Below are 133,215 nucleotides of genomic sequence, written 5' to 3' on the forward strand. Positions count from 1 at the left end.
GACCGATTTCCAGATGGGTATTTATTTGTAGTCTTTGTTAAAACACCATGGTATGCTGATGTTTCTAGCTATTTAGTAGTAGGGAAGTTACCTTCACATTTGTCTCCTCGAGAGAAGAAACAAATTATTTAGTGTAGTTCTCAGTTTGCTTGGATAGATGGTTATATTTTTCATAGAGGAGCAGATGTTTAGATTCGTAAATGCATAAGGGAAGATGAAATTTATGATAATCTTAAGGTGTGTCGTGATGAACCTTGTGGAGGTCATTTTGCTGACCGAAGAATAGGGAATAAAGTGTCGCATATGGGTTACTCCTCATCAAAAATATTTAAGGACACTAAGAAGTATGTCCAATATTGTGACAACTGCCAAAGGATGGGGCGTCCTATTCAATCTAATGAATTGCATCTTCAAATTAAGCTAGCATTGGAACTACTTGAAAAATGTGATATGGATTTTGTGGGCCCCATTAACTGCCCCTCAAATTAGAAATCTTATATTTTGGTTTGTACCGACTATGTTATGAAGTGAGTGGAGACGATAGCTATTCCAAGAGTTACAAAGGAGGAAATTATAAACTTATTGTTCGAACTCTTTGTTTGATACAGCCTACCCAGAGAAATTTTCACTAATGGAGGATCATAATTCACAACTCATAAAATCTCAACAACATTGTAGAGATATGACATTAATCATAGAATTACCTCTCCATACCATCCACAAGAAAATGGTTAAGTTGAAAGTACAAACAAATTCCTAGAGAACATTTTAACAAATACAATGACTACTAATTTCCAAGATTGGTCCTTCAAGCTTCCTGAAGCCTTATGGGCTTATCACATTACTTGGTGTAATACCATAGGGTTTTCACCTTACCAGATTGTGTATGTTATAAATCCATTTTTTCCAATTGAATTTGAGATTAAGATTCTTAAGACTGCCTTAGAAGTCATATTTGGTCTCATAGAGACACAAAAATAGCCCCTGGAGCAACTTAACAAATTAGACAAAATGCGCCTTGCTATCCTCCAACAAGAATCTGTAGTCCAACAACAGAGGGATAAATGGCATGATTGTCTCATCAAAAGAAAAATGTTCCAAAGAGGCGACTGGGCATTACTGTATGATTCCAAATTCCATGACTTCCTGGGTAAATGTCAAACTAGATGGTTAAGCCCTTATGAGTTCAATGAAGTATATGATAATGGAAGAGTGTGCCTTACTACCATAGGTGATTTTGGTGTTTCTTTCCTTGTGAATGGTCATCTAATGTGCTTATACCATTAAACAGTCACAAAGGAGTATTTTCTTCACAATGTCACAAATGATGCGGATTTAGAGATCATAGGTGGTTAGGGGGATGCTTGCATACTTGCGACCAACAAAATCTCTTTTTCTTTCAATCAAATTTTCAATATATATATATATATATATATATATATATATATATTTCTTTTGAATGATTTTACTTTTTTTCTTTTTCTTTCATTGCTTTTGTGTACATATTTTCTGCTACATATTTTTTTTTTGTCTTAAGTCACAACTGCTGCAACTTCAAGTAATAATTGTTGCAACTTCAAGTCACAACTGGTGCAACCTCAAGACATAACTATTGTTTGTTTCCTCAATTTTGAAAGAGTGTTGCCTTTATATTTTAAATAATTTTAAGGTATAATAACCTTTTGATTCCCTATTACTTTACAAATGAGTATGGTTGATTGAAAAGCTTCCCCTTTCTCCTCTCACCATACATTCACCATATTGGGAATCAGTTTAGAGGAGAGGGTTGTGTTATCATTAAACTTCCAATATTTGAATGGTAATGACTCATTTCATGTTAGTTATCCTTTAAGTACCTTTTTCAAGCAATTTGTACAAATCCTTATTCAAAGAGTATTAGTGGCATAAATTTCTATGGAGGACCATTCCTATAAGTGTTTCCACTAAAAATAACACCATGGGAATTAATCACTATATATAGAAGTTTTGTATTATTCTTTGAAACACTCCATCTCACTTCACATTAAAGTGACAAATGGTCTATGGTGAAAGATGTGATAAAAAAATATAACTTAAGAAGTGAAGTACTGTGCTTAGTAAATAAACTCTTATACCATCCATCTTCCACAAATTTAAAATATCATATACATATCAAATCTTTAATAGGAATATGGGAGTACAAGAAAACCTGTGGGGTTATTGAACATGCCTGATAGTAGCGGGGCCATGCTTGTATGGTACTAAGGAAAACCTATTGGGGTATTGAACAGGCCTGCTAGCAGCAGGGCTATGCCGGGTAAAAGGGAGATATAAAACATATAAGAAAATCTTGATCACATTCAATCACCATTAGTCCTATAGGAAGAGCTAAGGGAAATAAACTCCATACTTTGGCTTTCAGAAAATGGCTTGAAATTTCTTATAACTATAATGCTTTGATGTTTGTATTTCAAATATATGGGAACACTATGGGATGCAGGACCCTTAGAAACTCTTTCACTTTAATTAGGAAATAGGATTTATTATAGACTTGCTATGATAAAATGGAAATTTTTATTAAATTAACAATGATTGCACCTATCATCCGAATATCCATCTTTTGTTTTCACATTCATTCACACAACCTTGTTGTTCAATAATCATAATGCCAATATTTTTATAAAAGGGGTTATTAAACGGGTCAATCATTAAATTAAGTCGTGAATATTTAAAAATAGATAATCTCTTATTTCAATGCTTAGTTCTGGCGGTGACCACATCACTTTCCTGTGCAGTAAGTTATATGGCGGTACATACTTCATCCTCGAATTATTATTTGAAATGATTGATTAAGCCCCATTTTCATACCTTCTATGCTTGATTTGATTATCGGTCAAGGACAACCATTAAACTAGTTGGGGGGGGTGAGGATATGATGTCATAAAATATTTCCTGCACTGATTCAAATGCTTTTCCTTTATTCGAGTGTTGTTACCGCAATTGTGTTATGGAAGCTGAAAAAAAAATTGTGCCAACTTCAACGCCTCATAAAATTTGTTAGCCATCTTTGAACAACAAGAGTGAGTTGCAATCATAGGAATGGGGGGGCAGTCAATCATATACAAGCCAAACAAGATGCGAGCTATAAAAGAGGCATGCATAATTTTGAATTGCCTACGATGGGTGTGATCTTTCAAAAGATTGCAGGGATTTGAATGACGGGATGATAGTGGTAAGAAACTTATAGGTTCAAGTAAATGAGGAGGTTGTAGTTGAAGTTACATGGTTAATGGCATAAGGATAAAAGTTGTATGAACCACACATTTCACTGCAGTATGCAACTCATTTGTTTATGGAGGAAGGAGAAGAACTAGTTGAGAAGGGCAAATGTTACATTAATACCAACTCGCTTTTAGAACCATGGAAAGAACTTGTTAGGTCCCTATAATACTAGTGTATTCCCTTATTAGTATTGTCATTGTAGCCCCTTATTGTTATTGTTGTGCCCATGTTTTCCCCATATTGTTATTATTGTGCCCCATAGAATCCCACTATGGTTATTGTTGTGCCCTTACACTATTATTGTTATGCCAGATCTGATTATATTGTGACCCCTTAGACTTTTATGTATATAAAGGAGGTCTTGTGATTTGTATCATCCAAGAATTGTTCATTTGTGTTATGTAAAGGATGTTTCCCCCTCAAAGAGGCTGATTTTGAAGTCTTTGATCTATCTTTTCTTCTATTTTGTGAGTTGGTTGCATAACATTGGTATCAGAGCTTGGGATTCTAGGGTTTTGCTGCTCCAAACAAGTCATTGTGGGATTTTCGCTATAACGATTTTTCTTCAACGTTTCAGAAGTTGAAATTAAAATTCATTTGAGCCGAAATCTTGATGAACCTCGGGTCTGAATCGCAGATCTTGTCTCACTATAGTTTTAGAGATATGATCCAAGGAAGTTAGAGTTTGTCTAGGCTCCCACATTACATATTAAAGAGGTGACCTTGGGAAAATCGTCATAACTTTCTCTTTGAGCATCAAATTGAAATTTGGTAAGAAATTACAGAAAGAGGATGTACTATAGTTTAATGTGTATCGTTTTTAGGTCCAAAGGTCGAAACAGGCACACGTGGCAAGTCATACAAGACTACTCTACTGAACCAGTCTATAATCAGGTCATCGTGAGATATTTTTCATAACTCTTTTTTGAAGAATCCAATATTGATCATAATGGTGGGGTTAGAAATAGGACTTAAAGGGATACCCTGGGATGCAATTTCAGACCTTAGAGATCCGAAATTCAAGAGATACAATAGATTCAATATCAAGCTCCTACAAAGAGAAAAAAGGTGTGTAGTGTTTTTAAAAAAATTGCATAAGTTTGGTTTGAAAACTTAGTTTGAAGTGATTCAAAGGGCATAGTGAAGCATAATTATCATTAATTGATGCCCCAAAGAAATAAAATGGAAACACCTACTAAGCAACCTGACATATTTACCATGGTTCATGAAGAAGAGGAATAAATGCAACATGATATATCAAAATTACGAGATCAAGTGCAACAATTTTCACTCTCACAAAAAGTAACATAAGCTAAGATGGATGGTTTAAATAAATGCATGGAAGCTAAGATGGATGGTGTGGAAGCTAATATGGATGGCATGGAAGCTAATATGGATGGTATAGAAGCCAAACTTAAAGGCAACATGGAAAATTTGAAGATAGATTTGACAAAGTTGCTACACGAAATGCTTATTAATGGTGAAAGGATAGTAAAGGAAACTCATGAAGAACAAAAGAAATGTTAATCATGATGTCATAGACTAGACTAATGTTGGATTGAAGACTCACCATGTTCCAATATTGATATGAGGAAGTTTGATGGGAAGGATCTTGTAACATGGATACTATAAATGAAGCAATATTTCAATCTCCATAATGTGAAAAACAAACAAAAGGTACGCATTGAAACTTTATATTTGGAATCTATTCAGTTTGTGCGTTATCGATGGCTTTTCTCTCGTAAAAAAATTGTCACTTGGGTAATTTTTACGGAAGAAACGATAGCACATTATGAGGATACAAAAAGCAACACCTTTTTTAGCCAATTGATAAATCTCAAACAAAAGGGTTCAATGATGGAGCACATTGAGGACTTACAAAAATTGAATATAAGGGTAAAAGATATTCTAGAGGAGCATAGGATTGATGTGTTCATAGGGAATTTAAAGGATAAAATCCAACATGAGGTTCGCCTTTGGGAACCTGATTCATTGGAGAAGACATTTAGGTTGGAAAGAAAAATTGAAAGAAAAATTATGGCAACAAGGAAGCCTACCACTCACAACTATAAAGATGGAAGTGTTGTTTCCCCTAACCTTCCACAACCTACAAGGTTGACACCACAAAAATTGGAAGAAATAAGAGAAAAAGGGCTTTGTTACAGTTGTGATATCAAATACACTAAAGGTCATAAGTATGCTCAGAAGAAATTTTTTTACATAGATTTTGAAGAGGAGGAAGAAAAGGAACAAGAAACGCCAAAAGAAGAGGATATACACCAGGAAAAAACCCTAGAGAAAGAAGAAATGAATCCGACCATATCTTACAATGCATTGGCCGGAATTACCACTCCTCAAAATTTGAAGATAGAAGGACATATTAAGAAGAAAAAAGTAATAGTGTTGATTGATTAAGGCAGTACCCATAATTTTATTTATTGTAAGATAGCCAAGGAATTGAATTGCTTCCTATATCCAGCACCAGAGTGTCAAGTGATGGTTGCAAATGGAGGAACCGTAAATTGCTCTGGAAAGTGCCATAATATCAAGCTATCCATGGGAGAATATGTATTGAATAGTCCAATGCTTTCCATTCCAATGTGTGGTGCTGATGTTGTACTAGGAGTCCAATGGATACAACCTTTGGGTACAATAGATTTTAATTTTCAAAAAAATTTCTTGAATTTTTTTTGGAAGGAAAGGAAGTTGAATTAAGGGGTATCACAGGGAAACAAGGAAAGATAATCAATTATAATGGCATGACAAAGCTTCTAAAGAAAGAACAATGAGGTGTAATTGTGCAATTATGTTCGCTAGAGGTTCCCACATCGAAATCATCTATTTCTCCAAATCTCCAAAAAGTCTTGGACGATCATTCCAAGGTATTTGAGACTCCCAAATGACTCCGACCTATTCGTGATCAAGATCATTCTATTCATTTGATTCCAGGAAGTGTTCCTCCAAACATGAGGCCTTACAGATATCTCTATGCCCAAAAGAGTGAAATTGAATGTATGGTTGCAGAAATGCTAGATCAGGTTGGTATAATTCAACCTAGTCAAAGTTATATCTTTGCTCCAGTAGTATTGGTGCACAAGAAGGATGGATCATGGCGCATGTGTTCATATTATAGGGAGCTCGACAAGCTCACTATTAAAGATAAATTTCCCATTCCTGTCATTGATGAATTTCATGGATCAATTTACTTCACCAAGTTGGATCTTCATTCAGGATATCATCAAATCAGAATGAACACTGAAGACATTTCGAAAACAACATTTAGAAGTCATGAGGGTCATTATGAATTTTTTGTCATGTCTTTTGGCCTTACTAATGCACCTTCTACATTTCAAGGTTTGATGAATTCCATTTTTGAACCCTTAAAAAATTTGTGTTAGTATTTTTTGATGATATACTAATCTACAACAAGTCTTGGAAGGATCATGTTCAACATGTTGACATGGTTCTCAAACTATTGGAGGAGAAACAATTTTATGAAAAAACCTCCAAAAGTTTCTTTGGAGTATAAGAGGTGGAATATCTAGGTCATATTGTATCTCATGAAGGTGTTAAGGTAGACACTAGCAAAATTAAATCCATTAAGGAATGGAAAATCCCCACATCCATAAAGCATCTGCAAGGATTTCTTGGGTTAACAGGGTATTATCCCAACTTTCTTAAGAATTATGGGAGAATAGTAGAACCTTTAACAACATTATTGAAGAAAGATGCATTTTCATGGACTCTAAAAGCAACCAAGGCCATTGAAAATATTAAAGAGGTAATGTTCCAACTGTTATAACCTGGATTGAACCTCAGGCTGAAGGAAAGAAATGTCAGGGTAACCACAAACCACGCTTAGCCAAGTAGCTAGCCCTACTAGGCTGGGAGAGGGCTCTCTCCGTAAGGATCTCAGCCAAGATGACTGGATCAGGAAAATGATTTTAGGCTAGGTATAGTAGCACAAAGTTTTTATTGGATTTTGAAGGGGTTTTGCTGGATCAGGAGGAGCTAGACAATTTAGGTCTAGGGAATTAGGTCAAAATTGTAGGGTGTTCAATGGGGCAAGGTAGACATAAGGTTTAGAACTCTAGGGCTTTATGGGTGAGATGTTTTAGGACTAGTGAGAGGCTAGGAAGAGCATGTGATTATCATGGATCCTTCCCAAACTGTAGAAAACATGAAATGGTGAATGTTTTCCCAAAGCAAAGCACTAATGTAATGAATTCTGCCTATCAAATTGAAAGCATTCACTTAGAAAACAATGAAATGATTAACGAAGTATACAAAACACATTAACATATGATCACAAAAGAAGAAACTATACTAAAACTCCATACCACATGGATCCCATAAAAATAGCTGCAATTCTTATTAATCTTCTGCTAAACTACTACAAAATGATGTATAATTAAGGTCCGAGCATCCAGCTGAGTCCAACACTTTACAATGAGATAGAAGAAGAAGATATAAGCATCTTTCAATCTCCTACCATCCTCAGCAGTCAAATCCCTAATATGAGGATCTAATCTAACTAACACTGAACAAGAAACAGGAATATAGACATATCAACAACTTGCTTCTAAAAGTGAAAAATTGATTCATTTGAGCTCAATTTGACTTCTAATGTAACGAATCTACCCTATACTACTAGTTATCCATCATATTTATATGCCAAGTCATCATTTAAAATGGTAAAACATCCTCCATGAGAGATAATCCATGAACATAGTCAAAAAATGGAAAACTAAAAATCCTGTGCAAAAACTGCCCTACGCGCAGCGCCACTAGCCCAACATGCAACGCCACTTTCATGTCCCTTTTGGATGCCTTCCCGTCATCCAAATTGAGCTCACGATAGCTCATTGGAAAGGTATTTAAGTATTATTTCCACAAGACCTATAAATTATGCATTTGAAGCTCATTTGACCCCTCAAAACGTGATTCTCCCAAGACTGCTTCTGTGTGTCCAAAAAGTGGCAGAAAGGTCATTTTTAGGGTGTTTTTTGACCTTTTGGTGGACCTGTTCTGCCCCAAAAACTTAGAAAATCCATAGGGTTCATGTCCTCATCACTCTGAATCCAAAAATCCAAACCTTTTCTCTATTGGGTGCCCCTATAAAAAACACAGTGCCAGTGGCACTGCGGGTTGAGGTAGATTTCCTGTGTGTAAAATTTCAAAATTTGCAAGTGACAAAAATTCTTCCAAACTTGGCCAAAATTGGCGAGAGGCACCATCATCAAGTGTCCTAATGAGCCAAGGAAGCTTCAGCAAGAAACCTAAGCCTGTCCTCCTCCTTTTTTCCTTTCAAAACCCGCCTTAGCCTAGCTTTCATCTTTTTGACCCTCATGTTGTAAATTTTGTTTTGGGTCCTGTAATGGTAGGCCATGTGCCTGATCATCTGATTGTCTCTATTGGCCTTATGCAACAGCTTCTCAAGGTACAAATTGACTCTCTCAAGCTAAGTCTCTCTATCATCTTCAATCTCCTTCTCAATGGGAGTCAAAGTGAACTGTGCCTCTTTGTCACTTTGTTGTTTTACCTTGAGCAGTTCCAGCTCCTTGAGGACTTGTTTGTCACTCAACTGCTTGTTTTCTTGTTCCAAATATGTGATGACATACTTGGGCCTCTCCAAATTGTCCATCAAATCTTGTACTTGAGCCTCCTTTTCTTGTATGATGATGTCTCTTATTGTGTCTTCATCCTGAGCCTCTAAGTCAATTATTTCCATGCCATGATGAGTATAATGCTGCTCTGGCTCATCATGCTCTGTCAAGTCAAAGTCTCTTTCCTCCTCATCATCAAAACTCTCCTTCGGCATCTTTTCCTTCCCTTTGTGCAGCTGCTGCACCTGTACCTACTGTGTTGATGAAGAAGGCAAAGCCCCTTCCACATCCTGTGGAGCAAGCATTTGCCTATGGGTTGATGAAGAAGGCAAGGTCCCTTCCACATCCCGTGGAGCAAACACTTGCCTATCAGCTACAAATAATCTCCTTGTGCCCCTCTGATATGTCATGTAAGTCCCAGGAACCTCAGTAGCTCTAGTCTCTTTGGCCTCCTCATCTTTTTTCACTCGAGCACTACCAGAAGGTCCCCCTGCTTCTTAAGACACTGGTGGAGGAATTTGAGGACTCCTAAAGATGTCATGAGAAATAAATGTCTCCCAAGAGATGTTGAGGAGACTGAGATGACAAAGCACAATCATCTTGATCAAGAAGTAATGATAGAGACTGCTCATCTGCTGAGGGTATGGCTTCTTCTGGAAAAAATGAGCCATCTTCACAATATTCCTGAACAAGAAATAAGGGAGGTTTAACATCCTCACCCTGGTAAAATGCATGAGAATTCTGATGTGATAGGTGTACATCCTGGAAAATATGCCCTCACAAGTGAAATATTTCATGATGATTTTCATCATGGGGACATACTTGTCTTCAAGAAATCTGAAAGGAAAAAGTCTTTTCACCTCATTTTTGTACCGAGGTTTGATATAAGGCTGGTAATAGTGTTCATCCATGTCCTGGGCCTTGTACCACTTCTCCCCTACATTTGGAATCCTGGTTGCATCTGAAATGATGGAGGGTGAGACTGTGAATGTTACCCCAGCAAGAGTCACCTTGTTGTCCTGAAGATGAACTACAAAATGTCTGGTGAGCTCAGGGTGATGTTGAACTCTCTCTACCTGCTCATAGAACTCATAGCAGCCAATATATCTGAAACATGTGACAGCCAACTGAGAGACCTGCAATTCTCTAAGGATTGATGGCTCTTCTCTGATAATTTTGCCTCCCTTGTGAGGTTTTCTCTGATGTTTAGCTCTATTTTCTGAGGTGTCATTGCCTGTGTTTTCCTCCTCCTCATAGTCTCGATCCTCTCTATCCATGTTTTCAAGGCTTGAGGTTGTATGAAGGGAATGAGTGAAAGTGTTTTAGGAGTGAGGGGATGGGAGATGATCTTATGGGCTAGAAAATGAATGAGGGAGTAGGAACCATAAAAATGAGAGGGAGGGTTTGGTTTGTTTGAGATATTACCTTTTGTGAAGAGGGATAAAGGGATGTGGATGTTATGAAATGGGGATAAAGGGATAAAGGGATATAGGGATAGGGAAAGAGTTTAGAGTTGCAGTGATAGGTGATAGGAGGAACAATGGTCTAGGGTTTAGGTATAACTAGGGATATTTTTAGGGTTTCACATTTGCCATAGGGAATGATCTTTAAAAAATTGAAATGCAAACCAAAACTACAATATGGGAGGTCAACTTACTTGCATTGAAGGGAAGAGAGGGAAATTTTGAAGTTTGTTGAAGTTTTGAGGCGTTTCTGGCCCTTCTGCTAAACGTGCAGCGCCACTGCACAGACGTGTAGTGCCACCTCTAGAAGTGTAGTGTAGTGTAAAATTACACTGTGGAAATTCCCAGATGCGTAGCTCCAGGCCAAGACGCGTAGCGTCAAGCTCTCAACGTGCAACACCACTCCTCCTGCCTGAAACACACAGCCTTTCCTCTTCTTCTCACTTTTTGACTCCTTGCTTGCCAAATGAGAATGATGAACTTGAAAATGAAATGTGAGGCCTCATATAGGAGTAAATTTTGATTTTTCACTAGAAAACCCACTTTCTAATGTTTCTTGACCTTCTTCAAAACTCTGTTTTTAATGCCTTTTCTTCTTTGTTTCTTTTCAGGTGGATAATGCTCAACTTGAACTGATTTTTGTAGTGTTTCTTTGTCTTGCAACAAGGAGAGACGCTTTGGTGTAGATGGGATCATTTATTACATAAAGTGACTTTAAATTACATAAGAAATACAAATTAACTCAAAATACTCCGTTTTCACCTCAAAAACATGTTTTTGAGGTGAAAATTACATTAGGTTAATAGATAATGATATAGTGACTATGACCTACAATCCATCATGCTTGACTTATTTATCATCCTCATACCCTTGCTGATCTTTATTTACACTTTTAAATCAGGCTCTTGACCTTGGTAATGAAACCCTAAGACCTAATGAAGACATGTCCTATGACCTAATGAAGACATGTTTGCAAATTGATCATGAAACCATAACTGAAGACAACCTGAAGAAGGGTCAGCATGTATACTCTATGAGGAAGAAATTAGATTTTCTGAAGAGAAGACAACCATCAGTGGATCAGTTTGACATGACCTAATGAAATGATGTAAAAATTTTAGTATGGTACCCCTAAACTGAAAATGCAAAGAGAAAATTTGATCCCTGATGGAAGTATGCAGATACTGACACTAACGTTGGCTCCATTGGGGATGGTAGCTCCTTAGAGGTGCCAAGAACACTGTAGACCAAGTAGCCTTATCCATTGGGCATGGAGTAAAAAAGAAAACTCAATCTGAAATACATGACTGAATACTGATGACTTAAAGACACAAACTGATTTTTACTCAACTAAAAACTGACTCGATACTAAAACACAACTGATAAACTAGAAAAGATGCTCAAAATGGATCTTATTCAATAAAACCTACTGTAATTGTTCCATTCATCACCTGATCAAGTGAAATGAGACAACCAATGCAACCAAGTAAGCATTCTGGATGTTGTTTGAATTCTTCACAAGTGCTTGTTTATGAGCAAGAAGAGAGAACTACTGAAATGCAACTCCCATGAAAACTTGTAAACAAATCCAAATTTTCCCAGATTGAATAATATGGATTCTCTATCTGACTCCAAAAATACTGCATGAGGATCTTGAAATTCATGTGCACTGGGACTTAGCTCATCCAATGGATTACTTTGCTTCTCCTCATACCATGAATGAAAACTTTCATTTGAGCTTTGTGACGAGACTCCTACTGAAAATGAAAAATAAATTGGCTACCGGATCAAGTTTGTATCAATACCTTTTTCAAGCTCACAGTTAGCTAATGGAGAAGGACTTTGAATGCATATATCATCCAACACATCAACTATTAGATCATGAAAAACTTGAAAAGACTGTTGCAACCCAACTTCTATTGGTTCCAATGAGATTTCATGATTTTCTAAAGGCCGCTCATCCTTTACTGAAGATATACTATGCAAATTTTCCTTCAAAAACTGAAATGATTGAAAACATAACGGTACATAATCATCTTGCATCATTTGATCATATGTTCCAACTTCCAAGTCTTCATCTGCAACCTGACATTCAATGGCATTCGGGGGCTGCAAATATAGATATGAGAAGTCTTGAACAAGGATTTCATTGCCCTCTAGATGGTCCAAATCAAAACTTATCGATGATTGATTTTTGATTGCACGAAATTTGTCTCTGATGAACTAAAACGAAGTAAAACAAAGAGGCAAAGATCCTTCACTTACTTCAAAATTTTCTGCACTTTCCTCCTCACTTCCATAGCTGATATGCAACGGCTGATCACTGTATTCGAGCTGCTGAAAGTGAACTTCCTCCTTCCACAAACCAGCTGTTGATTTGTCTGCAAGACTAGCTTCTATTTGGAGAACATAATCATCATCATACTGATCAAACTTAGGCAAATCATTAGTTTAAAACACATAATCAAGCATACATGTTAGATCAACAGATCTCTCTTCTCCAAGATGATCTATAAAACAATCATTATCATATCTATGACAACTGGGATAAGAAAAAAAATGTTTTGGATCAGCCACTTGTTCTTCTTCAATCAGCGAGCCATGGTATTGAACATCATACTCATTCCTTGTGGTGATCTTTTGCATCATCTCTTCCACTACACTTACCAAAATGTTGAGATTTACCTCTAAAGACGTCGATTCCTCTGGATCTATGTTCTTCCTCTCTTCTTCCTTTAATTTTTCCCTTTTGATCAGTAGATTAGCCTCTACATCTACTGCATTGTTCTGCATTCCTTCAAGTGTTGTAAGGTTCCTTTCTCTCAACTAAAACTCCATTTCCAGATCAAAGGCTTTTAGATAATGCAAGAGAGCTGAATCAGGAGGAGGTCTTATATTAATAGGAATCGAACAATAAACTTAGTTAAATCTGGTAGAAAATTGTTGTATTGTCTCCCCTGGATGTCTTTTCAGCTGGTTATACTCTTCTAGAATCAAGAAAGGGTTTTGTCTAACCACCCACTTTTCAAGGAAAATTTTGACGAACTGCTGGAAATCTGAGATGCTTGCATCAGGCAGGGTTTTGTACCAATTCTTGACTTTGCCTTGCAAAGAAAGAGCAAAAATCCTAATACTGACATCCTCTTCATCAGCTTCAAAAAGGTCAAGAAAAGACTCAAAATTCAGTACATGTCTCTCAACAGTGATGTTGTCACATTCACCATCAAATCTTGGTAGATATGGGTAATGATTTTTAGGGAAAGCATGGACTATAGGAGGTAAAATCAGAGGCTTGTATCTATCTGGAATTTTACAAGGTATAGGAATATATATAGAAGCTATAGAATTATTCTTAATCTCTTGAGGCTCATCATTTTGAAGACGGTCATCACAAGATTCGGAAGAAGGGTCTTGATAAAGATCAAAGGCATGCGAATATTTTGTATTCACGATCTTCAAAGGGAAGGAATCACATGTAGGTCTAGGATATTGTCTCAAATACAATATACTTTGTAAAGCCTTCTTGACATTCTCAGGAAAAGAGAAGAAATAATTTATAACAAAGAACATAATGTCTTGGATGAAATTCCAACTTGAATACCTGATCTTTCCATATTGTCCTTTCATGTTTCTTCTGGTCGGGTTCATCCTCCAGTGGAGTCATTGGATCTGATCTCGAAACTGATTTAGAGTCGCCAAGTGAATGATTTCAACCTTTCGGTGTCTAATCGTTGTCCACCATCAACAATCAAATCTAAACTTGATACATTTCACTGAGGAACATAAAACTACATTCCCCAGTATGGTCACCACTATGTTATCACCTGGATTGAACCTCAGGCTGAAGAAAGGCAATGCCAGGGTAACCACAAACCATGCTTAGCAAAGTAGCTAGCCCTACTACGCCGGGAGAGGGCTCCCTCCATAAGGATCTCAGCCAAGATGACTAGATCAGGAAAAGGATTTTAGGCTAGGTATAGTAGCACAAAGTTTTGATTGGATTTTGAAGGGTTTTGCTGGATCAAGAGGAGCTAGATAGTTTAGGTCTAGGGAATTAGGTCAAAAATTGCAGGGTGTTTAATGGGGAAAGGTAGGCATAAGGTTTAGCACTCTAGGGCTTGATGGATGAGATGTTTTAGGACTGGTAAGAGGCTAGGAAGAGCATGTGATTATCATGGATCCTTCCCAAACTGTAGAAAACATGAAATGGTGAATGTTTTCCCAAAGCAGAGCACTGATGTAATGAATTCTACCTATCAACTTGAAAGCATTCACTTAGAAAGAAATGAAATGATTAATGAAGTATACAAAGCACATTAAAATATGATCACAAAATAATAAACTATACTAAAACTCCATACCACATGGATCCCATAAAAATAGCTGCAATTCTTATTAATCTCTTGCTAAACTGCTACAAAATGATGTACAATCAAGGTCTGAGCATTCAGGTGAGTCCAACCCTTTACAATGAGATAGAAGAAGAATATATAGGCATTGTTTCAACCTCCTCCAATCCTCAAGGGTCGAATCCCTAAGACGAGGAGCTAATCTAAATAACACTAAAAAATAAACAAGAATATAGGCATCTCGACAACTTGCCTCTAAAAGTGAAAAACTGATTCATTTGAGCTCAAATTGACTTCTAATGTAATGAATCTACCCTCTACTACTATTTATCCATAATATTTACATTCCAAGTCATCATTTACAATGGTAAAACATCCTCCATGAGATAGAATCCATGAACATAGTCAAAAAATGGAAAACTAGCAATCCTCTGCAAAAACTACCCTACGCGTAGCACCACTAGCCCAACACGCAACGCCACTTTCAGGTCCCTTTTGGAGGCCTTCCCGATATCCAAATTGAGCTCATGATAGCTCATTGGAAAGGTATTCAAGTATAATTTCCAAAAAAACTAGAAATTCTGCATTTGAAGCTCATTTGACCCCTCAAAACTTGATTCTCCCAAGATTTATTCTATGTGTCCAAAAGGTGGAAAAAAGGTCATTTTTAGGGTGTTTTTTTAACCTTTTGGTGGACCAGTTTTGCCAAAAAAACTTAGAAAATCCATAGGGTTCATGTCCTCATCGTTTTGAATCCAAAAATGTAAACCATTTCTCCATTGGGTGCCCCTAGGAAAAGCACAACGCCAGTGGCGTTGCACGTTGAGGCAGATTTCCTGTGTGTAAAATTTCAAAATTTGCAAGTGACAAAAATTCTTCCAAACTTGCCCAAAATTGGTGAGAAGCACCATCATCAAGTGTCCTGATGAGCCAAGGAAGCTTCAGCAAGAAACCTAAGCCTATCCTCCTCCTTTTTTCCTTTCAAATCCCGCCTTAGCCTAGCTTTCATCTTTTTGACCCTCATGTTGCAAATTTTGTTTCGGGTCCTGTAATGGTAGGCCATGTGCCTGATCATCTGATTGTCTCTATTGGCCTTCTGCAATAGCTTCTCAAGGTGCAAATTGACTCTCTCAAGCCAAGTCTCTCTATCATCTTCAATCTCCTTCTCAATGGGAGTCAAAGTGACTTGTGCCTCTTTGTCACTTTGTCGTTTTACCTTGAGCAGTTCCAGCTCCATGAGGACTTGTTTGTCACTCAACTGCTTGTTTTCTTGTTCCAAATATGTGATGACATACTTGGCCCTCTCCAAATTGTCCATCAAAGCTTGTACTTGAGCCTCCTTTTCTTGTATGATGATGTCCTTTATTGTGTCTTCATCTTGAGCCTCTAAGTCAATTATTTCCACGCCATGATAAGTATAATGCTGCTTCGGCTCATCATGCTCTGTCAAGTCAAAGTCTCTTTCCTCCACATCATCAAAACTCTCCTCCGGCATATTTTCCTTCCCTTTGTGCAGTTGCTGCACCTGTACCTGTTGTGTTGATGAAGAAGGAAAAGCCCCTTCTACGTCCTGTGGAGCAAGCATTTGCCTTTGGGTTGATGAAGAAGGCAAGGTCCCTTCCACATCCCGTGTAGTAAACACTTTCCTATCAGTTGCAAATAATCTCCTTGTGCCCCTATGATATGTCATGTAAGTGCCAGGCACCTCAGTAGCTCTAGTCTCTTTGGCCTCCTCATCTGTTTTCACCTGAGCATTGCCAGAAGGTCCCCCTACTTCTTGAGACACTGGTGGAGGAATTTGAGGACCCCTGAAGATGCCATGAGCAATAAATCTCTCCCAAGAGATGTTGAGGAGACTGAGATGATGAAGCACAATCATCTTGATCAGGGAGTAATGATAGAGACTGCTCATCTGCTGAGGGTATGGCTTCTTCTGGACAAAATGAGCCATCTTCACAATATTCCTGAACAAGAAATAATGGAGGTTTAACATCGTCACCCTGGTAAAATGCATGAGAAGCCTGATGTGATAGGTGTACAACCTGGAAAATCTTCCCTCACAAGTGAAATATTTCATGATGATTTTCATCATGGGGACATACTTGTCTTCAAGAAATCTAAAAGGAAAAAGTATTTTCACCTCATTTCTGTATCAAGGTTTGATATAAGGCTCGTAATAGTGTTCATCTAGGTCCTGGGCCTTGTACCACTTCTCCCCTACATTTGGAATCCTGGTTGCATCTGAAATGATGGAGGGTGAGGCTGTGAATGTTACGCCAACAAGAGTCACCTTATTGTCCTGAGGATGAGCTACAAAAAATCCGGTGAGCTCAGGGTGATGTTGAACTCTCTCTACCTGCTCATAGAAATCATAGCAGCCAAGATATCTGAAACATGTGACAACCAACTGAGAGGCCTGCAATTCTCTAAGGTTTTATGGCTCTTCTCTGATAATTCTGCCTCCCTTTTGAGGTTTTCTTTGATGCCTATCTCTATTTGCTGAGGTGTCACTGCTTGTGTTTTCCTCCTCCTCATAGTCTCGGTCCTCTCTGTCCATGTTTGCAAGGCTTGAGGTTGTATGAAGGGAATGAGTGAAAGTGTTTTAGGAGTGAGGGGATGGGAGATGATCTTATGGGCTAGAAAATGAATGAGGGAGTAGGAATCATAAAAATGAGAGGGAGGGTTTGGTTTGTTTGAGATATTGCCTTTTGTGAAGAGGGATAAAGGGATGTGGATGTTATGAAATGGGGATAAAGCGATAAAGGGATATAGGGATAGGGAAAGAGTTTATATTTGCAGTGATACGTGATAGGAGGAACAATGGGGTCTAGGGTTTAGGCATAACTAGGGAGATTTTTAGGGTTTCACATTTGCCATAGGGAATGATGTTTAAAAATTTGAAATGCAAACCAAAACTATAGTATGGGAGGTAAACTTACTTGCATTGAAGGGAAGAGAGGGCAATTTTGAAGTTTGTTGAAGTTTTGAGGTCTTTCTAGCCCTTCTGCTAAACGCGCAATGCCACTGCATAGATGCGTAGCACCACCTCTAGAAGCGTATCACAGTGTATAATTACATGGTGGAAATTCCCAGACACGCATCGCCACTCCTCCTGCCTGAAATGCGCAACCTTTCCTCTTCTTCTCACTTTTTGACTCCTTTCTTGCCAAATAAGAATGATGAACTTGAAAATGAAATGTGAGGCCTTATATAGGAGTAAATTTTGATTTCTCACTTGAAAAACCCACTTTCTAATGTTTCTTGACCTTCTTCAAAACTTTGTTTTTAATGCCTTTTCTTCTTTTTTCTTTTCAAGTGGATAATGCTCAACTTAAACTGATTTTTGCAGTGTTTCTTTGTCTTGTAGCAAGGATAGATGCTTTGGTGCAACTGTGATCATTTATTACATAAAGTGACTTAAAATTACATCAGAAATACAAATTAAATCATAATACTCTGTTTTCACCTCAAAAACATTTTTTTGAGGTGAAAATTACATTAGGTTAAAAGATAATGATATAGTGAATATGACCTACAAGCCATCATGCTTGACTTATTTATCATCCTCATACCCTTGCTGACCTTTATTTACACTTTTAAATTAGGCTCTCGACCTTTGTAATAAAACCCTAGTCATGTTGAACATGTGTGTCTGGTTGGTTTGAGTCGTCTCGTGGTTAAGTCATGTGGGTGTGTGTTTGTAAGATCACATTTGCATCTTTCACTCGTTCACACACTTAGTCATTTTTCTAAAGTTTTGATGACCAGACTCCCGTATACAGTCGCACCATCACCCGCCATCGACTCGATCGACTGTCACTCAGAACAGCGTAGAAGCACCAAGCAAGTCATTTCAAGTTGCGTTGCCCGCAAGCAATTCAATCAACCTTCATGCTGGCCACCCACACAGTTGGACCCGACAAACACCACGGGGCTAACTCCCCTCAAAAATTACGCAGAGGTTGCTGACCTTGCCCACTCTGCTAACTAAATAAATTTTGGAGATAGGCCGGACAGACACCCAGTGCCCGTCCCTGTCTCCCTCAAAAAATTGTGCAGTTTTTCCAGCTAGTCCTCCCGACAGTTGACCGACTACTCATCTAGAAAATTGCGCAGTTTTCATGAGCAGGTCCTCTGCTGCCCAGTAGTCCACTCATCTCAAGAAACTGCGCAGAGATGATCAGCAGGTTGGCCTCCCAGCATCAGTGCAATTTCTCTCGCGAACATCTCCCAACAGTAGACTAACAGTTCCCTCCAGGAATTGCGCAATTTCTGTTGCCAAGCTCCCGGAAGCTGACTGCCTATTCCCCTTAGGAATTGTGCATTTTCTGTTGCCAGTGACCCTATAGCCCGCTACCAATTCCCTCTAGGAATTCTAAAGTTTTGGCTGCCATGCTCTTGGCCAGTTCCTCCAAAAAACTGCGCAAATCCTGTCTGCCAATCCTCTCGGCAGCCTGACATATTCCTCCAAGAAATTGCGCAAATTTTGTTGTCAAGCCCCTGCTGCTTGCCCATTCCAAAAAATGCATAGATTTTGTTTTCCTTTCCTTCCCTCAGCCCAGACTGTCCCTCCCAAAATTTGTGCAGTTTTTCCTTCCAACTGAGCCAGACCTCGCAGACATTCATTGTCAATCCGAATTTCCCATCTTCATCACCCAGTGACTCTTGCGCAGTTTTTATCGGCAGTGCCTAGGGCCTCCATCCTGCCTCGCAACCTTGTTGCCTCTCCCAGTCACCTGCATCCGAAATGATCATGCGTCATGGTAGGCTAGGAGGTTTTTGGATTTGATAGTGTCTCGTCGTGAGTGGCTGCAGATACAGGTACACCAACAAACATGGCACGACGACGAATGGGATGAACGAAGGGAGCACATGCAGAAGGACAGGTTCACCAACAGACAAACGAATGATGCATGTGAAGGGATGTGCTTGTGAAAGAATGATCATGCAAGGATGTGTTCATGGACGAACAGATGATCAAACATGCAAGGTGTGCTTACCAATGGACGAACGAACGAAAATGCACCTTTCACGAACAGACGAACCTGTCAAGCCTTCCAACATGCAAGCAAGGAGAAACGTGCCAAAGAAACATAAAGAAAACCAAAGACCATCGAAGACTCTACGCACCTTTCCATGCGGAGGTGAAGCTGTGACACACCATGAAGACATCTACCACCCAGCAACACTACAGCTCGACATGCACTCCAGCAATAGCATGAGTGTACCAGCACTGTCATTTCGAGTCGTGTCATGAGTCATGTCGTCCACATCTCTACTATGGGCCATGTTATCAATCAATGTAATGTAACGTGGAAGTTCAAGAGACCCACTTATTGTAAAAAGAGTCATGTAAAGTCAAAAAGTCATGGAATTCAAATAATCATGAGGATATTCGAACAACCATAAGGATCAGTTTCGCCCTTGGCTATAAATAACCCCTCATTTGTACATGCAAAAGACGTTTCACGTTAGCTCCTCCTACATAGCTAAGAGAGTTTGTAATCTTTTCTTTGAGGAGTAAGTAGTGGCTCCAACAACCCGCGCACAAGGTTAGTGATGTATGGTGTAACGATGTGTCTTGGAACTTTCGCTTAATTCAGAAGCCTGCTAACAGGCCAGCACTTTTTCACACATGTATTGTAATTGTTGTAAGACTAATCTTGAACACTTGTAATGCATGTTTCTTTTACCTATGTTGAACACTTGACTTTATTTCACTTGTTGTAATACATAATTTGTTAATGCAAATATGCTGTATATGATGTTAACGATGTCTCGCCCATGGTGGCTACCTCACCAGACACTAGACAAACCTTTCACATAAAACTTGTTGTAACAATCGTTGCACTCATGCGGACTCATTCACTGAGTGTTGTACATGTTATCTTCCCTTGTGTGTTGTGACTACCGCATCCGTGTTGACTTCTCCTCCGAAAGTTGTGCACGAACTTTTGTGTTGTGTGTTCCTAACAGAGATGGAGCTTCCTCCCAGCCAAATTGGGACTCACTCTCACCCTCTCCTTCTACAGTGAAAGAACCATTGACAAAAGTAACACTAGTAATCACCAGGCATGCGAACCTCACTTCTCGAAGACAAAGCATACTACTCTCATGTGCTGACAAGCAAGAGTTGAGGCAAATCCTTAAGACAATGGTAACCGGGCCATCATACCAGATGTGACTCCCACACCAAACAGTGTGAGGTCTAGTTGGGACTTCATACCGGGGTGATCCCCTGAATGTTGGCGAGTCAAGCACCGTCAACAGATGGGTATGTTTATTTTTAGCAATACACTTATAAAATGTTTTAACCATAAGGACTTTTTTATTTTCACTTGTTTTATATTGATTTTGTAATATTTAATTTATGATTCACATTCTCCATATTAAAACCTTATATCCATAGGATATAATCTCCTTCTTATATATATATATATATATATATATATATATATATATATATATAATTTTTAAAATCTTAACTCCTTTCTATCTATTGTTCAACATGTATATTGAAATATTTGATTTATAATAGTTTATTATTAATATTTTTTAATCTTAATCAAATAAATTACACATCTTAATCCCAATGCAAAGTGACTTAAATTACTTTATTTTTCTGTATATAAAATTATGTTATTTTTTTTATAGAAGGAATTACACATTCTGTAATACCAATAATTTTATTTTTACATGTCATCTATCAACTCCATATTAAGTAATGAAGAAATTACATATCTCCCGCATACTAAAAAGTAAATTCATTTTTTTTTTACTTTCAATTACTTTATCTTGTAAAATTAAGGTGAAAATTGAAGTATTTTATTTATGGACAACATTAATTATTTTGGTTACTATTATTTTTTAATTTTCTTTTTTTTTTCCTAAGAAATGAAAATCATACTTCCATTCATATTGAAAGAAAATATATTTTTGCATATACACACCTATAAGTGCGCATTCACTAGGATCTACCTAGATCCCTGAGTGGAAAAAATAAAATTACATAGCATATGCTTATAAGCATTCAAAATGTTCGGTAACATGATGATGAAGTGGAGAAAAATAGTGAAAAGGAGAAAATAAAACAAATTATATAATACAAGGGGAAGACCAAGTAATATAGAAATCACTTATCTTCCCCTTCTTCCCTTTCTTTTTCTGGACCTGGTGCCATTCCCCATCTTTTGGGTCCACTGGGACCAAAGCCATATCACTCACAGATGTCTCTAGAGGATGTTATTTTTCTCAAGAAAAGCTTAGTGCCCACCATGCCATCCTCTTTACAAACCACATTTATCTGATGATTTGACTCTTGACGTTTTGCTCAAACTATCCCACTCTGAAAAAGAGTATCATTAACATTCTTGTCCTGAGTTCCCCCTTCTTCTTTTGTTGGATTCTCCATGATGTCGTCTTCTTCTTATTCCAAGAGACATGGATTTGAAAATTGCCATCCTTTTGGCTTGTGAGCCTTTTTCTTTTTTGGGATTTTTGTTGCCTATGATCATGTGTTTTGAATATGTACTGTTTGAAAACAAAAAAATACATTTGAATGTCGTATTATCATATTTTAAGGCTTATGACCACTAAATTTTTTTATGTTTCAAAATTATATGATCTGGTAAACTGTTGTTGAGGTCAATCTCCATGCATATTCCAGAAAAGTTAAAAATACCTTTGTTTGTTCTTTCCATGTCCCTCTTTTTGAACTTTCTTATAGTCTTTCTAGTACCCTCAAGAACCTAATGGTTCCAAAAAGGAAGGGGGACATTTGGGAGTCTCATTCCAATCAACATTATTGTGATGCCCATATTTGTTGCATTAAAATATGGAAACCCTGGAGTTATAAAGAGCCCTGCTCTACCCCAAAACCATGGCCCTTCATTTGGAGTCAAATCCATATCCTTTTTTGTATCCAATTGTACAATGAAAATCCCTTTGGAGCATAGATAAAAATCACAATTGTGTGTCCAATATGAGAAAATCCACCAGTGTAAGGCTTCTTCTTTGGGACAGAAGCCATTAAATCTACAGATAAATGCCTTAGTATGAAGTGTCGTGAATAGAGAATTTACCTCTAGAAGGCTTACTTCCATGGAAAGAGGATGATCTATTTGATTGACAATGTAGGGCCCTGGAATGATTTGTATCTGGCCTGCAGAGGACGAAGACTTCCCTTTCACAACATCTTTGAAAGTGCTATATTTTTCATTTTGATTCCTGTCTTGAAGTACCTAATCCTGAAGCTTCTCCTCTCTTCCTTGAGTTCAATATTAATGTTGAGTTCCTTTTGATTTTATGGTTTTGGATCTTGGAAGAATCATTAAGAACCTTCGCTTCATATTGAAGACTTTGGTACTTAGTAGGAAATCCCCATTTTTTCTCAATGGTATACTTTAAAGGAGAGATAGAGGCAAGGATTTTTGTCCATATAGAGAAGGAATTCTCACTGAGGCTCTATAAAGATCTAAAATTTTCTAGGTTCCTTTGTAGCCCAATGTTCAAGTTGTGTATAACTCAAAGGGTGTATCAGGTCACTCTGTAGGTAAAAAGACCATTTGAACAGAACATGGAGCCACTATCGAATCCACCACCTAGGAGAAAAAGCATAGTTTATTAAACAAAAAAAGGGGCAAAGAGGGATCAAGAAAATACCTTTGTGAAAGTGCCCATCACACTAATTTCAAGATTAATAGATCCAGACCCAAACATACAATGTATGCATTCTTAGATAAAAAATTGTCCCTATCACAACAATAGACATGCCAAACCTTCTTAGCCTTGTCTCCAAGTCCCCCCTGACGACACCATCATGATAGAAAATTTCCAATTCTCCATTGTGCGACCTGTAAACAGAAGTATGTATCATCCCCAATCAAGCGGTGATGACCAAGTAACATAGACAAAATGAAGAACCCCTAGGATCATTCGCACCATCCATAATTTTCAGTCTCTTTTGGGCACCCCGGAAGTGTATTTTTGAAAACTCTATTGCAAAATAAATCAACTATTTTTTAATTTTTTAATATAAGTATTATTTTATTATTTTTAAATATAACGTCAGGCGACAAGATCTCCCCCATACTGAATTTTAGGGTACCTTTCTGCCCAATAATATTAATTTTTTAAATAGTGATATTTTAAAAGAGATATTTTTAAAAATGCACAGTAAATGTGAATGTTGTGTTACTTAGTTATTCATAAATTTAATATATTTTATTTAAAGAGCATTAAATTAAATAATTAATAATCTAATTCATTTTTAGATTTATTTTTTTCCAAAAGGAAAAATCGTAATCTTTCATTATGTGGAAAATTACATGTAGTAGATGCCTGAGGCATATGTGTAGCTGTTGGCCGATGGCCATTTCAAAATAATATAAGTAAATAAGTTGGCAAAAGCCATTCACTGTGGGTATTGTTCAAAAAAGATACAAAATTGTACATAAAAACCTCGCAGAGGTATACATTCTGTTGAGCCATATGTGCATATATCTTCAAAAAATAGATACACTGTTTTTATGAAATATCCAAAAAAACAATAAATTAGGGCCTTTCCGCCCTGTGATATTCATGATCTATATAGGGGCGGTGATGGTATTGGTATTGTTCAACACCCCTCTGTTCCATGATCATCCACAAGCCTCGGGGTAGTAGCGTGGCCTCCTTGGAAAGCCTGTCATCACTTTCATTATATTCCCTATATATATGATGACATGAAATTGAATTAAAAATTGCTTTGAAGATGATGACTTCGTCCAATATATTTCTAAGTGAATGAGCATGACAATGATTTTTATTATTGAACCAATTAATTATGATTTTAGAGTCCCCGAAAATCTGTATGGTTGAGCAATCATGTGCTAATGCAAAGTGCAAAAGATGTCTGAGGGTGATTAGCTCGGCAAAATTGTTTGTCCCCTCCCCCAATCCCAATTGAACTTTGAAAGAGTGTTGTTCATAAATATGCAGAATGAAACCCCCACCACAACCATGGGCTTGGGCTGCGCCATCGAAGAAGGACCATGGCCGGGATTTGTCGATCGGTCCAGGGGAGATAGTTCGTCGGTTGTGGGAGCTGTCAACTTCTGGGATGTCATGATAGGCTACCACAACCTTTGCAATGATGAGTGGCCAGCGTGCAATTGCTTCATTAAAAATGATTTGATTCCGGGTGAGCCATATAGTCCAGCAGAGGATGAGGGGTAGACATTGTTTTTTAGAGCCATGGTGCGTAGCGAACCATGTGTTCCAGGCTTGTGGGATTGAGGGTCCCTGCCATTTTTCCTGTATGGATAGGAGTTGAGTAATAGATTGCCACAGCTAGACGACGGTGGGGTAGAGCAGAAACATATGCTCATTTGTTTCAGAGTCTCATTTGCACAAGACACGCCAATTCGGGCCATAAATAGATCTGTGAATGAGGGAGTCTCCTGTGGGAGTTTTATTGCTGAGGACACTCCACATGAATAGTCGGGCCCATGGAGGTGTTTTCAGCTTCCATAGTTGGCGTTTATATATATATATATATATATATATATATATATATATATATATATATAAACACTTCCTTGATCAGGGTGTTACTGCAATGAAGTGAAGTGATGGCTGGGTGGTGATCATAGGCTATGCACCAAGGTTGTCGCCAACACACCCCTCATGTCACTCATCAAAGGATTGTATTGGAGATCTAACCCACCACCATACATGGCTTATCATATTGAATGTGTTTGTGTAAGAGGTGTTTATAGAATCGTAGCTAAGGTTTTCCCAACCAAGCTCTTCGGCAAGCTTGCCATTTCCATTTTGGAAACTACTCCTTGGTTGTTTCCTTGGACTACCATGGTTTTACCTTGCATATTTCCGGTGTATAACTTGATGGTGTAGCGTTTTCCCTAGGACTTTATGGGAGAAGCTCTCTGTTTCTTTTTATTTCTTACACAATGCTTCATTGGAAGGTATTCTTAGGCTTCTTGGCTTGCATTTTCTATAGCCTTCAGCCTTGGTTTGCTTCTATCCAACTCAAGTGTTTCTTCCTCCTGTTGTAATGACTCACTAGAGAACCCACTATAGGCAAGGTGGAAGAGGAAGAGGGAAATTGGGGGGATCCCAAGCATGTTTTAAAGAAAAGCTTCAACATGAAGTTATCAATCACACAGACAAATAAACGCTCAAGGCGAAATTTGTATAGCAAAAAGAATGTTATGCAAGAGAGGAAAACCAACCCAGACCTAGCAGTAATAGATGATTTGGCTAAGTGGATCCCAAACACGAGCAACACTAGAGGGCACCATAATCATTATCTTTACATGGTTGATTTATACTGGCCCTATACATCTCTTGACAGGAAAAGTCTTGGTGGATAGGCATAAGTCTAGGGACAATGTTATTCAACATTTGGATGAGTTGAAGGAGCTTCTTTTTTATGTCAAAAAAAAGGATGCAACACTTGGAGTTTGACTCAACTCTTGGCTCAATAATGCCTGCATTCAGCACACAAGCCAATCGTCCTATTGATTTGAATACCTCTCTGTCTATTTGACTTTCAAGTTCTCTTATGTTGCTTGGTTTTTTCGTTTTCCTAGCATCATATATATTTGTAGTTTTGGTCAGTTTCCCCTCATTATGGGCTTGCAAGACCTTTTTTATCATATTAATGTTAAACTCAAATCAAGGCTCTACATTCTCAACTAGTTTTCCCACTAAGACAACTCTCATAAGTTTTTCACTTAGACTTTGACAAATAGTCAATTATTCTATTGTTAGTATGGTTTTATAAATGGAAAACTAACAAACAAATCATCTCTTAGCATTTTGTAATTTAACTTAAATAAAAAAGAAAAAAAATAAGATAAAATAATATCCATATAGTTCTAAATTTTATTAATAGTAGAAATTTTAAATTTATAAAAAACATAAATTTAATTATTATTATTTATTAAAACATATAAAAGAAATAATATAATTGTATGACGAAATAATGAATGTGTCCAATGTATTTAATTAATTGGAGCTATGGTTAATAAAAATATTAAAGTTTTTAAATTTTATTAATTTCAATTATTATTAACAAAATATTGTTAATAAATTTAAAATAAATATTATTGGATACGAGATAGTGAAAATGTCTATGATACATTTAATAAATCAGAATAATGGTGAATAAAAATATTTGCAGCTTTTCCATATCATTGGCTTCAGTTTAAATTATATTAAAAAGACATATACATATCCATAATTTTCGTAAATAAATATTTCATTATTTTAAATTAAATATTAATACACTGAAAAACTTGATATAATACATTTATGTTTTTAAATTTAAACTTTAATTAAAAATTAAAAATTTTAATTCTATTTTATATCATTAATTTTAATGAAACTACGTCTTAGAGAATATATATAGAAATGTTCCGCATCAAACTATTTATGTTTTCAGGTCTAAAAAATTAAAATACACGAGTTGTAATATATCTTTCATAATACTTATAATTAACATATTATAAAATTAAATATTTTTTAATAATTTAATTATTTTTCTATTATAATATAATTAATATGTTTATTTTACCATAATTAATTGATTTTAAAAACTTTATTCAATGTAATTGAATTTAAAATTTTATTTTTAATAAAATAATGAAGATCTAAATCAAACTTATTCAATTGTAAATTCCCCAAGAAAAATTACAAATAAAAAAATAACGAACATTTAAAATTTGTGTTGTCCCCAGGAAAAAAAAATTGATGCGAACCAATCTAAGTGATATTTGATGATTATTCTGAGTTACAACTTAAGTTTAAATACCCTTAAATCATAAGCTAGTCCTCAACCACAAACACATTGCAAACTAAAAATAATATAAAATATTAAACATAAATCAAAGATAATTTTGTAATTTGTAAAATTTAAAAAAAAATGTAGTGAAAGAAAAACCTCTAAACTTTTAAATGCAGATTCAATATTTAAATAATTTAGAAAATTTTAAAAATTAATTAAAATTTTAGTTAAATTTACGTATAATAGATTTCGTTAAAAATTAATGAACTATGTTGATTTGTAGGAAAGAAGAAAGAAAAATGAGAGAAAGAAATGATAAATTCTATAATAGTGAATTTAGAGAGATGTGAACATGTATTGAAGAAAAGTGACAATTAATTCCAGTTAATTGACAATACAATCATGTGAATATGTATTGAAGAAAAGTGACATCTAGTCTCAGTTAGCTAGCCATACAATCATTAGTCAAGTATCTTATGCAAGTGGATATTAGTAAAACTCATGAATGCACTTTTGGAGTGCTTTTTTGGTGATAATAATGAGGTTGCCATGCATGATTGCACTTCACTAGGATAATTGAAATAGAACTAAGTATATGTTATCTCTAATACCCCCAAAAGCGCTACTAGAGAAAACACAATGAATGAGTGGACTAACAAGAAGTTATGTAAGGTACCTATTTTACAATGCATCTAAGTAACATTGAACAACCAGAGCAAGATGAAAGAGAGAAAATCACTTGGGAACAAACCCCACCTCAACACTATAAAGGAAATACAATTTCTAGGCAATTAGGTCCTTTAGTCCATGCCTTTGGATTGTTGATTGAATTTTGAGTTGGCCTTGCCCCTTTCATGCACAACAAGTGCATGGGCTTTCGAACATATCAATGGGCGCATCTTTATGAGTTTATTCTTCTTATGTATCAGAGACTCAATAAAAGCATCAAGTGTAGACATCACTGTTTGAAAAGTGGAGACATTTACAACATACTCTAGACCCAATTTTGATAATATGGTAAGGATTAATTCAATTTCTTGCTTGGATTTGTCAATTCCACATTTTTCACTTGGAGTAACAAGGTTTTGAACCTTGTGAAGAAATATTGAATGTTTCCAAAATTGTTCGGATCTAATGAGTTGAGTTCATTTTCAAAGATGTAACCCCACATCCCACCCCTCTTCCCAAAGAGAGTCTCGGAAGTGGTCTAAATTTCATTTGGAGTCATGCGTGCTTCAACATGAAACAATTATTGTAGATAAATTGTTAAGCATAGGAGATCAAAGGCCTGGTTGAAATATTTGAACTTTTGAACTATGGAATTTGGTTCAATCTTGATAATTTGAGTTTACTTAGAGTCTTTGCTTCAATTCAAAATAGTTATATGGTGCATTGTTTTAAAAACTGGCACTGGTAACTGGACTAGTCCACCTAATACATTGGGTTTCAAACTGGAACCAATCAGACCAGGACTAGTTATATCTCAATGAACCAATTTAAAAAAAAACACATTAAATAATTATTTTTTAATGAAAAAAAATATTTTTAAGATTTAAAACCATGATTGCAAACCAATAGACACAAAATAGGCAAAGTTTGCTCATATATATACCATGTAAAGGTGAATATATCAAAATGGCACCAAGTGCAATACATATCAACAACAAAATATATAATCAATGAGGTTGTAAATGGCCTCTAGAGTCCAAAAACAAAGCCTACAAGTTATGGGGCCACTAGCCTACTATAAGTCTTTGTATATGATATTAGTGATCAACATTATCACTTGAAAGTTGAAACTTCTCATCAAGATCAAACTTTGTTGGTTGAGTCTCAACTCCCAAACTTTGCAATTGCTTAAGTCACAAACTTCTCTGCTAGTTCAGTGACTTGAGTCTCAAACTTTTAAAGGGTCTGCCATAATATGCCCTATTACTTCATTTGGTGCTCCACATGGCTTTACATGGCCTCATATCCCAACCAAGTTTTGCTTGAACCTGTTAATACCCCCTCCTTCGATAGATTTTTGGTAATATTTGCAGATTATTTTGCCATCAATCATATCACAATTGGCCCATGCAGTGTCCTTGGCTTTTAGAGGCATGATGGTTACTAGTTTTCTCAAGTTCATTGTTCCACTACTCCAGCAAAAACTCAACACTCTCCAAGCTCACAATGAAGCTCACAAAAACTCTAAATGAGATGTGTGAGGCAAATGAGAGGGGAGGCCTCTTTTCATTGGCTTGGAGGGGTTGTTTTTGGAGGAAAACAACCCTTATTTTCCCTCCAAACCACCTCACAAGCCTCCAAGAATGCCTCTGGTGGGTCAGCGATCGACCTAGCAATGAACTGACCGGTTATAGAAAAATCGGTCGGTTTATAGAAAAATCAGTCGATTCCATCATAAACTGGTCAGTGTATGCCCAATTTATCTAAAAAAAGGGCGAATGGGGCTATTGACTGGGTTTTTTGACCAGCTCGGTTGGTTTGGCCAATGAGCCGGTCGGTTTGACCAGTGTTCTAGTTTAGACCGGCTGTTTTTAAAACTATGATATGGCGCGGTAATTGCAAAACGTGAAAACTCCATTCTTTCGGATAGCTCAAACCTTTAGTGCATGCAAATAGATTGTTTATTTTGCTTCTTGCTAGCTCTTGTGGGCTCTAATACCATGTGAAATTGTAGCTGAACCTACACATAATGGATCTAGGTAGAAAACAATGCAGGTAGAAGAGAAGAAAGAAAGTTGAGAGAAAGAAATGATGAATTCTATTCACATGCAAAATGAAAGAATACAATTACATATGATACACTTTACATAATTGAACTAATATAGTAGTGAATTTAGAGAAATGTGAACATGTAGTGAAGAAAACTGACAATTAGTCCTAGTTAACTAATCATCCGAGTCATTAATTAACTCTCTCGTACAAATAAAAATTAGTAAAACTCAGATATAGCCTTGTGAAGTGCCTTCTTGGTGATAACAATAAATTTGTCATACATTTTTTTTATTTTTATTTTTATTTTTTTTTTCTGAATTTGACTAATTCTATTATCATACAAAACAAATATACAAAATAGAGTACAAAGGCAAGGCTTAAGGATATGTGCTTATCAGCCCTGGCCTTGCCCACTTATCAGCGCCAAAATTGAAGGGATTCAAAATTGGGCATATCGCTGAATCACTGCCGACACTGTTACATAACATAGATGGATGGAACATAGACAGACACGAAGACACCAGGGCCATAGAGTAGCCCGGACAAAGACACATAGACAACTGGACAATGACAATTGACACTTGGACAATTACAGGTGACACTTGAACATTATAGCCGACAAATTGACAGAGATAAAGCTGCCACTTAGTCGAATTACACATCGATAAATTTGTCATACATAACTTCACTCCATTAATCTAATTAAAGTATCACTAAATGCATGTTATTTCCAATAAAATCCACAAACATTGGAAAGCATTTTACTTCTTTTCTTCCTATTAATTTTTTTTTGATTGTTTGCGGATCTAAACCGCGTCGGATCCTTCTTGCCTCCTGCAGAATTCTTGGCTTTTTTCGAATTCTGTTTTGTCTGCAATTGCAATGCTAGCATCGTTTGGAAAGAGGGCACCCGGCACCAAGGCCTTCGATATGGTAACCAACAAGAGACTAAACACTGTGAAAGAAGATATAATGGACAATGCCACAGCTAGGGATTGTGTAAATGGATGTCTGACTTCATTTGAATATTTGATTGTGGCAACGGCAGCACTGGTCAAAGGAGATGTATAAGCCCACCAAGCAATAGAAAATCTGTAGATAAGAACAAATTAAGTTGTTAAAACCTTGGCAGCATAACAGGAAACATGAAAGGAGATATGACTATAATGCTAAGTGGTACAATGTCCACACTTTAGACAAAAGAAATTGCTTACAAAATGGAAAATATAATACCTGAAACCACGAAAGAAGTTGAGTCGAACAACCTGATGTTATCAAGAAATAAAATAACATTTAGAAGGCTTTTTTTCTCTAATAAACAACCATCTTGATAGAAACTTAAAACTAAGAAACTGAAATTTTGTAGGTACCAGAGAGATGTACAGAAAGAGAGCAATGAAATAGAAAATTCTTGAAAAATAGTCGAAGTCTCCTCGAATTCTTTCCCAAGCCACAGACGCCACACTGGGAGTGGCTACAAATAAGAAAACAACAGGATGAAGCTCTTTAGGAAGAGTTTCATTTGTGGGTAATCTCTGGTAAAGGGTCACAAAAAGCACTATGTAATGGGCCAACCCCACAGCAAATGTAAAAATAGCTCCCTCCTTCCATCCAGTTGCTGCTCCAAGCAATGCCCCAACAAAGTTTCCAACAATTGCCAAATAGTTTGTAGGGTTAGCTATTTCTGATAATCTTCTACGACCTCCTAGCATCCACTGCCCATAGATCTTCAGTTCCAAACAAAGCACAGGAGAGACAAAAACACACCATATAAAAGGATGTATAGATTTTGCTATCTGTCGGGGTACTCCAAGTGCTAAGAGCATAGAAGCTATCCATGGCGCAAAGAAGAAATTCACTCGAACAGGATTATAGTATTCAATCCGAACTGCTTCAAAGTAAAACATGCACTTCAATGCATACACCACGAAAACTATAGTTAGTGTCACAAGTCCCAGACACCACAATACCATGTTGATAATTTCAGGAACATGTAAAAACTCCATGGATGGTGTTTGCACTAGTATTTTCCAGAGAACAGTTTGACTGCCAACACCAATACAGATACCAAAGCAGGATACTGGAAATCGCAGGAGAAATGGCCATAGATTGTCGGTGGAGATCACCAACTCCTCCGAGTCCTGATCAAAATTAATAAATAATTGGAAAATGAGTCTTTGAGGCACTGTCAAAAATACCTAAAATAAGACCTAATCTTACACACAATATTTTATATGCAAGAAAGCAGCACATATGCCAATCGGACAATTATTCGAGCACAAAAAAGAGGACCACAATCTCGGATAACTTCTCTCAAACTTCAAGACCCTTAAAGCAGTCAGATTTGGAAAAGGCCATTTCTGATTCAAAGTAGTCTAGGTTGCTGTAACAGAGTATTCAAATAGAAGAGAAGCTGATTTGCAATTAAGGTTGAGGCCATCAATGACTATTTCAGGCATCGGGTAATCTAACTTCCTTAAGTTTGGTATCAATTCTGGCAAAATAACTCCAAACCCTAGAATCGAATAAAAGGGCCTACATTATGCACTGAGTTTGAGAGCTCATTGATGCATGGTATTATCTCTTGTATTCCTTGATGGTATGTTGCAGGTTTTACGAACTGGCTGCACTTTCCATTTTATCCTCCTTTTTTATTCCACTTTGTATTGTATTTTACAATTTAGTGAAACATGCGTCAACCTCGAGGGGATTATGCCTGTGTTTCCATTGAAGTTTGAACCAGCCTGCGTGAATGGGCTAGCATACGAAGCTGGCCTTTTTCCGAAATTATAATGGTTATTTGTTTAAAGCTTTAATAGCAGGTTTTATTGGTACTGTGGAGTATGGATCCAATTTCTTGGCTAGTGAAAGAGGTGACTTCACTCTTTTAGCATAAAGTCTACTTGAAGATATATATTTGGTATTGTCCAGAGAGGCGGTAAATTTGTTAGGATGGTCAAAATTTGGGAATGTATTTTAATCATTTTATAGTTTTGTTTTTAATTCTTTGTTCTGAAATGCATTATCATATAATTTGTCATTTAGTTTAACAAATTTTGGTTGGAAAAATTGAAGTTAATGGTGGTATATTTTAGGGATAAATTTTATTTTGGTGATTTAGGGTTCTAAATATTTTTGAGTCTATTTAGTCGTTAAATGATCATTTTTAGATAAAAGATTCTACATGTCAAGAGCTTTCTAAAACCACAATTATCACCTCAATTGAAGTTTGCATGGGGAAGCTATGCCTTCTACAAGTTCACCTATCCTATTGATGGCCATGAAACCAAGTGGACACATGCTTAAGTTATTCACATATATGGGCTAATCACATGGACTTTCAAAAATCTTTTAGATGGTCTATAAACCCAATCCTAATTGAGAGTTCATGCATACAAAAACCCTAAACCTAACCTCAAAGGGATAAGGAGACATGTCAATCATTGGGCCACTATGAAAGGAAGAGCTTCCATTCTTATTGTATGGATTTGATGTTCAATGGTTGAATAGTAAATAGAACAAGGAAGTGGAATAGTTCAAAAAAACAAAGAAAGTAGAATCCCTTGTAGCAACCATATAAGCCACAATGTTCATGGAAACTCCATAATGGGTTCATCTTTCTTTGTATTTGTGTTTCATATTTGAAAACCAAAAAGTAAGCCATAGCCCTCACCCTTTAGTTAAGTTTTGTCATATTGGATTTCCTAGGGTGTATCTTGTGTTCATTGTGTGGATGTTGTGGTATTTGTTTCAGCTCGTTTTAATATTTAGTGTGCATGGCTAGTAATCTTAATATTGAATCGTAAATAAAACTCCACATTACAAAGAGTATACATAGCCTTGTAAGATTAGCTATGATGATTGTTCCAGTGGATTATACACAATAGTTTATAGATCATAATGGTATCATAGTAGTTTTCTTTGGTAATTTTGTGGGAAATTGTAGGATTGAAAAATTGGCTTAAGGAAGAAGTACCAAAACCTTGGGCATAGAAGATGAGTACATTAACAATCCAATAGATGGCTAGTAGGACAGACTTGCGAATATAGAAGTATAATTTGTTGAAATCTCTTGAAATATGATGATCCTCGTAGCATTGTTAGAGCACAAGTTTGAATCTTTCAAGGAATTTGGTAGCTCTAACTCAAATCCCAATTTAGGCGGGAAATCTATAGACAAAGATGACCTATAAAAAGATACAAAGAAAGAGAAATGAAGTTACAAAATTAGTTCTTACCAAATTTCGTGTCTAAAGTAGACATGAAAGTAGACATCAAACCCTATTAAGGTAACATTGACAATGTTAAGTTCAATCCATCGCTGTAATGTTGGAATTATGATTATACTGAGAGGGGGGGTATGAATTAATATATATAAAATTTAAACAATTTCACAATACATAATGATTGAAAACATCCCAATAGAAAAATAAATCAATCATCACATAAGAACACCAAATGTACATGGAAACCCTTGCAGAAGAAAACCAAAAATATTCTTAGTTTCTGAGTTTGTCCTTCAATCTTTGATTACAATAGTGTACTGGCACTGGCTAGAAGGAGAAATCAATGACATCAATCCCTTGAAATATGCAAGAACCAACTTGTTTTAGGCTACAACCTAATTGAGGCACCAACCTCACAGATATAGAAGCATCATCTTTCTTTAGGCTATAACCTGATTGAGGCACCAAACTCAAAGATATGCAATCACCAACTTGCCTAACTCAAAGATATGCAATCACCACCTTGCCTAACTCAAAGATATGCAATCACCAACTTGCCTAACTCAAAGATATGCAATCACCAACTTGCCTTAGGCTACAACCTGATTGAGCACCAACCTCAAAGATATGTAAGCAACAACTTTCCTTAGGCTACAACTTGATTCATGCAACAACCTCAACGATGTGCGAGTACCATATTTCTTTACGCTACAACCTAAGAGGCACCAACCTCTAAAATCATAGTGGACCTTCCCTTTTCATAACATTTTCACACTTGGACCCACAAGTCTTCAAATCAAAATTCAAAAGCAAATATTCACCTCTCTAGTTTTATTTTGCAATTCAACATATCTCTGCAATAGCATATATTCTAATTTTGGTCTTCCAATAGCGGCTCAGACTTCTTCTTCATGCTCAACAAAATTTAAGAATGAATATACCTAAACTAGTAGCAAGCAATATCATATGTGATCAACATAGCCAAAGAACTTGGAAAATATAAGGCTCAACTCCTTGGCATACTTAAACTCGGACCCACATAAGTCAAATGCAAACTCAACATTTTTTCCCTCAATTATTTCGTGATTGATCTTATGGAGCAATTACTTGGGTCTAATTGGCTTCACAATGCAATTTCTCACACGAATTGGCGCTCGACCTTTTGTACTTGACCTCCTCGAGAGATGGCTTGACCACCCATTGCATTGGCTTAAGATTTCACTGTATCTCAGGCCTCCTACAGAGATAGCTTGACCACTTTTTTTGTTTCCTTGACCTTTCACCACAACTCAAGCTCCTATAAAGATGGATTTTCTACTCGTGCTTCCACAAAGATAGTTCCCATCTTGGGCTTCCACAAAGATAGCTCCCCTTTCGGGCTTACAGAGAAAGCTCACCTTTCAAGCTTCCACGGACATAGCTTTCTCTTACGGGCTTCCATAGAGAGCTCGCCCTTACGAGCTTTCGCAGACTTCCACAGAAATGGCTCATTCTCTCAATCTTCCATGGGATTCCATGGAGATGACTCACCTTTTTTGAAGTGATAACTCAATGCTTATCAATGAAACCAACATTATACCATCTATTCTCAACTTCTCCACACTATCACACTAGCCCTTGATCCTCATCTTTTGATCAACCTTGATTTAGATCTCATTGTGTTGCTCGGTGTAAACAATCAAACTTCATCAAAATGGAGCTCATGTATATATAAAATTTTACGTCATATAATTTGGATCGGGGACGACCCAAAACAATTGGATGATCAATTAAAATAGATCAACATTGTGTTAATGCCAATGTGGATTCCGTTCAAGGGCTATCGTGTTATCCCATAGGACCACCTCCCAAAACCATGTGCTCACTCGGATAGGCCTTTGTTTTCCCAAGTCTAACATTGATGCTCTCTAGGGCTTATTGTTTTAGCCCATAGGACCACCTTTGAAATTGTATGCTTACCATTGATCTGACTCTAGCCTTTTAGCTCTCGGAAGCTTAATATGTTTTCCATGTGACCTAACTTCATGATCATTCTCTTAACCATTTGGTCGAACTTATGTAGGTGTCAACATGACGAATTGTAGATGTAATTGTGCCATGCGTCACTGTCTAAGTGGTGCCATGTGTCACTAAAAAATGGCGTAGTCAACCACCCAAAAATGTCAAAGTTCTATGCCACATGTCACCTTTCGTACCTAGCCATGTCATCATAAATGTTCACATCACCATCTAGTTTTCCATGCCACATCATCATCTTTGTGTTTTCATGTCCACGTGTCATCATCTTACCATCCAAGTTATCTGCCACATCATCCTCATTGTGTTTTCATTTCCACGTGTCATTATTTTACTAGATAAGGTTTTTTCCATGTCGTCCTCATCGTGCTATCATGTCCAAATCTCATCGTCTTACTGGCCAAGTTGTACGCCACATCATGCTTGTTGTCATGTCCACCTAACTTGTTACATGGGTTTGCAATGACATCCTTATCATCCTGTTACTTGTCTACGCCATGTTGCCACATGTTGAGGCAACATGGGTCCACGTCATTCTCTCGTACTGATCATGTCAACAACTCTACATATGCATGTCATGTGTCGAGGCAATATGGGTCCATGTATTAGCCACGTTAGGAGAGTACTACTAGAATTTGAATTGGAAGGAGGGGATCCACACTAATCATGGTCATTGATCAACCCCATTTTAAACCACCATGGCATTCAACCTCCCTCGTTTTAAAAATTGATCTTATGGGAGGGCCTCGTACCCACGAGGATCATTGGATTTGAGCCCATCAGGATTAATAGTCAGCAACATGTGCACCATATGTACCATTAAGCTTCATTCAATTTAAAACCACTGCTACTGTGAATCGCACAATCCTTAATACTATCTGTCAGATCCACTGATAGAGTTGCACATTGTTTAACAAATTTGAGGTTTGACCCCTTTTGTACACTGGTGGCCTTTAAATCAAGCTTTCTATTGGTTCCTTGAGAGTTTTTCCAAGTGCCATATGCCGTTGGAAAACTCTCACATAGGGTTATCCAATCAGAACCTATGCATTCTTGTTTGATCGTCATAACTTTATCAAACACTCAATAAACATCTTCAGGCCTCCAAACATATTTTTGACACCAATAACATTGATAGTCTATGTGTCACATATTGTTGGAAAGCTCTTGGAGAGGACTATCTAGCCAAAAACTTTGCATGCTTGTTTGATTAACATAACTATAATGAATCCTCAATAAACTAAAAACATCTTTAGGCCCCCAAACATCCTTTGGCATCAATGACATTAGTTTTCATCAATGACGACACATTGGAAAATGATATCCCCCCTTTGGCATTGATGGAAACACCACAAAACATTGATGGTAATTGATGGAAATGGGTTGAGATCCCCCTATCAAGTTGTCAATCCAAATACTCCTCACTTACTTACGTTGTTGGTTAATGTCTCCTTTCTCTCCCCCTTTGACATCAATGGAAAAGAGGGTTACTAGGAACTGTCCAATTACAAATAGTTTCTTAAACAATAATTTCTCATTGTTGATCCAAAGTTTTCTCCTCCTGTGAATGGATTCTCGCCATTTAAATGCTTTGTTTTTATGTTTTTTACAACCATACTTCCCCTATGAATCGTTTATGGTATGCATTGCTCCTCATTTTCCAATTCTCCTTTCTTTCCATCTACCTAATCAAATTCATCTCCCCCTATCAATAGTATATATTTTAACTGAGATTAGTGAGGCATTCCTTCCTATGAGGAAGAATTTTTTTTTTTCATTCACCATTTTTCAATTGCAATTCCATCAGTCATATATACATTACTTGAAGTTTTGTTAGCCTTGGAGACCAATTTTTTTTGTATTAGCATTTATGATTTCACATCTCTTGGAATTGAATGGGAGATCATACATTAGAATGACACTCAATAAATTGTGTTTCATTCCTTCCACATATAACACATTTTGAGCCTTAGTTCTTCCATTATCAGTGTTTATCAATCCTTTTCTGACAATTCTTGTTGATGTGTTGCTACAAAGAATTACCTTGCCTACATCGTCTTCCTTGAGTTTGATGAACTTACTCTGATCGCCTGTCATATGTCTTAAGCAATCAATGTCAATATTAAGAATAATTTTTTTGTTTTTGCACATACAACATGAGGCCACACTCTTCTTACTTTTCTTGAATTTATAGGAGGATATTCTTCCTTCCTTGGGTTTTGATACCTATTTTTACTGCTACTACAGTCTCATGCTTTATGCTGTTGCATTTGTAACGTTCAACATGCTTCTGCAAGAGAAAAAAGGGATTACCTCTTCTATTTTCATAGTTGTTCTTTGGATATTATTTTCTTTCAAGATTTCTTCTTGCATAGGCTTTACAGCGAACTACTATATCACCAAAATTATTGCATGAGTAATAGTATCCATAAAAGAAAGGTTAGTACCTAAATGAATATGGCCTACTGAAAGGAATGGTCATGTTGATTCTATTTTTCCTATCTTTTTGAAATAATGTTTTTGATTCATATCTACATTTGTGCCTTTTGAAGTGCTTGCATGGCTACCATTTTCTCCTTTTGTTGATTTCTTTTCATCTCCCTTAGCTTTTTTTTGGATGATTCAGCTTTGTTTTGACAGATCCATGGTTGCGCATTTTCTACTTTCCTTCTCTGTTGTTGATGAGCTTGACTCTCCCTTGTTGTTATTTGGGATATATTCATACCCAAGATCTGCCTTTAATAATTATGATCTCTGAAGTCTAAGGATGTGATATAATGACTCAAATCCTTTTATAAGTTTCAAGTTTTGATTGAGCTGGTTTGAAACCTTATCTAATTCTTTTCTCAAAAGAACCATTTCTTCTTCCAACCTTTCACAATGTTCTTCCTATTGTTTTTAACTTCTTTGATATAATTTCCTTTACCCATTTGGTTTCTGCTAGTTCAGTTTTTAGAAGAATGGCATAATCTACATAATAGTCTTTATCCTTATATTCTTGAAGTCGATGTTCTAATCTATCTTTTTCCTTAAAGTTGATCTATCTTTTTCCTTAAAGGTCTTAGATCTTCCAAGGCACTTACAAGTTCTCCTTCAAGGTCTCCTCTTCAACATTTTAATCGCTCAAGACTATGAACAATATCTCTCCTTTTTCATTATCCAACATGCTTTCATTTCTTTCACAATCACTATCTTCTTTGGAGTACAAGCTTCTATTTTTGAAACTTTGTCTTCTTTTATAATCATTAGATTTGAATTTTACTTCATTGTCACTATCATTTGCTTTCACATAAGGACATTTAGATGCACAATTTCATATTCTACCACATTCAAAACATTTAAATGGAAGCCTACATTTGAACTTTTCAGTTCCCTTTTTCAACTTCCTCACAAATTTGGCTTCTTCTTCATTTGATTCATGACTAGAGTCTTCCTAAACCTCATGTTTGCTTCTTTCCTTGATTTCTTTGAGTGTGGTTTCTCTAGGTCTCGTCTTCTCCTTTTTTATCCTTAGTTCATATGCCGTAAGAGTTTCATGAAGAGAATAGATGTTCAAATTTTGAATGTCAGATAGTTCCTCAATGACTGAAACTTTAAGATTAAATATTGAGGGAAGGAATCTTAATATTTTATGAACAACATCAAATTCCTTAATTGTCTTGTCGAGACCTTTGATTTGACTATTCTGTCTACTTGAAGAAAGTATGAGGCAATATTTTCATCTTCCATTTTCAAAATTTCAAACTAACCTCTATAAGTTTGCAGCTTAGCTTCCATTATTTTGTCATCCCTTTCATAATAACTTTTAAGCTTCTCCAAAATATCCTTGGGTGACTTGCAATGCATCACTTCACAAATTTAATATCTGATAAAAAAATTAAAATGGCATTCTTTTCCATGGAACTAAATGTATAGAGATCTTTACCAACTGCATCGGTAGGAGGAGTTGCAGGTACTTGATAACCATTTTCAATAGTCATCCATACATCAGTACCCCAAGACATAATGTAAGTTTTCATTCTTATTTTCCAAAAGGCATAGTTTGTTCCATCAAATTGGGGAGGCTTGCTTGAAGATCCCATGATATTGTCCATGTTCCCTGTGATCAACCTTCCAGTGATTAAATGTTCCTAAAGGAACCTACATTGATTCCAATTGTTTAAATTATGATTATACAGAGAAGGGGGTTGAATCAATATAATGTCCAATTTAAATAATTTCAAAATACATCATAACTGAAAACATACCAATATATAAATAAATCAATCATGACATAATAACACCATATGTATGTGGAAACCCTTGTGGGAGGAAACCACAAATATTCTTAGTTTCTTCTTCAATATTTCATTATAATGGTTTACTCGCACTAGCTAGAAGGAGGCACCAATCCCTTGAAATATGAAAGAACCAACTTGCTTTAGGCTACAACCTGATTGAGGAACCAACCTCAGAGATATATAAGCACCGACTTGCCTTAGGCTACAACCTAATTGTGGTACCAACCTCAAAGATATGCAAGAACCAAATTTCCTTAGGCTAGAACCTTATTGAAGCACCAACCTTAGAGATATGCAAGGACCAACTTTCCTTAGGCTACAACCTGATTGAGGCATCAACCTTAGTTATGTGAAAGTACCATCTTGATTTAGGCTACAACCTAAAAGTCACCAACCTCTGAAAGCATAGTGGACCTTCCCTTTTCATAACATTTTCACACTTGGATCCACAAGTCTTCAAATCAAAATTCAAAAGAAAATATTCACCTCCTTGATTTTATCTTGTAATTTAACATATATTTGCAACAACATATATTCTAATTCTAGTTTTCCAATAGTGGCTATGACTTCTTCTTCATACTCAACACAAGTTAATCATGAATATACCCAGACTAGTCGAAGGTGATCTCATATATGATCAACACATTTAAAGAATTTAACAAGTATAAGGCTGGGCTCCTTGACTTACTTAAACAGGGTCCCATGTAATTCAAATGGAAACTCAATAATTTTTCCATCAACCTTTTCCTACTCAATCTTATGCAATGATTACTTGGGCCTTTTTGGATTCATGATGCAAGTTCTCCCATTAATTGAGATAAATAAACAATATGTTAATGTTGGTGTGATTCCCTTTGAGAGCTATCATGTTGGCACAAAGGATCACCTCCCAAAATCATGTGTTCATTGAGATAAACATTTTTTTTCCTAAGGCCTACGACAATACCCTTTAGGGCTTGTTGTTTTAGCCTATAGGACTACCTTCAAAACCATGTGCTTACCATTAGTCCAACACTATCCCTTTAGCCCTCAGAGGCTTAATATATTTTCCATGTGGCCATTCTCTTAACCATTTGGTAAAACTTATGATGATGTTAGCATGATGAGTTACTGACATCATTATGCCACGCATCACCCTCGGAGTTGTGCCACATGTCACTCAAAAATGACATAGTCAGGCACCCAAAAGTGTTGGTTTTCTATGCCATGTGTCACTTGTCGTACTCTTCTACATCATCATAAATGTTTATTTCACTATCCTACTATCCATTCCATGTCATCCTCATTGTGATTTCATGTCCATGTGTCATCATCTTATTTGCCAAGTTGTTGGTCATGTCATCCTTGTAATGTTTTCATGTCCCTGTGTCATTGTCTTACTAGCCAATCTATCTACCACATCATCCTCATCTTGTTGTCATGTCCATGTGTCATCATCTTATTGGCCAATTTCTTCCATGTCATCTTCATTGTCCTGTCCACATGATTTGCTACGTGAAATTTCCATGTCATCCTCATCTTCCTGTCACTTGTCTACCTTATGCTACCACCTGTCGAGGCGAAATAGGTCCACATCATTCTCTATGTATTGGCCATGTCATGAGCAGCTCTATATATGCCTACCACGTGTTGAGATGATACAAGTCCATGTATTAGCCACGTCAAGAGACTATTGCTAACATTTGAATTAGGTGGATGGGGTCTAGATCAATCATGGTTTTCTATCAACCCCATGTCAAACCACCATGGTATTCATCTTACCTTTGCATTAACATTTGATCTTAAGGGAGGGAATTGCTATTCATGAGGATTATTGGATCTGGGCATTTCCGGATCAATTGTCGGTAACATGTGCACCATATGTATCATTAAAATTTATGCAAGTTCAAACCTCCACTGTCATCAATCGCACAACCTCAATATTATCTTCCAGATCCACTAAAAATGTTGCATATTATTTAGCAAATTTGAGGTTTGACCCCTTTTGTGCACTAGTATAATTTAAATCAAGTTTTCTCCTGATTCCATGAGAGTTTGGCCAAGTGCCATATACCATTGGAAAGATCTCGTAGAGGGATATCCAACCAGAAAATGTGCATGCTTATTTGATTTTCATAACTTCAACAAATATTAAATGAATATCATCGTTCCTCCAAACAACTTTTTGATATCAATTGCATTGATGGGATAATTTCCATATATCGTTGGAAACCTCTTGGAGAAGGTTATCCAACCAAAACCTTTGCATTCTTGTTTAATTAGCATAACTATAGAAAATCATCAATAAACTCAAAACATTTTTAGGCCTTCGAACATCCTTCAACATCAATGACATTGTCATCAATGACAAAACAATGGTCAACATGTAATAATTAGAAGTCTATTTCAACACTCATAACATAGGGGAAGTAAAAAAAGATATCATTTACATGACTAAAGTTAGAAGGACATGCCCAAACTTATGGAAAATTCAGATTGTGATCAGGGACAATTTTAGGGGCTAAGTTTTGTTGATGGGTTAATTTTCCATGTTTTTTCCAAACAAAAAGATTCACCAATTTCCATTTTTATAAAAAACATTTGCCCAAATTTTATAATATAAAATTATTCTACTTTAAAAATTACTAAAAAAATTATAGTGACTATATAAAAAATATATAGAAATTAGAATATTTTTATAAATGTATCAACAAACATTTTGCAATTTGCATATTACAAACTAGTAAGATTCCCCAAGATTTTTATAGTTTAGAATAAATTTCCATCTCTAAAATTTTCCCTAATAATGATGATTAGGCTAGAGAGTAATCCCCTAATAACTAAGTAGGAGGTGCTTAGATGATCCAAACTTATACAGGAACACAATAGAATACATATACAAACATAAACACATAGGTGGAACATATATAAAACTTCCTTTCATTAAGATCAAAGAACTGAAATATGCTTACATACAAAATGGAAATAAACTAGCTCGGGTGATGGTAGCTTATCTCTTAGAAGAAATGTGGTGTCTACATGCCTCTGAGTTGTGTTTTTTCCCCAAGTAAAAATCACAATTTTATTCATAATGAACAAAATTACATATTGTAGATGCTAGAAGGAATATGTGTAAAACAACAAATCCTGGTATCCAAGATCAATAACAAATCATCAAAGAGTTAATACAAATCTACTCTCTTCTACCTCTCTTTTTTTCCACTTTCCTCCAACCATTAGAGCTGGGAGTGGAATATACAATAGTTATTTCAGTCCCTTTTCCATTTATAAGAATTTCTTTATTAGAATCTTAACTTTCTGATGCATGGATTCTTTTGCTACCAGTGACTTCATTTTCATATGGGATTTTCTCTATCTACTACTACTGAATGGAAGACATTGGAACTATTGAAGAATTATGTTCAACATCGCTCTTTTGCGTGGGTTCCTGGAATTTTTGGACATTGTTGTTTGAGGTTTTTCTAGGATTTTTGCATCCTCTGCTTCGAATTCATGGGTTCTGAAAACTGCCAACCTTTTGGCTTTGGAGCTTGTCACTTTTTCCTTTTTGGGTCTGTTTTTGCTTGTGGACACACATTTTGAAGGTGACCAATTTGTAAACATATACGGCAACGAAATGTCATATTCTCGTAATCAAGAGGCTGGGACCACTACAAATTGTTGTGTAACAAAATAATTCTATCAGGTAAACCTTTATTGAGGTCTACCTCTACGCAAATTCTGGAAAAAGTGAAAATTCCCTTTGAGACTCTATCTGCATCCACTTTTAGGAACTTCCCCAAGGAATTCCCTATTCCTTCTAATACTAAGTGATGCCAAAAATGCAGGGGAAGGTTATGTAACCGAACCCATACTGGAATTTTGGAGACCACCATGGTATTTGCATCAAATCTCAGGAACCAAGGTATCAAGAAGAGACCTGCATTGCCCCAGAACCATGGTCCCTCGTTTAATACATATTCCAGATTTGTTGTTGTGTCAAACTTTACAATAAAAAACCTTTAGAACATAGGTGAATTTCATAGTTTTTTGTCCAGGTAGAGAAAATCCATTGATGTAAGCTCTCTGATTTGGGCCAGAATCCATTGAATCTGTAGATAATTTCTCTTGCATGGAAATCAGAGTATAGTTCATTTACCTCTGGCAAGTTGATTGTCAATGCCGACACCTGGTTCATCTGCTCCACAATATAGGGACCAGGAATATTGGGACATTGTTCTGCATTTTTTTCTTGATTTGTCTTCCCTTTAACTACATCCTTGAAGGAAGTTGGGCCTTTGGAACTAGATCTAGGACAACCTCCAAGAATTCGCATGTTCAGGATGATGGTTGAATCAGATACAATGCCATATTCCTGCAACTTGAATCCCTCTTGCAGCATTTTCACCACATAAATCAAATTTTGGAGTCTTACTCGAATACCCAACAGTTCTTGAATCTTTTGCTTCAAATCTTGTACCTAATCCCAGATCCAAACCCTGATACACATTGATTTCCCACTCAGTGTTTTAATAAAAATTTGGATTAGAGCCCCTTCAATCAGATTTGGGGGTTGGAAACCCAGATCCATCCTCATATTGGTCTCATCCAGTAAATTTGAGGGTAGATTTGTTGCATCGAGCAACTTGGTGAGGCAAGAATCCACTGCTACTTCCCCGTAGATCAGATATTTGTTTGTTGTAGAGCTCAATTTTGTCTCGTCCCTAAGTCGTCACTTGAATGCATGCACAGAGGCCATGGTCAATCTGTAACATGACAGATCCGCAGCAAACCCACAAACCTCATCTATGTCCTCAAACTTCATGCATTAAATCAGGCCTCCTTCAAACGGATTTGAGGATTGATCGTCAAAATTCGTCTGTTTATTTGTCTCAACCGGTTTGCTCTTTTCACTTGCATGCAATTCATGCTAGAGATCGAGGGAAGCATCATACCCATCTCCCACCTCCCACAGACATAAAAATACAACATCCCTAGAACAACAATAAAAAAACCTTCAGAAAGAAGCTCGACATCATTAAGAAACAAGATATCATGAAAATGGAACGAAACTTGGAAGCAAAATTGATGTTTTACAAATCCAAAGCCCAGATCTGGTAGTGAAGACAATGAGTATAACCCATATGAGAGATTAGATTATGCATTTATATTAGGGAAGCGATATCTGGAAATAAAATCATCATTGGAGGTCCCTCTCTCCAAATTCATTGCTTGATGGATACCAACCACCATCACATGTTTGGGCCTAATCTCGATAGAATGATAAATGTTGCGTGAGGTGAAAAAAATTTGGATTCCTATGGAAGCGTATCCCACAACGTGGAAGACCCTAATACATCTCTTCAAATCCATCACAATCTCTTTTTTGTTTCATGATGGCACTACTGCTCCTCGAACCAAAACTAAACTCGCCAAGACATAAGTCATCAGAGCAGCCTTGGTTGAATGACACCATGTTCAAGTAGATGTTGCAATTGTTTCTTCACCTCACGTGATTCTGTAACATAATGCTTCAGATCCCTCTAAATTGTGTTACAATTAGGCTCAAGGGATTTCATTATTATTATTTAACAACAAGGGAAAACCCTAACACCAGGAGATGGAACACCAAGAGTTTGTGGGCCCCGTTAGGGTTAATTGGGCAGCCAACTTCCCGAGGTTGTAACTTGGTCATATGATCTTTGTTTGGCGTGCATGATACCTTGTTGGAAATATCTCTCCGATTACTACAGGATTTGCAGCAATCCCCTCCTTATGACTTTGAGCCTACTGCGCACCTCCAAACAATGTCGTTTAGGGGGGTCAAAAGAGCTCCAGAGGTTTAGGACCCGAAAAACTACTAAAAACAATAAATGCTACTATAATTAAGGAAATAGATGAAACCAACGGGAGGTCTAGGTGGAATAGGTGGGTGGACACAAATATCCACCTGGATCAGTTCTCCGCCCTTAGGAAGCAATGGTCCCCATTTCTTGCAGAGCCTCTATGAGGTGAGGAAATTTTTGTTGAACCTGGTCCCTGGTGAACCACTTTCCCTGGTGAAGGAATTGGCCTACTTTGATAACTCGATATAGATGGATCCTCTATTAGCGATTGTTCTAGATCTGTGTGTCCATGATCCCACTAGTTGTGGGCTCTTCGATTCAGGTGGGTTGAGCTCTGTTGGTGCCAACTACTTAGCAACGTCGGATGTGTCCAACAATGGGGCAAAGTATGGCCACAACCGGTCCACATTGAATATTTGGTGCAGTCCAAGGAACAGTGGAATGTTGAACTCGAAGGCATTGTCCTCTATAGCCTTGGTGATGATGTACAACCCATAACGGAGCGGGCGAAGTTTGCAGTGGGGCCCAGCGAGGCACTCCTTATATAAATGTAACCAAACATTATCGCCCGCTTGGAACCTATGTGACACCCGATGTTGATCATGATGCTGCTTGTACTTAGCATTGGCTCAGTCCAATATATCATGGACCTTTTGGTGGATGTGTTGAATGCACTTAATGAAGTTCTTAGCCCTATCAACTTTGACCTAGACATGAGATGAATTTGCCTCAGTAACTGCAAATGGTATGGCCACATCAATGGGACATAGTGGTTTGAATCCCAACCCCACCTAAAAGGTACCGTGTCCAGTTGATCTATGGAGAGCTCTATTGTAACTGTTCTACAAATATGGCAGGCTTTCATCCCATGTGTGTGGATGCTTCGAGTTTTACATACACAGATTGTGCAAGATCATCTTGTTGTCGACCTCTATTTGGCCATTAGTTTGGGGGTGGAAGGTCGTGGACTTAGTGAGCTTGGTATCCAGCATTGATTAGAGGCTTGACCAAAATGTACTCAGGGACCTGTTGTCTCGATATGAGATAATCTATTGTGGGATCCCAAAGTGTACCCACACTCATTCAAGGAAGATCTTAGCAGTGGCTTCTATTGTGATACTCTTCTTACAGGCTGCCAGAATGGACATCTTAGAGAATATGTCGACGAACATGAAAACACAGTCGTTACCATGCTTAGTAGAAGGAAGGTTTGACATGTAATCCATGGAGATGGATTCCCACAACCAAATAGGAGTAGGAAGAGGAGTATATAGGCCTTGCTTCTTAATGGTCAGTTTAGTAATCACGGAGGTATTGTAGGATATGATGTACTTCCCAACATCCCGTTGAAGGTTCGGCCAATAAAAATACTTTTGTAGCACTGCCACTATTTTATTTACTCCGAAATGTCCAGTGACTCGCATATAGTGTTCCTCCCAAATCATCTTGTCATGCTCACTTTAAGGAACACAAAGGTGTCTTAGGTGGCATAAAAGTGCACCCTGGAGGTGAAAATCAAGAACTTGTTTTCTTTCCAAGAGCATCTGGTATGTGTTGTCGAATTTTGGATCGCTTTTGTAAAGATGTGACCACCCTGAAGTCTCATGTCCACAAGAGTCGAGCACAGTGGTAAATGCCATGACTGACAATTAGTTGAGGTAGTTTGAAACATTATTAGTGTTGCCCTTATTGTACTTAATATTCAAATGGAATTGTTGCATTTATGTGAACCGTTTTGATGGCAATCGTTCTGCAACTTTCCTTGTGTCTATATGATGTAGGGGTCAGTGGTCTATGTGGATGACCATTTCCTTCCCCAGAATGTAATGCTTCCATTTTCGTTAGGCCTATATAATGGAATACATCTCTTTGTCATAGGTGGGATACTTTCAGACTGTGTCTGAAAGTGTCTTACTGTGATATGCCATTGGATGCCCTTGTTGAGTAATAACTACACCAATAGCATAGTCAGAGGCATTTGTCTCAATCACAAACAGTTGTTGCACATCTGGTAATGTGAGCATTGGTGCAGAGCATAAGCGATTCTTCAACTCGAAAAATAACTTTTGTTTAGATTTAGACCAAAAAAAAAATTCTTTCACTCCACCCTTGGTGACTTTACTCAAAGGCCAAGTGATATGAGAAAACCCCAACATGAACCTACAGTAGAAATTGGCAAGACCCAAAAAGTTATGGAGCTTTGTTAGAGTGGTTGGGGCTAACCAATCTCAAATAACTTGTATCTTGGTTGGGTCTGCATGCACACCCTGCTCATTAATAATGTACCTCAGATATTGAAATTGGGTCATACCAAAAGTGCATTTCTCTAAATTGGCACATAATTTGTGTTGTCACGGGGTTTGGAGGACTTGTCAAATATGGTGGAGGTGCTCTTCCCAACTCTAGCTGAAGATCAGGATGTCATCCAAATACACTACCACAAATGAGTTGGTGAAGGGTCGCAAGATGTCGTCCATCAATCTCATGAAGGTTGCGAAGGAATTTTCCAACCCGAAAGGCATGACCAGCCATTCAAAAAAGCCCTCCTTGGATTTGAAGGTGGTCTTCCACACATTAGAGGGTTCGATTGGTACCTGGTGATAACCGGAATTCAATTCAATCTTGCTGAAATATTTGGCCCCCTTAAGTTGATCCAAAAGTCATCAATCTGTGGGGTTGGATACCTATTCCAAACAATGATCTTATTCAACGCACGATAGTCAATACAAAGTCTCTAAGTCCCATCTTTCTTCTATACCAACACGATCGGGCTCCCACAAGGTGATGAACTTGGCCTGATGTGTCGTTTCTACAACAACTCCTGGATATGCCTCTTGATTTAATCATTCTCTAGAACAAATCATCGATATATCGACCCGTTGGATAGTGGAACGTCTAGGGTTATATCGATGGAGTGCTTGACCTGATAGTGTAGGGGTACCCCTTTAGGTGATGTGAATATGTCCATGTACTCCTCAACGACCTTGTCCATCTGTTGCTTCCGTGTGGAGGAGCCCTATCTTGAGGCCGTGGATGTGGCCACAATATTCTTCTTTCCCCAAGGGCGAATCATAAGGAAGACAAATTTTCCAATATGGGAAATGATCTTACTGCATTGCTTTGCAAAGATCAAAGAGATGGCAGTAGGTGGTGCTACCTCTAGTATCCTGAATAACTTATTTCCCAAAGAAATAATAATGGTGCAAGGTCTAGACTCATACATAGAATTGTGCTTCCACAAGTATGGTTGGCCTAATAATACATCACAAAATTCAAGAGGAGAAACATCACACAATACCTCATCTCTGAAGGGTTTGATGTTGTAGGGAAGGAAGCACTGCTATATGACGCGGAGATATCTTCCTTGGTGAAGCCACACGATGGTTTACAACTACGGGTATAGTGTGGTCTTGGTCCCTTCCCTGCCGCAAGGTGGTCCACTTTATGTATTTATCTTCATAGCTCCCGACAAGTTAATATTGTTCCTTGATGGCGTCTCAGAAAGAATTCTAAGTGGGTGTGGCTAAAACCAGTGAGGATTACTTCTCATCCTTATGTTCACAGTTGGTTTCCCACAAGTCCTTGACATGGGGCGGCTTTGAGAAGTGAAAAAGTAATATTTTCCAACTTGGAAAAGTCATGAACCGAAAAATATCCTTCCAACAGATTTAACCATCTATCTACGACATATGCCATTAGGGGAATTTTGAGGTCTAAAATGAGCCTCCTAAGGAAATTATAAAATAATAGTGGAAATAATAAAATAAGATTAGATTAGATCATCAAATTTTAGAGGGAAAAAAGAAAAAACTACTTTTCAACTTGTATTTTCAACTTATCTCCCTAAGGTTTTACTCAAATTTCGAGCGGGACTACTCTTTGGATGCAAAATTTAATTCCTCATCCAAGGAGTACCCATGTTGCATACTTTTGATGGACCCCTTTACACGAAAAATGAGAAATACATGAACAATGTGATTGCAATCATATTTTTTCAGGTATTTCTCATTTTTCTTGTAGTAGGGTCCATCTAAAGTATGCAACATGGGTAATCCTTGTATGAAGAATTAAATTTTGCATCCAATGAGTACTCCCACTCGAAATTTGAGTAAAACCTTAGGGAGATAAGTTGAAAAAGTAGTTTTATTATTTTATTATTTTTTAATCTTTTTACTTTTTTACCTCAAAAATGGTGAATCATCCCTCATGGTTGACATCATCATCTTGAATCCTATTGGTTCTTATAAAGTTTATTTTGATTGTACATTTTTCTTACGAGGCCCATTTCAGACCTCAAAAGTTCTCTAATAATCTATCTAGCCTTCAAATATGGGAATGTCAAAGTTGACTTGTACCTTAAAGGGAGTGGTGCCTCTAGAGTGGCTATTGAATGAAGATGTGTCACCTATGGATAGCCGCTGAATTATCTGGGAAAAGTTATCCATCATCGCTTACCTATGTGTTTCTTCGAGCAACATTTTGAAAGGATCTCCTGCTCCCTCATCTTTATTTTCTTCCACCATGGGAGGCTATTGGGTTTTGTGAGGATGGTCTTACAAAGGTTCAACTAGTTTAAGCCCTAACTCCTTATACCCTGACCTCGTTAGGGACATGCAAAGAAAAACAAAGAAAGGGTAGACCACTCTAATACCATTGATCCGAACTTATACAAGAACACAACATAATACATATACAAACATAAACACATAGATGCAAAAAAATAAAACTTCATTTAATTAATATCAAAGAACTGAAATATGCTTACATACAAGATGGAAATAAACTAGCTCGGGTGATGGTAGCTTATCTCTGAGAAGAGATGTGTCAGATACATGCCTCTGAACTATGTTATAATGAGGTTCAAGGGCCTTTTTATTATTGAACAACAAGGGAAAATCCTAAAAAAACAAAACCCTAACCCTAGGAGATGGAACGAAAAGAGTTTGTGGGCCCCGTTGGGAAGCCAACTTCCTCGGGTCGTAACTTGGTCATATGATATTCGTTTGGCATGTACGGTACCTCATTGGAAAAATATCTCTGAGTACTACAAGATTTTTGGCTAGGCATGGGCCTGTCGCAAACCTCAAAAAAATACCATTTAGGGGGTCAAAATAGATCTGGAAGTTTAGGACCCGAAAATTTGCTAAAAATAGTAAATTCTACTATAATCGAGGAAATGGGTGAAACTGATTGGAGCTATACGTGGAATAGGTGGGTGGGCACCAATATCCACTTGGATCATCAGAATCCTCAATAATTCCTAATTTTACCATATTTGGCACAAAGACGAACAATGAATCTAGTGGCATTACTTCTAGTAGAAGCAAGGGAAAATATTGTATAGGAGTATGCCACTAAGTTCTAAAAACAACGCATTATGTTGGAAATATCTTCCAAGAACTTGGACATACTCCTCAATCATATGTGTGATATCCATATTCATTTAATGAGGATATTCATGGTCTTTAAATATTAGGACTATTGATAAGGCCTATGTGTAAGCGCAACATCTAGAGAATACAAACAAGAAGAAAGGTAATAAAATGGATCCAAAGAAAAATATGTGACCAAAAAATTTCCAAGGGGAGTGAAAAAGAAAAGATAAGAAAATAATGACAACTACGCAACAGTGCACGGATCAAAGAAACCACTATAAGCATTGTAATATCAATGAGCATAATGAAGATAAGTGTTGAAAGCTACATTCAACACTATATCCAAATAATTACAAGGTTGTGCCTTCAAGGAAAAACATGTTGGTAATGGATTCGAGAAACCAAGTTGAGATAAATTCTTTCATAGGTGAAAATATTGTCTACACTACCACATAGAATGAGGTGAACCTGAGTAGCCTCCATCCTAAGGGAGTGAAGGATATGAATATGCTTTTCCATAACAAGATCAAAGGTGGATTCTTTATTTAATTCATTTCACAGGTTGGCCTCATAATAGAGGATTTGGTGAGTAAGATCGAACTTGAAGTTCGTTACCATCGTCACTCACACCCATTTGGATAGGTAAAATAAGGATGTAGGACTTAGGGTCACTAACCAATATAAGATAAAATTTGTTGTAAGTGAAAATTATATCGATGAAATGGAGATATACATGTTACCACTTGATGTGTGTAGTGTAGTGTTTGGAATCCCCTACATCTACACAAGGGATACAATATTCATGAGAAGAGAAAACCAATGCCACACAATTAAAGATGGGAAGTATTTCATTAACAAAATCCACAAAGGTGAATTGAATATATCCTTGTAAGTGCTAAGTTGATAACCAAGCCAAGAAACTAATCAATTCAAGTGGGAAGTTTGTATCTCTCTTCTAAAGGAAAAATCAATAATAAGACGAATGGTAAAGGTAAATGCATCTTTTGAGGGATGTTATAAAGAGAAGAAATGTTAGTTGGAGTACCTCTTGCAAGTGTGTAGAGAATAATTCCAAGAGCCTAAAAGGTTACCAGATAAGAGGAAAGTGGAGCACGACATACAATTATTTCTTAACTCCTCATTTACAAACATAAGATTATATAGATTATCCATCTTAAAAAATCAATGAAGTAAAGTTATTGATACAAATTGGATCACTATATAATTTTTCATCCATCTCTATGCTTTAAAAATGGAAAAAATGAAGGAATAAGCTTAGATTAGCAATTTTATCATTAGGAATCAGTTTGGAGAATTGGGATCTAAAACCTTCTAGGGAAATTTTGAGGCCTTGAATGAATTTTTTTTGCAGGTAAGAATTCACCACTTAAATTCCAAACCCCGTCATGCTATTCTACAGTGAAATAATTTTCCAATGGTGCAAGAAATACATTAATCAGAGTTTGGCTACAAAAAAATCCTCTCAAAATTTGACCTATCATGACTATCCAATGTAATTTGAGATAATTCCATACTACCTCCATTATTCATGGAAAATGGGTTAACCACATGAATACTATGAATAAGACTCTAGAAGGATCAAAGTTGTAACTCTAATTAAAAGTTTAGTTGGCTATCAAGATGTGTTTTAACAGGGTCTCTAGGAGGAAAAGGGATTCCATTCATTTTCTATTGTATCTTGTTCCCTAGTAGAGAAAAACAACTTTGGAGTAGAAATGAGATAACATAACAAAGGGGGTTTTGTTTTGTATCATCCCACGAGCCACAGGTCTCAAGTAACTCCATAGATAGTTCCTTCTCATTTGTACTTGTATTATTTTCATTATAGAAAAAATAAGAGTAAAGGATCCTCACCTTCGAGTTGGATTTTCTTCCTAGAGGGTTTCCGAGCGCATATATCAAGTTTTATTGTGAATGGTGTATGATTGTATTTCATTATTCTCTATTTTTTCATTTTATCTAATGTGTTAGCATAAACAACAAAATTAGTAATAACAAATATAGAATCTAAAGGAATTAACCCTTCATGGTATATATTTCAGTTTACTTCTATTGATATGTTGTCATAAGCTATCCACTAGAATATCCATGATAGTTTATAGATTATATTGGTATAAAAGAAAGTTTCTTTGGGTATTTGTGAGAAGTTGTAGGGGATACAAGAAATTATTTGAGTAGGAAGTTGTAAAATGCTAGTCGTATCTAATGAATATGTTTATAATAACACTAAATATTCAATAGAGGAGATATTTTTAAGTCTAAAAGTGCAAGTAACAAATATCAGTTGCAGTATGAACCTCCTTATCGTGGCTATAGTGAACAAGTTTGGAATCAGAGAAGGTGGAGGCTCTAACTCAAAGATTAGATCAGAAGGGAAATTGGGGGATCATGAAGAACCAAAGAAGGAGTCCAAGAAAGAACCTAAAAAAGATAAATTGAGTTTAAGAAAACTGAACCATTCATAGTCCCTCTTCAAGATGGAAAAAAGGTGGACATCAAGTTGTATCAAGGAGAAATCAATGCTTTAAAATTAAAGCATTAGTTGTAGTATTTAGATGTTTACTTTAGTGTTCACCACATAGATGAGGAACAAAAACATTCATTTGAACGTTTGAAATGAGAGAGCCATGCTATAACCTAGTGGGAAATTCATATGGAAACCCTTAGGCTAGAGGGAGATCATTTAGTAACTAGGTGGGATCATTTTAAAACTCTCATAGAGTCTCAATTCTACCCTAATGAGTATATAAAAGATTAATGGATCTAGTTGAATTACTTCAAGAGAAGATAGGGGAAGAGTGTATAACATTACAACACAAAATTTAGGAATATGGAAATAATGTTGGGCATCTCTCCCAAGAACCCAACTATACTCCTCAATTATCTGAGGGGTTTACATGATGATCAATGAAATAAAGTGATGTTTTCCAAACCTAGAATGATGGATGAGGCTTGTGTGCAAGAATAGTACCTAGAAAACATATGCCAAAATAAAGGGAAGTTAATTGGTTTAAAGTAGAAGGAACATTGGGAAGCTTCCAAGGAAGGGAAAAATAAGTGGGAAGGTCAACAAGGCAAGAAGATAACAGATACAATACACTAGTAAAAAGATCCTAGAAACCACTACAAAATTGATGGTCACACAAAGTACAAGTGCTAGAAATTGCATCTAGAGCTCAACCCAAAGAACCATATGAATGATATAAAGAAGAAAAATAACATCGCCATAGATTCAATCAATCAAGTTGGAAGTAACTCTAACATGGTCAAGAAGATTGTATGCACCTTAATGTAGAAGGATTTGAATCTAAGTAACATTCATCATCATGAAGATAAGGAGATGACAAAGCTCTTCCATATTAAGATATAGGTCAAGAGGACTGAGATTGATTCTCTATTCGAATTAGGTTCACAAGAAAATCTCATTGTAGTAGATTTGGTCAACAAAATTGGATTTATGGTTCAAGGTAATTGTAGCCCATATCCATTGGGATAGGTAAATAAGGATGAAAAATTCAAGGTAACAAAACAATGTAGAATAAAATTTTCTGCCAATGCTAATTGTATTGATAAAGTAGAACTAGATGTAGTTCCACTTGATGATGTGGTGTTGCATTTGGTATCCCCTATATGTGTTGTGCAATATTAATGCGGAAATCCAATTAGTACTACCTAATCAAGGATGGGAAATAATTCATCATCAACATGTACAAAGGAAAGTCTAAAATTTCATTTTTAAGTGCAAACCAAGCAAAGAAATCGATTAGTTCTAGAAAGAAGTATGTTTTACTATTTTTAAAAGAAAACTAGTCTAGTGAAGATTCAATAAGGGTAGAGGCATCCATGAAGGGTTGTAATAAGGAACATAAACAACAATTTGAAGAGTTTCTACAAGCATATAAGGGAGTATTCCATGATCCTAAATGTATATCACCCAAGTGGGAAGTAAAGCATGAAATCCAATTGTTTCTATGCTTTCCATTGCCAAAAATTGGGTTGTACAAATAGTCCATTCTAGAAGCAAGTGAAGTGACGATGCAGTTGCAATATATACTATAGAAGGATGTGATTCAACAAACTAAGCCGCATTGTGGTTCACTCATCATAATTGTGGAAAATAAGGATGGAACTTCGTCAATATGCATTGATTATAGGATGTTAAACAAAATTGTGCTCATGAATAGGTACCCCCTGCCTAGGATAGATAATCTACTAGATCAGTTGCATCAAGTGAAATAATTTACCAAGATTGATTTAAAGTCACGTTATCACCAGGCATGAGTAAAATAAGAAGATACCTAGAAGACCTCCTTCAAAATAAGATAAGGTTTGTATGATTGGCTAGTCATGTCATTGGGTCTATGTGATGCACTAGCTACATTCATGACATCAACAAATGAAGTATTGTCCCCTCATCTTGATTCACTTATTATTGTTTATTTGGATGATACATATAGTGCTACCTAGGACAAACACATCTCACACTTGATGCAAGTTATAGACAATTTGAAGAAGCACCAACTAATGGAAAATCTCAAGAAATATGAGTTTGCACAATAGTCTTTGATGTACTTAGGCTATGTGATTGGTGGAGGGGAGCTTAAGATTGATCTCATCAATATGGATTCCATCATGAAGTGGCTAGTGTCTGAAAATGTTTCCATGGTCAGGAGTTTCGTTGGGTCAACATAATACCTAAGGAAATTCATCTCTTATTTTTCAATGGTTGTTGCACCACTCCATGCCATAACAATGAGTGGAAAGAGTTTCCAGTTATGCAAGAGTCAGCATAATGCCTTTGAAGAGTTGAAGAAGAAAATCAATTGAGCATTGATTCTTTCATTATCAAACATGTAGAAATCCATTGCAGTGGAGACAAATGTGAGTGGGTATGCTATGGTAGCGGCCTTGATGCAGGGAGTAAGGCCTATATGCTACCATTCAGAAGTGTTTCATAGGGTGGTTCTCAACTACCATACCTATCACATGGAGCTCTATGCCTTGGTACACACTATCAAAAAACGGAAACACTATCTAATGGAAAAGGAGATAGCCATCCACATATATCACTAGTTGTTACAGTACCAACATAGCCAGAGTAAGTTACATCAAACCATACACTAGAAGTTGATGGGGGTTTTTACAATAGTTTCATTTAGTAATCAAGTACAGTGAGAATTTCAACACAAATAAGCTAGTAAGCATGCTTTCAAGGCCACCCACATAAAAAACCATAGCTTTGGTAACTTTAATGCACATGGATAATTTCACCCATGATGCATACATAGAAGCATATATAGAGGATGAAAACTTCATGGAGGTGTATAAATAACTACAAGGCGAAATTCATGTGGATGATGATGACATCATAGTTGACTATCATCTTTAAAATGGGTTACTATACAATCTAGACAAGTTATGTGTTTCTAAGTGTGAGCGATTGTAGTTTATTAGAGAGGTTCACACCTCCAAGATTGTAGAGCATTTTGGTGTTGGGAATATGGTTTCTCATTTGCAAAGTTATTTGTATTGGCTCATGATACAAGAAGATTTAGCTAGGTCCATTAGAGGATGCATACATTGTTCTATTAGAGAGCCCAATAATAGGAAATAGGTTCTATACCATCACTTACCTATGCCCACTCATTCACGGGAAAGAATTTCCATGGTATTTGTGAGAGGTTTACCAATAAACATAAATGAACATTACTACTTGTTTGCGGTAGTTGATAGGTTCATTAAGATGTGCATTTGCATGCCCTATAAAAGGACTATCACAGGGAAATAAGTAGAAATTTTTTTCTTTCAATACATCTATGTGCACTTTGGGATACCAAGGAGCATCATTTCAAAAAGGGACACTAGATTTCTTAGTGTATTTTGGACTACATTGTAGGAAAAGGTGGACATGATATTGAAGAGCTATACAACATTCCATCCATAGGTAGATGAACAAGTAGAAGTACTCAATAGGAATTTGGTATAGATTTTGAGGGGTTATAATCAAAAGCATTCGAAGGTCTGCTATGAAACTTTGGCCTACATACAACACTCCTATGACAACGTAGTTCACACTTAAAATAGTAAATCAACATTTAATACTTATTTTGGGTATTTTCCAACTTCACCTTTGGATTTAGTATATCTAAAGTAAGGATGAGTGAGGAATGATCTCATTGGGGTTGATTTAAGAGAGAAAAAAATGGTTGAGAAGATCATGTAGATATATTTACAAGTATAGGAGGTGCTAAATAAGTCATGGGAAAAATATAAGGCATGAATGATAAACATAGTACATAGACTTCATTTAGAGTGGGAGATAAATTATAGTTACAATTGAACAAGGAGAGGCTATAGGGTCTCAGTAAGAGAATCAAGACTCTAAAATATGGTCCTTTCAAGATCCTAAAAAAGGTGGGAGATCATTCTTAAATACATAGTCTAACCCCATACATGCTCATTTACTTAGTGGTGAATGTGGAAAATAAAAAATTCTATGAGCCTTGTATGCTATATCAAAAGGAGTAGAAGGTCCTACCTTCCATACAAGACTATGCTCAAGAAAAGTTGATAGAGAATACATTTTTCTAGAAGAGGTCTAGACCCACAATATAGGGGTAGCATGACCTTTGGAAGATTAGGTTGAAAGGAAAACTTCCAAGCAAGGTTAAGTGGTACTCTAGGGAGAAGGTAGAGGAAAAGTTTCCTTATATTTTAGGGACCAAAAGCCTCTAAAAATGGGAAGGTATGATCCATATTAGATCACTATACAAGTTTTCATCCATCTTGATGCTTTCAAAGTGGAAAAATTGAAGGAATCCACTAACAGGAGCAGTTTTATCGGCGGGACCCATTTTGGAGAATTGGGTTTAAAACCTTCCAATGTCATTTTGAGGCCTTAAATAATTCTTTTTGGGGGCTAGAATTGTCTTGCTTAAATATGGAACCTCGTCATGTCATTCTACATTCAGATACCTTTCCAATGGTGCAAAAAAGATGTCAATCAGAGTCCAAATGCAAAATTTATGCCTCCTAAAAATTGACCTATCATGATTTACCACCATAATTCAATAGGATTCCACATCATCCCCTATTATTCATAGAAAACAAGCTAGCCATGTGAAGACTATGAACAAGGCTCTAAAAGGGTCAAAGTTGTAACTCTAACTTTTGAAGGAGTAAAAATTAACCCCTAGCTAGATATCAAGTTGTGTTATAACTAGGTCAATAGGAGGATTAGGGGTTCTATTCATTTTTTATTGTATATTATTCTATAGTAGAGCAAAACAACTTGGGATGGGAGTGAGAGAGAATAACATAGGGGGTTTACTTTGTGTATCATTTGACGGGCCATGGGTATCAAGAAACTCCATAGAGAGTGCCTTCTCCTTTGTAATTGCATTACTTCCATTCTAGACAAAAGAGAGTATAGAAACATCACCTTATAATATGATTTTCTCCTAAAAGGGTTTCCCATAGTATATATTTTATGATTGGTGTGTATTTATAGTTCACTATTATTTATTTTCCATATTTTATCTATTGCATGCATAAACAATAAATTCAATAATAACAAATCTAGAATCTAAAGGAATTAACCCTTCATAGTATAGATTTTGGTTTAATTTAATAGATTTGTTATGATGAACTATAAGGTGGAATATCCATGGTAGTGCATAAATCAGTAATAGTTGCAAGAATTGTTAGAGAAAGTGGTAGTTCGACTCGGTACCTCACCTTGTTGGTTGGATAGGACTTGGATAATGTGTATTGGATATGGACCTTTGAACAATATAATCACCTTCTAGAATTGATACCCTCTTCTCATGATCACTGACTTTCTAAATATAAGATTCCAAGTACCTCACCAACTTGGATCTAAAATCAAGACACTGTTAGATGCAAGTAAAAGAATAAAACACTTATAAGACTACCTTCTATAAAAGGCAAAGTCTATATCAACAGTTGGTAATACCTTTTGGTTTATGTAGTGCACTAGCTACAACTATGTGTTTAATGAATGATGTATTGTATCTCTTTCTAGATTCATTTGTAATGGTGTACCTATATGATATATTGATTTATAGCTATAGGTGTTAGAGACCCTAAAGGAGCATCAATTGTTGGCAAATCATAGGAAATTTGAAATTTCCAAACAATACTTGATGTATTTTTGGTATATGATTGGTCAAGGGGAACTTGAGATTGGTCTTATAGAAATGGATAACATCATCATGTCGTCAATTTCTACTAATTCACTAAATTTTGGAAATTTGTTGGAGTAGCACTTTTCCTTCAAATATTGATAGCATATCTATTGGTGCACCTTTCTATTCCATAACAACCAACAATAAGATTTTCTAGTGGGGAAATAATTAGTAGAAGGATTTTGATAAGATAAAATAAAATATTAGTTAAGCATTAATTCTTACATTGTCCAATTTTTAGTATCCCTTAAAAGTAGAAATGGATGAAAGTAAATATTTTATGGGAGAAGTCTTCATGTAATGCAATAATCCAATATGATAACATTCTAAAATGTTCCATGGTGGAGTACTAAACTACCCTATATATGACAAGGAACTCTATGACTAGATTCAATATGCTAGGAAATGAAAGCACTATTTAATTGGCAAGGAAATATTCATCCACACCAACCACCAACCATGCAATATTTGCAGGTCTAGAGTAAGATTTAACAAAAAAGACATTACAAGTGGATGTGTTTTTTACATCAATTTCATCATATCATCAAATACAATCACGGTACTAATAAGTTGGTAGATGTGCTTTCAAGGCCACCCACACCCAAAATCACATTGTTGGGTTCTCTAATGCACATGGAACATTTCACCAATGATGCATACAAAGAGGAATGCATAAGAAATTAGGACTTCAAGGAGGTACTTTATCATCTACAAGGCCATCTTCACATGAATGAAGGTGATAACAAGGATGACTACCATCTCTAATATGCATTTCTCTATAATTTGGATAAATTTTTTGTTCTTAAAGGACAAAGATTAAAATGCACTAGAGAGGATTACACCTTTTAAGTATTAGAACATTTTAGTGTTGGGTAAACAATGGCTAACTTATCAATATATGTATATATATTGGACCAAATTAATGAAGATTCATCTTAGTTTCTTAGAGGATGCATAATTTACCATACCAATAAACCCATTAATGGAAAGTAAGATCTACACCATCCCCATGGGAGATCATCTCAGTGGATTTAGGTGGTTTTGCAAGAACAAAAATAAGATATGGCTATCTAATTGCGGTAGTGATATGTTTAGTAGATGTACATTCTCGTGCCTTCTAAAAAGACTAGCATAGGACAAGATGCAATGAGCATGTTCTTTGAAAAGGTATCGGCGCATTTTAGGATACCAAGGAAAATTATCTTTGATAGAGATACTAGATTTCTTAGTGCTTTTTGAACTACATTTTGGGAGATTATGGACTCCAAGTTGAATAGATTTGTAGATTTACATCCACAGATAAATAAACAAAGCTATTGAGTAAGACATTGGCTCAAATTTTGAGGAGTTACAATATCAAGCATCTAAGGACATCAAACAAAAAGTTGATTTATATTCAACACTCTTATAATAGAATAGTTTACACTTCCACCAATAATACCACTTTTTAAACTTGCTTTGGATATTTTCCACCTTCTCCCTTAGATGTTGTACAAAGAAATAAAGAGGAGTGAGGAAATACACTATAAGGGAAGCATTGAATGATGGAAAATTCATTGATGAGAGCTAGTAGATCTATTTTCAAGTACAAGAGAGACTCAAGAAGTCATAGGGAAAGTAAAAGGCCTATCATGACAAAACACAAAATTAAGAAGACATTTAAGGTGAGAGATACAAATTGGTTGCATTTGAATAAAGAAAGGTTGTAATATAATGGTGAGAAGATAGAGGCTTTGTAGCATGGTCCTTTTGAAGTGTTGGAGAAGATAGGTGATATTAATGCCTACAAACTCAATTTACCTCCATATAAGTATATTGTATCAATAATGAATGTGGAAAATCTAAAATTCTATGAGTATTTCACGTTAGATTAAGAAACCAATATACAATTCTTACTTGCCATAGAGGACTTAGAGTTGGAAGCTTAGACATAGTTAGTAGAGAATATATTTATTCAAAATAATTCTAAAACCACTATATGAGGACAACACGAACTCTGGTGACTTGGAATAAAAGGAAAACTTCTAGGCATATTCAATGGTACTTAAGGGCGATATTAGAGAAAAAATTCATCACCTCTTTTAGTAAGATCTTTTGGGGATCCAAATCCTCCCAAACTGAGGAGACATGCTCCTAAATAAATCATTATACAAATTTTCATTTATTTTGGTACTTTCTAGGTTGAAAATTGGAGCCAATAGCTTGTAGGGCTCATTTTAGGGCCAGGGCTCATTCAGGTGATTTGGGGCTCATCTTAGAGGTAGGTCTCATTTGGGTGATTTGGAGTTTTAACATTTTTGAAGCCCATTTGGGGCATTAAAAGACTATTTTGTGGTTTAAACATTGTTAACAACTGTTGTAGCCCCTTGACACTATATATATGTTGAGAGATTTTCAATGGCATAAATACCACCTCAAGAAATTTTGTATACAAACTTATAACTTCTTCAATTTGACATATCCTATTGATCACCACGATATCAAGTGAATGCCAAGCCAACTTCTAGCACTCACATGTGTGGAGCTATCCTTGTGTAGAATTTCAAGAAGATTATAGAGGATCCAAAAATATAACCTAATTAGGATTTGAAGTATGAAAAAGCCTAATTGTAACCCTAGACTACTATAAGGATATGTATACTATAAGGACATGTTAAATATTGAGCGACTATGAAAAGAAGGGCTTCATTTTTGTTGTATGGATTACTAGTCCATAGTTTAGTATATCAAAGGAGTGGGATATGGGAATAGAACAAAGGAAATAGAAGACCACATAACATCCATATAGGTCATAGTGTCCATAATAACTCCACAATGAGTTCACCTTTCTTTATATTTTCATTTCTTATCTAAAAAAAGAACAAGGTGTACAATCCTCACTTTCCAGCTAAATTATTCTATGTGAAATTTCCCAAAATACATCTTATATTCATTAAGTAAATAATATAATTAATTTTAATTTCTTTAATTTCAATCTCAATTTATATAAAATTTTGTAAGCTAATAATAACACTAAATCCAAATTAACAAAATTTATATATTTATATAAATTTGTAAAATTATTATAATAAAATATTTCAATACAATTTATAAATCATTCTCATTCTCCTCATAACAGAAGAAATAAATAAATAAATAAATTATACATGATAATCTATAATTTGCCTTCATAAAATGAAAATATTTTTATACCCAGTAAACCTATATTAATCACCATAACTCACTCCTCAAAAATGAATTACACTAAAGTAATTTTTCTCCCACCACCACACTCAGAAGTGAGTTGATGTTATTAATTACATTAACCTAAATTTTTCCAACTTTTTCTCTTAATTAATTGTTCATAATAATACTCATTAAATATATTAATTTTCTATAAATAATTAAATAAATTATATATTCATAAACTAAATTTTATTATAGTAACAAAGATTTACCACTTTCAAGAATCTTTCTATTGATTTTCAGATGGGTACATACCCTTAGGCATCTTCCAAGGTCAATATTCTTCATTAAATATCTTATTAACAACTATTTTTCCTAGAATTGAGAGATTGATCCAAATATCACAAGCTCATTTTCAAGAAAACTAAAAGAGTATGTTTTGATGCTTAGCTTACCCGAACAATCTCCAACTCAGGACCCTGCAGAGCATCAAAGAAGCGTCTAGCAGACAAAGATTCAACCTCAGGCTCATCTGGCTGCACGACTTCATTATCTCTTGCTTGTGGGGTGCTAAGAAGGCGAGAAAGCTGACGTTCAACCTTTCCAGATCTTGTCTTAAAATATGCATAGTTGCTACCCTTTGTTCTGTTGCCACGATCACGTATATTACTAGGAGCATGAGGAACTACTCCATTGGGCTTCGCTTTAACATGTGAGTTTCCTGCAGGTTGGAGTTGTGAATAATACTCTTTGTTTCGGTGAAGTTTCTCAAGTTAAAAAGTATATGTTGCAAGAATCTATGCTCAGCTACTGTATCTTCACCAACTTCATTAGAAAACAGACTTTCTATGCTTTGATCTTCAGAGGCAGAGATAAATATACAACACAATATGGAATCATGTATTTACACTTTTTCAGCTAACTACTTCATGCAAACTCATACTCCACTTGACTTCTAATTAGATTTGACTGGTTTTTTTAACCTTAACTCAATGGTTTATGCATTGCATACATATGGTAATAATAGGCCATTTTTATCTAGATTGCTGATTCACCAAATATTAGGCAATCTGGGCAATTATCTGACAGCACCCATGTTTGTCTAATTGCTTAATATTTGGGGAATCAACCATTGATATAAGCTCAAGGGTGAAATTACTATTTATAATATATTTTTCCTTTATTGAAATGGAGCAGTAGGCTGATTGAAATTACATGAGGTTTGAGAGGTTACCTGATACGGGAGATGATCTTAGTTGACAGGAAGGATGCTCAGATTTAAGCGTGCTTTGGATTGATGCTGCTTCATCAGAAATATTTCTCTGTAAATCAAGCATAACATTAATAATGCCCAATGAATAAATGTATGTTAAGAAACTGTAACCTTAACGAGAGTTAATTTGCAATATTCTCTTACAACTGGAGAACTTAGTTCCAAAAGATATCCTGTTGTTTCCTTGGGGAATGCTTGAGAAGTATTCTCAATATCACTATCTCGTTTCTCAAATATATGACTTGTTTCGCATGATATAAGCTGCAGTGATCGTGACACATTTTCAGGTGGGGCTCTTCTAAGTGAACTAACAACTTGAATGGACTCCATATTGATGCATGCTTCAGAATCTGTAAAATCCATCTTGTGTGTCATCTTGATGTATTACCTGATAATACAACAAAACTTTTAGCGACAATCGTAACCAAAAGTTACACCATATCTACCACAATAAAGCAAGGATTGCTAGAAGATCACTACTAGAAGCACTTGCCCCTAAAAGAATTCGGGGAACAGAGAGACTATCCTCAATAATAAAACAGTGACTGTCTAAACTATAAGATACAGTAATATCGTTGTTTTGACAAAATTTAAAGCATTTTATCCATTTCACTTGAGGGTGATTGAATTGCAAGTTATAGAATATTCTGAAAAATTGATTCACATAAGAAAAGTTAGACAATTGAACTAATGATCATTCAGGTTTATCAGATTTTTGAAATATTCCAAAATAAATGACCATTTATTTTTCTTTTAAATGTTCATTGCTAGTATTATCTCGGGTAGTGGACACAGTGGCTGCTCCTATCTAGTTACCGGCCATTTCAGTAAGCCTCTCATCATGTTATGGTAGCCCTACAGTAATCTCATTCCTATTTGCACATTGTAAGTGAAGTCAGAGAATCTCATATGCTGTCGTGGAAAAGTTACTCCCAAGCTCTTTCACAAAGTAAACTCTAAGAAAGGACGAGCTTAATGGGATTACAGAATGGAGTGACAAGCTGTGGACAAAACAAGCCTCTGTATCTAAGTAGCTATCGCTATAAAAGTTGGTGTAAGAGAAAGGTCACTCAAACTAATTGTTATCAATGAATTCGCAGCTTTTATTCCCCTTCAGACTAAATTTTCTCCGATGATAGTATCTCGGATAGAGGCAAGCATACATTTCTGTTTTCCAATGGCAAGCCATTCATATGGAGATTGTAAAAGATGTACACAGTTTTCTCATAAAATATACTGGAGATTTACATTGTTACATCCACGATGAATTAATTCTACTACATTCGTATTTGATGTGGACTCCTTTTTGATGAATTAATCATGTTTAGATGGGTTTCATTTGTTGGAGCCTTCTTTGTTTTTTTATGGCAATTCTGATTTGATTGATTTAGATATTTTTTGGTTTAATTCCATTTAGCTTGCAGCATGCCTTGAGTCTTGCATAATAGCATCCTTTTTCCTGATGTGCATTTGATTGATTTTGGTTTATGGTTCAATATGATATAATTTCCTTGTTTTGTTTAGGCTTTTATGTCTTATTTTCATGGATTGATAATAAAAGATAAAGTAGAATCATACATGTTTAACAAATGATATCAAGAGTATTAGATTGACAACTGAAGAGTAAGCCACACATCCACGTGCAAATGGAATGATGTTATAATGCGAAAGGAAGAGATAAGAATAGTATTTGATTGACAAGTAAAGAGTAAGCCACATATGTACATGCAAATGGAATGATATTATAACTTGAAAGGGAGAGATAAGAATTGTACTGAAACATATGGTAGTGATTTCAAACGGTGTCTCATAAAGAAACATCATCACTAGAACATCACAACTAGAAAAAACACACAAATTTGAGTCACCAAATTCATGGTATTGGCACGAGAAACACAATGACCAGCATCAGGCATATGATTATAATTTTTATCCTTGTATTTAATTATATCATATTTATTTTGTTCTACAATAGATTGTTCACCCATCCAAAGTCATGAGAGTGAGTGAGAGGTTTACAAAACCAAAAAACAATGGGTTCCAATCGTGTACGTTTCAAGAAGTAGCATTTCATCATGTTCTTGATACTCTATACAAGCTGAAAATGCGATGGATATTGAGTGTCAACAGTAACAATTTATCCTTAATTGGGTGTGAAATGAGAAGTGAAAATCCTGGAGCCTTGATGACATGGCATAATTGCGAGTGGGACAATGAAGGCTTGTAACAGCCCAACTATTTTCCATGAAGGCCATTTAGTGTATAGAAGATTGGATCTTCAAAGAACAACAAAGATTTTCCAAATCAAAGACCCAGTAAGGTTTTTATTTTGTTTTTTCTTCACATGAGGAGCCAAGATTCCAAAATCACTAAGTTCGGAAGCCAAACAAATCTCCGAACTGAATGACTTGGCTTGCTTGACTAAAATCACCAAGTTCAAAGGTTTGTTTGCCTCTTAAACCCAACAATATTCCAAAATCACTAAGTTCGGAAGCCAAACAAATCTCCGAACTGAATGACTTGGTTTGCTTGACTAAAATCACCAAGTTCAAAGGTTTGTTTGCCTCTTAAACCCAACAATTCATCTCTAGAGTTTGAGCTAGGTGAATTTCACTAAAATTTGCTCAAGGAAATCATTGAAAAAGTTTATTTTTAGCCACATTCGCTCTCTGAAAAGAAAAAATTAGTAGGTTGAGAAGTTTGTTTGCATTCCAGAACCAATGATTGAGCAAACAAGGCATTGAATTCAGAAATTTCACCTCTAATGGAAAAAAATTGTTCACATCATGTTCTTGATTGCTCTTTGAAGCTAAAGATGAGGGAAGCAAATACTTGAAATGGTTGATAGCAATTTCCTTTGGTTTTCTTTATTTTTTCCATAAGCATCAACTAATATTCGCTTACTTGAACAGTGTGGATCTATTTGCCTCGGTTCATACATCCTGCCACAACACAAGTTCGGCAACCCATATCCCATCTCCTCCCGAGGATGCTTGAAGTTTGCACATCTGGGGCTAAATCAATTATTATCATCCTCGTCGTGCACATGTAATCGATGAGCGAGGTAGCCCGTTTTCTCAGTTATGTATTGTGTTTGACCCCCTCCCCGGTTTTCTCAGTTATGCACTGTACTTGCCCGGCATTTAGTGATGGGTCATATATTTTATATCCTTGGCCATCAGGCTAGGTGAATGTAGCACCTATTATGTAATATGTAATGGGCCTCTAATCAACCTTCTTACTTACCAAACTTATTTCCTTGGCAACTACTTCGTTGGCCTTGGCCTTCTATTCTCTTCAAATAGCTATACCTAACTTTCTCTTTCCTTAGCATAGTTTAATGTACTGCAGGGAATATTTTCTGCAAATAAGAAGAATAGATAGCTAGAATCTTTTATTACTCGTCTAGTTCACTGAACACCTTTGCCCTTCGGGTTTAGGCCTTGATTGAGCCACGATTCGAGGCCAGAGGGACCGAGAACCTTAGTCTCTCATGATCGTGGTTAAGTAGGGTTCATCCCAAGCACAATATATATGTCCAACGACCTTCCCTCCGGCTTGAAGCTTATCTTAAAGCTTTTTATCTCGGAATTTGCAACATAAATTCAAAATTCTGGCATTTTTATGTTAATTGTAGATTCTGAAAATATTCAGAAAATGTCTAAAATCCAAAACAGAGCTCAAACGATTAACCTCTTTTCTGACTATAGGATTCCCAGATATTCCCAAAATTATCAACCTAAATTCAATTTCATCATCAAAGACATAGTAATATACCCACCCACCCTTTTGGCCTTAGCCTTATCGATTCTTGAGACATAGTAATATACCCACCCACCCTTTTGGCCTTAGCCTTATCGATTCTTGAGTGTATTTATCGCGTACCACACGTCGTTCGGCTTAATGATATATTCATCCAGCATGTGAAGGAGGGTATAAGACCTTGGGAAATTCCAATAGTCCCGTTGGCTTTGTTCACCATTGAAGAAAGCACTATATTATCCGTTGGGTTTGAGCCAACCACCCAAACAAACAAAGGGACCTTTCTCGAGTTTAGTTTGGGAACCGTTGGAGAAGTCTGTATTACGACATCTTAATCAAATTATCATTGCCTTCCATCCTCCTCGCCCTCCACCTGTCACGCGAGTAGTTCCTCCCCGATTCCATTAGTTTGCTTGGATTCGACTTGGTTGCTTTCTTCATGAGGTCCAAATTCCACTCCCTTGAACAGATCTCAGTAATGTCTGGTCCTTGATCCTTTTTACCTAGACACAGAGCAGTTCTTAGAATCCTCGGGCCCCAGAGATTGTAAGGGGTGGTGAAACCACCTTTCATTTCCTGTGCAAATTCATCTCCATTTCGGGTGAAAGAAAGACCTTGGGTGGTTTTAATTTTGATGTTTGGTTATAGCTTTTATGTTTTGAGTTCTGAACAGAAACCCTGGGTCTCCTTTACTTCCAGCAAACCCGCGACCCAATTATAAATAGATAGTATGTGTAGTTAGTACAAACAAGAATAGATAGCATATATAGTTAGTACAAACCAGCATTCGATGTTAATATCTTGCCCAATGCGGAAAAGTGGCTTCACTCCTTTCCCGTATGGGCTTTGCATTCGAATCTTCGACGTCCTTATCCAAAAAAATTAAGTGTTCGTGCTTACGTTCCTCATCCTTTATTTTATGGTTTTGCATTTAATACGCGGGGTTGCTAGCCAAAAATCGAGTGTTCATCTCTACGTTCCTCGTCCTTTAAAGGTTTAAACCTCACTACCTCGACTTCCTTGCAAAAATGAAAGCATGGCAAGTAAGCAATCAAGGAACTTGGTCTTCCCCTTGCATAGTCGTTTTGAAGAGGTTTTTGTAAGAGTGGAAAGGGATTTACTCCCCTAAACATGCCCATCACATCGTTGGTTGACTTTGAGTTCCAGTCAGATTTGGTTGGGGTTTATTCATCATTTTCAAGGTTGAGGATTTGCTATGGGTTGTTTTTCTTAGAGTTAGTTTAGCAAAAACTTAGGGTAATTATGGGTAATAAATCCAAGTTTATGCAAGTGAAGCTACTTTGGGACTTAGGACACGAAGAGGTGGGCCCTTCGTAACACTACCATATGATATGGCTCAAAATTGTTAGGATCATAAAACACCAACAAAAAGGGTGGTGTCTAAAGACACTATTTTCGGGATTGCTCTTGTCACCAGGACCAAATTAACATGGAGTCTTTACACCTTTAATAAGGCTAGATTAGAGATGAACACCATAGGAAAAATCGTGGGTTGTCATTAACCTAAAGCCCAAAAACCGTTGGTAACTTGATCGAGTCAAGTTTACCAAAACCACCCTAACTATCCCTCCTTTAAACTTGACTCAGAGAGATTAACTTGGTCCCAATCATTTATCAACCATGTCACTTGAGATCTCACATTCCCCCCCTCAAGGTAGGATACCAGTACACCTTCCCCTCTAATACAAATCCAAGTGGTCAATTCCACAACTTGATGATTCCATCCGCCAGTACACTATATGTAATGTCTGATCAAGTCTTAAGGCCTTACAATAATCTATGCTCTTGCACAACATGTATGCTTGAACAATAGGTCTTACAACTTCCTCAAGAAATACATGTGCCTTGGACCAAAAACCCTTAAGGTGTTTATTCATCACATGTTGGCTCCTTCACTATCCTCAAATGATTTACTCCATATCTACTTTCTCATCCATACAACCACTCTCTTACTACATCTCTAGTTTTGTTGATCCATTCCTTGACTTAGCCTTTCAACATCATTTGCATTCACAAATCCATGCAACCTAACTCCTTTAGCATGTGCCTTCCAACATGCTCAGGATCCTTCTTTGGCTCATGTTTCTCATACAATGCATAGGCTTCAATAGTCATGGCTTCAAGCTCCCTGAGGTGCTCCTTACACTTGTCACTTTTGACTTTTTATTTAGTAAATAAATAAAAAAATATATCCAATAGGATTAGAAATCAACATCTAATTATATAGCAAGCCTATGGGCCAAATACCATGGTAAATAAAAGAGATATGATAAATAAATAAAAATATAAATAAACTAGAGGTATGGTAAATAAATAAAACCTCTTTTTATATTTACTCCATAAACCTTTATACTTACTAACACTAAAAAAATGTTATATGTCAAATACCATGGGCCAAATTATTATTAATATCATGCAAAAAAAACATTATTAATCCTAATATTAATATTAAAAGATTATTATTATTATTATATTAAATTTAATATTTATTTTAATATATTATAATACTAACATTATTAAATTTAATAACTTTGGATTAACACAATATTAAATTTGTTATATTATAATATACATTAATATATCATGATATATGTTAACTCTAGATATATATGGGAGGGAAGAAAAAATACGTAAAGTGATAGAGGTGGAGAGATAGGGGAGTGACAAGGGCGAAATGGAAATAAACTTAAAGATAGGGTAGAGGAGGAATGAAGAGAGAGAGAGAGAGATGAGTGTGAGAGGTAGAGAAGGGTAAGAGAGGGAGATGGAGACAGAAATATGGAGGGGGGAGAGAGAGAAGGAGAGAGGGAGGGAGATAGTGAGAGGATTGGAGGGCAGAGAGAAAGGGAGATGGGGGAAGAGAGAGGAAGGTAGGAGAGAAAGGAAGAGAGAGGACTTGCAAGAGAGGAGGAGAGAGGGAAGGAAGAAGAAAGACATAGAGAGTGAGAAGTGGAGAGAGAGGGAGTTGAAGGGAGAGATAGAGAGAGAGAGAGAGAGAGTATGTTTAGGGGTAAGATAAAGAGGCAAAGAAAGAGAGATAGAGAGAAGGGGGGGCGGGGGGAGGGGGAGAAAGAGAGAGGGAGGGATATAGTAACATAGTTTGAGAGAGAAAGAGAGAGGGAAAGAGGGAGGGAAGAAGAAATACAAAGAGAGTGAGAAGTGGAGAGAGAAAGGGAGTGACAAGGGTGAGATGGAGAGAGAGAATGTATGTTTGGGGTGAGATAAAGAGACAAAGAAGGAGAGATGGAGAGAATGGGGGGGAGAAGGAGAGAGGAGAGAGGGAAGGATATAGTAACAGAGTTGGAGGGTGAAGAGAGATAGAGAGATAGAGAGAGAGAGAGAATGTGAGAGAGTGGAGAGAGGGAGGTAAAGAGAGATAGAGTTAGAGGGGGAGAGAGGGAGGTAAGAAGAAAGAATGTGAGAGAGAAATGTGGAGAGAGAGAGAGGGAGTGATAAGGAAGATGGAGAGAGAGGCAGAGAGGACAATAATAAGGAAGAGAGATAGAAGAAGGGGAGAGGGAGAAAAGGATTTCTAAATGTAGATGTTGATTTCTAATAATATTTGATTACTTGCACTAGATGCATTGATTTCAATATAGATGATTTCTAATCCTATTTGATTGTTTGCACTAGATGCATTGATTTTAGTGTAGATGTTGGTTTATAATCCTATTTGCTTACTTGCACTATATGCATTGATTTCAGTGTAGATGTTGGTTTATAAACCTATTTTCTTACTTGCACTAGATGCATTTATTTGAGTGTAAATGTTGATTTCTAATCATATTTGATTGCTTGCATTAGATGCATTGATTTCAGTGTAAATGTTGTTTTCTAATCTTATTTGATTTCTTGCATTAGATGCATTGATTTCAGTGTAGATGCCGATTTCTTATTTGCTCTAATTAGATGTATGATGGTGCATTAATTTTAAAGTGATTGGATTAATATTGTGCATTGATTTCAGTGTAAGCATAAAAAATTATTGACAATGTACATTGATTTTTGTGTTATAGTAATTCAACCTATTAATATTGGAGAGAAAGAGAGACAAGGTATGATGTTTACTACAATATCTCGAGCTAAATATTTAAATGGTTTACAATTTAATCGGTCCTTTCATATAATCGATATGAAAAGACGACAAAAGTAACAAGGGTGACAATAAGAATAGTAGAAGAAAATAGTTTGAGATTAATCACAATGAAGACTATTTGTAATTTACGATATTCTTATTATTCACATTTTAGTTTACATTCAAAAATTTTATTTTATCATTTTTCATAATTAAAGTTATTCATAATATTTATCACCCAACAAACTAAAGTAACTAAGAAAATTTAAAATTAAAATGACGAGATTAATCTGAGATATATTTAGCATATTTAAAATGATTATATTAATATCAGATGATTTTACGTATTGTTGATAAAATTAATCATATTTTCTTTGGCCACACACAACTGAAACCAGCCTAGACCAGATATATCAAGCGCCGAGAGAGGTCAAATCTCTCGAGGTGTAAACGTTTCCTCAAGTTTTGCACTCAAAAAAGAGATTTGCACCTCGAAAGATTTGGTCCCTCTTGTCACTTGATAGATTCAGAGTTACATTGGATCTAGGTTGGTTCTGTCTCACAACCATGGCTCTACATCTAGATTTGTGAATGAAACTCAGTGTGGATCTCTCCTTCCACCTTTAGCTCTAGTAAACACACAATAAGTTTGACCACAACTCTAATACTAATTGTTAGGACCATGAAAAACCGAGAGAAGTAGTGGTGTCTAAATACACAGATATCATTGGTCACTAGGACCAAATTAACATGGAGTCTTTCTAACTTTAAATAGACCACATTAGAAATGAATACGATGCGAAAAACCATGGATTGTCATAAACCTAGAGCCCAAAAACCTCTAGTAACCTGAACCACCCTGGAAAGAAGCTCTCCATAAAAACCACACTTGTATATCTATATTATGAATGTTCATTGCTAAAATAAGAACAAATTCTCATGTGCTTCATAGTAAAACTGGACTTTGGCCAATTTCCACAACATCATGCAATGAAAGCATTAGCCACCTTTGTGACACTAAAACTGGACTTTGGCCAGTTTCCAAAACATCATGCAATGAAAGCATTAGCCACCTTTGTGACACTAAGCTGGTTGAAGATGAAAATCATCTCTTAGATTGTCCATCTTATACTCAGATTCCATCTAATTTTCAAGATATTTGTCACGCTACCAATCTTCTTGACCTATTAAAATAACAAAACTGTGATGAAACATAAAAATAAAATGCTCAAAAACTTCCAATAAATTTTTACTTTCTTAATATAAGTAAACCATACCAATTTAATAAACTTAATCATCATCATTATCAATAATATAAAAAATAAAAAACTAATTTCATTTATTAATATCATCTAAATATATATTATCTTTAATTTTAATTTTAAAAGATCACTCTAATTAAGTTTCAATTGCATTTTTTAAAATTAAATTTTATTTACTCGGTAAAAAGCAAATGGTATCCCACCTTCCCTTATATATAATTATAATTGTTATATATATATATGGGAAAAAAAGATTTTTGTTGTACAAAATATGACCGATAATCTTAAAAAGGAAAAAACATTTTTGCGCCGCAAAATATGACCAAGAATCTTAGAGACAAAAGAAACCAGTTTTACTATCAAAATATGACCAAAACTCTTGAGCCGGTAAGGATCTTGAGTTTGTAAGGTTGCTGGGTACAGTTCAACGTAATCATGAACAGTGTAAAGTGAAAAACAATTATAATTAAAAGATATTCCTTTAATATATATATAAATATATATCTTAGAGGCCAAAAAAACCAGTTTTACTATCAAAATATGACCAAAACTCTTGAGCTGGTAAGGATCTTGAGTTTGTAAGGTTGCTGGTACAGTTCAACGTAATCATGAACAGTGTAAAGTGGAAAACAATTATAATTAAAAGATATTCCTTTAATATATATAGTTTTAGGAACGTTGATATGTAATATTACTTTTCTAAATATTTGAATTGATTTTCTAATTCAAAACACTTAAAAATATTTATAACTAATTAAGAATTTATCTTTCAAATGTAAGAAGATATTTTAATAATTTAAAATTCATATTTAAAAAAAAAAATTATATTTAATAATATTATTTTTATTATAACTAATTAAGAATTTATCTTTGGAATGTAAAAAGATATTTTAATAATTTAAAATTCATGTTTAAAAATATATATATATATATTTAATAATATTATTTTTATTATTGTTTTAAGGGGTATTTTCTAGTTTTATATAGTAAAGATGTTGTAATGTTTTGTTTAACATTTTCACCCAGTCAAATTATATAGAAATAAAATAAAAATATTAATGTGATAATAGCAAAATAAAAATAAAAATGGCCCATGATATTTATGTGGAATATAGCATATTTAAAGAGCGAAATTAAACTAGCCTAAATCCATTTTAACTCAGGATCTACTAAGCGAGAGAGATCAAATTTGTTGATATACAAAACTCTTTTAGAGTGAAAAGAGATTTGATGCCTCTAGGCCCTTGGCACATCTTGGAGTGAAGATGGATCTAGATAGGTAGTGTGTGTGTGTGTGTGTATATATATATATATATATATATATATATTATTTACTAGTTTACATTCATTTTAATTTCTTATTTACAAAACTTCTAGAGGGATTAAATCTCTTTTCATTTACACCTTCAAAGATTTGATCCCTCTCAAGGTTTGATAGATGGGTAATTAAGATGGAACTACCATGGTTGTGTGTGTATCTATATATATACTATTGGAAAAACCATGTGTTGTCAAAACATGGAGCCTAAATTTACTATTTTACCTCAATTTTTTTCTTTTTTTATAAGTAATTTGACTTAGTCAAAATACTTACATAATAGGACATTACATCTCTTCCATGCTAGAGAGTTCCTCTTGGGGCAATTAAAAACTAGCATAGATCCATCTTAACTCCAGGTCTACTCTTCCATGCTAGAGAGTTCCTCTCGGGACAATTAAAAACTAGCATAGATTCATCTTAAGTATACCAAGGGCTAAGAGGGATCAAATATCTTGAGGTGCAAACCTCTTTTAAAAGTGTAAAGTGAAAAGAGTTTTCATCCCTCTACACTCTTGCTAGATTTGGAGTTAAGATATATATATATATATATATATATATATCATTTTTAAAGCTATGGGTAATTAAAACCTCAAGCTCAAAAACTGCCAATAATAAATTGACTATTTTACCTCATTTTATTTCAATTATTATTATTTTGTGCTTGTTAAGTTTTGAATCTGATATGACTACATGCTTAACTTTTGGCTTGAGAAATCGATACAAAATGGCATCTAATCCATCAAAATTGTTGAAAATGTAACAAGAAATTCCTAATTTATTTTTCCTTTGATTAAATTAGGAGAAATTTCAATTTCAATTTCAGCAGAATACTTGGAGGTAGCTAACTGAGGTGACATGACTCTTGTCGCTCAGTTAACTCAGTAAATTCGAGATGGAGACACTTGAGTTCACTTCTACATGATTGATTGTTAATTTGTAGCAATCTATTTGAGTTATTTTCAGTGTAACTAGTTCTCACTATTAGTAGAACTAGTGGAGGTTCACTCAAGGGTGTGTAACTTTTTTTGACATTGAGTGATCATCTAGCTAACCGATCAATCAACCCAAAATAATTGATGCATGCAAATAATTCGAGTTACCCAGTTGAGATTAGAGTTCAAGGGAAGTATACTATTAGTTGTAAACCATTTCAAATTGTACAGGTCATGCATGCAATGAGAGAAGTACCTATAGGAATTGTGTAATCTAGATTGAGGAATTTCCTAAATAATAGGGGGCTAATTCCTCGAGGAACAACAAAGGAAATAGGAGCTTGGAGGCTTGAAAAATTGGCTAAGTATTATCCAAGGCCAGTAAGTCAAGCAAAGAATAAAAGGTACAAGGCAAGTTGTCAAGCTTGACCAAAGCATATTGTATTCATCTAGATTCTTTGATTAATGCAATACAGATAGTAAGGGGTTTTGAGAAGTTGATTTCCTCTAGATAAATATCTGTGTATGTGTGTTGAATCTTTATGCATGTTAATGATTTGTGTTCTTGATCGTGAATTTACTTTCGCAGATTAATAGAGTAGTTTCTAGTCTTGTGATTTAGAAATTTTCATGAGCAGTTTAAAATCTACACATTAATTTCTACATGGTATCAAAGCTAGATTCATAGTAGAGAAGATATTTCGAAGTTGTCATTGCAGGAGGTTCGAATTTGAAGATCAGTGTTACAGGTTTTCTCCAAGACTGAGAAGATGGCTTTCAATGGACTCAGGCTCGAGTATGATTTGGAAGGAACCACAATTTTTTGGGTATGGAAGACTCAGGCTCGAGTATGATTTGGAAGGAACCACAATTTTTTGGGTATGGAAGATCTGCATGGAGGCAGTATTGGATGATAATGGGTTGCTAGAATACATCAAGATAAATGTAGCAAAATCCCTAGCATATAATTTTTAGGATCTTACTCAATGGAAGAAGGATGTGCCTAAAGCGAGGAGGATCATATTGGAGGGAATTTGAGATCATATTGTCTCGAATCTCCATGAGAAAGAGACTTTGTTCATGATGTGGAAAATAATGACAGAGTTGTTTGAGAATAATAGTGATCATAGGAAGTTGGCACTCAAGGACAAGCTTCGAAGTATTAAGATGCAAAAGAATGAAATAATTTCATAGTACCTGAGCAGGTTTACACAATGTCATGATGAACTTGGCGGGGTTGGTATTACTGTCCCTGAAGAAGATTTGGTAGCTCTAGCCCTCTTGGGCCTTCCCAAGAGTTAGCATAGTTATCAAGATTCGATAAATGGTAGAGAGAAACTACCAAGCTGGGAGCAGTTATGGTCTGATCTAGTGCAGGAAGAAATAAGGTGGAGCAACAGAGACGAGACTTCATCCAAGGGAAAGGATGAAGAGAATTGTGCCTTGGATGGAAAGGAAAAGAAAGGGAAAGGGAATAAATCCCAATCCAAAGCAGAATCTAGTCAAGGGGGAAAGAAGAAAGACTTGTCCAAAATCAAGTGCTTTCATTGTCATGAACTAGGACACTATTCCATAAAATTTCCACACAAGAAGGTAAGCAAGAAGACTGTAGGAGGAGCAGTGGGTGAAGCTTTGGCTTCGAAGTTCAAACTTGATTTTACCCTCATTTCATGCATGGCAAGTACAGTGATGGGTAGTATTTGGTATCTTGACAACGGTGCCTTATTCCACATGGAAAGCAACAAAGAATTTTTCAGTAACTTGGAGCTGAAGGATCTCTAGATGCACATTGAGATGGGAGATGATGGAAGGTATATTGTGATCGACATTGGTACAGAGGAAGCCAGACTCCCCTCTTAGGCTCAAGGATGTGATGTATGTACTGGGTTTGAAGAAGAATCTAGTTTCCATCACGGTGTTGGAAGACCATGGCTATGATGTGATTTTCAGCAAAAGAAAGGATTTCTTGAGACACATCACCATGGGACAAGTGAAGCATATCGGGGTTCGAGTGAAAAACCTCTACAAATTAGATGTGGAATATTGTGCAACATTGAGCACAAAAGTAGAGAAGGTGTAGAGTCGAGATGTCGGTGAATTATGGCATACAAGACTTGGCCATTTGCATCATGGTACTTTGAAGATCATGCAGCAGATTTCTACAGGTCTACCCAATGGAGCACTAAAGCAGCGGGATACATGCAAAGGATGTACATTGGGGAAATACACAAATTCCACATTTAATGATCGGGATAATAAGGCGCATGCAATCTTTGAAAGGATCCACTCTGATGTATGTGGACCTTTCTCGACATCCTCCACTACCAAACATAGGTATTATGTTATATTTGTAGATGATTTCTCACGAAAGTGTTGGATCTACTTCATGCAGAAGAAAGGCCATACATTCTCCAATTTTTTTGAGTTAAAGAACTTGTTGAGAAAGAGACTGGCATAAAAGTGAAGTCTGTCTGGAGCAATAACAGTGGTGAGTACGTGTCGAATGACTTTAAAAATTTATGTGCAAAGGCATTCGATAGGAGTTGGCAGCACTTCATAGACCACAACAAAATGGGGTGAATGAGAGAAAGAACATAAGTATTGTGGGAGTAGCACAAGCGATGTTGCATGACCAAAGCCTACCTCTACACTTGTGGGCTAAAACATGAAACACACTGATCTATTTGAAGAACAGGAGTCCTCGCAGGATTTTTGGCATGAGCACACCAAAGGAAGCCCTTTCAGGGTGAAACCAGATGTATCACACTTCAGGATCTTTGGATCATCAGTTTATTGTCATGTTTCCAAGGAAGCGAAGAAAAATCTAGAGTTGAAAATAGAGTTGGGCATCTTTGTGGGGTACACTAATACACCTCATAGCTATTATGTGTTTGAATAGGATAAGGCAATGAGGTGTCCTCTTGAGAGGGAGCTTTAGTTGCAGCATGATCAGGAGCTTTTGGCTCCAACAGAAGAACCTTAAGAAGTTGTGGAGAACCCACAAGAAGAGGAGCAGAGAGTAGAGACATCCAAAGAAGGAAGGAAGCGAACTAAGGAAGCTGACAAATTATTGCATGATGCTAGAGAGAATGTGGGAGGACCCACATCACAGGGTAGTAAGAGAAGTTCACCAAATCGGTACACTGGCTACATGGCTCTGATGAGTGAACTGGTAGAGACAGAGCCATCCTCATTTGAGGAAGTTGTAGAGAAACCAATATGAGTTGATGTTATGGTAGAGGAATATGATTCCATTGTCAGAAATAGTGTTTGGAAAGTGGTACCAAGACCAGCATACAAATCAATGGTTGGTTCGAAATGGCTTTACAAAGTAAAGCATGCAGTAGATGGTAGGAGACCTTTGGGCCAGTAGAAAGGTACTCATCCCTTAAGTCAATTCTAGCACTGTCAGCATAGATGGGGTGGAAGATCCACCAAATGGATGTGAATACAACATTCCTCAATGGAGTTATTGAGAAGGAGGTATATATTGAGCATCCATAGGGGTTTGAGACTTTCGACAGAGAGTCGCATGTATGCATACTCAAGTGAACATTGTATGGACTTAAACAAGCACCCTGTGCTTGGTATACCATAATCAATAGTTGTCTCACCGGTTTGGGTTTCACCAAAAGTGAAGCAGATGAAAACCTTTATCACATTATGGTAGATGGTAAATTATTGATTATTGTGTTATATGTCGATGACTTGATCCTTACTGGTCATGAGTAGTTGATCATATCTTTCAAGGAGGACCTTGCAAGAGAGTTCGAGATGAAGGGCATGGGACTCATGCATTATTTCCTCATTTTAGAAGTATGGTAAGGAGATGGGGAACTGTTTGTCTCTCAGGGAAAGTATGTCAACGAGATACTTAAGAAGTTTCACATGGAGAGTAGAAAACTTATGGACACTCCTCTAGTAGGTAACTGAAGGAAAGAGGATACCACTTTAGGTGTGGATGTGGAGACTACCATTTACAGGAAGCTTGTGGGTTCACTCATATATTTGGTGAACACACAACCAAACATGTGTTATGTAGTTAACCAGCTTAGTCAAGCCATGGTTAAGCCAAAAAAACTATATTAGAAGGCAACAAAGCATCTGTTGAGATACCTCAAACGCATTACTCAATTTGGTCTTTGGTAAAGACGGAATGAAGTTACAAGGCTTCACAGATGAAGATTGGGCGGGGAGTCCATCAGACATGAAGAGCATTTCAGGAGGAATTTTCAACGTTGGGTCAGCAACAATTTCTTGGTACACCAAGAAGAAGAGATATGTGGCACTCAGATAAATAGAACCAGAGTACATTGCGACAATTCAAGCAGCATGTGAGGCTATCTGGATAAAAAAGATTCTTGTTGGGTTATTTGGTCAAAAGATGTATCCTACAGTGACTTACTATGACAATCAAATTTGTATCAAACTCTTTGAGAATCTAGTATTTCATGATCGTTCCAAGCATATCAAAATTCGTTATCACCATCTACAAGATTGTGTGCAGAGGCAGATTATGTTGTTGCAGTACATTCTGATAGAGGAACAAGATGTAGATATTTTGACAAAAGCCTTATCAAGAGTCAAATTCGACTTCCATAGAAACAAAATTGGGGTATCTGATAATCCCTTTCTCATTGAGAGGGAGTGTTGAAAATGCAACAAGAAATTCCTATTTTAATTTTCTCTTTGATTAAATTAGGATAAATTTCAATTTCAATTTCAACAGAGTACTTGGAGGTAGTTAACTGAGGCAATACGGCTCTTGTCACTCAATTAACTTAGTAAATTCGAGTTGGAGACACTTGAGCTCAGTTCTACATGATTGATTGCTAATTTGTAGCAATCTATTTCAGTTAATTTGAGTTATTGTGAGTGTAACTAGTTCTCATTGTTAGTAGAATTGATGGAGGTTCAGTCAAGGGTGTTTAACCTTTTTCACACTGAGTGATCATCTAGTTAACTGATCAATCAGCCCAAAATAATTGATTCATGCACAAAATTTGAGTTACCTAGTTGAAATTGGAGTTCAAGGGTAGTGTACTATCAGTTGTAAATTATTTCAAGTCGTACAAGTCATGCATGTAGTTAGAGAAGGGCCTATAGGAACTGCGCAATCCAGATTGAGGATTTTTCTAAATAATAGGGGGTTGATTCCTTGAGGAACAACACAAGGAAATAGGAGCTTAGAGGCTTGAAAAATTGGCTAAGTATTGGCCAAGGTCGATCAGTCAGACAAAAGATAAAAGATACCGGTGTAGGTAGCTTGAGCAGAGCATATTATATTCATCCAAATTATTTGATTAATGCAATACAAATAGTAAGGGGTTTTGAGCAATTGCTTTCCCCTAGATAAATCTATGTATATGTGTTGAATCTTGATGCATGTTAATGATTTTTGTTCTCGACCATGAATTTACTTCTGTGGATCAGTAGAGTAGTTTTTGACCTTGTGATTTAGAAAATTTCATGAACAATTTAGAATCTACACATTAATTTCTACAAAAATCACCCAGGATCACACTCGGCGTGGGCCACACTGGCCCTTAAAATGTTTGGACTTTTCCCCACAGAGTTTCAAATCAGTGACCTTCACATCATGGAGTGCCTTAATAGTACACCCATCACCATCTATTTTACCACCATGGGCATTTTAATTATTATTTTTATTAATTTATTTTTATTTTTAGATAATTTGATCAATCAAAATGTTTATATAACATAACATTATAGTACATTACAAAATCTCTTCTATATTGGACTGGAGAGCGCCTCTCAACACAATGCTAAATTTTATTACTTTTAAAAAACAATAAAAAATAAATATATTATATATTATAAATTTTAAAAATAAAATTAATTTTTAATTAATTTAAAAATTCCCAAATTTTAAATGTGAATATCATATATATCAAAATTTTTGAAATAGGGAAAAAAAAGAGTATGAAATTAATATAATTTTAAAATAAAAAATTTAAGTGGTTATGTTGTAATTTTAATTAAATGTAAAATTTAATTAAAACAAAATATAAAATTAATATAATTTTTTTTAAATATATGTTTCATTTAGAATATGAGATCATAGATGAGATAATATTATGAGATTATAAATGAGATAGTATTTTTAGACTAGAATATATTTAGAAATACATTTTTTTTTAATTAAAAGGTCAAAATAAGACATAGATACACTATTATTTGAACCACCATCTCACACACCTAATACCCTATCTAATATAAAATAGAAAACTTTTTTATTAAATAAAATATATTATTTAACTAACTTTTATTACATTTCATTATTTTAATAGGCGAGATTTTTTGTATACCCTATCTAATATAAAATAGAAAACTTTTTTATTAAATAAAATATATTATTTAACTAACTTTTATTACATTTCATTATTTTAATAGGCGAGATTTTTAATAACAAAGAGATTAAAATAATAAAGAGGTGTAACTATTCATTATCCTAAACTATAAGGTTTAATAAAAAGATCAAAATGAATAAAAAATTGTAAACTAAATATTTGCTCCCGTAAATAATAAGTTTTTTAAAAATAAAAGTTTTAAAAGTTTTAATGTGAATAACTTTAGAAAATAAAGATTGATTATATATATATGTCAGAGATTTTCAAAATTTCTAAAGAATATATATATATATATATATATAGAGTTAGAGATTTTCGAAATAGTAGTGTGTAATGTATGTGTTTTGTTCAATTTTTTTTATGGGATCTCCATCCATCATCAGGACCATAGAAAAGACCATAGAAAGATTAGCATTGTGTAATGTATGTGATTTGTTTAACATTTCAGATGAGATCTCCATCCATCATTAGGGACTATAATGGAAATCTCATCCAAAACATTTCAGATGAGATCTCCATCCATCATCGGCACCATAATGGAAATCCCATCCAAAACATTTCATATCAGATCTCCATCCATCATCAAGGGCCATAATGGACATCCCATCCAAAACATTAGATGGATCACATACATTATTCTAACAATATAAAAAACTATAAAAATTTCCAATTACTTTTTTTTTTTGGGCGTGGTTCACGAACACCTTCGGTCAACGAGTGGCGCTAGGTCCACTGGAAAAAATTGGGCTAACACCCCTCGGCTTACTACAACCCGTGACCCCAAGAGCTTTCGGGAATTAATTCTGTGACCTCCCATCTCACAAGGCCCCCCCATCTCACAAGGCCCCGACTTGACCAATTGAGCTAACCCTTGGACTTATAATCTCCAATTACTTATATATAAATCATTTTTAAAAATAATTAATATATAAACATTTCAATATTTTATAATAACAAAAAAAATTTAAAATTTAAAATTTCATAAAATTTATAAATATCCCACAAATTTAAAAAAAAGTATGTTTTCATAAAATTTTGATTATAGTAAAAAATAATTTCAAAACATAAATACACTTTACTAAAACCATATTTATTCATGTTAAAATTAAGTGGCAATTTAATCATGAGGTCCAAATTGGAAATTGATAGTGGCAATTTAATTATGAGGTCCAAATTGGAAATTGATAATGTCAGATTGTGAATTTTTTTTGAAAAAGAAATTTTTTTTGGAAAAAGATATATTTTTAAGAACATTTGAGGCACTCGAATCATATAGACTATAAAACTTAAACTTAGCATGGTGGAAACTTCCCTCCAAATATATCCTTGAAAAAAAAATCAATAATTAAATTACGCTAAAAATTAATTTCAAATCATAAACACTATTTTGTAAAGCAGTGTTGATTTTGTTTCGTTGCTTTACGCCACAAGTTTTCTTGCTATAAAATGCTGGTCTTTTTAAAATTTGATCGCACTGTGCAGTACCAATAAACTTTTAGGCCATAAATTGATAATGAACATCATGGTTATTAAAGAACGTTTGGTAATAAAATTGACGCTCTGCTTTTAAGAAAACTCTAATTTTGCTTCGCCCAGCGTTGGATATCAAGGGGCTTAGGTTGATCCCTTCGTACCAACAGGTGGTATTGAAGCATACTTTCAGGTTTATAAATCTCCAAAAAGAACTAACTCCCTTTACAGCTTCTCCTCTACCGGCTGGTCTCGAGCCTCTAAATTATGCCTGTTAAGGTGCTTATCAGCTTTGATGTTTGGGAGGCTACATATCCCCAGGTTAGCTTATACTTCAAATCATCCCGTTCAAACAATTGTTGGAAAGACTTTGAGGAGGAAAACATAAAATTTCACATTTTTTAATTTAATGAGGTTTTGTATATTTTTTAATTTATTTATTTTACGGAATTTGAATAAAATTTTAGTTTTAGTGACTGACAGATAATATACTGAATAAAATGAACCTCTAAACTCAACAAAAATCTCTAAATTTAACCACGCTTAATATAAAAATAATTACCATTTACAACACCAATTTATATAATTTATATAGTTTTAGATTTGAATACGAAAATGGAGCCTCACTTTACTTAGAAGGCAACGCTAATGTACGGTGGAAAGATGCCAGACTCGCTTTAAAAAGCCAATAACATGAATTAGGGTCCCAGAAATCCTGAATAACTTCACTATTTGCAGGTTTTGACACATTGGTTAAAATAAATTCCTTGGCATTAAGGTGGTTAAATATACAGATTCCGATCCCAAACTTACTTTATACGAAAAGTTTGGCTAAAATATCATGGCGACGTGGTAGGGGAGGAATTTAAAAAATTTTGAAGACTCAAATATTTCTTTTAAATATGTTCTGTTTTTAGTCTTAGCGCTTTATCTTTCTATCCGATGATAGGTCTATGGGCGCAGTATGTATGGCGCTTAAATCTCGGTTTTGTGCCCTTGATTGACTCTCTGTTTCTGGGGGTTTTCATCTGGATGTTGTGGGCTCCTTTTTTGTTTTTGGTGCCTATACCTGTAATGCATTATGACAATGTTGGCGATACTGGTGATTTCATTTCTTAATATATTTCCTATGGTGATTTCAGTTCTTAATATATTTCCTATGTGATGCTTCATGGTTTTCTTTTGATAGGCCTCTCAGCTATTTGTCTTCTTATATAGACTCTCTGATGCAGTCTTCTTTCATGAAATCCATCAAAATATAATGTATATATTGCCTCAATATAATATATTTTACTTTTATTTCCGAAAAAACAAAATTTTAACCCCATATAACCAAAATCTTACAGACCAAACATAGAAAACCTGTACTATTCGAAATATTGAGGTCAATGTATATGTTTAAATACCTGTAATAAGCAAGAATTAATCCGTGAAAGCGTAGAAGTATGGGTGAATCAAATTTATCGCTGAATTTCACAAAATTGCGGGACCGTAGTCAAACCCTGGCAGCACAAAGTTTGAAATCCTTAGCTGCCTCGCCGGAATCCTCGACCTCACTCCTCGTCAAGTCCTGAACGAGAGATCCACGACGTAGATAGCTGCGCAACTCTGACATATTCTAACCAAATTCAAACAAAATAACTTCAAATTTAGTGAAAACTCGGAAAATTTTGAAGTTAATGGCTTCCCGATCATCAGTTTTGCTTTTCAAATATTCGTATGAAGGTTCGTTCGAGAGCTGAATGACAAATCATTTTCAGGCCCATTTTGGTTGGAGATTCTCACGCCTAGAAGTTCACACCACGAACCGAGTTTTCTAATTTTCATGACAAATTAATAGCCACGATAAGCACGTGAGAGGCTTATGTCTGAGGATTTTTGGAAATCGATTTTATTAGTGTCCCTGAGGAATTTGAAGAAAAGTTGGAAGTGAAAATGTGTTCATCGTTTTGGTTCAGTACACTGAGATTTGACAACGACTTGTACTCAATTTATATTCGTAAATTTGGTACCCAAATTAATTCTTATTGATCAGTTATTATAAATCTTCCCAATTCCTTCTAACAACGTGGAAATTATGTTTAGAAAAAACAATCTAATTATTTTAATATTAATAATAGAATTTTAAATATTTAATAATTTGATTTATTTTTCCTATACCAAAAAAGTTAATATATATATATGAAAATCAAAATATATAAAAATCATATCAACTCTAAAAGAGCATGGGCTAAAAACTAATTATGACTTGCTAATTATTTAAAATGAAATAATTTAGTTAATAATTTTTTTGATAAAAAGTAATTATGATTGACTAATTATTTAAAATTAAATAATATAATCAATATTTTTTTGATTTAAATTTATAAGGTGCAGATTAGTTTATTGGAGTAGAGTTTATTTTTCACTAAATTTTAGGTTCAAATTTTATAACAAGAAATTGAATATGGAAATTATTTTGGAGGAATTAAATCATCACTAAGTGTCTAAGTTTAACCAAGCGAATGTTTAAGCTTAGCATAATCTTAATAACAACATCCCACTATAAATAAATAATTTTTTCATCCAATAGAACAAGTAACTCAACTTAAATTCAACCTAATTAAAAAACAAATAAATAAGCATAATCCTAAGAACAACATCCCACTATAAATAAATAATTTTTTCATCCAATAGAACAATTAACTCAACTTAAATTCAACCTAATTAAAAGAAATAAAAATAAAAATAAAATCTTTAAATCCAAAATCTTTTTATCCGTAACAAATTCAAAGAGAACCCACATAAGAAATAAACACAATCTATTCCACATCCTTATTAGTCAATTAAAAAACGCACTCATTTGTAGTAGCTTATTAACAATTGTCATTAGAGAATTTTTGAGCTCTAAAATGAGCCTCATAAGGAATATTATAAAATAATAGTGGAAATAATAAAATAAGATCAAATTACATCATCAAATTTTAGAAGAAATATATATATATATATATTTCAACCCTTATTTTCAATTTATATCCCCAAAAATTTACTCAAATTTCGAGTAGAAGCACTCAATGGATGTGGAATTTAATTCCTCATCCAAGGAGTACCCATGTTGCATACTTTTGATGGACCTTGCTACACGAAAAATGTGAAATATATGAAAAAACATTATTGCAATCACGTTTTTCCTGTATTTCTCATTTTTCGTGTAACAGGGTCCATCGACAATATGCAACATGGGTACTCCTTGGATGAAGAATTAAATTATGCATCCAACAAGTGTTCCCACTCAAAATTTGAGTAAATAAAAAAATAAGTTGAAATACACATTGTTTTTTTTTCCAAAAAAAGTGAATCATCACAATTAGTTTTGGCTATATATTTTTGTTTTGAAATTTATTTTAAATCTCAAAATTTATTAATAACCATGCATAGAACTTAATAACCTTGGATAGAATAAAACCACTGTAAAAAAAATCTAAACAAATCCGATTTAATATCATAAAAAAACTCAATCCAAAACAAATCCGACCTAATATTATAAAAAAAAAAAACTCAATCCAAATTTATTACCTTCAAATAAAATATGTTATTAAATAACTAAATACCATATAAAATAATTAACCAAAAGCTCAATTAAGTGAAGTAAATTGTGATCTCAATCCAAATTTATTACCTTCAAATAAAATATGTTATTAAATAACTAAATACCATATAAAATAATTAACCAAAAGCTCAATTAAGTGAAGTAAATTGTGATCTCCAACCGATTCATTCCAAATAATGTGTTCGAAAGTATAATCCACCCAATTTTCAAACTCACATAGTATAGAATGATTTGTACTCTGCTATGCTAGACAGTGAACATCGTCCCAATTCAAAAATCTAATCACAATAATTTAATAATTCTTTATGATATTTGTAATAAAAATTTAATTATAATGAGCTATATAAATTTCTTCAAAAAGATATTATGGTAAAGAAAGTGTTAGAATATGACAATTACTCTCAGTTATTATCATTTTTAGTATATTTCTTCAAAAAGATATTATGGTAAAGGAAGTGTTAGAATATGACAATTACTCTGAGTTATTATCATTTTTAGTATAGTGTAAATTTAAGAATGATTACTTCTTAAAGATCATCGAAAAAAATTAAAGTGTTAGAATATGACAATTACTCTTAGTCATTTTCATTTTTAGTATAGTGTAAATTTAAGAATGATTACTTTTTAAAGATCATCGAAAAAAAATATAATCTTTCTAAACAATTCTCCCTAAAAAATGGATTTATTTAACTCTAATATATGATATTTTGTGATTTATTATGGATTTATTTAACTCTAATATATGATATTTTGTGATTTATTATGTGGTATGCTTTTAAAGTATTATGGGTTCGCAAAGCTGCCACCGTGCGAGGAAGAAACCATACTGTTAAGGGTATGCCGTTTCCTTTTTCATTCAAACCAGAACGGTTTGAAGGTTTTTCTGAATTCCAAGACCACAAACAATGTTAATAAATACTAAACCCCAAACAATTCCAGAAGCCTACACTTTTAAAGATTGGATTAATTTGCTTTACGACATAATATTTCTTAGTTATTTAAGTTACTAAAGTCAAAACATTTCCATAAGTCTACACTTTTAAAGATTGGATTAATTTTCTTTACGGCATATATATATATATATATATAAAAGGTAGTGTGGCAAGCCATTTATAATTTTGGCATTAAAATAAAGGATTGAAAAAAAGTCAAAAGAGAATAGACAAAAAGAAAATGTTTTTGTTTATTTATATTTTAATGAGGAAAAAGGTTATTGTGATGTGGAATAACAGATTCACACCTTTGTAGTGGATGTGGATTTTTTTTTTTTTATGAATTTTTATTTATTTATTTATTTTTACTTTTGAAAATAAAAATTACAAATTTGTGGTTATTAAAATAAGAATAGGTAAAAATTATAAATTTTTGGATATTAAAATAGTGAATAAGATGAATGAGTAATGTAACAATATTATCTCTTAGGTTTTGATGATAACATTATTCTTAAGATTGCAGTGGTAACTAGGTCTAAGTAAATTTCGGGAGATGACATATAGTGAAAGAGAACAACATTAATCAACAAAGTGTTGCAATTGAAGATGACAGATAGTAAAGTGTATTGGAGATGACATATAGTAAAGTGTTTCAATTGCTAGGGTAGTAGGAGAAGTTGAATATTTTGATATGGCAGAAATAAATGTAGACATTGTGGAAGAGCCTACCTAAGTAGAAGAATTGTCCTCATCGTACCAGAACCGAGCTCACTGCAAGTGTTCAGGTAGCCTCTACAATCAGAGAGGTGGCCAAAAACATCCCAAGAATTAATGTTGCCCTAGAAGATTATCAGGCGGAATATCAACCTGTTATGGTGGAGTTTGAAGGTAAGATAGCTAACCAATCTGTGTCTATATTAATTGACCTAGAGCAAGTCTTAGTTATGTTAGTCTTAAAACAATTGAATTGTGTCATATGTCAAGTACTAAATTTAAAAATCCATGGCTAGTTCAACTAGCCACGGGGGCAAAACGTAAGGTAACAACCAAAGTAGAAGGTTTCCCTGTTGAGATTGGGGGGCAATAGATTAAGGTAGATTTGAATATATTACCTATGGACATATGACGTACTGATTGGAATGAATTGGTTGGAGGGACATTGATCCCTAGTCAACTATAAGGACAAAACCATTAGTTTCCTTACAAATGAAGGCGAGAGACAAGAAATTCAAGGTATTAAAACGAATGTTAAGTTGCAATCCATTACTACTAATCAGCTAAAGAAATGTGTTTGAAAAGGGTGTCAAATTTTTGCGGTACAGGTGGGATACACTAACACCAAGGATAAGTTGCCTGTTTTAGAAACTATACCCATCATTCATGAATTTACTGATGTGTTTCCTGAGGAAATACCGAGGTTACCCCCAAAAGGAGTATTGACTTTACCATAGAACGTATTCTTGGACATTCACTAGTGTCCAAAGCACCATATCAGATGAGTATACTTGAGTTAACTAAACTCAAGATTCAATTGCAAGAATTACTAGATAAATGGTACATTAGACCAAGTGTGTCACCTTCGGGGCACTAGTGTTGTTTGTAAAAAAGAAATATGAGACCATGCGATTGTGTATTGACTATAGGCAGTTGAATAAATTGACTATCAAAAATAAATACCCCTTGCCAAGGATCGACTACCTGTTTGACCAAGTTAAAGGTGCTTCAATATTTTCCAAGATCGATCTGTGATCAAGGTATCATCAAATTAGAATTAAGGATGAGGATGTTTGTAAAATTGCATTCAGAACACACTATGGCCACTACAAATTCATTATGTTATCCTTTGGACTTACAAACGCTCCTGCAACCTTCATGAGTTTAATGAATGGGATTTTCCACCCCTATTTAGACAAGTTTGTTCTGATTTTTATTGATGATATTTTGATCTATTCAAAGAATGTAGAGGAGCATAAGGAACATCTATGAATAGTTCTGCAAACCTTAAGAGAAAACAAACTCTATGCAAAGTTCAGTAAATGTAACTTCTTTAAGGAACATATTCAGTATTTAGGACACGTAATATCCTTAAAGGGTATCATTGTAGATCCAGAAAAGATAAGAACCATCCTAGATTGGCATGTTCCTAAAAATGTTGTGGATATTCAGTCTTTTATGGGATTAGATGGTTATTACCATCACTTTATTAAAGGGCTCTCTCGAAGCACTTATCCCATAACATCTCTAAAAAAGAAAGTGAGAGTTTTTAAGTGGACAACACAATGTCAACACAGTTTCGAGCAACTGAAACACTTATTGACATCATCTCCAGTGTTAAAAGTTGCTAATCCAGAAAAGGAATTTATTGTATGCACTTACGCTTGTCAAGAAGGAGTGGGAGGTGTCTTGATGCAGGAAGGCAAAGTAATAGCCTACGAATCACGGAAGCTAAAGGAACATGAGCAAAAGTACTTAGCATATGATTTAGAACTTATTGTGGTGGTACATGCTTTAAAAGTATGGCGCCATTACCTACTAAGGAAGAAATTAAAATTAGTGACGAACCATAGTAGTTTAACAAGTTTCTTCAAACAACCTAATTTGAATGCACGACGGGCCAGGTGGACTGCATTCCTGAGTGAATTTGATTTTGATATAAGGCACCTAAAAGGGAAAGAAAACAGCGCTGTTGACGCTCTAAGTAGGAAGGTGCAATGTATTTATGAAATTTGGTACCATCGCGTCGAATTTGATTTGTCATAACAACTTAAAGAAGTTTCTCTTAAAGATAGACTACAATTGGCTTAAACACTACAGGGAAATTTGTTGAAAAAAAAGTGAATATGTAGGAGATCAAGAGCATGAACATAGTGAAAAAATGAAAATAAGCATGCTTATGATGAAACTGAAACCAAATTTCTAACAACAACAAGAAGTAAGAAGAACCTAGTAGTGAAAGTTGAATTTGAATATGAGGCTAAATTAGGTTTTCTTAAAAAGCCTAACTGTGATGAGGAGGAAAGTGATATAGAAAATCCTTCATAAATGCAACAAAAAAATGAATAGAAAATATAAAAGCAACCATCAAAGTTGTTGAATCTATTGATATAATAGGAAAGGAGATGAAAAGAAGCAAATATATTATTTTCTTTCTTACAAAAATTCCTAAAAAAGTTCAATCAACAATAGTTGAAGTATGAGTAGATGTAATATAGTTGAAATACAAATAGATGCAATAGAAGAACCAAATGATGATAATAACGCTAAAAAATATTGAAGAAAAATATACTAAATTTGAAGAACAGGAAAATATACAAAATTTGGAAGAAAAAAACCTTATACTACATAGAATTAAAAAAAACTTATACTACATGGAATTGAGAATAACCGACACCAACACCTAAAAGTAAAAACGAAAAAGTTTAAATGATTTAAGTGTTGTAATAACTTGCACCAATATGCAACATGCAACAATAAAACAATTTTTTAAATAAATTTAAGTGTTATAGGAGGAGAGAATAACCTACACCAACATGTAAAAGTAAAAAAAATAAATGATTTAAGTGTTGTAATAACTTACAATGATAGACACAACCGCACAGGGAAGGAATAATTAGGAGCCTCCGGATTATAGCGAGGAGGGGGAAGGACAGAGTATTCAATGCGCGATCACAGCGTTTGCAGGTTCAAGATTATGGAATTAAAGTCATGAAGGTTGGCAGCAATCAACCCATGGGAAGTTCGACCATCCCAAGACGGAAATTGGGCAAGGTACCGAGGAGAAGCGGTGGTTACGTCAGCGAGTTGGTACTAGTTTCCTATCATGGAAGAGTATATGGAATGAGCATTTATGATAATGACAGGCTGCAGCGCAGTTTCAAGACGGCAAGGTGGCAGCATAACGATAATTCAAGGCTTGCATGTAATCGACCAAAACCAAAGACGAATCTAGAAACGCAGCAACGCAGAGCGAGGAAGTGTAGAGAGGAATTGCAGCAGCAGAAGGACGGTAAGATGGCGGAACACCAGGACAGGGGAGCAGGAAGGTGGACGAGGAGTAAGACACCAACTCCAGCGGAAAAAGGCAAGAGCACGGTTGAGGAAGCTATGCAGAGGGTCTATTTTACTATACAGGATGACTCGGACGAAGAGTTCGACATTCGTAATTACTTTGCAGACGAGGAGCCTCAACGAGGCGTTAAAGGAAAAGCGGGTATGGGGAAGGCCCACGAGATGGAATCGGGGGACCGAGCGGAGGAGAGTGAGGATCAGGAACAAGACGAGGAAGTGGAGGTGGAGAGACGCGGCCGGGGTAGGGGAGCGCGAGGAAGAGCGAATCAAAGAGGGAGAGGAAGACCTGTAGGACGAGGCAGCCGTGGGAATCGAAATGTGCGCTCGGAAGTGGAGGAGGGAGCAGCTACTGAGATAAGAGGAAGAAAGAGAGGGAAGAAAGACATGCGGAGGAGATTGCAGGAAGCAGAGGCAGCATATGTTCTTGATACAAATCCCAATATCAGAAGGATTATAGAGCATTTGGAGGAAGAAGCTATGCAGGAGAATTCAGATCCTGAGATGGAGGATTGGGAGCAATTTCTCCCTGATCCCGGACATACGAGAGGACGAATGTCCTTATATAAACAATCTTTACATGTTTATTGGGGCATGAAGCGTTTATTGGCTAAAGCTATGGAACAGGTGGCTCTAGAAATGGCTGAACTGATTCAAGGCATTCCAACCATGAAAAGGGAATTGAAAAATATTCAAGTGACTCTATTGATGCAAGACAGAAAGATGGATGATATCATGCAGATGCTTCAAGCGGGCGGCTTGGGCGTCAAGGTCGAGAAAGAACCAAAGACAGATGCACCGAATCAGTAGAAGATGCAGCTGCAGATTGGAGGTTTTTATATATACTGCTGTTTTGTTGTTTTGGAAATATAGATGTTAATGTTTCAAAAGGAAAACACTTTACCTTCAGTACGGATAGATGTATATTTAGCGTGGATAGATAGGTTGGTGATATACTTTTTTTGGATGGCTTTGAAAAACTTTAGATGGTTACGAAGCCCGGTTTCCCTTAAGGGCGGGCGGAGACATGTCCAACTTTGTAATATCTTTTGATTGCAGTAATGGAAAGTAGAGTATCGTCTTAGCTTACAAAAAAAAAACTTACAATGATAGACAGAAGTAAAACAACTTTTTAGTAGAGAAGTAAAACAATTTTTTAATAAATTTTTAAGTGTGGTAAGTGTAGCTAAAGCTTCTTGTGGGAGAACATAGTTGTCAGAATTAAAGGGAGTGTTAGAATGTATTAATCACTACTAGTTTTTTTCTCAGACCGAAAAAAGCTTGATAGCTACCATGCTAGTAGTTTGTAATAGGCTAAATTTAAGGACATATAATCATAGATACTAAAATTAACATAGTTATAATTGTAGTTTTGAAAATCTTTCGAGAATTCTCCATGACTAGAGGCAGGGGCAGAGATCAAAGCCCGTACAGCTTTTCAAAATTCAGAGCAAAGAACGTTGAAAACCTTTACTGCCTGAAATCTCAAGCTTAATATAAGTGAAAATACCTGCAATAAGCAAGAATCCGTGCATGGTACCGTGGAAATACGAATTTCGCAAATCAAACTTATGACCGGGAATTTCACAAAATTGCAGACGGAAGTCAAACCCTTGCAGCGCAAATCTTGAAATCTTTATCTGCTTCGTTGGGAGTCTTCAACCGCATTCCTCATCGAGTCCAGAACGAGATCCGGCCCATCAACGGCTGCTCGACTCAGATATTCCAATCAAATGTAAACGAAATGCGTCCAAATTTGCTCAAATTTCGGCCAAATTCATATGAAAAACCTTCAGATATTCAGTAATTGGCAGGGATTAATCATTATACAGAACTCGCAATCTCAATCGTCCTTACCGACATATTGTGACTATGATGTCTGCTCGGAGAAATTTCTGTCATCCATTTTTTCTTTTTTGAGTCGTATCAAGTTTCGTTCGAAAGCTGAACGATAAACTTTTTCTGGCACATCTTGGTTGGAGATTCTCGCGTCTCAATCTGCCGTCACACCAAGAACGGACATACTGAATTTTAACGAGAAACGAGAGTGGACGTCTCTCTCACGGAGTAAGCCAGTTCTGTTGATCATGCGGTGCCAGAAAAGTATTCCTGATGTTCAAGGAAGTGCCGTTGATATTATGGCGCTAGAAAAATTCACTGAATGTGCCGTATCCTGCCAGGGCCTAAAGGATTCATCTCCAAGATTCCAAGTCAGGATCAAAGCACTGTTAATTTAATAGATGATTCCACGTCATGATTAAAGGACTGTTAATTTAAATGATTCCTCTCCAAGATTCAACGACATGATTAAAGAACCGTTATTTTCGTGGTCAAGTTTCATTTTCATGAACAAAATTTAATTATCTTTAACATTATTTTACATTTTTGGAACTAATTTCAATCAGAATTGGCAAAAAGAATTTAAATTACAAGTTCCAGTTGTCTAATTTATACGGTCCAATTGTCCGATAGCTTTTTCACATTTTTCAGGGTACTGAATACATAAATGCAGGTGCTAAATCATTTAAGTAGCGAAAAACACATTTTATTTCACCCTGAATTGTATCGCAGAATTCAGACAAAAAAACACAACTCAAAACTAGGAACGCCTTTTCTAATTTTGTGATAAAAAGCATGTCATTTCACCATTTGAGATAAGATAAGATTCATGAACAAGAACTTGTCATTGCAGATAAAAATCAAATAATTTGTTGCCGAGCAAATGATACATTTCAAAGTTAATGCACCTGCTTTGCTTAACAGTTAATATCTTTACATACCAAAAAATATGCAATTCATTTACACAAAAATTCAAACTGCTGTGTTCTTCAAACTTCCTTACTATATACCAGGGTTAAATACACAAATTTCAGACGAAAACAGTTTAATCAAAATTTTACAGTTCTGATGAAAGAACATAGAAATCATTTAATTTCCGAGAATTCAATATTAATGTGAGTGAAAGTACCTGCAAGAATCAAGAATCCGTCCAGGCGTCCGAGGAGAAACGCTCAAATTTATCTGATCGAAAAAACGATCACACAAAAGTTGCTTAATGCACAGAATTTAGAGATATTATGGAGCCTAAAAAGTTTATTTTGAGGTCCAAGAGATCGCACAAGCACCATCGATGGACGGCTGGTCTCGTCGAAAACTTCGCTGCGAAAAGGCACATTTATTAATATGGTTCATATAGGCAGAACCACATTAATAAATAGCAGTCCCACTTAAGAATTTAGGTTCCAAATGTTGCAAAGGAAACGCCGTAAGCCATAAATTGAATTACGCAAATACAACCAAAAAATACTTTGATAAAGAATAAAAATATATTGAATGCTCACATCAATGCCCCATTAACTAGAACCACCTAGTAGACATATCTATCAACATTACGTTTACACACAATAATCAGGAAATTTCCCATATACAAACAACATCTTCCACAACAACCTTTCTCACATCCACATTTTAAAGTAGACATATCTATCATCATTAGGATTACACACCATGATAGAGTTCAGGCTTCTGTGATCCATATCAATTAAGAGAGAGATTTTTCGGCGAAAATCACATAGAAAATCATTTGTCGACGCGTTTCGAACCAACAAGTGTGGTTCATCGTCAGGACAAGTTGAAGAAACAGATCCAGCTAAGAAAGTTAAATAGGCAGAACAAAGACTCCAGCTAAGCAAGTTAAATAGGCAGAGTCTTTGTTCTGCCTATTTAACTTGCTTAGCTGGAGTCTTTGTTCTGCCTATTTAACTTTCTTAGCTGGATCTGTTTCTTCAACTTGTCCTGACGATGAACCACACTTGTTGGTTCGAAACGCGTCGACAAATGATTTTCTATGTGATTTTCGCCGAAAAATCTCTCTCTTAATTACACACCATGATCAAGAAATTTCCCATATACAAAAAACACCTTCCACTTATCAACATTAAGATTACACACCATGATCAAGAAATTTCCCATATACAAACAACACCTTCCACAACAACCTTTTCTCACATCCACATTTTAAAAAATGCCTCGGAACGTGATTGGAATATCCCATATTTCCTTTTTCATTATGTAGATAAATCTTCGATATTATTATTTTCATCATGAAGATTGTTAGTTCATTGTTGTAAAGTGTTACTGTGTTAAATTCAATACTACAAGTTCAACAAGTGAAAAACGTTCCTTAATTAGCATAATATGCATTTTTCTCTCACCATGTATTTTTCAATCATTCATTACAAAACTTCCATCAAAGAACACATTTCGTTCATTCATTACAAAACTTCCATCAAAAAACACAAGTAACAGATTAACATGTATACTACAAGTTCAACAAGTGAAAAACGTTCCTTAATTAGCATAATATGCATTTTTCTCTCACCATGTATTTTTCAATCATTCATTACAAAACTTCCATCAAAGAACACATTTCGTTCATTCATTACAAAACTTCCATCAAAGAACACAAGTAACAGATTAACATGTATTTTGTCGTCATTATTTTCATGTATTTTGTCTTCACTATTTTCACTATGGAGCCAAGAAACACTAAATCCTAGAGTGGATGTGCATTATATCCGAATTGTTGCAATGGATGTGACCTGCCATCAAAAAGAGCATTCCCATCCTCATATGAACCCCATTCTTCTTCAATTGACCACTTGATTTTATTCAATTCCCATCATTTTTGCTCCATTCATTTGCCCCATCTTGTTTTCTATCAAAGCACTTCCCTTGTCCTTTGAAGCATTACCACTAGTAACAAGGAGATCATCAAAAAACACACTTTACAACTTTGAATAGGGCTAAGACATATCACATAAAAGAGTCTTCAAACTGCAATATTTTGTTCAAATAATGCATGCTAAGATCATTTTTCTTAAATTTCAATTTTTAATAAGTCATTGTAATATTTAAAATAATTATTTTTAAAATATGTAGTAAACTAACAAAAAAACATATGCAATAATGTGCCAAACTATATAGAGTAAGTTATGTATGAGTGGGTACTATGAAATATTCTCATAACTTTAGAAATTAAAATAATTGTTATTTTATTTTTTAATTATTAATCATTATAATACATTTAATATAGATGAAATATTATTAATTAAACAGGAATCTAAATAAACATCTTCTAAAAATACCATTTTGCACTTTCAATTATATTTTAAATTATCCCACATGAATGTCAATGATATGTCATGTACTTGTTCACTATTTTTTTATTGATATCATTAATAAACAACTTTTAAAAACACCATTTAGCACTTTCAATTATATTTTAAATTATCCCACATGGATGTCAACGATATCTCATGTACTTGTTTTGTTTTATTAATGATAATGACCGTAAAAGTACATCGAAGCATATTCAATGCACCTTAGTTGCAACTTGCAAATTGTGATAGTTGTCCAGACTTCAAAGATACAGAATATACAGATATACGAAACCTTAGTTGCAACTTGCAAATTGTGATAGTTGTCCAGACTTCAAAGATACATAATATACGGATATACGGCAACTTGCAAATTGTGATAGTTGTCCAAACTTCAAAGATACAGAATATACGGATGTACGGAATGTATACAGAATATATGGATATACGGCAACTTACAAATTGTGATAGTTGTCCAGACTTCAAAGATACAGAATATACAGATATACGGAATGTAATGCAGGGCATCTTGTCACACCTGGACAATATTTAACCAGTGCTCGCTTTTATTATGTTCATTTTTAACATATTGTCATTTTTAACATACTGTCTGCATACGCAATTGGGAAAACTTGACAAGTAAGACACTAAGATAAGATTATTGCATAGATAGTTCTGGTATCGAAATAAATTGCTCCCATGAATATCATTGCTCTCCGCCAGCATGACCTCTTCCCACAACCGTGATGTACTACAAGACCACGTGTATCTCAAAAGTCATTAAATTATTCCTTACGTCTGCCGCTGTCCCAAAAGTGCTAACGAATTTGATTAGTGTTGGTCCACTCTAAAATATAACCTCCAACTCCTATTTTCTTCTTTCTGTTTTTATCAAAATTGCTAACAAATTTGATTAGTGTTGATCGACTTTAAACTATAACCTCCAACTCCTCTTTTCTTCTTTCCGTTTTTATCAAACTGATTGATGCGCACATTTATGCCAGAATTACATGCATCCAATAGAATGGATCCGCACCGGTTGCTGAATGTATTCCATATAGAGGCAACTGACTACATACGAGAAAGATTAAAAGGGAGATTACAATTTAAAGAACCTTCTCCCTAAAGGGTATTTTTCGTTCAGCTGTCTGGACTGCTGGTAAGATTGAAAGAAATGGTCTCACAAGATGTAGCACATGAAACCCACCGCTTGACATTTTTCCTTCCCCAAAGAACTGTTGTCATGTAATAACATTGTTACCATGCAATGCCATATCCCTCCCAAAAAAATACCCAAGGAGATTACATTCTATAACCATTGCACTATTTACCCGAGTACCCGGTCCATTTGGGAGCAGAGCCAGAACGGCACAATTGTTGTGAATGTGAGTAAGGTCATCTTCACTCTCTCCTTCAATGTAATTTCGTGAATACTGTTCAGGAGGAAAGTTTCTGACGATGACTTGGGAGCTGATGGCAAAGGATTTAAGCACTTGTTACTAGAGTTGTCAGCTACTCTAGGAGATGTCAGCATTGGAGACTTCATTCCTTATGTGGACTGGATGGACTTGCAAGGCATCAAGCAACGTATGGTGGAAATAAGCAAAACATACGATGCCTTCGCTAAGAAAATTATAGACGATCATCTTCATGTTCAAGTCGCCGCGCCCTCCAGCGACGGCCACAGCCAGGGACCGGCAGAGGTAGAGGCAGAGCATGTTAAATATTTCGTGGATGTGTTGCTGCAGATGACAGCTGATAACAATGATATAAAGGGAGACACCAAAGCCAAACGAGAAGCAGTTAAATTGATTATGTTTGTATGTAGATAGGAAATCTTAAGTCGAGTTAAACAACTAAATCGATTCTTTTTTATTGTAAATTTAGGAAATCTATTGGAAGGTCACATAATTGACATCCCTCTTTACCACACTCTGCCCTGTCCTTCAAATTTCAAAATATTCCCAAGAACCCCCTGAATCTAGATGCAAATAAATTAACTTCAGCAATTCAATATTACATTGATTTATAATTGACAACATAAATTGTTTTCCCATTGGTTTGTACAGGACATACTCATCGCTGGAATGGAGATGTCGGCATCCACGTTAGAATGGGCAATGAGTGAGCTGCTCAGACATCCCCATGTCCTGAAAAAGTTGGACAGGTCAAAAATCAAATCCTGATCTGACCCCAACTAGAATGTTGCTCGACCCCTAACTTAACATGCCAATTTCATGATTGGTATGTTTGTGGGTTCAATATCAAGGCAAGAATTGGACTTGCAATAAATATAATTGTCTAATGAATGGGAAAATCAGAGATCAGAGTACTTACTTTCTCCCAATGAGTCTCTTGACATCAAAGATGGTTTGTTCGGCATCGCTCAAAACAAAGAAGCAGAATTTAAACCAAAATGAGGGGAAAGAAAACAGGATCTGCGACTCAGAAATTGCAATGAGCTCCTTGCTGAGCCACTTCTGGTTCGAAGGCGGCGTAAGCAAGCTGGCACACTGTTGGAGATCCCTGGTATCCTTGTGCATACTCTTGGCAGCCTTCTTCCTGACCAGTGCAAATACGACAGCATCCATACCATCCTCATTCACATAAACCTCAATATTGACCTCATCCCTACAAGGCACTATAGAATTATAAATCCTCGAGATCAAATCATGCCTGCTCTAAAGCTCCATGGTCGCCAACAAGCCCTGGAAATATCGGCACCCGCTGGCATAAAACTTGAAGACATTCTGTCCTTCTTTCAGCAGCAAGGGAGTATCGTTTCCATCCCCGGTACCTAATTTTTTATTTATTTTTTTGAATAAGACTAATTCTATTATCGTACAAAAATCAAAATTACAGTGGAGTTACAATGGGCTAGGCTGTGTAAATCTGCCCAGAAATCATCCTCTTGCCCTGATTACATTCCCAAAATTGAACTTGGTCAAAATTTGGAATACAATTTCCTGAGGTGTAAGCTGCCATAGGCTCGACACATTGACACTGAACAGAACATGACACTGACAGATAGACACACAGACAATTACAGCCAACACATTGACATATATGCTGATGCCGCCTAACTGATTCATAGACATATAGATAAAAACATAATAATTCTCTCGCAGTTAAGGTTACCAAGAGCAATTTGCTTCTCTGGCTCATTCTTCGTCAGTGGTGTATGGCGCCTCTTCGACTCGACATCCAAATAGGAGAGAATCATCAAAATCCGAAAGAGTGATTACCGCGCTGGAGGGCCTTCCCAGAACAGGCTCGCTTGGACCTGCAAGAGCCGAAGGACATGCTAAGGGGGAGCATTCCTTGACCGGGCGCTCAAGGTCAATTGCAGACCCTCGTCCATGGACATACTGGCTTGTCCTTACAAGAACCGAATGGCACACGATGGGGGAGTCTTCTCTGCCATGGTGTTGTCTTTCCATTATGGGCTCTGTCCCATGCCCAGGAGGGGGAGTCGCCTGAATTGCATCTGCCTGTGCGCTCTGAATAGCACCAGGTTCAACCGTGACTGTAATGATGAGAGTGGAATTGGAAAGAGGGCAGGGAAGCCTATACCTGAACGTGGGATATTCATCCTGCCCTCCTTCCACTCGGCCGTCTCTTCCCGTTCCTCTGCCGCCTCCATCACTGCTGCCATGGAGCTGCTGTGGCACCGACGTGACCTCTATGGAGGAGGAGGAGGGCGAAATGGGGCCTTGCCTTTGGGTGGTGGCTCTTCCTCTGGAGCCCCCTCTCCTACTGCAGATTCGTTGTCTTTCTCTCTGCATCGTTCAATTTATAAATTGCAGCCTCACGCAGGCTACAGGTGATGCTGCTTTGCTGAGGACATGGGCAATTGTGGCGAGGTTGCAGTGCCTGCCTCTCCTCGGCTTTGAAGCAAGGTGCGATTGCTCCGGATCCCTTCCCCACTCTACCACAGGATGCATCAAAGACTCCACAGAATGCCAGACGATGTCGCATGGATGAGCAGACGTTCCAGCGTTAATACCCGCCATCTCACAAGTTACCAAGCAGCGCATTATGGTAGATAGGACCTGCATTAACTCCGTCTGCAAACTGATATCATGCGAGTTCACTTCTTCCCCTGCAGGGTACCGCATGTCACGGATGGGCTGCCACCTGCCCACGTGACTGCCCATTTGTCTAACGCGCGCTGCTATCACCCGCATCCGGGAATCCCCGGTACCTAAATTAAAAGTAAAGACTGTGTGTTATTTTATTATAGAGCATGCATATTCTTGGGCATTTAATGCCCTATGGCAGGCTGGTTAGCCCTTGCCTTATGAAGTACCCTGAAACCACCTCTTCCCATGTACAGCTGGGTACACATCGCTTTTTGGTTTGGCTAAGTACGCCCAACACTTTTGCTGGTAGGACGTCGCGCACCCCTACCTATTTATCCGTAGTCCTTATTGTTTAGCGCTACTCCAGGGCCCCCCTATTTCGTGTAGGTCATTGTTTTGTCGGAAATATCCCTCCCTCCAACCTAGGCGATACTCTTAAAGGTATCGGATGTCTTAAGTATATTCTGACATATTTCACAAAATTCTGAAGACCGTGTCATGTAAAAAGTTGTACAATTGCCAGCAATATAGAGTACAAAAAAGGAGCTATTCCATTTGTCTGAAAATATGGATTTTGTCAGAAAGTGGACTGCTTGTTTTCAAGAATGGGCTTCAGATACAACTAGTCTCTTAAAGGTCTAATAATGAGTTTGGCATCTATGACGCTGCCATTAGAAATTGGGAGGGAAAGATTCTCCTTGTGTCTTCCCTGGGCAAGTGTGACTGTGGTAAAGAATGTATCAATTTTCAAAGAGAAGGTTATAAACTTTTGAATTTTATTAATTTTAGATTTTTTAGAAAGATACAATTAGTTTTTTTCATCTTCCCGAATGGAATAATCTGTTCTAAATGCAATTATAATGAATCTAACAATATTTAACAAGAAGGTTATAAGCTTTTGAATCCTATTCAATATGAAACCACTCTCTAAACTAAGATTTGGGCAAAGAAACATAGACCGTTTTGACTTCTTCCAGAATGGAATGGGAACAACCCTTTTAAGGGGGACATTGAAAATTCGTACCTGGAAGATTTGAAGCACGAATATGAAGGAAAAATTTTCCTGACTAAGTTCTACTTGTCACGAAAATACTCTGTCTAACATTTTTCCATGCTCTCTCTAACATTTCTGTTTCGCCTCTCTGCACTAAGCATTGTAGAGATTCAGAAGCAAATGATAATACAAATTTTCGTTCACTACATCACTGAGGCGGATTGGAAGTGTTCTATTACTTAAAAATACACACAAATAAATTTTAGTGGTAAATAACTCAAATATAAATTATCTTTCTGCATCTATGATTCGTTGCTTTAAACTCATTACTACAATAAATAAAATATAAAATTGATTAAAAAATTCATAGATAATAACCATAACATTTATAAAAACAACCAAACCTATCAATTATCTTGAGAAATAACAACAATCCATTGTATAGTCTCCATCCATCATCCACTATCCTGATAGAAAAAGAAAAAAAATACATACAAGTCCAAAGGCTGCAAATGAAGCTGTGCATATATGAAATTAGTAATTCCTTAGGCTAAGGAGCAACGTCCATATCCATCTAGACAGCTTTGCTGTTCTTGACATAACCAAGAACAATCCCTGATAGAAAATATATTTTCTTAATGCAGACCTTTTAGTATCTGTTTTTAATATAATCATAAGCATATTTCAGAGTCTTCAATAAAAAGGTTCTAAGTTTTTGAATTCTATTCAAAATGAAATTAGTTCTTTTTTAAACTAAGATTTACAGAGACACAAGTAGGCAGGTAGTTTTTGACCTCTTCCAGAATGGAATGAGATTAACCTTGTTAAGCAAGGTGAGACATTGACAGATAGCTACCAACCAGAAAATAAAAATATTAAAGACTATCCATCATCTTGAACATAAAACAATAATTCAATGCATATAGTGTTTGATCCATTATCTTTATGGAAAACAAGTTTCAGAAATCCCTGCATGTCTAAAGGCGGTGAATGAAGTTGTGCACCTATGAAAGAAGAAGTAACATGGATATCAATCCTGACATCTAAATAAATATAAGATTTATCCAAAAAACAGATAGCAACCAGCCAGAACTTAAAAATATTAAAGGCTATCCATTATCTTGAACATAAAACAATAATTCACTGCATATAGTGTTAGATCCATTATTATTATTATTTTAGATCCATTATTATTATTATTATTTTAATGGAAAACAAGTTTTAGAAATATCTGCAAGTCTGAAGGCGGTGAACGAAGTTGTGCACGTGTGAAAGCAATAAGGCACAGTGAGAAGCAGCAACCATATCCATCTTGATATCTACCAGTGAGCATTGCTTCCTCTTTTTTCCGGAAAAAGAGAAGAGAGGAAATATATATATATTCTACAATCCTCTATATATATAAAAAATCTAACGATTTTCACAAACAAAAAAAATTATAAGAAGTTTTTGAATTCTATTTAATTTTAAACCAGTACAGAAACACACAGGTAGCTTTTGACTTCTTCCAGAGTGGAATGGCTTCAGTCAAGACATTGACAATTCATACACGGAATATTTGCAACAGGATTTCCCAAGACATGCTACTATCGGTTCTTATTGCAGCTGTAAAGGATCCAACAATTTTCAGTAAGGTTATAAGCTCTTGAATTCTATTCAATATGGAACTGTTCTATTTAAACTAAGATTTGGACAAAGACACAGGTAGTTTTGACCTCTTCAGAATGGAATTGAATCAGAAAGAAGTGGTGACAAGGCTGGGACCACCATATCGATGTATTCATGTCGGTTGTTTTGAGGGGACAGAGCTATGATCTGCCTTTAAGGCAAATCTGCTGAATACAGTTATAAAGAATTTATCAATTTTCAGCAAGAAAGTTATAAACTTTTGAATTCCTATTCAATTTGAAACTATTTTTATTAACGTAATATTTTTACAAAGATACAGAGTGGAATAAAAGCAGCCATGTAAATCAAGACAAATTTGAAACACGCTTCCCAAGACCTGTTACTATCTGTTCTAAATGCAATTATAATGAATCTAACAATCTTTAACAAAAAGGTTATAAGTTTTTGAATCCTATTCAATATGAAACCGCTCTTTTTAAACTATGATTTGGGCAGAGATACACAGGCAGTTTTGACACCTTCCAGAATGAAATAGGAGCATCCCTGTTAAGGGTGGACATTGAAAATTCGTACCTAGAAGTTTTGAAGCACGAATATGAAGAAAAAATGTTATGGACCAAGTTCTAGGGCTCACGAAAATTCCCTACCTAACAACATTTTTCCATAAGTTCTGGGTCTCGAGGAAATTCTCTGTCTAACATTTCCGTTTCTCCTCTGTGGACTAACCTATTGGATAGATCCAAAAATAAGTAACGATAATACAAATCTTCGTTTACCACATCAATGGGAATTGGGCGGATTTAAACTCCTATATTATCACCTTCCAGAATGAAATAGGAGCATCCCTGTTAAGGGTGGACATTGAAAATTCGTACCTAGAAGTTTTGAAGCACGAATATGAAGAAAAAATGTTATTGACCAAGTTCTAGGGCTCACGAAGGCACCAAGCCTTCAGCTCTATCTATGAGATGAGTGGCCATATGCATTTGTTTACATCATATAAATATATATTTTTATATTTATGAGCGTTAAATTAACTGGTTTGTATTTTTATATTTATGAAGGTTAAATTTATTGGTTTGTGAATTTTTTTAAGGTAAAGTTTTATGTTCAAACTTTATGGAGACAATAGAAAATGAGAGTTAATTATAAGGTATAAAAATTATTTTAAATGATATTCAGATTAGCAAGGAACTGTTTTAAATGGTATCCAGGTTTGAGGCTTGTATAATCTTAATGACAACATTTTGCAATTGAATCCATTATTTTTCCATCTAATATGGACCGACCTAGACCTGAATCAATCCATTATTTTTCCATCTAATATGGACTGACCTAGACCTGGATTCAACTTATAGCCCAGAAAAAGAAAAAAATATTTACAACTTAACATAATTCATAAAATATTTGCACTTTTGCATAGTTCGTAGAATATTTACACTTCAGCATAGTTCATAAAATACTTGCATGTAAATTGCAAAGAAGAGCAGGATACAGGACAACACATTCAGATCCAGGTCCAGGTCCAGGTCCTGATCCTGATGACAGCTAGCAATCTCTATTTTTACTTTAATCAGCTACCATTGACTCTTTTTGTCCCTTTTGAAGTGTGATCTATTCATTTGCTTTAATCAGCTGCCATCCACTCCACTTGTCCCTTTTTTAAAGTGTGGTCTGACTTGGACAGAGAGAGCTCAGATACCATGGGAGGACACAGGACAAAAAAACCCAGATACTACAGACTCTCTACCTTTAACGTTTAAGTCCATTTTCCTTGATGCATGAGTTTAAGAAAGTGGAAGAGATTCATGCTTCTTTGATGAGCTTTTAGGAATACAGATTCAATGTTACTTGCCTGAATTCATGTCAAAACACAACTTACAACTGCATATAGTCCGTAGTGACTAATGGAAAGCATTTCATCCCATACCTGTGAAACTGAAGCATTCATGACTGCACATTAAAGCCAGAGTAATTTTCTTCTACTTTTTATAACGTACAAAGAGAAAGACCTTAAGCCTTTGTGGAAAATGCATGTCACCTCTCAGATCGGCTATTTGAAGTGCTCCTGATTTTGATTTTCGGCCGGCAAAGCTTAGGGCTTAAATATAACTCGATGCTTGTTAGCATGCCATTTCTCACTGTTTAAAGGACTTCTGTTCATCATTTGGAATTGGAAATAAAACTATGTTTGTTATTGCAAAATACTATTTATATTTAAAATCTGCCAAACAATCTACAAATGAAAAGGCACAGAGATGTTGCCCTTATTTCTGTTGGTGGTGCAACAATAATAAGCCATATTGTTGCATTATAACAATCACCAATCTTTCCATGACAATAAAATGACCTGCTAAGGTCACTCAATTCCATCCTACCTGCCATTTCTATAGAGCCCTTCCTTGAATCTCTTTCGAGATTTTCTTGAAATTGACCTATATCTCTGTCTCTAGTTTTTAGAGAATAAAATCTCAATTACAAAAGGCAAAAGTCATCCTTCTATGCAGAACTATAGGGCATTTAGAACTTTTTCTAACAAAGGAGAAGAAAAATGCATTGCTAAACTTAACAATTCAATGTTTCTGAAGTTCCTGAAGATGTATGTGTTTACAGTATCCCACTGCATATCCTCCCCATGATAATCATCAAAGATATTCAAACTGGAGAAGTTTGAGAGGCAGGATCTGAAGATGGCATATCTGGGCCAACTCTGCAACCGTCAAGCAACAAGACAACTTCAGCCATTGAAGGTCTGTCAAGAGGATCGAGAACAGTGCAAAGCAGAGCTACTTTAACTGCTAGAAGGAACTCCTCCCACTCCGAGGACTCGGGATCAAGTTCCAAAAGGGCAGGATCAAACAGCTCTGATATCTGTCCCGTCTGTAACTGCCTCTTCACCCACTTCACAATATCTTCCTCCTCATCTTCATCTTTGATAAACATAACAGCTCTCCTCCCTGTAAGAAGCTCCAACAAAACAATCCCAAAGCTGTAAACGTCACCCTCTTTTGTTGCATGTCCCCTCAACTTGGCCTCAGGGGAAACATACCCAAAAGACCCAGCAGTCTTAGAGGAGGATGCATCCACAGACCTGGTTGCCAACTTAGCGAGGAATAAACTAACCAGCACGCAAGGGTAGAAGGAAGGAATACAACCAGGAGAATGGCAGGGAAACTGTTTTTAATCGTTCGGCTTCCCACGATCAACGATCAAACTTTGTTCGATCGTCTAACACCGCAAATCAACGGTTAACAATAGGACACGGTGTCAGCTGGGTCAGTTCATTCCAAAACGAAACACCTTACGGCGTAATTATTAGCATTCATGACCATGACCAGATTATTTAAAAATCATTTATTATTTATGCGGGGTACATTTAAACTAAAATATAAAAATAAATTATTATTTATGCACGGTACATTTTTTTTACGTACACAAACTCAACAACAATATAATATATTTAATAATATTCATTATTAAAAAAGGAGTAGTCTATTTAGGCTGTAGAATGGCCCATTTTCCGGTCGGTGCTAGAAAATCGTCCGGCTCCAGCTACCGGTAATCTCTCCATCCTCCGCCACCATCTCCTAGCTCCGCCACCCTCTTTCTCTGCCACCCTCCCCTGACAGTCCTGACATTCCCTGCCATTCCCTGACAAAAAAATCTGAATGCAGTTAGAGCGCCTGACATCCCCTGACCGATCGGGGACGAGCTGGAATTCATGCGGGGGAGTATTATGGCCGGTTCGAAATGGTCACCCGCGCGCGATTCCGCTCTGCAGCTCACTTCCCGCTCTGCTTTGCGATTCCGCTGTGCTGGCTTACCGCTCTGCAGCTCGGAGGCCAGGTACTCTTCAGCTCGCAGGTACCCTTCGCTATTGGACTACCTAGTCTATCTATGTATCACATTTGCTCCCATTGCATTGCCTTGTTTTTTCGTATGTCGTATTTTATAGCTACTCCGCATCAAGGAAAATTTTAAGGATGGAAAATTTTCTTGAAGTTTAAAAACATTGGCGAATCTCACTAATCCCTAATATGCAAACTATAAAATGTGTATTGATATATTTGTAAAATTATTCAAATCTATAATGATTTTATATATAGTCTCTATATAATGTTGGCGATTTTTGAGGTAAAATAATTTTATATTCTAAAATTTGGGCGAATCGTCTTTTATAAAAATTGGTAATTGGCGAATCTTTTTTTGGAAAAATCAAGGAAAATTAGCCCACTGGGCGAACATTAGCCCCTAAAATTTTCCATGCTCCACATTGACTCTCGAAAAGCCATTGTTTCTTTGGCAAACCGCTTGAAGGACCTGCTAAAAAGCCTAGGACATCCCGGCCTGGTTGCATTCCTGAATCAACTTCTATTTTTCCCTTGTCGATTTCCTTGCTGTCCGGTCGTTTCATTGCCTGAGTGAATTTCTATCATCACCTGGGCTGGGTCAAGGGAAATATGTGCGCTAATGGTTCACATTTGGGAGGATTTATTCTTGTGTGGAATTTCAGGACTCTGTTCTTCTAGCAAGAATTTTCAAAAAACATTGAAGCTCGATAGCTATATTTCAAAGGATGGTGCTATCTGCGATGTTGAACCTATCTGATGAATTTGTTTCACATGTTCATTGTTTGTTGAACATCGTCAGTTAATGAACACGAGTCATATTGATTCTAGAAGATTGCTTCTAAGTTTTATACATTTGGATTGTACACCTATCAGTTTGACAAGTAGCCTTTTGTGAATAAACTAGAGGATCTTATACAAGAAGCATTGAATGTTTTCTTGAATGTTGGGAATCATACTATGCTGATTCATTTAATATTGTTGGGTGACAGAGAATTGGCTTTAAAGTGTCTTTCCAGCCAAGATAGTAAGATGCATGCTGGGCTGTTGTGGGAGAGGTTTAAGATTTGGGAGGTAACCGACTTTGAATATTGATGATCATTGGGTCCGTCAATTCAGAATGTGAACATTCTCACCTTCATGCCTTGTTTCCCAACTCGGAAATTGTTTAAACTGGTGCATTGTTCCCACTGGGCTTGAACACATGCAAGGAATCCATGGGCATTGACTAGGTTGTAGATTTGTTGCTAGTGGACATCACCTACAGAGGCTGGTAGTAACCATTCATGTACAGAGCATTGTCTTGGCATCTCAAAGCCAACAAATTGAACCACTAGAAACAGAACTGGATATGCTTAGAACTGTTTTGATGAGTGGGGTGCTTCGTTGTCGAGAACTGGCCTTGGTTTTCATAGCACTCAAATCAGTGAAGTCTTGAAACTAGACCTGAACATAGAAAAGAGTTGCTGGCCACCATAAGCAAGTAACCAGAAGGGTAATGCATCACACAAGTAGAACCAACCTCATATGCCTTCAGAAAAATAGTGAGCAGAGGTTACATCCTGTCCATACTCTATAACCTTCAATGCTTACATAAATACAAGTTTGTAGTTTTATAAAGTACACAAATAAAAAATATGTCCATACCAACTAACACATTTGTCTCCTTTACATAAGAAATCATGGTGTTGTCCATGGTTTCAGACTCAACTTTCATCTTCAGTTTTACTCAGAGTGCGTCTATTAGGGCCATTGACAGTGTACTATGCCCATGTTAATGCAGGGAAGCATTTCCAATTTTCCCCTACCAGGAAAAAATAGAAGATAGAAGGAAATATAAAGTGAAATAAAGTGGAGATCAACTATAACAGCTCAAAGTCAATAGTATGTTGGGCATTTAACTTTGTTAGCAATGCAGGATTTTCAGTTTGTTAAAGTAAAAAAATTAGAAGCATTATGAGCCGTGACATAATAACAAGAGCACAACATGATGTGTGTGTTCAAGTGTGTGCACCTAGACTTGTGCATTTCATTCATTGAAATGCAAAAGAACCTAACAAAAGCTTTGATCACCTAAAAGTAAAAAGTAATTTTCAAAACAGATCCTCCAACTTATATCCCTGAGTTTTGTCAAATATCAGTTGTCGATTATCTATTTCCCATTACTATTAGTCATGATTCATGGCACAATCAATTACATTGATTCCATCAACACAAGGGTTTTGTCATAGACATCTGCTTTTAATTAAAATTAAATTAACGTACGACCTGATTATTCAAAGAGGGTAAAAATTCTGGATTATTCGAAGAAGGTTATAGATTCTGCAATTTGGAATATACCTCAAGCATACAAGGTCTGATTTAGAGGCCAAAAAATGATACCTTGGTATAATGACACCATGTATGAAAACCTAGAAATTCAATCAGTTTTGTTTCAAGGAAAAATGAAAATACACATAAGCATGTGTATGGCAGCACTCAACATCTGCACTATGTCTAAGTCTAACGTCAAACCAACTATGGATCTCCAATGTATCCACCCTAAAAAATAACTGTTCATCGATTTAAGCCCTACATATACATATTCAAGATAAATTACAATAAAAGTCCTACTACATTTCTTCTACACACTGACATGAGCTTAGTTTCTTAACAATAAAACCATATTGGCTGACAAAAATTCCCTAAGAAAAAATAACCATTCTATAATCCCCATGAAAGTCTTCCATCACTTTGTCATATAACAATGACTTATCATCCATTGTAAGCACTGAACAAAGACAAACTGCAGCAAGTAGATGTAACAGTAAAGCGTACCTACAGGTATGATATCCCAAGCTTGTTTTGAGAACTCATCAGACTGGGTATTTAGTTCTATGTATACATGAGTGAAAGAGATATAGTTGAAGATTCTTTTCATTCTTTTGTTTTTGGATATACAGTTAGAAGCAGCAAACTTGTGAAGTTCATTGTCACCTTGTAATCAATCAACAATAATAAGTTTGGAATCGCCATAAATCTGCAATTGTGTTACCCCTCTTTCAATAGCAACCCTTAACAAGAACCGTAGACAGTTCATCTCTCCACAGTTAATGGCAGTCTTCAAATCAATCTATATGGTTTTCTTGAATAAATAGTATGCCTCCTGCCCCCACATACTCCAAGTTTTCCTTGACAGGCCCCACGAAAACCACCCATCTTTGAATTTGTTAATGTTTACTTCTGCCATTATTCTAGGTTGTTTTTTTGGTGTTTGTTTTTCTTTTCTTTTCTGACCAGCTGATCACAACCCTCCATATCAATTTGGTGACAGTTTAGGTTGTGACTTTAAAAATAGATTATTATTATTATGTGTACCTGATTTAGTGGGTTACCTGAAAAGTTGGGACTCCTTTGTTTTGCAATAGCATAGCATTCCTAGCTAGCCATTTGGCCCAAGAGACCACACAAGGTGGTGCCCTAACAGACTTGTCTTCCATCCAATGTTTCAAGCAATCCTCAACATTATTTCCTTGCCAGTGACCTAGACCTCTGTTCAGAGTCAAAGAATCGGCCTGTACTTCTCTTGAGAAGGGACAGTGAATAAGCAAATGGATGATGGTTTCAGACTCAACTTTCATCTTCAGTTTTACTCAGAGTGCGTCTATTAGGGCCATGCCAAGTTTGTTTTTTCAAGACCCCCCAAGTCAAGTTCTTATTCACAAGGGCTAGTCACATGAAAAGATGATTCTTCCATGGAAATTTAATATATTTCCACCATCATAAATACCCACCTAGACCTCCCATAGGAAACATAGATTTCTGTCCCAAGTGTTCCAACATCCGTGTATCACCCTGAACATTGTTTTGGACCAGATTAACTTATCCTCTTTATCTCTTAACCTGATGGAACTCTGTTGTAGTCTCTAAATATAGGAATTCCACCTTAGAGCCCTTATCCCCTTGCAGACTTGGACTGTCAGCCTTTTTCTATCCCTGATGCCATAGAGAGGATGAGGTAGCATCTGCAGCATCAACGAAATAGTAATTCCTTCCAAATATTTTGAAACTTGCAGGCATGTTAGTGCACTTTCAATCGTTAGGTGAAAATATGATCTCTGTCTTCAGTGTAGCTTGCACAACAGTTAGTGGGCAATGGAATAACAAGATGTACCTTTGCTGTTCAGTATGCCAATCAGGGCTTTGAGTTTTAGTTTTTGTGTTCAATGCAATTCTGAGTGCAACTTCTCTACGATCACCTCTATACAGGCCACTCAACCTAACTAATCTGGTCTAACAATCCTTCTCCATGAAATTCATAGAAACACATAGAAATTGAAACTCTCTGCTATCAAATACTGGGAACAAAGAAACTGAATCAGTAAAGCTTCCAACCATTGAAACAGGGTAATGGGCAAAACAATTTTATAAGAAGCCTCAAGGGTTCAAAAATAAGAATGTTGGGAAATGATGATGTTGTACAGGATGGTATTTATGACACACCATAATACACTATAATTCTCCAACCTTAGTGTAATGGTACCTTTGTGAGGGGACTAATATACAGAAATGTTTGAGAATAACGAAGCAATATGTTCACTGTGATCTGAATTAATCTATTCACAAATCCCAAAATAAGGGAATCTGTACTTACTATCAACAGACACACCAAATACTGATGTGAATTAGTCTATGATCAGAATTATTCCTATTCACACATCCAAAAATAAGGGAACTGCATACAATATTCACTTCCTTGAGTATCATTTATTTTAAAACTCATAGATGTATTTGGGTCCTATAATGAGCATTTCATCTATATAAAGTGGTGATTGCTAAATATGTTTTTTGCAGAATAGTTGCTAGTATTAAAAGTGTTGCAGTGTAAATGAACACAAATTATGTGCTTTTTTTAGTTATATATGATTGAAAAACATGTTGAGTATTAGGAAATAGATAATTGTCTACTTGTTTAACATGAATTTATTGTTATTTGTTTTTCAGGTTTTTGAAGTGTAAAAAATGGTGCAAAAGTGGCATTTATGCATTGAAGTGTCTTGCTTTCCAAATCCAGGTCGAGCAGTTATTAAATTCGTCCTTTAGAATATGGCAACAAATCATTTATTTCATGGAAAGAGAGAAGTGCCTGGAATGACGACAAAAAATGAGGCATATTACATTGCCCTGTTGAAGGGTTAAAAGAGGCAAAACAACATGATGTCAATGATATTGAGGTCTTCACCAACTCGGAGTTGATATGTAATCAGATGAAAGGAATATATCGGGTTCGGAAGGACAATTTAAAACCTCTTCATAAGGAAGCAATAAATTGGAGTTGTCAATTTCAACATTTTACCATCAATCACTCTGCAGATATTGAAAAGATGTCCACTGATATAATGTCCAGAGCATTTTTAAGCACATATGTAGATGCCAAATATGACATAGGATCACCATCCACTGCAACAGAAATCATTGATCACCATCAATATAAATCCCCATTGTGTGAATGGGTTGTTGTTATCATTTTTCTGGGGTCTATCATAGCATGGTTCTTTCACTAAAGAAGAACCTATTAATGTTTTATTTTTCCCCAACATGCAATGATTACAGTTTTTTGTATGGGAGACAAATTTATGGACAAATGTAATATATTCCATGTACATGGACAAATGTATTTTGAGAAAAGTAACTGGTTCATGATTTTGTGATTATCATCAATACATTATGATGTTGTCTGATCCTTCCAAACACCTTCTCAGATCTTTGTTTCTGGAGAGATATTGATATGCTATGTGATTTGTTCGTTGGTTGTTGATCAGTGATGAAAGGTTTCTTTACCTATGTGTCCTCCTCATCCAATAGATAATAGATAGTTGTCTACTTGGGGTGGGAAATCTAGAATGGTATGTCAATGAGGTTTATGCATGCTCCCTCTTCAATTTGTCTCATCTCTTATAGTGAAAATATAGACATCCTTGTTTTAGGCACTGTTTCTATCCTTTAATTGTTGTTATCAATTTATAGGAAAAGTGCATGGTAGATGAGGTTTCCAGTTTTAGACTAGTGTGCATTAGTCTAGGAGTGAGGCTCTCTATTCTAGGAAACTTCTGAAAGCACCTTGGGCACACTTTTCTAGAAGTGAATTAGGGTTGAATTAAGTTAATTAGGATGGTGCAATAGTAGTAGTGTCCCTCTACTTTTGTTATTCATTCAGTTTACGAAAGAGCGGATCCACTTTGTTTGGTTTTATTTCCGGAGTTAATAAAGAAAACAAAGATGTTTTTCTAAGTTCTGTTGTTTTCTTTTGTTGTTCAATACTTTTTGGTTAGCTTAAATGTCAAGCAGCCCAGAAAATCTATCTTTATACTTGGACTGTGGCAAACTGCAACATTCCATTCTTGAAGTTTGAAAGTCCTCCATGGGGTAAACCATATTTTCCTTGGCAATCCTCATCCAGGAGAGCCAGTAGAGCTTCCAGATCTTATAGACTAGATATGCTTTTGCTTTTGTCTTTTTCTTTTCTAGGAGTGACCTTGGCACTTCCACTTTGTATCAAAACGTTTATGCTGAAAAGTCGCATTGACTTACTTTTGGTTATTTGTTAGACATTAAAAAACTTATCTAATCTTATAAAAAACCTATTTTTTATTATTGAGCCAAGAGGCTCATTCTACAGCCCAGTGTGAAGGCGATGTGTAAGTGCGTGCGTGCTCAGGTTGGAGTTGACACATGTCACTATTAAAATAAAATAAAAATATTCTCTAAATAGAAAATATATGTCGGCTATAATAAAAAAGAAAAAAGAATATGTTATGCATGTTTAATTAGTCATCTCAAAAATACAATTTAAACAATGAAAAATTACACATTTTTTTTGCACTTTAAAATAAGTTTGTACTTGAGGAAATTTGATCCATCTCGGCTCATGTTAAATCTGTGCTTAATATGGATCAATGCTGGTTATTTTACTGTAGCCTATAGTCCTGGAACCTACAGATTTGAATCAGAGATATTCTATGCAATCTATGAAAGTTGTAAGTTGTTTTAGATGGCATGAGTATATTGACTACCATACAACTACATTTGAGTGTGATTGCACCCAATCACCGATGCTCAGAAGCTTTTTCACTGTTGGTACATAGCTCTTTCAGAAACTAGAACCTGTTACGTTTTCATCAATTTCATTCTTAACTTCTTTGTAATTCATCTATGGGGCTGTGTTTTTCTCAGTATGCTAAACGGTATATTTATGAATAATGTTGTTTCAATATAGTAGAATTTTTTATTTTGGGAGATTTCAATTTTCATCTTTCCTTCTGAATTATCCCCCCTGTCTCAACGTCATCAAGGCCTTCCTCAAGGACAATCACACTGTTCCATAAAAACAGCCAAATGCCATAAACTTATAATAAATCTCTGGGGTTATAGAACGCCTGGCAGATGGACTAATACCTATTTCTAGTTTGTGGAGAATTCCCCATTTCCAATCTAGGAGGTGCTGTATTTTGATTACTAAAAAATTGCCATGAGGAAAAATCTAAATCAAGTGAATGTTGGCCTATGTTGCATGAGTTTCTAGAACACATAGGGGTGCAGGTGTTAGGAAGAGATAGAAGCTTTCCCAAATTTCAAATTAACACGGCTTGGGAGTGACAAGATATATATTAAAAAATAAAAACAAAAAATTTAAATCCAAAAAATAGGGGAATAAGGGAAATTTTCAAAAATACATAAGAAATTATTAATTAACTCCACGGTAACATACATACTGCTATCATTCGTGATATCTATAATATTACTGAAACAGGCCCATTATTATTGACCAATTTTAACCAGCAGTGGCCATTAGTAAAATCTATCTAAATCCATATTTAAAATCTATCAAACTTTGCAGCATGGAAGCCTTCAATTGGTTCTGTTCTTCCTAAGATTTGATCAACATTTCATTATCTGCTCTGCATCTTTGAAGTTCTACTGTCAAGCTCCTCATAGTTTCTGCAATATTGGGAGAGGCCTTTTTATTTGTTTGTCCATTGGACTCAGTTTCTGAATTTATCCCATTCAGGTCCTCACCTGTGATGTCTACTTCATGCTCACAAATATTACACCTGGCTCAGCCCAACAAGACTAAGCCTTTGCCACCTTGACTAAATAGTAGGCACTGTGCACAACAACAACCCGCTAGCTTAAATGACAACAAAACATCATTCTAACATTTGATTTGATTAACATAGGTAGCATGAGCCAAGTGAGTTTCCATAACATAGGTAGGATCATTTCTTTTCTTGTATGCATAGAGTAGTTAGATAACTACTAAATGTATGTAAGTGTAATGTAGATAGCCTGAAAGCATTACGATTCTTCTAGGAGACCTTTTCCAATCACGGTGTCCAGAAGAGAAGCTTGGCAGGACAAAGCCTGTGGTTAGGCAAACGCTCCATTGGGATTTTCTTAACTTGGATTTACCACTTGAATAGATCATCAAACATTTATATGGTTTTGTTCCTAAGCCAATTGCATAAAAGGGATTTACTTCCAATTTGCTTGAATGAGGGGGGAAGATCAGTTTTTTTCACTGGAAAGATTAGAGTGAAGTTGCGGGATCAAGTTATGTCATAAATATATTTATTTTAGAGTTTAGAAAGCTAGAAGCTAATACAAGAATATTTAGCAAGATATTATAGTTCATTATGATGTCACTAGCTCAGATTTGAACTTGGGTAGGGAAAATAAATCCTGAGTTAGAAAGACAGTGGTCATTCCATCCAACAGCTAGAGATACCCCAATTAACATCTCCACAAATAAATAATTTACATACTTAAGGCTCTACTTCTTTTCATAAGATTTGAATCAATAACTTAATGAAACTAAACCTTACATCAACATACTGATTTATTTTTCACTGTAATGAGTATCTAGTTGATTGCTTAGAGTTGGCAACTTGGCATTACCTTGCATTGCAGATATGATAGAGAAAATAGAATAGAAACTATTTGCTTTTGATTATTAGAACTTACAGCCAAATTTTTCTTCCCTAAAATTGTTTTTTGTCATTTGTTTGTAGCATAAGTTATAAAGCCACTAATGCCCTAAACTCTGCATATACAGTGCTTGTATCCTGCAAGTCTACACCCGGAAATTGGTAATTAAGTGTGTAGGATTTAAACCAATAAATTAACCAACATTTGTGTTCCTTGTTGTTTAACTTGGTTAATTCATGTCTTACAATATTACCAATTTTGTGATATCTCTACAAGAAAGTAAAGCAGCAAGTCAATTTAATCAATGTCAATTCATTGCTCACTAAGGGAATGTTTTTTTCACGTCAAATGCCTACCTATGGAAAGAAAATTGCCCATGAGTAGCACTTCGGAATGTTCAACATTCATGCAAAAGATGAGTGTTATCTTCCATTTAAGGTCTGGACTTAATGCAATCCCTAAATAATCATGATTATAAAGCTTTTCTGATATAAATCTACATAGATGTGGGTCAAAATATTAGACACATTGATAATTAATAACATGGAATGCTATCATCAATTTCAATGCTGAACAGGGGTTTGTCGAATCTTATAAGTTTTTGCATTAAGATGAATCACATCAGTTCCTCATTTTCCGAAGAAGTTAGATAAAAATGTCATAGTGCACAATGAAGCAGTGTCAAGTTAGTGGTTCAGGTCATTAATTGACAAGAGGAGGGATCATCTACAGCACAAATGACATGAGGAAGGCATCAAAAGCATGGAAAGCACCATGATTTCTTATGTAAAGGGGAGAAATGTGTTGGTTGTTATGGAAATATTTTTTATTTGTGTACTTTATAAAACTACAAACTTGTATTTATGTAAGCATTGAAGGTTATAGAGTATGGACATGATGTAACCTCTGCGCACTATTTTTCTGAAGGCATATGAGGTTGGTTGTGCTTGTGTGATGCATTACCCTTCTGGTTACTTGCTTATGGTGGCCAACAACTCTTTTCTATGTTCAGGTCTAGTTTTAAGACTTCACTGGTTTGAGTGCTCTGAAAACCAAGGCCAGTTCTCGACAATGGAGCACCCCACTCATCAAAACAGTTCTAAGCATATCCAATTATGTTTCTAGTGGTTCAATTTGTTGGCTTTGAGATGCCAAGACAATGCTTTGTACATGAATGGCTACAACCAGCCTCTGTAGGTGATGTCCACTAGCAACAAATCTACAACCTAGTCAATGCCCCTGGATTCCTTGCATGTGTTCAAGCCCAGTGGGAACAATGCACCAGTTTAAACAATTTCCGAGTTGGGAAACAAGGCATGAAGGCGAGAATGTTCACACTCTGAATTGAGGGACCCAATGATCATCAATATTCAAAGTTGGTTACCTCCCAAATCTTAAACCTCTCCCACAACAGCCCAGCATGCATCTTACTATCTTGGCTGGAAAGACACTTTAAAGCCAATTCTCTGTCACCCAACAATATTAAATGAATCAGCACAGGATGATTCCCAACATTCAAGAAAACATTCAATGCTTCTTGTATAAGATCCTCTAGTTTATTCACAAAAGGCTACTTGTCAAACTGATAGGTGTACAATCCAAATGTATAAAACTTAGAAGCAGTCTTCTAGAATCAATATGACTCGTGTTCATTAACTGACGATGTTCAACAAACAATGAACATGTGAAACAAATTCATCAGATAGGTTCAACATCGCAGATAGCACCATCCTTTGAAATATAGCTGTCGAGCTTCAATGTTTTTTGAAAATGCTTGCTAGAAGAACAGAGTCCTGAAATTCCACACAAGAATAAATCCTCCCAAATGTGAACCATTAGCGCACATATTTCCCTTGACCCAGCCCAGGTGATGATAGAAATTCACTCAGGCAATGAAACGACCGGACAACAAGGAAATCGACAAGGGAAAAATAGAAGTTGATTCAGGAACGCAACCAGGCCGGGATGTCCTGGGCTTTTTAGGAGGTCCTTCAAGCGGTTTTCCAAATAAACAATGGCTTTTCGAGAGTCAATGCGGAGTAGCTATAAAATATGACATACGAAAAAACAAGGCAATGTAATGGGAGCAAATGTGATACATAGGTAGACTAGGTAGTCTGATAGCGAAGGGTACCTGCGAGCTGAAGAGTACCTGGCCTCCGAGCTGCAGAGCGGAATCGCAGAGCGGGAAGCCAGCACAGCGGAATCGCAGAGCAGAGCGGGAAGTGAGCTGCAGAGCGGAATCGCGCGCGGGTGACCATTTCGAACCGGCCATAATACTCCCCCGCATGAATTCCAGCTCGTCCCCGATCGGTCAGGGGATGTCAGGCGCTCTAACTGCATTCGGATTTTTTTGTCAGGGAATGGCAGGGAATGTCAGGACTGTTAGGGGAGGGTGGCGGAGAAAGAGGGTGGCGGAGCTAGGAGATGGTGGCGGAGGATGGAGAGATTACCGGTAGCCAGAGCCGGACGATTTTCCGGCTGGTGCCGGAAAACGGGCCATTCTACAGCCTAGGTAGACTACTCCATTAAAAAATATATATTAATTATTAAAAAATAAAATATAAAAATAATTTATTATTTATGCACGGTACATTTCTTTTACCTAGACAAAATTAGCAACAATAGATATATTTAATAATGTTCATTATAAAAAAATAATTAATTATTTAAAAATAAAATACATTTAATTAAACTAGTTTGTTGTTTTATTTCGGTGATAATAATTTGGTGTTTAATCAATTAATTTAGTACCACTTTATTGTTTCCTATATAGATATTGGAAGTTGTTGATTTGGGGTAGCATCAAATGTGCTCTAGTCACAAAAAATTGTGGAGAGGCTAAAGCACATAAGATCTCCAATACCCAGAAATGGTTTGGGCAGAATCTAATCAGTTTAGAAGATATTAAAATAATTAATATTTTTAATGGAGTCACTGAGTCTAAACTTAGTGAAAATAAAACATTAATGTGAATTAATATAAAATTGAGTTAGAATGGTCCAAAAGTCATGGTTCAAACCAGATCTAATCTTAGTCGTTGATTAGGGACTTAATCTCGGTCGTTTAATTATCAACGAGAAAAGTATAAGAGGAGGCTTGGGGGTCACTTGGAGAACACACCGAATTGATCAAGAATTCGATTTTCTGGGGCAGGGCTTGCTGAGGAAATTGAAGGAGTATTCAGAGTTGCATTTGAGGGGCAATGAATGCAGAGCAGAGAGGCAGAGATAGTAGCAGGAGCATCAATGTAGTAGCTAGGAGAGGGTTGACGCATACCCAACTAGAGGCCACGCAGAAGCAGCTAGAGGCCATGCAGAGGCAGCCAGGAGCTGCGCATAGCCTGAGGAGGGCCAGCGTGGGAGACGCAGAGGCTCCAGAGGCTGACATAAAGCCTAGAGAGGTTGATGCTGGACAAACGTTGGGCCAGAGAGGCTGACGCAGACCCTAGAGGTTGACGCTGAAAGATTTCGATGGGTTGATTGGGGTTGATATATGTCTCTGGCTGAGAGGTATTACTGCCGAGGCATTCTCTATTGGGTGAGCCATTTTTGGTACCCAGATTGTATTTTGAAATTGCTTAATAATAAAACCCTCAGATAATTGCACTGGTTTTCTCGCATTGGGTTTTTTTGGGGACATTAGTCCAAAAATAACGGTGTCACTTGTGTGCTTGTTTTTCCTTCAGTTGATGATATGTATGTGTTGAGACTGTACCTGTATTTATTTTCAGTATTTACATGGTAAATAACTTGTTAATTAATAGAACAAGTAGGAAGAAATAAATTAGAAAGTACAGGAAGGATTTCTAACATTTAAACTTAGAAATTCCAACAAACGTAATGCTTCCATATGTTGTTGTGAGTTGTTATTGTGAGTTCTCAAACGTTAATCTAGAAGTTGTTGTTGTAGTTTGTCATTTCCGAGTCATAGGTCCACTTTCTCAAGATCTAGATTCGTTGTGATCTATGTCTTATATCTTTGTAATTGTTGTGATAAATAAAGATATCAAGTGATTCGTGTGTGTCATAATGTGTTCTCTCTATTTTTTCTAACATGGTATTAAAGTTGGTACTGGCTTTATTCCCTCAAGGGGGGCTAGGAATATGTGAGAGATTATGAGTGTTATAGTTTCTGTATATATTAGTAACCTACAAAGGAGTTAAATTCATGCATGGGTGGTTTTGTCAAAATCGTGTGCATTGTCATATTATAAATTTGCAAAATTGTGCCCCTGAACTGTACATAATGTTGCATAGATTTGGATATGAGATGTGGATCTGAAATCTGGTGTGGAGGAGTTTCAAGTGGCCAATGATAGATGTCAAAATGTTTAAAATTGGAGGCAGATCTCAATTTTTCGATTCTGCAAGGAAGAGATCCCTGCGTTAGATATTTCTGTTGTAATCTTGTTTTGATCTAAAATTTTGGAGTTTGCATTTTAAACATATTGAGTCTGGTCAACTCAATATGTGAGTGTAATTTTGTTGGAATTAACCATTATAACAAATGCTTTGTGAAGACGAGAAAACTCCAAGATAAATATTGAACTAGATGAACAACTTTTGACATGTGCTAAGGAGGGACATGGTGACTTGTCTATGCCTGGATGACAGCTGATAGTTTGATGAGATGTCTTTGTCAAGTAGTTTTCTATTTCTTTCAATTATGGTTATAAAAAGGGTTGGTGGTTCTTAAACTGAAAGCCTTGGTGTCTGAAACATCAATTCTTGTGTGTTAGTAAGGTCAAGTTTTTTGATCAACTTTTGAACACATTCAGTATCATGACCTCCATCTTAGCAATTGATTGATATTTGAAAGCGAAATATGCAACAAATGGTGGTTGGTCCATAGGATGGTTTATTACTTGACGTTTTTTATCATAACTATGTAAACTTTGAAACGGGAACTGATACTGTTACCCGTTTCGTAGAGATAGCAAAAAAGTGACTTGATTTTGAAAATGGGTGATGCAGAACGAACATGTTTTTTTTATAGCATAGTTTTTGGCACTTTAATTCTTTTTATGTACATTACATTTTAGAATCGTTTTAGAATAGTAGTGATTTTCATGCTGATTTTAAAAAGTGAGTATTCTGCATCACCCCATTTTTTAAAAAGACCTGTGTTTTGGCTTTAAATTTTCCAATGTATAAAATGTAAATAATTATTTTGTAAATTTGATCATTTTTTAAGTGGTCGTTTTCTTCACATTTTTTTGTTTTTCATTTTAATTTTAACTTTTTTTTTAGTGAGGTTTTTATTGTTTTGCATTTTTAACTAAGAGGTCGATATTTAGAATTTTCGATATTCTACATATTTATACATCCTTAATTAATTTTTCAATCCACATGAAATAATTGTTTCTAAAAGACAATATTTTTTAACAATGGACATAAAATAACCATTTTTAACATAAATATAACTAAAAAATTACATGTTTTGATAATTTTTTGCTAGAACTGACATGTCAAAATCACAATTTTTATACGATAATTTTAACTAAAAATGGTTAAATAATAGTTTTTTCTATGAATTTCATGTCAAAAAAATAATAATAATCACTTTTCTTCTTCAAAAAAAAAAAAATTAACTTAAAAATCAATGCGAAAATCATATATTACAAATATTGAATGTACAACAACCCTAATTGAGTGTTTATTCTTCCCATAAAATGTCAAAGTCAAAACATTGCAAAGCTTGATTTACAAGCATAACTTAATTTAATCAACAATGTCACGTAATCCAAACTCTTCATCCTCTAGAGTTTCATCATTGTCTTCTTCCACAATATTTTTTGTTTCCTTTTGCTCATTTTCCTCTTCTAATGGGTCTTTGATGTCTGCAAATCTCCCAATGTATGTCTTTCCAAACATTCCATGTAATGGTGGTTGGGGTTCCTTTGCCTTTTTTGCCACACGTAACTCACTAAAGTCCCCTTTATTCAACCCAATTTCTTGCATTGCATCTGGAAGAAATTGAAGAACATTAATTCTTTGCTGAAAAAAATTGCACTGTACTGGATCTTTTTCAATTGCAATGCAAGTTTTTCCTTTTTGAAGGCAACATGCTAGCATTGCACCTAATTATCAAGCACAAAATAAATAATGAATTAAATTAGTACAATGACATATTAATTAAAAAATAACATATCGAAATTCAATTCCATATAATAAAACTTACCTAAGCTAGAAAATAAATCAAGAACCCAATCTCCTTCATCTAAACAAATGCCTATAATATAGTTAATCAATAATTGTGGTTTTTGATAAATGTTAACTATCTCTCCTTTTTCTTTTGATTCCGGGAATCAACCAGCGACCAACCTGGCAGGTAGTTGGTCGCTAGGTGTTTATCACCAGCCAGGCGGGCGGCTGGTGGCTGGGTGATTCCCACCAAGCGGGTGGCTGGTGGCTGGGTGATTCCCACCAGCGGGGCGGGCGGCTAGTGGATACTTTATTCCCGGAATCACCCAGCCACCAGCAGGGCGGGCAACTGGGTGATTCCGGGAATCAACTAGCTACCAGCCGGGCGGGCGGCTGGTGACTCCAGAATCACCCAACAACCAGCCACTCGCCCGGCTGGTGGCTGGTTGATTTTGGGAATCAACCAGCCACTAGCCGGGCGGCCAGCTGGTGGCTAGGTGATTCCAGGAATCAACCAGCCACCAGTTGGCCGCCCGACTGGTGGCTGGTTGATTCCCGGAATCACCCAGCCACCAGCCGGGCTCCCGAAATCACTCAGCCACCAGCCGGGCGGCCTGGCTGGTGGCTGGGTGATTCCAGGAATCAACCAGCCACCAGTCGGGTGGTTAGCTGGTGGCTGGTTGATTCCCGGAATCAACTAGCCACCGCCCGGCTGGTGGCTAGTTGATTCCGGGAATTAACCAGCCACCAGCCGTCCGCCCAGCTTCACACAGACACTAGCCGGATAGTGAAGCCAGAAGGGCGGCTGGTGGCTGGTTGAATCTGAGAATCAACCAACCACCAACTGTCCCCCCGGCTGGTGACTGGTTGATTCTGAGAAGCAACAAGCCACCAGTCGGGCGGCCGGCTGGTGGCTGATTGATTTTGGGAATCGACCAGCCACTAGCTGGTCGCCCAGCTAGTGGCTAGTTGATTCCGGGAATCAACCAGCCACCTGCCGCCCGCCCGGCTGGCAGCCAGCCAGGCGGGCGGCTGGTTGATTCGCGGAATCAACCAGCGACCAGCCGCCCACCTGGCTGATTGATTCCGGGAATCAACCAGCCACCAACCGCCCGTCTGGCTGGTGGTTGGGTGAAGCTAGACAAGCAGCTGGTCGCTGGTTGATTCCCGAAATCAACCAGCCACGAGTCGGCGGCCCGCCCGGCTGGTGGCTGGTTGATTCCCGAAATCCACTAGCCACTAATCGGCGGCCCGACTGGTGGCTGGGTGATTCCGGGAATCAATGAGCCACCAGCCGGACAGCTGGCTGGTGGCTGGTTAATTCCAGGAATCAAACAGCCACCAGCTGGCCGCCCGTCTGGTGGCTGGTTGATTCTCGGAATCAACCAGCAACCAGTCGAGCAGGCGGCTGGTGGCTCATTGATTCCCGGAATCAACTAGACACCAGCCGAGCCAGCTAATGGCTGGTTGATTACGGAAATCAACCTGCTGCCCGCTGGCCGCCCGGCTAGTGGCTGATTGATTCATGCAATCAACCAGCTACCAGCGGCCTGCCCGACTTCACCCAGCCACCAGCCGGGCGGCCAGTTGTTGGCTGGTTGATTCCCGGAATCACCAAGCCACCAGCCACCCGCCCAGTTGGTGGCTGCGTGCTTCCGGGATGATGCGGCTGGTGGCTGGTTGATTCCGGGAATCAACCAGCCACCAGCCGCCCGCGCTCGGCTAGTGACTGGTTGATTTCGAGAATCAACCAGCCAGCCGCTGGTTGATTCTGGGAATCAACCAGCCACTAGCCAATTGGCGGCCCGACTGCCCGCCTGACTGGTGGCTGGTTGATTCCCAAAATCAACCAGCCACTAGCTGGGCGACCATCTGGTGCTTGGGTGATACCGGGAATCAACCAGGCACCCAGGCACCAGCCAGACGGGCGGCTAATGGATGGTTGATTTCCTCTGGGTTGGTGGCTGGTTGATTCTCGGAATCAACCAGCCACTAGCCACCCGCCCGGCGGGTGCTTAGTTGATTCCCGTAATCAACCAACCACCAGATGGCCGCCCGGGTGGTGGCTAGTTGATTCCTGAAATCAACTAGCCACCAGCCAGGCGACCAGCCGGGAATTAACCAGCCACCAGCTCGACGGTCAGCCGGGAATCAACCATCCACCAGCCTGGCGGCCATCTGATGGCTGGGTGATTTTGGGAATCAATCAGGCAACAGCCGTTGATGAGCCCCAAATTTGGTAACATTTTGGGCTCATTTGGACTAACTACCCTTGCCCAACCCTTCATTTTTCATGACTTATGCATCATTTTTTAGTATATTTATGCCATTTGTACGAATGAGGGCAGTCACTTTTCCTAGGTGGCTAACACGTGCTTATTTCAGGTTTTTTGACATTTAATGGAGCAAAACCACGCAGATGAGGGCTAGGAGACAGCCAAGATGGGATTGAGATTTTGTAGGAAGGTTGTCCACAGCATTGAATGGCCTTCCTCGTGATCTTCACCCCCAACTTCGAGCTCCAACAGCCACCACCACCGAGTTAGAAGGCAGCCAAACGGATTTTGAGGAAGCAGCAGATCACTCTTAGTTTGGTCAGCCAAATCCCACTAATTTAGGAGGCCAGCTTGGCCCTCGTAATGTATAAATGATGAGGCTGTAGCCTTCGAAAAGGACTTTTGAAACCTGGTTGCATATTCTGGATTATGAGCTGTTAGCTCTATTTTTCTCTTTTGTAAGCCATTTTTGGCATGTTATTGGACTTATGATTATTATCTTTTAATGGAAAGCAGGCAGATTTGAGTTTAGTTCTGAGTTCTTAAAGGATCCATAGCTCTCGGGGTTGGGCCCAACCTGAGAGCCTAAGGCCTCCTTCCTTTGTATCGTTACCTTTCTTTCAGCATTGTATTGCTTTTCTTTTACATGCATTTGGAAACACAGTTAGCTGAGTTGAATTTCTTGATGTGGTTAAGTAGGTTAGTTTTATGAACAAGAGTTACTTCAGTAGTTTAGAATAGAGTAAGGAGATTGGAGTTAATAATAGTTCCAAAAAGGGTTGACTGCACATTCCTTTTCACCTCTGCTTAGGGGCTGGAATTGCAGACAGTGCCACCCACAAAAAACAGTGTTTTACATGTTCATGCAATATTTGATACAATGTTTTCGCTGTAATAGTTGTCCATGCGTTCAGATCTTGTGGAGTGATTCTTTGCTTCAGTACCATGCATGATTTTCCTTAGCAATAACGTTGTTGTTCATTGGTTTTATTAAACATTAGAATAGGATCATGATATTTCGGTTATGTGCAGGACGTGGATGATTTGTTTCCTTTACACTTTGCAGTACTACTCCCTCACTCCCTTATCCTTCTAAGCCGTGCCTAGGCCATCTACTCATCTCCCAGTTAGACCACTTACCTCCCAACTCTTCTATTACCCTCGTTATTCTACCTTTTTTGACCTTCCATTCCCTCTACCCTCCTTTAGACCAACCAACTTTGCACACCCCCTCTTCATCTCATCTCTCTGTCACTGAGTCACTACAAACTTGTCCCCTACCTCCCTATCCATCCATGCAGCCTCTTCCACTCATCCATCACCCAAAAATCCGATTATAGGACATCCTGTAGGAATTATTGAACTCTCTGTAGAAATTCTGAACATCCTATAGAACCCCTGCAGACTTCCTGTAGAAGCTCATAAACACAGTTGCTTGGCATCCAGACTTTGTGAAACTCTCTGGAATGATGTTAGGGACTCCTTAGACCCTCTCTGAGCCTTCCTGACCTCTTCCAAGCATTTCTCCCCTTGACCGACCCATGTAGAGTAAAGACCCAGTTAGAAGCACATGCATAATAATTCCAACAACTTGAGAAAAAATACAAAAATATGTTCTCTTCAGATGAAAGTAGTCTAGACACATGCATCTCACCTTAATAGAAGTAATGGCATCACTTTCAGTAGTTTTCATTCTCACCGTTGCATCAGTAGGACTAGCTGGTAGAATTAGGGTTTGCTAGGGTTTTCATTTCTTGTTGGCTTTCAGTTCATTTTTGCAAAGTAGGTTAATTTCCTTTGAGTTAGCTTTCGTTCATCGGTTAAATAGCTTCTTCTGAGAGCTCATAGAAGTTGGCTTGAGCCCTAGCGGACTTGTGCCAGCTGACCAAGTGACAGTTGCGACAAGAGCTAGTACTTGTGCATACAACACCGTCGCTTCCAATTTTGTTACGAACTACCGGGTTGATAAAATTAGAGAAGGAAGCTCCAGGAGTTGTAGCATTATTGCTACAATACTGGAGCCCACCATCTTTTTGGCACTGTTGCCGGGGAAGCATCAGAGTATTAGTAATTGTTGCTTTTCTTCTACTTTTCCTACTCTCGCCTTCTGCTAAGTAGTTTATTTCATTTCCATTCTGCAAAAGTAGCATAGAAATTTCCTGCTTTCATAAATTAACATTTCAATTCCGCAATTTCATTTTTGCAAGCGTAGATTAGCATTTCAATTCTGCAAGCGTAGACTAGCATTTCAATTCCTGCAATTTCATTTGAGCAAAGTAGAGTAGTTCTTTCTTACTTTTATTTCAATTCTGCATTTTCATTTCAGCAAGATATTTAGTTGTAGATCAACCTGTTTCAGTATTTGCAGGTACCAGAAAAAAAAACAAAAGCATTCAAAAGTCTTTCCATTTCATGCCTCGTAGGAATCGAGATAAAACAGGCAAATTCTTACCCAACACCCCCACCACATCACTGAGTCACCCCTCTCTTCTGTGGCGACAATGATCCAGAAGAACCTATAGGCGAACCTCTTGAGATATACGAAGATCCTATAGTAGAAGAAGAGTTAGAGACCACTCCATCTGAAGCTATGGCTGACCATAGGGGAGAAGATGAGAGAATAGAAGGTGCCTTCCCCATCTGAGAGACCAATGGAGACATGAAAATGAAGAACATTAGCCCCTCTTCTTTACCTCACTTCCATGGGCTGACTACTGAATATCCTGATACCTTCCTGTTTGAGTTTGTTGTCCTTTGTCGAACCTATGACTATACTGAAGATGAGCAGAAGCTGAAACTCTTCCCCTCAACCCTTAAGGATGCAGCATTACGCTGGTTCATGGGCTTACCTGGGAACAGCATCACCACTTGGGCTCAGATGTAGAAAGCTTTCAATACCAAGTACATGGACTACTGTAGGTCTAAGGAAACCAAGGGAGAAATCTTTCGGATGACCATGGGAAATGATGAGTCCTTAGAGGATTACGAGGAAAGGTTCCAACTTAGCTATAAACGGGTCAGGTGCACACTTGACCCTGAATCCCTCAAGTTGGTTCTTCTCCGAGGAGTCCCGGAAGACATCTTAGATACCCTTCACATGCTAGCCGGAGGAGATATTTACCAACTACCTTATGAGGACATAAAGATTGTGTTTAGAAACCACTCTAGGGCAGCCCGGAAAAGAGGTAAAGGAAACCTCCTCTCAGCTGGTATTCCTTTCTCCAAACATGAGTTTGCAAATTAATTAGAGGATCTCAAGAGTGAGGTGAGACAGACCATTGCCATGCAACTTGATACATTTCGAATCCAGTAGAAGAAAGAAGAAGCTGAGAGGGCCTTGGCTATCTTCTGCCCTAGGTGTACGAGGAAACATCCCAAGAACAAATGCCCATTAAATTCGGTTGAAGTATGTTTTGTTTGTGAGAAGGACCACCCCACAAACCAATATCCAACCTTACTTGGGCTTAAGGCCATGTACCAAGGGACAGAAGTACCCACTGAACCTCTCTATTTCCTCAACCAAAGGAGGCCACAAGGACCTAGACCTTATCAGTAGGGGATGCAAGGGACACCCCAAGCTTATTACAACCCCAACCAATATGCTCCTATGCCTTCCTAGGGTCCCCCTGCTCATCCTTCCTGGTCTATGCCTCCTCCATGGTCTTACCCACCTCAGTACCATACTCAACCCACTACTCAGTCTTATCACTCACATGCCCAGCCACAGCCTCAGTGGAATTCACCTCAATCGGGGTGGAGGCCCCAGTACAATACTCCTCCCGCCATTTTGCCTCCACCACCAGTTCAACCACAACCATTACCTCCTGCTCCTCCAAGGCAACCGCAAATGCCTGCTCAACCGAACCCGAACCCCAACAAAAGACAGACCCAGCAGGTATATACTGGGGAAACATCATGCCCTACCTATGTTGTGAAGATCCAGGAGATCAATCTGCGATCGGGAAAGACTCTTCCGGATCGCCAACCTCCTCCCCCAGAGGACGAGGAAGATAAACAGGAAAGTGAACCAAAGGCCATTCCACCCTTTCCTGAGAGACTAACAGCCACCACACAACCCAACCCAGAGGAGGATGAGCTTCTGGGAGAGCTCAAACAGTTGTGTGTGAAAATACCACTTCTCCAAGCCATCAAGGATGTATCGATATACAACAAATTGGTTAAGGAAAAGTGTTTCAGACACCCAGGCAGGCGAAAGAGAGATGCTTCAACCATCAATGTCATAGGACAATTGTCTGATCTTATGTTGGGACAAGTTATCTACCCAAAGTATCTAGATCCTGGGAGTCCTATAGTAGATGTCCACATCAATGGCACCATCATACCTCACACCTTGATTGATATGTGGGCTACCATTAATGTGATGACCAGAGATACCATGCTCAAACTCAATCTTCAGGGTTCCTTGAGAAAGACCTCGACAGTCCTACAACTAGCAGATCGCTCCATCGTGACTCCCGAAGGGATTGTAGAGGATGTCCTGGTCTCTGTTGACTCTTGGGAATACCCTGCAGATTTCTTGGTTCTGCAACCAAAGGCAAAGCTTACTGGATACCCTCTTATTTTGGAAAGGCCTTGGTTAGCCATTGCATATGCTTACATAAGTTGTCGTGCAGGAAACATGACTATCAAAAATGGTCCTATGTCCAAGCAGCTAGTCCTATACCCTCCTGCCCAACCCTCATTAGAGCATGACTTACCACTTTGGTTGGAGGAAGGGGAAGAAGACGAGGTGTACTCAGCACCTTTGTGCACCCTAGACACCGCTAGGGGAGATCCCCCAACCGAGGATGATTTGATTGAGACCTTGATCCAGAATCCACCTCCCAGTGCACTGTCCTTAGAGGAATTGGTGGAGGATGCCCAAGCCAGCACCTTAGTGGACCTTTGTGCGACCAACCCTGTCACTCCCAGAGTCAAAACTGTGGAGTTCGGCCCTGAGAGAACGTTAAAGATCAGCTCCTCCCTATCTCCTTCCCAGGAAAAGGAGTTGTGTAGTCTGTTGGCCAGTCATCTAGATGCTTTTGCTTGGAGCTATAAGGAGATGAAAGGAGTCCATCCTTCGGTCTGTACCCATCACATCTACATCAAAGAGGACTGTAAACCAGTTAGGCAACCCCAGAGGAGAATGAATCCAGCCCTTAAGGACATCGTCAAGGAAGAATTGCAGAAACTATTGGATGCCGGATTCATTTACCCCATCTCAGATAGCGAATGGGTGTCCCCCTGGTGTTGGTTCCCAAGAAAAATGGGAAGTGGAGAATCTGTGTGGACTACCGAGAACTGAACAAAGCTACCAAGAAAGACCATTTTCCTCTACCTTTCATAGATCAAGTGTTGGATGGACTGGCGGGAAAGAAGTTTTTCTCTTTCCTGGATGGGTTTAGCGGGTACAACCAGATCCAGATCAGCCCGGAAGACTGTTGAGTCTTGAAAATGTCATTCATTTCCATTACACTTTCACTATTATGTCCATTATATCACCTCCATTTCACCTCCATTTCACTACTATGTCACCACATTCATCCCACTTTCATTATCATTGGGCTACCTTTATGTTTTTCCAATATTTATTATTTCTAAGCATTTTAAGTGAATTTGTGGTTAAACATTAGAAAATAATGTGCATATGCTTATACCTAACAAATGGGTTGAGTTTGTTGACATGTGTAGGTTGAAAGGAGACTTCTAGAAGACCCTTATGTGGCACTCTAAGGCCAAATTCGAATTTGGTTGGAAAGAATCATAGGATCATGAGGATATGTGTCACATCTCCTAATTGTATTGTAACTCTAAAAGACATGTGTCTTATCAGTTCCTATTTTGATTAGGACTCTAGAGGTAGAGGGAGAGATTCATGGATTATCATTAATGAGAAGGCTCTCATCCTTTTGTATAAATAGGAGGTCTCTCTCCTTCATTAGTTAGTCTCTTTTTAGTCTCTCTTTAGTCTTTCCTTTAGTCTTTTCTTAGTCCTTTTAGTTTGTTAGTCCCATGGCTTTTGAAAGCTTTGGAGAGCTTTGTTGTACTTTGCACTTTTGAAGAAATTGAATAAAGCTTTGATGTTCTCAACATGGAAGGAGATGTGAAGTAGATGTCATGGAGCATATTAGGATGTAAGTAGATTAGATTTCATTTTGTAAATATTGCTTTGTAGAATGTAAGGTAGATTAGATTTTCATTCATGCAATTTTAAGTATGCTTTGATTTCATAGGTAGAAGGGGGCCCCTGCCTTGTACAGTTTGAATTATTGCATTTTATTTTCTCCCGGGATTGTGTGTGTTGTATTTGCTTTAATATCTAATGGTAGTTGCAGTTGTCTTATTCATAGTGCTGCCCTTTTTACTTTGTTTTTATAGCTGATTTTTAATCTTATTTCTCAAAGAGCTGCTAACACATGAATGATCTTCTATCATAAATTGTTATCTTTTAAGATCAGAATACCACTAACTTGCAGCTGGCTTTGAGTGCTTTTTAGACTATTCTTTCACTACTTTCTAATCATACTTTGCATAGTACATATGGCTGAAGTAGAGAGTTAGAAAGAGCAAAACGTTATCACTAGTCTTTAAAGTAGATTTTCTCATTTTTAATCACTTTTCTAATTCAACTTAAGCTACTTTCTTTCCGTGCTTTATACAGTACATGTGTTTGAAGCAGCGAGTTAGAGAGAGATAATCTTTATCTTTGGTTTTAAAAGTGATTTTCTTATTTTCTTTTATTTGCAGCAATATGAATAGAGACTAATGCCATTAGAATGTGGTCATTTACTTTCAAGTCATTTCAAGTTCTTTGCTGTCAGTTTCATTTCAAGTTATTTCTTTCAAGCTCTTTCTTTGCAAGTTTAAAGTTTGATTACTTTCTAGACTTATTTCTAACTACTTCTTAATCGTGTTTAACATAGTATTATATGTTGAAGCAGGGAGTTAGGAAGAGTTGAACATTATAACTGGTCTTTAAAGTGGTTTTTCTTACTTGTCACCTTAGAGCTTGATTACTTTTTGGACTTATTTCTGACTACTTCTTAATCATGCTTAACATAGTACTATATGTTGAAAGCAGAGAATTAGGAAGAGTTGAACATAAACTATAAAACAACGAAGTAAGAAAGAGGTTAACTAAGCACATATAGTGCACCACACTTCATCAGTTTACGATACCCGGATTGATAATTTATGTAGAGCAATTTAAGACATTAAATTGACTAAACAAAGACCAAGATAAGACCACCTTCACTTGTCCTTGGGGTACCTTTGCTTACCGAGTTCTTCCCTTTGGACTATGCAATGCTCCTGCCACCTTCCAGAGAGTCGTCTTGAGCATCTTTTCTAAGCTGGTCCATGATGCGGTGGAAATCTATATGGATGACTTCACTCCTTATGGGTCCAACTTCCAGGAAGCATTGTCCAATCTGGGAAAAGTCCTAACCAAATGCATTGAGATGAACCTGTCCCTTAGCCCTGAAAAGTGTGAATTCTTGATGACTGAAGGGACCGTGCTAGGCCATACCATTTCTTGCCAAGGGTTACAAGTGGATCCTAACAAAATTTCTCTTATCAAGAAGGTTCCACCTCCTCAGAAGGTAAGAGATGTTCGAAGTTTCTTAGGATTAGCAGGGTATTATCGGAGATTCATTAAAGACTTCAACAAGCTAGCCTCGCCATTGTTTGGCCTCTTGGCAAAAGATGTGGAGTTTAAATGGACTGACGATTTTCAGAGGGCT

At 36.5% G+C, this 133,215-nt stretch overlaps 2 protein-coding genes and 2 long non-coding RNA genes across 4 annotated transcripts; 1 reads left to right on the forward strand and 3 right to left on the reverse strand.

The window, feature by feature from the left end:
• Positions 1-30,892: 30,892 nt before the first annotated feature.
• On the reverse strand, positions 30,893-64,398 carry LOC149160168 (S-type anion channel SLAH3-like). Its single transcript, XM_089434527.1, has 5 exons — positions 64,395-64,398; positions 63,758-64,023; positions 31,558-32,328; positions 31,421-31,452; positions 30,893-31,279 (listed from the first exon to the last, which is right to left on the reverse strand). The coding sequence occupies exons 1-5, from the start codon at positions 64,396-64,398 to the stop codon at positions 30,994-30,996; spliced, it is 1,359 nt and encodes a 452-aa protein (XP_089290653.1). The 3' UTR covers positions 30,893-30,993.
• A 133-nt stretch (positions 64,399-64,531) lies between these two features.
• LOC149160169 (uncharacterized) lies at positions 64,532-93,974 on the reverse strand. Its single transcript, XR_016261200.1, has 3 exons — positions 93,886-93,974; positions 64,720-64,963; positions 64,532-64,624 (listed from the first exon to the last, which is right to left on the reverse strand). It is a non-coding gene; the product is annotated as an uncharacterized LOC149160169 (long non-coding RNA).
• Positions 93,975-97,958: 3,984 nt separating this feature from the next.
• Positions 97,959-99,720, forward strand: LOC149160170 (cytochrome P450 750A1-like). The gene is made up of 4 exons (XM_089434528.1): positions 97,959-98,048; positions 98,679-98,779; positions 98,976-99,354; positions 99,604-99,720. The coding sequence occupies exons 1-4, from the start codon at positions 97,959-97,961 to the stop codon at positions 99,718-99,720; spliced, it is 687 nt and encodes a 228-aa protein (XP_089290654.1).
• Positions 99,721-104,112: 4,392 nt separating this feature from the next.
• LOC149160171 (uncharacterized) lies at positions 104,113-104,612 on the reverse strand. Its single transcript, XR_016261201.1, has 2 exons — positions 104,326-104,612; positions 104,113-104,215 (listed from the first exon to the last, which is right to left on the reverse strand). It is a non-coding gene; the product is annotated as an uncharacterized LOC149160171 (long non-coding RNA).
• Between the last annotated feature and the right edge of the window lie 28,603 nt (positions 104,613-133,215).

Source organism: Pinus tabuliformis, chromosome 5_2 (genome assembly GCF_031772625.1).
Source record: "Pinus tabuliformis cultivar Carrire ecotype Pingquan chromosome 5_2, CPIR1, whole genome shotgun sequence".
Lineage (NCBI taxonomy): Eukaryota > Viridiplantae > Streptophyta > Pinopsida > Pinales > Pinaceae > Pinus > Pinus tabuliformis.

What these genes read in the sequence shown, in the direction of transcription:
- LOC149160168 (XM_089434527.1), bottom strand. An exon ending in TCTTTCTGTACATCTCTCTG is followed by an intron (nt 31,453 to 31,557) that starts GTACCTACAAAA and finishes TGATAACATCAG; the next exon opens with GTTGTTCGACTCAACTTCTT. An exon ending in AACTTCTTTCGTGGTTTCAG is followed by an intron (nt 31,280 to 31,420) that starts GTATTATATTTT and finishes TCTTATCTACAG; the next exon opens with ATTTTCTATTGCTTGGTGGG.
- LOC149160170 (XM_089434528.1), top strand. Translation starts at nt 97,959, where the DNA reads ATGTATACAGAATATATGGATATACGGCAACTTACAAATTGTGATAGT. An exon ending in AATATACAGATATACGGAAT is followed by an intron (nt 98,049 to 98,678) that starts GTAATGCAGGGC and finishes TTTTTCGTTCAG; the next exon opens with CTGTCTGGACTGCTGGTAAG. An exon ending in CCCCAAAGAACTGTTGTCAT is followed by an intron (nt 98,780 to 98,975) that starts GTAATAACATTG and finishes AATACTGTTCAG; the next exon opens with GAGGAAAGTTTCTGACGATG.